The 144,179-nt window shown below is 33.7% G+C and overlaps 3 protein-coding genes across 4 annotated transcripts; 1 reads left to right on the top strand and 2 right to left on the bottom strand.

The window, feature by feature from the left end:
- Nucleotides 1-29,638: 29,638 nt before the first annotated feature.
- Nucleotides 29,639-51,611, bottom strand: LOC145263790 (ADP-ribosylation factor 2). 2 transcript variants are annotated; one of them, XM_080120849.1, is made up of 6 exons: nt 51,474-51,591; nt 44,187-44,273; nt 36,824-36,990; nt 35,198-35,308; nt 33,165-33,289; nt 30,899-31,934 (listed from the first exon to the last, which is right to left on the bottom strand). In XM_080120849.1, the coding sequence occupies exons 3-6, from the start codon at nt 36,969-36,971 to the stop codon at nt 31,773-31,775; spliced, it is 546 nt and encodes a 181-aa protein (XP_079976975.1). In that variant the 5' UTR covers nt 36,972-36,990; nt 44,187-44,273; nt 51,474-51,591; the 3' UTR covers nt 30,899-31,772. The 2 variants fall into 2 exon arrangements, with proteins under 2 accessions (XP_079976974.1, XP_079976975.1); XM_080120848.1 differs by lacking the exon at nt 44,187-44,273 and having other exon boundaries at nt 29,639-31,934; nt 51,474-51,611.
- A 9-nt stretch (nt 51,612-51,620) lies between these two features.
- Nucleotides 51,621-130,076, top strand: LOC145263791 (uncharacterized). Its single transcript, XM_080120850.1, has 2 exons — nt 51,621-51,738; nt 128,198-130,076. Exon 2 carries the CDS (start codon nt 128,198-128,200, stop codon nt 128,600-128,602), a length of 405 nt encoding a protein of 134 aa, XP_079976976.1. The 5' UTR covers nt 51,621-51,738; the 3' UTR covers nt 128,603-130,076.
- Nucleotides 60,072-60,497, bottom strand: LOC145263915 (uncharacterized). The gene has a single exon (XM_080120993.1). The coding sequence runs from the start codon at nt 60,495-60,497 to the stop codon at nt 60,072-60,074; it is 426 nt and encodes a 141-aa protein (XP_079977119.1).
- Nucleotides 130,077-144,179: the final 14,103 nt, after the last annotated feature.

The raw sequence follows: 144,179 nt of genomic DNA, 5'->3' as shown, positions 1-144,179 counted from the left end.
TTTAACCCTTATCCTCGAGTGGCTTCTGGACCTTGATAAGTAGTGACTCCTATGCATAAAAAAAAAATAAAAGAAAAAAAAAAAATCACAGTGCCCATATAGACATAGCCCCTTATGCCCAGGTGGCAATATGCCATGTTTAAGGTGAATATAGATCAAAAATAAAAACTTGAAATACTGATATTGTTAAAATATATGGTTGCCTTCAAGTCCAACGTAAACAAGTTCTTGATGAGCCAAATTTCAACTACTAAGAATTGTCCCATTGACCACTGTACACTTATTAACCCTTATTCTCGAGTGGCCTCAGGTGCCTTGATAATATTCCACCATTACTGATCATGCCTCACCATTTACCTAACACTTATTAACCCATATCCTAGAGTGACCTTTGGCCCTGATAAGCGGTGACCTCCCCGCCAAGTAAAAAAAAAAAAAAAATGTTATTCAGCATTCCAGCAAAGGTAGACTGAGTGTATGAATTCAATTTTAAACAGAAATAAAACAAAGAATAAAATAATCACCTGAAAACGAATTATCAAAGGAAACTTAACTTAAAAGATTAGTATTAGTTGTTACAATAAAATAATGGCCGCCTAAAATGATGTGTTTTGAAAAGTCATTTTAACACAAAATTTGTAGTTCATTTTAGGGTTAAATACTAATTAATATTTTTTAATTTATTTATATCCATGCAAAACAATTTTTTTTAAGCATACAGAACCCTCAATGATGAATAATCCAAAACGTGACCTTTGCCTCCTTATGTTGCATGAGTTCAAACTTAGGTACAATGCCTCCGAAACTTCTGCTAATATCAACAGAGCATGAAGAGAGGAGTCCACGAGTGATCAGTCTGTACGAAGTAGTTCCAAAAATTCTGTAGTGGAGATGAGAGCCATGGAGATGAAGAAGGTAGAGGGCGAGCATGTAGCTTTGACAATGAACAATTGCAAGCAATTGTTGAGCAAAATCCTCGTCAAAGGGTCAAAAAATGTCTCAGATTGGAGATTCGAAATCTGCTCAATGCTTTGTGTGCCTAACAATAATGATCCCTTTCTTAACCGAATTGTTACTTGTGATGAAAAGTGGATCCTTTATAATAATCGTAAATGATCTGGTCAGTGGCTTGATTGTAATGAGTCTCCCAAACACTTCCTAAAGCCAAAGTTGCATCAGCAAAAGATTATGGTGACAGTTTGGTGGTCTATAATCGGTGTTATCCACTACAGCTTTTTGAGAACCAATCAGAGTATTACAGTAGAGATCTCTTGCAGTCAACTTACCGAAATGCTCCTTGCAAAGAGGCCTGCCTTGGTGAATCGACGTGGTCCACGATAATGTGCGGCCACATGTTACAAGATTGACTCTGCAGAAACTCACAGACTTGGGATACGAGATTTTACCACATCCTCCAGACTTTCGCCTACTGATTATCATTTTTTTAAGCATTTAAGCTCATTTTTAAACGGTAAAACGTTTTGGTCCAAAGAAGAGGAGGAATCAGCTTTCAAAAACTTTGTTGCATTACAGCCAATAACATTTTATCAACGAGGAATAAATAATATTTATAGATCGATGGCAGAGATGCATAATTGTGCAAGGTTCGTATTTTGATTAATTTTAACATTTCTATTGTTCATTTTTCAAGAATGTTTGTTTCTAAAATCGACCATTATTTTTGTAACAACCTAATACCTATGCAACAAAAACAATTTTAGAAATTATTTTTGTATTTATAATAAACAAGGATTTCATTGGCTTATAAATAACAAACAGAAGATTAGCCAATAAAAATAACTGATGAATAACAGCTAAAGTCTCTTATTGAAAGAAAATTCTTGTCAAATACCTTGAACTGACATTCTCCGGCAACGTGAGCTGAAATAGGTGTTGTTAAGTGTGATGCAAAGATGGTATGCTTATGGGAACTGAGTTTTCCACACGCGGACACCCAGAACACAAACGAAGCACCTTGAACCTAAACACGATTACTGCCCTTCAACTCTGGTAACACCATGCCTTGCCACCAAGGGGCGATGGAGCTGCGTTCACTTCCATTTTATATATTTCATTTTCTTTTCCGCTGGAACTCAGGACAATGCAGATGTGTCAGAAACAACCTTCCGGTTCTGGCGACAGCCAGGCCGTGTTCAAACTCTCAAAGAATATTGAGGCCTAAACGCAAGTAACATTACCCATTCATCTTTCGCTACAAACTCTTACGACCTTGATTTGTAATTAAATGTAAATGAATGTACATTTATTTGTTATCCTATATCGGTGTACTTCATGCCTTCATTGCGCAACCTTTGCTTCTTTCACCTACCTTACGACATGGAGCATGGATTCGCTAATTACATAAGCAGGCAACCCTGTCCTCCACCGAGCTAGACAACTTCTTGCATTTGCCAGTATCCTATATCTCTACAAAGCCACCCATCGCCAATGCATGGAGTATTGTTGCCACATTTGGGATGGTACACCAAACACTAGCCTCTCCAACTTCAATAGGGTACAAAAGTGAATTTCTAACAAAATAAGTCCCACACTATCTGCTAAGCTGCAACCCCTGTCACATCAAAGTTACATCTCTGTGCCTGTTTTACAAGTACTTTCACAGAATGTGCTGTAATGAACTTATTGCACTTACAACCTTCCAACATAAATAATCCCAACCCAATTTACTAGCAAAATTTCACCCCTTCTACTATCCAGGTCCCTAGATACCAGATTTTCTACTTTGAGATTTTCTTTGCCCGCATTTGGAATTTCCTCCCTACCCTCTGTTTCTCTCAGTGTACCAACATGCAGAAATTTAAATGTAATGTGAACAAACATTTTCCTGCCAAGCTCCCCACCATGGCTACCCCAATCCCATAAATAAAATAAAAAATGTAACTTCTTACATTTCAATGGCAATATTGTAGCCTTATGATTCCCTTTGTGGTTGCACTATGATAAAAACAACAAATTGTCGATAAGACTTAGTTGAGCTGTGTGTGTGTGTTTGTGAGTGATACCATCCCCTAGTATAGGAAAATACACTCAATAGTTATCCATTGTTAGCTGTCTGTTCTAATCGACTCCCAGTTTATCTCCTCAGCCCAATCTGCTATCACTCTATTTCAATCTCTCCTGGGGAACCTCCAAACTGCCAGCCATTGTTAACTGTCCCAAACTGAAAATTATCTGTAAACTAACTCCAACTCCTAAATTTATTTACTCAAAATTGGATTCCCTATGCCCAGTCTTTTGTCTAAGACTGACTGATAAGCGATAATGATTCACCCTCTTGGTTACTCACAGCTGAACACCTATCCCATTTCTAACCATCACTTATGAAATCATTTCCAACTATTTTCATGGCTTTTTTTTTTGTTTCTTTTTAATTTTTTTTTTTTTACTTCTGACAACTTTTCCTTTTGTATGAATCACTTTCTAACACTGAGCATATCACCATATGCCTTTTGGTTGAATAAAAATAAAAAAATATAGCATAGAATCAATGAAATAGAAATTATAAATTTTAATTTTGAAGAATACAAAACCAAAATTTCCATAAATTACAGGCTATTAAGAATCAAACCTCGATTTGTCAGATTCAACACTCTTCAGAGAATCTGATGGAGTTTTCTGTATATGTATTAGATTAGAATATGAATATGCCATCAATTATCTAATGCATGTAATTAAATTTCAAAAATGTTAGATTAATTCATGAATAGAAGCACATAATTGTGGTTGAATGTTTTGTTTTTAACTTTATTGTAACCAAAAAAAAAAAAAAAACCCATAAAAACACCATAGTACCAGATGTTACATGGAAGATTAGTTCAGAAGGCGAGGGTTATCATTTTTGGCTTTTATGAATGAACCAATCAGCCAGATTAATCTAATGTTCCTATTTATTTTGCCTCTCTAGGAGGGCAGAGTTAGACACCGGGATCGTTTTTTAATGGGGAGAAAAGAAACAAAAATAAGGATTGTCTGAGTCGTGAAGGGTTTCTCCTCGACTAAGAACAAAAAAAAAAAAAAAAAAACTGAAGTGTAACACCAGAACAGATACTACACTTTCAGTTTGATCTTGGCCCGAAGATTAATCTGTTGCTGCTAAGGTAAAAGAATTCTGATTTTATCCATTTTAAAATGAATTGTTCTAAAATCTAATTGTGCCACCCTGTCTATTAAAATAGTACAGAAGAATATTGTAGCTTGCTTGAAGCATTGTATGTAGTGCGAAAGGAGTTGTGTTTGAAGGCTATATCAATACCGTTTGTGGGGAAACACAGTGGACATGAGTTAGTATATAAAAGAATAATGACAATATTAGAAGGAATTTTCAATTATATTACATTTATTTACCAACATGATGTGTCATACAAGATGGTAAGTGTTGATGTTCTTAATTTTCAAGAGTAGAATCTATTCCTCAGGAGGCAAAAGAAAAAAGAAATGCATCTACAAGTTGTGTCCCAATAAAACGTATACACTCTTTAAATTATCTCAACTTGCTAAATGAATACGCCACGTTCCCAAGAGATGTTTAGAAATAAAGAATGGCACTTCCAGCATACTGGAGCACTTCCCCACTATCATCATGACGTAAGAGCATATCTTGATAGTCACCTGCTAAACACATAGTTAGGATGAAGAGGAAGTATCGAGTACTGTCCACGCTTACTGGATTTGACCCCGCCCCTTCCCCGGATTTTTCTCTATTTTGGGGCTGGGGGAGGGGCATGTTAAACACAGGGTTCACACCACAAAACGAGCTACAATGAACGAGTTGAAAGAAACCATTGAAAGAAGATGTGTTAACATACCAATTGAATTGATTAGGAACGTTTTCAAGTCAATCAGTGAGCGTTGTCAGCTGCTCATGAACCACAATGCCTAATAATTTGAACACTTGATAATTAGCTGGTTTCTATATTTGTGTACAGTATTTTGATGTATGAAACTTTTTTCTTATAATAAATGTTGGTTTTATGGTCATTTAAAGAGTGTACACATTTTATTCGGACACTGTATCTAGCGAAGCTTTCCTTTGTTTATTTTTTCTTCATTTCCGGAAGTCAGTTTCACAGTTTGGCTGTCAAATCAATTTCCAGGTACGAGTTGTCATGGATATTAAGTATTGTTAGGAATTATTGTAGCTTTTTTTTTTTTTAAATGTATATGAACGATTAATTTTTGTGTTATGCTTAAAGTGTGTACTTAGGAGTGTTAATGATTGCTGTATTAGCATGGTGTAATATTCATCTTGAGCAATGGAATGGTTTAAGGGAGGCAACTCTACATGTGCTTAGACTGGTTCTCCTGCTAAAGTGTATATGTCAATACGCATATGCATATTATGCCACACTAATACAGCAGAAATTCTTAGATCATTCATAGACATTTATGCAGACAACACCACAATGTATGGCAACACCTCAAAGGTTGACAATGACCAAAATCTTTGATTCTCTTTCTTCTGATCTTGAATATGTGGTGCAATGAGGAAAAAGGTGGCTGGTTAATTTTAATGCAACTAAAACCAAGCTTCTCTTTTCATCATAACTGCTCTGACACCTATCTGGCTCCAATTGAAATGAATGGCTCTTGTCTTGGGGAAGCCCCATATCTTGACAAACTTCTCGGACTGAACTTCACTCCTGATCTGAAATGGAACACATACATCAAATTTGTTGGTAAGGTTGCCGGAAAAATGGTTGGATCATTCTACTGCTCCAGTAGGTATTTCACTGCCAATGCAATCCTCTATCTGTATAAGAGCCAAATATATCCTAGGATGGAGTACTGTTGTCACATCTGGGCACAAGCTGCTTGGCACACCCTATCTTACCTTAATAAACTTCAGAACCGACTTTGAAACCTAGTAAATGATGCAACCTCTTTCCCCATAGAAGAGACGTTGCAACCTGTCTGCTCTATCATTATTTTCATGTTCCACTGGCCCGTTTCCGGCCGATTACAATATGGTAGTCTTCAAGTCCAATATAAACAAGTTAAATAATCATTCCCTTAAATAATCCAAATTCTACCCAATCTATACATTTAACTATTACTAGACTACCATCTTACATTTATTACCCTTATCCTCGAGTGGCCTCCGGGCCTTTATAAGTGGTGACTCCTTTGTAAAAAAAAAAGAAAAGAAAAAAACCCTTATCCTCGAGTGGCCTTGAGAAGTGGTGACTCCCTTCTGAAAAAAATAAAAACTATCAACAATGAAAAAAAAAAAAGAAAAAAAAAAAGAAGAAACTGCTTTCATTCTGTTTATCTAAATTTAATGAAAATTCTATGAACAGAGTTTCTTTCCGAGAGAGAGTTACTGCAGGAATGTTTCCCTACAGACTACAACATGGTCGGTTGTCAACAACATGGTCCAATGTCAACACTTATTTGTTGGTCATCCTGTGAATCAATGATTGAGACCAATCACTATGGTTTCATTTATCACTGAAAATCTTACTAATCTTCATCCTTGAGAGCCTTTTGGCCTTGATAAGTGGGAAACTATTTGAATATAAAAATAAAAGGGACAGAATCAACTAAGAAAATTAAAATTAAAAGTGCAGAAGGAAGGAGGCAGGATGTCATTCTTTGATGAATGACGGTCATCTAACTCCTGTGCCCCCTTTATGAATCATTTCACTGCAAATATTTTTCCAGAGAGACCGGTCATGAAAGGGAAAAAGATGGTTTTAAAAAAAAAAAAAAAAAAAAAAAAAAAAAGCTAAAGTCTCTTCTCAAGTACATGATATCAAAAAACCTAGACACCTCAAAAGCATGTGGACTTGATCTCATCTCAACTGTCCTATTAAAAAAAAAAAAAAAATGCTGAGGTTGCTCCAGTTCTATCCAAATTTTTCAACAAATACCTGAATCTTGCTTCCTTGACCGTTGGAAAACAACTTCTGTGGTGTTAGTTTACAAAAATTCTGGCGAAAGATCTGACCCATTAACTTCCTCTCTTGCCAAAACATTTGAACCTATAATTAATTAAAGTCTAGTCCACAACCTTACAATTGCTAAACTTCTGACCATCAATATGGATTTAGGCAAGCCGTTTTATTGCAGATATCCTAATTGTACTCTCTGAACATATATACCATGCACTGGATAAGGCAGGGCAGGGGAGGGCAGTAGCTCTAGATATATCTAAGGCTTTAAACAGGGTATGGCACGATAGTCTTCTCATGAAAATCAGATCCTATGGTATTACTGACTGAATACTTAACAATTAAATCCTTCTTAAATCAGAGAAGAATCCATGATTGTGCTCGATGGTCATATGGCTTAACAATATGATATAAATGTGGGTGTACTTCATGGGGTCGATCACTGGACCTTTATTATTCCTGATAAAATTGTCTGACATGGTATATTTTCTAACAACACCACGCTCTATAACAGGCATGAGGTGAAAACCAATGAACACATATCTAAGGCAATCGCGGAAACCCTAAAAGGAAGACCTCTAGTCTGTAGTGGAATGGGGATAAAAATGGATGGTAACATTCAATGCTGCCACGACTAAGCTCATTTCCTTTAATAATTACAAGGAACCTTCTCAACCACCAATAGCTACAGCTAAAGATACATTACCTGAAAGTACTTCTTTCAAACTCTTTGGCTTAACGTTCACAGGGAACATGAATTGGAACAGGTACATTGAGGGCATTGCTGCAACGAGTAAAGTAGGATCTCTACCGTACTAGAAAGTTACTTTGAGCTGGTGTATCTGCTACTAGTCTCTCAATCCTGGACAGCGTTCAAGAGAGTCGCATACCTGATAGGCATTTAAGCTTCAATCTCTGTCCCATCAACAACATGTTGCATCCCTCTGCCTGTTCTACAATTATTTTAATGATGGATACTTTGATGAACTACAAGCCCTTGTACCCACCCCTCGACATAAATACCCCTGGCAAACAGAAAAGTTCCACCCCTATACAGTAGAGATCCCCAGATGTCAAAAAGCCTTCTACTCTAATAGTTTCTTCCCCAGAACTGCTAAACTTCGGAATTCCTTTCCGGTTCCTACTTTCCCAACTGTACTGACATGCAGAAGTTCAAGTGTAATGTAAACATACTTCTTGCTGCTCAACTCCATTCATAGTATCCCTGCAACTTATGCCCCTGATAGTAGCCCCCTACATCAATGCCTTCTTTGGAGTGAAAATGTAATTAAAAAAAAATAAATAAATAAATAAATAAAAATAAAAAAATAAATATAATCCAGCCAAATACCGAATAAAAAAATATAAGGAAATATGAGTAATTTGACAGAAATTTGCTTTTTCGGCCAAAAAACTGGACAACTTACTCTTTTTTCTTTTGCCTCCTGAGGCTCTAGAGATTTAAATGAAAATTTGCTTTTCCTGGATTAAATTAAAAAAAAAAAAAAAAAAAAAAATTTTTTTTTTTTTAAATTTTTAAATTACATTTTCACCCCAAACAAGGCACATTGCCACTTTGGTGTAGGGGGCTACTATCAGGGCCAACAACTACTGGGGCACTATGTAGGGATTTGGGCAGCAAGACGTCTTCACGTTGCACTTGAACTTCTGCACATCAGTACAGTTGGGGAAGCAAGGACCTGGAATGGAATTCCAAAGTCTAGCGGTTCTGGGGAAGAAACTACTGGAGTAGAAAGATCTTTTACATCTACGGATCTCTACAGTGTGGGGGTGGGATTTTGCAGCCTGTTGGATCTGTCGAGGGTGTTCATGTTGTGGGGGCACAAGTGCTTGCAGTTCGTTAGAGCATTCACCATTAAAATACTTGTAGAACAGGCAGAGGGATGCAACGTTTCAGAATTATACTAAAATGTTAGGAACTCAGATCTCCGAGATTTTTGGAACAAAAACAGTTTGGAAGAATTTAAAAAAAAAAAAAAAGGCCTAGTGAAAACAAAATCAAAAACAAATTGTAACTAAGTACAACTATATTCCTGAATTTTTGAAATGACAACTGTTGCAACATTTTTGATGAAAAAGAGAGGTACGATTAAAGAAAATTGCAAGGTTCTATTTATAAATACTGGTGATAGCAACTGACTAATCAAATGGGGCAACGCTCTGCTGGCAAACAATCAGAAACTGGAATCACTTCAGAAAAGTACCGGATTCTATTGAATTTCTGTATGTAAATTTTTCAGCTTCATGTGAGAAGGAACTATTCTTCATCTCAAGACTTGTACAGATTAGCTACCGATTGGAAACGCTTCTAAAATTAAACAAGGCTTTCAATTCAAAAAGGATTATTTAGACTATGGTTCTCATCTTGTGTTATTCAAACAACGTATTGGCTGATGCAACCTCCGACCTTCTTCAGGTGTATCTTGTCAAATACATGAACCTTTCTACTGAACTCAGGAATTTGCACGGAATTGCAAACAGAACCCTTTATTTAATCTACGAGTATAGCATGCTCTCATTCCATTAGCCCTGGTCAAGTAAAAGTTCTAATTGATAATTGTATTTAAAGAGATACAATTTACATATACATATATATACACACACACTAGCAAAAGTACCAGTCGTTGACAGGGTTCAAAAACAGCCTACAGAAAATGGACTCTGATTTATTAAAGTATGATAGGTTATGAAAAGGGTTGTAAATAGATAGCTTCGAATTTGGTGATATCAAAACCAAAGCAAAATATGATGAAAGTAAAAATAAAATAGATAAACCCCATAATTTATTATACCATACCTGTTCACACTGAAACACTTATCACAATATTCTGTGGATCTATATTAAAAAAAACCTTGTTAAACTTTGACATATTTCCATTCTATGGAGGTCAGGTGCGAACGAACACCCAAAACTTTATTTTACCATATTTCTTCAAACTGAAACATAATTATCAAAGTATACTTACGCAGATAGATATGAAAAGTCTTTATTAAAGTTTGTGCCTATTTCCATTCTATGGAGGCCAGGCGCGAACGCAGACCCCACAATTTTATTATACCATCCCTATTTAAGGTAAAACATACTTATCAAAGTATTCTTATGTACATCTATATCAAAGACACTTGTAAACGTTTTTTTTTTTTAAATTTTTAAATTCTTTATTTCCATACTTTGTGGACCAGGCGCGAACGCAGACCCCCACAATTTTAATGAACCACCGTTCTGCCAGATCAAACATACCCATTCCTGTGTCTCGATACATCTTCTATCATATGTAATCAGTTTTTTAAAATAGTCCACCATATAGGAGACTATTCGTGACCAGACACACACATTCAGCTTATATATCTCGATCCATAGCCTTGAGTCCCTGAAGAGGCGTAGGCCATCCACAACCTTATAGAGGCTTTTGTAGCGAGGAGGGTTTTTTTTTTTTTTTTTTTTTTCGGGATGAGGGTGCTGGCCCCACACCCAACCTTCCCAGAAGGTACATACAGTGTCTAGTATTCTCAAGTGCTCATCCATTTGGTACTGGCCAGATTCAATGTTGCTCAACTTTATTGATCTGGCGAGAACTGGCGTGTCAATGTGATTCTACCATACTTATATATAAGTAAATAATTCTTTATACCTAGTGTTTCATGCTTATGCAATCATCAGTGTAGGGGTAACAATTCTTGCTGGTCATGACATTCAAACCCAGCCACGAAGACACTTTGCTTCATTTACTATGCCTCTGCATCAGAGCCACCAAAAAATTGCCACAGAAATGAAGGCAATTAAGAATTAAAATGCCAAATTCGGGCAAATGCATTGTGACAATCTAGAGTGTTTGCACAAGCGGAAGTCGTGAACATTATATACATACTAGTTGGTTACCTCAATTTTAATTCTGCGGACAATGCGCATCTTTAAATCTTTTTTTCTTTTATTTATTTATTTTTTTTTAATAGTCTGTCACGATGTACAGCAATAAGTAGCAAGATTGTACATAAAAAAAAGCGAGAGAGTGGGGTTAAGGTTCCCAAAATTCATTAGTCCTCGTGCGAAGAGTAGAACAAAATGTTTTAAATAACAAGCACTTTCACTGGCGAGGACTACTATTGACCGTAACCAGTTATACAGTCCTTTTGAAATTTTCATCTCTATTTTTCTTGTTACGTACTGAATATTTGTTAATGAAACCTATATGAAATATGTTCCTTATTAAATTTTAAAAATTTTCTATTCTGAAAGAAGTTTAAAAAAAAAATTAATCTAAAAGTTATTTTAAAGTTTTTGTTAAAAAAAATTCAGATTTTCTCATTATTCAGACCTGTATTACAAAGAGGGGGTTGCAAAAAATGAGTTGTGGTGTGAGGAGAAATACAAACTGAAATAGAGGAAAGTTTTAAAATATAATCTTAAAAAGATAAGATTATAGTTAGAAAAGCATTTCATCCAAGGCATGAAAATTGTTAAGCAAAATGCTTTTACTATAGGCTTTAAAAATAAAGGTACAAGATTCAATTTGAAATCTTCAATGGGCACTTTTATAAATTTTACAAAGTAAGGCATAAAAATTTAGTTTAAATTGAATCAAAAAATTACCTTGGATTTATTTTATGTAATGTACATTTTGTTGCAATCGAGCAATTAATGATATAGATATAAAATTTTCAATTTTTTTTTAACACACACCTTCAAACACCCGCCCCCCCGCTTTTTTTTTTTTTTTTTTTTTTTTTACACAGTGATCACCACTTATCAAGGCCCAAGGCCCTGAAGCCACTCAGGGATAAGGGTTATTGCAAGTACATTACGTTAGTGTGGAGATTTGATGAAGTGTTTAATTAAGGGGGCGGTTCATTAGGAATTTGTTAACATTGGACTTGAAGACATCCAAGTTGTAGTCCGGAGGGAAGCAGGCAGACGGAACAGAGTTCCACAGGCGTGCAGTTCTAAGAAAGAAGCTTTGCTCATGGAATCCGCATTTGGATTTAGGCACAGATAGAGTGGGAGAAATTTTTCACAGTGGATTCAGCTAGACGGGTGTTTTTCGTGAAAGATTGGCGAGGGGGGACCAGAGATTGGAGTTCAGACGAGCACCAGCCATGGAAATAACGATAAAACAAGGATAAGCTCACAACGTCTCTTCTGTGGGAGAGAGGTTGCAGGGTAGAGAAAAGGGCATCCCCCACTAAGCCACGAAGTCTATTTTGTACTCTGTCAAGGCAGGATAGGCTGTTTTTAGCAGCTCCTGCCCAGATATGGCAACAGTATTCCATCCTGCTAGTTCAATATTAAAAAAGAATTCAAAATGGAAAAGTTGTGCATTTATGTGTTATTACAGAGGGTCATGTCCTGACATACATTTAAAAAAACTAACAGCATACTGTGCAGGCTTAAGGTATCCATGAAGATATTTATCTCCTTCCCACAGCAGGAAGATGTGACACACGGGTCATAAAGTGGGATTGAAGAACCAGTGCCCTAAAGGAGGAGCATTCTGCCTTGCAAAAAGTGTCTGGGTAGCCCCGTTGGCATTTCACAATTGGGGCATCTCAGATGATTAGCAATAAACTAACCCTTTCTCAAAGAGAAACGGAAAAGCTTGGAAGGATGGACCTCCTAGAACTGTGCAGGACCAGTAATATACCACAACAGGGAAAAGGTCATTTCTAGAATGGCACAGACTTTGTGATTTTAGGGCTGAGAGAAAAAAAAAATCCTATCTGGAAAAATCTCGCTAGTGTTACATATGACTTAGTAGTAAAAATGTTTTTGAAGTTAAACATAATAGGATACAGCATCATCATATTCAGTTTTACGTCAGATTTACATGTTGGCAGGTGTTGGACTGCTTTTACAATTTGTTTTCCAAATTCACATACCTCTGGCCATGTCTTTTAACTCCAATTTGATCACTTCCTTCTACGTCTTCTTTGGCCTTCCCTGTCAACTGAACCTGCTACCTCAACTGTTCTACATCTACTAACCAAAGTTATTTTAAGTGTTCACTTTGATCTGATGACCTTAGGAAAGTCATGTAAGAAATATGAATGCAACGTTCCTGAATTTTTGAGATGAGGATTATTTATGTGTATTATTTGGATTCACCAGATTACTGTTCTCACCTGGAGGGTGATTTTCACAACGTTTCAGTTGATGTCACCTGACCTTCTTCAGGTCCATCTTGTCAAACTTGGGAATGTGGACACAATTTTGAATGAATCCTACTTCACTTCTGTCAGCGATGACTGGATGAAGGTCCATTGTTATTCGCAATTGTAAAAAATACAACTGCAATTCCAGAGTTTGACAAAATACACCTGAAGAAAGTCGGAGGTTACATCAAACGAAACGTGAAAAATCACACTCAAGATGAAAACAGTAGTCTGAAGTTCCTCCACATAATGATTGGCTGGTGTAAGCCATAAATATGGACAAGTATAGAAGCCTGGGATAGACATTGAAAGATAGGTTGAAAGCCTAAAACTTAAATATATTACTATTATGACTGGACAGCGATTCATTAAGGCAATTTCTAAATACACTTATGAGCAAAAAACAAATTGAGCGAAGAGTGAAAAAAACAAAAACGAAATTGAGTTTTCAATATTTTTCCATGAATTTTTGTTAATTTTAACTGAAATTTTCTATTTTGATGATCATTCGTATGAGAGCATATAAGTGGAAAAATGAATCCTAAAAAAATGGTAAGACTGTACTTTGGTGAGGATATAAAAAACTAAATTGCAGGATTAAGGCAATCCAAAATGACTTACAAGCAGATTTTTACATATTTTAAGAAAAGAAAATGTGAAAACATCTTTCTGCAGTGAAGCGAATTGGTCAAAGGTTTGAAGTTGAACGTTTGGTAAAAGGGAAATCTGGATCTGGTTGCCCTAGAGCATCCACTTTGAAGGACGATCATTAACTGTTTTGAAGGATCGAAAGAAAACTTATGCTGACCATAGCAAAGAATTCAAAACGGGCTGGAAATTCTCTTTCTAGATGTACAATATATATCTACCCGAATAAGAGAAATAGAACTTTCTTCTAAAAGGTGTGCAAGGAAGCCGATAGATTTTTCTTGTGTTATGGCGAGAAAGATACAGACTGGTTTAAGAATGTTTCCTGGTCAGATGAATAAAGATTTTTTCTTGTTAGTGATGCTCTCAAACGGTGCAGTCAAAGAACCGGAGAAAGATTTTTGCCAAGTTGCATAAAAACAACAGTTAAACATGAGAATGGAGGGATAAAGGTTATGGGGAACTTTTACTGCAGCAGGAGTTGGGGAACTTACTAGATGTGAGAAGTCAATCAATGCAAAGGAATACATTCAAATATTAACAGGACTGTTACCAAGTATCCAAAAGCTGGGAATATCCCAGAACATTATTTTTCAACATGATAATGCCCCTGCACACACTGCTAAAGTCACAAAAAAAGAAAAAAAAAAAAGATTTTCTGATAATTCAAGTGATGTGATGTTTTGGCCAGGTCAAAGCCCCAATTTAAACCCAATCGAAAATATTTGGTCCATAATACCTCGTGCATTAACTGTAAGAAATTTTTCGAACCATGACAAACTGTGGGAAGCTGTGCAAAGCAAATAGAATAGCATCTCTTCAGTGTTCCACTTTGGTTGAGAGCATGTCTAAAAGGATTGATCTTTTAAAGAAATCAAAAGGAAATGCGATTAAATACTAAACATTTATTAAAGTAAATGTCTTGTTCTGTGTTATTAGTCTCGTTTAAGTTTCCTTGTTCAATATAGCTTTTAGTGCAATAAAATTTGTTTCGCTCATTTTTTTGCTCACGAGTGTAATTCTACTTAATGTATCATTTAGCTACTTTAAAGAAATATATGGCTTTCCAGGACATACGAGAAAGGCATGACCCTAGTGTTCCATTGTAGTTATATTAAATAGTACAAAACTGATCACACGTTCTTAATTTTCTCCTGCAAGCTGACCCTATTACATTTACTAATCCAAGAATTCATCTATTCTTTCAATGCGATCAGATATACCATATATACATGAAGACTTAGTGTTTTGCACTGCATTTCGAGTAATGTAATATGCTACCTTCTTCAAATGCGTCTTGTTAAACTGGAGAATCTGTGAAATTTCAACTGGAACCCATTAACTCATGTGGGTCGTTTGCTCTGGTTCAGTTGTCCATCTTGTTATATTTTTAGCATCATCTGTACTGAGGCTTGAGCCTCCAGAAGGCTTCTTACTTAGCACAGGAGAGGAGCGCCTGGCTTTGCTCAGGCATAAAATACACTTAAATATATTTTAATTTGTCCAGATTTCATATATAGTGTGATTTCAAAAGTGTAATTTAAAAAAAAAAAAAAAAATTTAAAATTTGGATGCCATCAGCTAGAATCGAAACCGAAACTGTGGCATTCAAAACTGGTGACGTTACCACTGTACCAACATGGCAGACATATGAACCAATTAAAAATTAAAAATAAACTAAGATGAATATATGAAATGTATAACAATTTTGCCCCATTTTTGACCTCTTAATAATTATTTTAACTGGCTAAAGACCCAGAAAAGAACGGCCTGTAAAAAATCCAATCATTTGAGGCTCTTAGCGCCACTCTGACTTTTAGTTTCAGAGGAGATAGAGTTTGAAAATATGAAGACAGACATATCTTGCACTATAAATCCTTGCGGAATATTTTAGTATGAATTTTAAGAGTCTTAATTTCAGGTGTAGTTTTACTATTTATTAAATGTATATATAATTTTTTTTTTATATGTCCTAATTTATTATTTATAACTAGCAAAGATACCCGCTCTAATGTACACTTGGGTACCCATTTCGCAAGCACCCTTGCACTAAGTGGATGTTGTAAGAGCAACTATTTCTTAAGGTGTTTAAAATTTGTTAATTACGTCCTGAAGTGACTTAAATTCAACTCGTAACTTTAAATCAAATAGGTTATATCAAAGTTGACACTTCTAATATTATGCATAAAAATTGAAACAATTACAAAGAATCACAACAGTTAAAACTTGTTTAATTGGTTGAGGGGATGGGGATGGAGTAAGGTGATCTGATTCAAATTTACAAAGTTGGCTGGCGGCATGGTGGCAGCCCCCGGGATGGTGATGAACCCCAACTTAGTGTGCACCATCCCTAGGTGGGGTGCCACCATCATCATGTCAGGTTTGATCATGATCGGTTCAGTGGTGTGAGCTTTAGTAGAGTTGTACACAGACACACGACACTACTACTTATATATATTAATGCTTCCTACATTGCATTTAATTCTATAATAGGCCATTGTCGCCAAACATCTTTGCTCTCCGCCATTCTTCTATCTATAATTGTTTTTCCTTCGTCCTATAACATGAGAATGGAAGCCTGAATAATCCAAATTATCAATCCTCATCTAAAAAAATTCTGAAACTGAACTGTGAGGAGAAGTAGAAATAACATCAGTCATCCTAAACCATTGTATTGGCACCTTTCCAGATGGAAAGGTCTTTAGAATCAATATTGTTTTTGTTGGCAACCGTCCGTTTCGGGAGATGATGGTGTAGCAGTGAAGCTACGTCGCCTGAGCAGGATGATATCGGGTGATAGCTGTTGCCCGTGTAGCAGTCGTCCCTCTCTCCACGAAGCCAGAGAATCCAGGAAAAGACAGTCAATACAGCTTGGCTCTAATTGGGCCGCAAGAGTTGCTAGTGATGACAATATAAAGTCAGGCCATCTTAGCAACTCCATCTCCAGATTTTCTAATAGAGTCATCCCACAAGGCAGCAGAGATTTTAAATCAGAGTTGCCTTCTCTTAGCTGAGCTCCTATCCAAAGTTGATGAGCCTCAACTTCCTGAAGTGACTTGTTTTAAAGCGCCAGTGAGCCTTTGCCCCTTCTCCCAGTTAGTATAAACCGTTCTGCCGGTTTAGTAGCTAAACCACATTAAAAAGACAGGAAATAGACTTGGTAGTAAAAGGCTATTTCAGATGCACACCATGAGGGTAATTTTTAAGGAGAGGTAGCTTATACCCACTACCACCGTTGATTGTGATAACCTTTGAAACCATTACATATGTTTTTGTTTTTTTTTTTACATATGAGTCACCACTTATCAAGGCCCAGAGGTCACTCGAGGATAAGGGTTATTGAGGGTACAGTAATCAATGAATGGTATAGTATCGTAGTAATTGTTAGTAAGAAAGATTTGATAAATTGGATTACTTAAGGGGGGGGGCGGTTCATCAGGAATTTGTTTATGTTGGACTTGAAGACATCAAAGTTGTAGTTAGGTGGAAACAGGCAAACAGAAGAGAGTTCCACAGGTGTGCAGTTCTAAGAAGGAAGCTCTGTTCATGGAATCTACGTTTGGATTTAGGTACAGATAAAGAGTGGGGAAAATTATTGACAGTGGTTTCAGCTAGACAAGTGTTTTTCGGGAAAGATTGGCAAGGTGAGGGGGGGCAGAGATTGGAGCTCAGATGAGCACTTGGCATGGAAATAACGATAAAACAAAGAGAAACTTGCAATGTCTGTGTGGGAGAGAGAGGTTGTAGGGAAGAGAAAAGGCCCCCCCCCACTAAGCTACGAAGTCTATTTTGTATTCTGTCAAGGCAGGATAAGCTACTTTTAGCAGCTCCTGCCCAGGTGTGGCAACAGTACTCCATCCTTGGACATACTTTGTTTTATATAGATAGAGAATTGTATCAGCAGTGAGATATCTACTGGAGCATATATGTCTTGGAAGTTTTCTAACCTTGAAAACTATAAAGTTAGATTTTTTTTATCTTTTAATTCTTCCTTTGAAAATTATTTTGTTAGTAAGTCTCCTGAATCGCTAAATCAGTTTGCTTTCTCAAATTCATACTAGTCCTAAGTTTTCAGGGATTTCAAAATCCTTTATAGAAAAGTGACATTGTCTGTGTTACAAAAGATATAGATAACAGACCTCAGATCTTAGAGTTTTTCTAGATGTAAGGGAAATTACTAATAGTGGTTGTAGTTAGATGAGTTTTTTTTTGTTTGTGAAGGTTTGAACAGGCGGGACCATAGATTGAAGCTCAGATGAGCACTTACCATGAAAATAATGATAGAGTCAGGACAGGCTTGCAAGGTTTCTTCCGTGGTAAAGAATTTGCTGAGAAGAGAAAAGAGCATGGCAGGATAAGTTTTCCGAGCAGCTTCTTCCCAAATGTAGCAACAGTACTTCATTTCAGGACTTACACCCTTTTATCTAAAATGCACTTTCATCACTTTCTGTGAACTAGACTTGTCACTATAACTGTTCTACATCTAACCCAAGAATTGTTATTCATTCTTTTAACATGGTCACACCACTGAAATCTCTAGCAGACGTCTGCAAAATTCCACAATTTTCTCTTTTTTCAGTTGATCTCATCGATTAACGACTTTCAGATTACAAAAAAAAAAAAAAGTTATGACTTATCGGATATCAGTTTTCAATTATAACATTCATGGATAAGGACCGTCATGTACCTATATAGACAATAAGTGCACAGTTTAATGTCAGTGTGGGAACAATTATTCGCAAGGAACTTAAGATGCGGAAGATTTGCAAAGTTTCTCCCAAGGGTACTCTCATCATTGTTTGATCCAGATGGGCATCAAGACAGTTCCCCACCCTCCTTATAGTCCAGACCTTGCTCCCTGTGACTTCGCTTAAGCTTAAGGAAAAGCTTAGAGGCTGTCAATAGGAGACAATTGAGATGAAAGAGGTTGCGACAAGAGTTACTGACATGCTCACACAAGAGGACTTCCGTAAGTTGTTGGAACAGTTCAAGTGCATTGCAACTGGTGATTACTTTGAAGGGGACGAGAATTTCATGCATGTACTATCAATAAAAGTGCCAATATGAAAAAGTTTGGAAAGGCACCTCATAACTTTAACTGAGCTAGTCACAACTTCTTTTTCTCTCTGATTACACTCAATTGAAGCAGTATTTACTTCCTTTCCACTGCAGAAAGATGTGACAAGGTTGCAGAATCGAGTCAAGTCAGTGCCCATGAAAGACAAGCACTGATCGACTAAAACTTGCCTGGGCATTCTTTGGTAGGGACACCTCAAGCAATAATAAACAATAACTCTCCCTGAAAAACAAAACAATGACCTGGGAAGGTGGACCTAGAACTGCACACCCCATCAGCCATTCCTTAGTCAAAAGGGAAAAGATCATTTCAAAAATGACTTTGAAGCTACAATCAACATGTCCACACTACAGTAGGCAGTTGCAACACAGTGGACTTCAACCGCAACAGCACAGAGTCAGAAGTAATTTTGCTATAACAAACAATCCTGGACTTCCCAAATGGTCACAAATATTTAATTCTAGCCAAGCTGAACATTACTGTATTTCGATGAGTTTGAAGTAATTTGTGTCAATGACTATAGCTCTGTCAGAGGTGGAAGATTACCAGGTTGACACAATAACTCACTTCATGGGCAGATAGGAGCTCTTCGGTCCTGGCTGACCATCTACTCAAGAGACGGAAAACTTGACAGTTTTTGTATCATTTGGACTATTCTAATCTTGTTTGTTCTACAACGTTTCGGCCGATGTAATCTCCAACCATCTTCAGGTACATTCATACTAGATGTTATTAGTGAAAAATGTTTTTTTTTCTTTTTGGCTTTCTCAATGAATATAACAGTCAGAAATTCAAAGCACAAGTAATGCAAAGTAAATTGTTTAAATTTTTTCTGTGATATTTTGTACCAATTAATGTAATCAGAGGTATCAATAGTGTAAATGGTTCTACACAAGCCCTTTTGACTTTAAACAATTATTATGTGGGTATATGTGGGTGGGTGCAATAAATTTGCTTACTCTGCTTAAAAAAAAAAAAAAAAAAAAAAAAAGTACTGTTGTCACATTTGAGCTGGTGCATCTGTTGTCTCACTCCTTGACAGGGTTCAAAAGAGAGTCGCCAACCTGATAGGTACTGAACTGTCATCTAGGCTTCAGCCTCCGTCCCATCAACGAAATGTTGCATCCCTCTGCTTTTAAGTATTTTAATGGTAGATGCTCTGACGAACTACAAACACTTGTACCCTCTTAACGTGAACACCCCCCCCCGACAAACAACTAAATCCCATCCCTTCACAGTAGAGATCCCTAAGTGTAAGAAAGCCTTCTACTCCAATAGTTTCTTGCCCAGAACTGCTAGACTCTGGAACTCCCTTCCAGGATACTGCTTTCCCAACTGTACTGACATGCAGAAGTTTAAGTGTAATGTGAACAGACATCCTGCTACTCGTCTCTTCATAATACTCCTGCAATTTATGATAGTAGCCCCCTACTTCAAAGTGGCACTGTGCCTTGCATGTGGTGATAAAAAAAAAAATAAAAAAAATAAAAAAATAAAAAAAAGAAATCCTGAAATAGCATATTGCTGTGCACATATTGAAAAGATGGAATAATCATACACTACAATAGGACTTACACTCCACTAACTGATCTTTGGCAAGTAACAGAACAGTTGTACATATTAACGCAGGTGTGCCTCAGGAGTCCGACTTGAATCGTTCCTGGTAGTCATAAACCTCCGATAAAATTGTGACAGGGATGGGTATATTTGCCGATGACGCCACGCTCTGTACAAGACATGAGGTAAAAATGAATGTATAAATATTTGAGTTAATAACAACCCCCCCCCTCCAAAAAAAAAAAAAAAAAAAAAAAAAAAAAAAAAAAAAAAAAAAGAACTGTCTGTAGACAAATGGAGCCCATAAATGAAGAGTAACATTTAATACTAAGACTAAGCTTCTTTCTTTTAACAAGTACAAAATTCCTCTCAACCATCAATTGCTGTGACAAATAACACTACATTCTTACTCCTCAGCTCAGCATTCGCAGGTAATACGAATTGGAACAAATATATTAAGGACATAGTCAAGTCTGCTGCAAAGAAGGTGAGCTCCCTCTATTGTGCTACAAAATTATTTGCATTGGAGAGTATTCTATATCTTTTCCACGCAACCATTCACCCATGTATGGAGTATTGTTGCCACATCAGAGCTGGTTCATTTGCCACTAGTCTCTCTTAGACAAGATGGATCAAAAAAAAAAAAAAAAAAAAAAAAAAAAAAAAAAAAAACTAATCTAATATATCCTGCACTATTAACCAAACTTCAACCTCCGTTACATTGCTGTAAAATATATCCCTGTTTAGCAAGTACTTTAATGAAATGTGCTCCCTCCGAACAAGAAAAAACTCCTTCACTGTTGAGGTCTCTAGATGCCGGAAAGTCTTATACTGTTTCTTCCTTTGGACTGCCAGTATTTGGAGTTTCCTCCCAGTTTTCTGACTGTACACATCTCACTACTCTATTCCCCACAGTCCCATGTTAAACATGATTACAATCAGCCAAATGGCAGTATACCTAGTGTTTAAGTGAGAAGGTGGGGGGGGAAGAGTAAACAATTTCTAATTAGCCCTAATTTTTAACCAAGCAAGTTGTCTACTTTCACACTATATTCAGCCACTAATAGTTTTAGATACAATAAAAGGAAATAAAACTTAATTATAGAAATGACAATAACAAAAACATTAAAAGATTCATGCGATCATGGAAACGCAATTTACATCACTTGACTTTATACTCCTCTTCTCAAAAAAAAAAAAAAAAAAAAAAAAAAAAAAAAAAAAAAAAAAAAAAAAAAACTAACATTTGTTTATGATCGACATGCTAAAGTGAACTGATTTGCATGAGGGTTTCATCGAGTAGTTTTATTTACAAGAATTAAAATCATATTTCCCCAAAACCTCTGGCCCTGATAGAGGCAAGACTAAAATTTGCTGCTATGGGTTTAAACAATCTAAAATAACAGCAAGGGGAGACTTGATTCTGCTTTTGGAAACAGGGATACGATTATATCTCCAGAATCAAATAATCCTTACATACTGTGAAATTATTTTGTGTATGAAAACCAAAGAGGGAGATATAAAATGAGAAATATTTGGAATCAAGTCTCCCCTTCCTGTTATTTTCGATCATTTGAAAACCATAGCAGCAAGTTTTAGTCACCCCTTCTATCAAGGTCAGAGGTTTTGGGGAAATAACATTTTGTAATTCATATACAAAACTAGGAAAACAAATGACAAACATTTTATGGCTGTAAAAAAAAAAAAAAAAAAAAAAAAGTCAAAAATAGGCTCTGAATAATGGATAATCTCCTTAATGTGCGACCTTAATAGCAAATGTCACATAGCCCACTACACAATTCAAGCCATCATGAGCCTTCATTTAAGTTCTGATCAATACTGGCCGAGATTTCAAACTTCTAAAAATTACCAAAACTAAGTGGCATTATATATATATACATATATATATACACACACATACACACTGGTAGCCAAATCTATATATCTAGAAAAGTAATGTGTGCGTGTGCACGCATTTTCCTACCAAACCACTCAATTTTCAGTCTACAGACTAGATTTGACATAAGGAGTATTGATATTTGGGAAAATCCTTTTAAGCGGTTTTTGGCCCAAAATTTGGTTGTCAAGGGGGTCGAAGTTCAACGATTTGACCTTTGAAAACTACCAAACTCCTCTGCAAATTTTGATTCTGAACACTTGAAATTTTAGATGTAGGTTATTTGGACATGGATCTAAGTAATTTGATTTGAGCCCAGAACACTAAATGTTAAAGGGTCAAAATTGGAGTCAAAGTTAAAAATTTGACCTGTGCCCTTTACCAAATTACTCCGCCAATTTTTGGACTGAACATTTGAAATTTTACATAAATATTCAGACATGCAGCAAGCTTTTTAATTAGTTTTTGGTCGATAATTTAGCTGCGAAGAGGTCAAAGTTGACCTCTGGACAGGAGTCAAACTTTTTAATATAAAGTTACGAACAGTACATACGGCCTGAGCAAAGCTGGGCTGAACTGCTAATTGAATACTGAAATGCTCCTATCTTTGGTTCTACGAGACAAAACTACATAAAAATTTGCAAACTTTCTGAAGAGCATAATACTATTCTATCGTTCAAGTTTTATCACAACTGGTAAAGAACCTATTGGTATATATATATTATTCCTTAATTGGAATTCATTTTTTTTTTTTGAGATGAGCATTATATATTAATTTATTTTTTTTTAAATTAATTAATTTTAGATTAATATATAATGCTCATCTAAAAAAAAAAAAAAAAATGAAAATGAATTCCAATTAAGGAATAATATATATACCAATCGGTACAGACCTGACTATGGAAGATCAGATAAATAAACGTGGATTTATAAGATCAAAGAATCCAACCTTGATCGCCCTTCGGGGCCCAGTGGTGCAGTTGATAGAGACGTTGAATCTCTACGGTTCCATATGAGCATTGTCTGAAGATAGCGGTTTCAATCCCACCCAAAGCGTGCCAGAGGTTAATTGGTCAAAATGTGGTAAGACGACAACAACTACGGATGGCAGTGATGGCTGAGAATGCAGTTAGGAGATTCAAAGTTCCTATCCGTCGCGGTTACCACCTGACGAAGGCCAGAGGAAGTTGGCCGAAACGTTGTGAACCAATAAAAAGATCAAAAAACAACTAATAAAGATGAGACTAATAGTCCGTCCGAAATAAAAATAAATTAATGGTAAAAAACCTATATTTTCAAACTAATAAAATACACCTAAGTGTGTGTGTCTTGGCAAGCCAGTTCCAGTTGCTTCCCCTATGACCTTGCCAAGCCAATATATATATAAATAAAAACAGGGAAAGAAAAATTAGCATCTGATGTTAAAAAACGCCATGCAAAATTTACCTCACGGAAGTTGTGATCTGATCCTACATTGTAAAGCTCTCCCCATAACCAAGCAAACAAGCCAGTGAGTAGCCCCACTAATTTAATTAAATCAAGTCACACACCAATGTATTTCAGTTCATTCAGACATTTTATTTGTTAAAAGTACAAAGCACCCACCCCTATTTTCTTTTTTGAGATGCATAGCATATTGAGTAGAAAAAACAAAATTCTGTGGGTTGAAATTCTGGGCTTCCTATTAATTTTTACAAAAATTAGAATCAAAGTTTTATTTATGTATACTTACCTGCATGTCAGATCCAAATAGAAAAGCCATGTTCTTTGTACTGCAGGCATACACAAGTTATTGAAACGAAGATCTTGCCAAAGGTTGAAGAAGAATAAGGATTCAAAAATAGTTGATATTCAGTTTTTTTTATTCGGAGATTGACTGGACAATTTCAATTTGTGACACACGTTATTTCCAGCCACCGAAACAGCGAGACAAGCGGCACAAACTGACAGAAGATTTAACCAGATACCTACCCCCAAAACAGTGTATTTAGATGGCCACTTTAAGACATCCTAATCCTTTGTAAGGTGTGTGTGTGTGGGGGGGGGGTGAGCAAGTTATTTAGCAACGTTTTTGAAATTAAAAGTAAAATGACCAAATACAAAAAAATTACTTCAGTATCAGTGACTGTAGCATCATTTACTCCATGTGCACGGACAGATGGAGCATTGGTTAGACCTGGTCATATGACTGAACAGAAAGATTTGAAATGACAGTTGCAAGGAAAACCAGATTCATAAGGAAATGAAGCTATAGTTAGAGAGAAAAAAAAAAAAAAAATGTTTTTAAAATGATCGTTGTCTTTTTTTTCCTCTATGAAGATGTTCTAGCTACTGCCATAAAGAAAGTCATTTGTAAATTATGTTCCCAAAAAAAGAATATACAGCATACAATAATTCAGCAAGGGTAAAGTGTACCATGATGACAAAGCCAGAAAAACAAATAGTAAGACAGATGGAGGGGGGGGGGCACACATCGTATAGCCATTTTCTTTTGTCAGCATATGTGGGTCAGATTTCTAAATAGTTGAATAAAAATATAGAACAATTAAAAAAATGAGGAAACATTTAAGATTTAAAATAAGATGGCATTTGTGTAGTTTAATTTCCATTACAGTGAGATCATAGTAAGATTTAAAAGCTGCCTGCAGATAAAGAGTTTGTAATTAGTCTCAAGATTTCAGTGAAACGAGCGTACAATCAAAATTATCTAGCTGCCTGTCTTGGAAGGCACGTAGCAATATTTGACTAATATATATATATATATATATATGTTGGTGCCAAATTCACATTCTAACACTAGAGCAAATACTTCAGATGGAACATTTGAAGCATTGCTCTCATTTATCGTTGCTGTGCAATTCATTGAACTGGAAACCTTTATAGACTGTCAATCGTCCATAGAAAGATACGTATGCATCTGAAAGTATTAAAACTTTTTTCCCTTCCATAGCATTAGTTATACGGTGAAACTAAAAATGACAAATAGGCTTGAAGACTCTGGCGGAGGTTTGCAGAGAATCTGGGGGGATTATTCCAGCATTTTTATACAAATGTAAAAAAATGGTAGGAAACTGGCACAACTGTTTTTTTTTTTTTTTTTTACATTAAATAGAAAAAGATCCAAGAAGTTCTTGTCATAAGTAAAACTGTCTTTAGCACCCATGTAAAAAAAAGAAAATGTAGACCGAACTATTGGCATCATGAACTTCATGAACAGCTCACTTTAAAATACTTTATTCATCTTTCTACAAATACAGGATATAGCAACTGAATATTCAACTTCAAGCCTTTTCTATAACCCGATTAAACTAACCAATCTTATTCACCAATAGTGTAAGAGAGCCACACCTCGTCAACCATTTGCATCTGCAAATCATACTTCTAAACAATTGGATCAATCCACACAGGCCACATTTTAACACTGGACTTTATATACTCAAATTACAATAATTGGAAATAAAAGTAATTGGCCATCAAGATTACCCAAGAAATAATCCAGTTGAAGAGATATATGGTTTGCTTTATCCTTCCCCCACTTCAGCCAAATGAATACTATAAGTAATTTGCATTGCTAAACATGCAGATAGAATGTATCTATCTAATTATTTAATCTTTTTAGCAAATTAAGCTGGAGATCTTCCTTTTTTGGGGGAGAGAGAGGGATTGTGCCTATGTAGCCACACAAAAGAGTCAGATGTTAATTTAAAAGAGTGCGTTTTTTTCATATATTTTTCTAGAATTCCTTTCAATTTGTTTTGAAAACTGCATAACTTTCATTAGATGAAAGAATTTCCATATACCTTTTTTTTTTTACTGTTAATTACATAAAGTTTATTAATATGATTTGAAATCTAAATGTGGTCATTTAAAAATTAGGCTTATCACAAAATGCAAATAATTTAGTATTTTTCACACTACACTCAATGTGCACATTGAATTTTTGAGAAGAGGATTTGGTTATTCATATTTGGATGCTTTGATCTATTTTCATTTTGAGTGTCATTTTCACATTTCGGTTGAAACCTGGAATCTGCATGGAATTTTAAACAGACCTTTTAGTTTAATTCACAGAGTTAACATGCTCTCGTTCCATCAGCCATGAATGACTGGGTAGATGTCCTAAATAATTTGCAATTGTATTTTCGGTTGTCCACACCGAGAACTATACTTCCAGCCATCAAAAGAAGGTCACTTTTACAACTGCATTTTTCCAAGTACTTTGATCACTGTGCCATGGATCTTTGGCGCAACAGTTAGAATACTTTGGAAGGGGGAAAAAAAAAAAAAAAAAAAAAAAAAAAAAAAATCAGTTGTAAAGTAACAGTTCTAAGATTCAAGCTTAATTGTGGGCGACAGCAAATACAATAGTGAATTACTTGAGACTTGTATCCAGTCACGACTGATGCAACGAGAACAGGTTACCCCCGCAAATTAAAGAGGTTCTGTTCAAAACTGCCTATTCAGAGTTCAATAAGATACAACTGGAGGTTGAATGTTACGAAGACAAAACTCTTGTAAAAAATGACAAATGTATACCAAATAAGAATTCTGACTTTTGGATGTATCATTTTTACACGTTCTTTAAAATGTGGAAATTTAATAAAAATGGATAATTAAAGACTTTTTTCATTGCCTTCTTCATATCTGCATCTTGCAACAATGGTGACTCAAGTTTTTTTGTTTTAATTTTATAACAGATTTTTTTTCAAAGGAATTACTTCCTACTTGATCATCCAAACTGAGGATTCAAAAACAGGTGAATGTGGGTTGAGCTGATCAAACTTTGTCAATCACACTCAAGTAACTATTCATTCTATGTCTTAAATTTTACTCAAAAAGGATATTACTTATTTTCATGAACATTACCAATAAAAAAAAAAACAAATATAATCAAGTAGGGGTATGATGGGAATTGGGACCAGAAAAGTAGAAAATAAGTTTACCAATTCATATAAAGGTAACTCCATTACAGCAAAAGGTTTTTAACCAAATAGGGATTTTCTGTAAGTGCAACAAGTTATGATAAATACTCATTATTATTGTAGCAACAAAAGCCCAAAGTTGGATTAAACAGTTGGCTAAGAATTATGTCATTAAATTGTTCAAGACTGTAATGGAAACCGGGTCATATATATATATATATATATATATATATATATATATAGTTAGTTGAAAATTCAAGCAAGCAGCAGCAAGGATAAAAACTGTTTACAACATTGCAGTGGATCCAGGTAGGTATACTTCCAAGTGGACAAAACTTGGATTAAATCAAGCAAAAATGCGCAAAGTGACAATTTATTTACCTTATAATGGCTAACAACCTTTTCCATTCAGTTATGTAGCATCAAATCAAATTAAACTTTAAGTCAAGATACTTTAACCAAAATTCTAGAAGGATCAGTTAACCATTTGTAAAGGTAAAATTACCAGTCAAACCTTGAAACAGTTTTGGATAATTACTTTATAGTCAAACATTAAATCTAGTTTTATTTTATAATGAAAATTTTCAGCATTGCAGGTGTTACCAGCCTGTTTGTGCATATTAAGCTATAACAGCACAACACATTCTAGGTGAGCTGTGAATTTTGTCAAATATAGTGCGTGCTGTATTAACTGGGTTTAAAAACAAGGATAACAATACTTGCAATCTTAATATAAGAATTAAAACAGAACCCTTGGCCTTTTGGCCAAGATCAAAGTGTAGTATCTGTTCGTCACGACCGAGACCATTTAAAAATTTTTTTTTACTTTTTCTCCATGTTAAAAAACGACCCTGGTGTCTAACTGTCCCGTGGGGGAGGCATTGTAAATAGGTACATTTTTTTATAGTGGGTCGAGTGTAAAGAAGCACTAATTGCTGGACTTCATACTTTGAAAAAAAACTTCAGATTCTATTCATTGTAAGAGTATTGCACAAGCATGAACAATCAATTTCAGTTTAACAATTCTGCAGTTTTAGTAACTAAAATGGCATCTAAATGCACAGGAAAAAATTATTTTGAAAGTGTATGTGTGCATAGAGCAAAGAGCAAGTTTAATCTTTATTTGCTTTGCAAGAAGTTTTTGAAAATTAGCAAACTAGATTAGTACACTCTGGCCTATACAATGTCTTAGCAGCCCTGCCAGCAGTCTCGGAGACATCTTAAGTGATTAGCAACCCCCCCCCTCCCTGCTCAAAGAGAAGGTAAAGGGCTGAGAATGCAGACCTAAGATTGAGAATGATTCTATCTAAGCTCAGAAGCAAAAAATGCCACTACCAAACTGACTTTTGTAGATTTTCTTTCTAATGCCAACTAAACAATTAAAAGTCAGTGAGCCTAGAAAAAAAAAAAATTGGTACTAATAAGCTCCCATTGTGGAACTAGATTTTCAACATTTAAACATCGGACTGACCTTTAGGACAAAGAGTAAAAGAGAATATTTCTTATACAGTTAAGTTTTGTGAATTTAAATTTGAAAAAAAAATAAAAAAATTTCAACGACAAATAAAATACAATTGTTTTAAATATTTAATTTAATGAAAAGTTTAACTTTAGACAGATATCATTAATTAGTGATAATTTATAATTGTTTTTATTCTAATAAAATGTTTACTGATAAAAAAAAAAAAAAAAAAATCATTTTCATTACAATTAAAAAAAATCTGTTCAGTTGAATTGACAAGAGAAATATCTGAGGAAACCCGTGAAGACGAGTACATCAGCTAGGAAATAGAAACACCAGGATGTTAGACTTTTGTAAACTCCTCAAAACATTAAGATCACAACCAAAAGAGAAATTGGTTAGCATTTTTTTTTTTTTTTGCCAAAGTTCTTCAGATTCCATGCAGCATCATTCACATTTTGGTGGACATATACAACGAACATCCCCTCCAATTACCATCCTCTAAATTGGTTTCTTAAATTTGTCCGAATATGATAAAGCACCATTTTTTTTTTTTTTAAAGAAATATTTAGATTTTATTTTCTATATGCACACAGTTAAACTAAAAGCCAAGTCCCACATTAAATTTTTAGGTTGGATATAATTAAAAAAAAAAAAAAAAAAAAAATCTAATTTATATTTAATGCTTAGCAAAAATTTTCTGGGAGAAAAAAGTGGCGGTAAGGGTTGTCGTATATATGTCCTTCCACATGGATAAAAACAGTAGGTGAAGCTTCGACTAATAAGCCGAGTTCAGAATGTTTTGAGAAACAGAACCTCTGGTTAAAACAAAACCCGTGATATTTTTATGTAAGTTGAGAAAAAACAAAGCAACAGAGGAAGGGGGTGGGGGTGTGAAAAAAAAAAAAAAAGCAATGAATGGGTTGCAGTGCAAAAGTGCTAGAATAAGCCCAATACATGTTGCAAAAAAAAAAAATCAAATAAAAATAGAACAAATTTATAGGAATTGGCAATGAAAAGGAGGGCTTTCCAAATATTTATTAAATCTGTATGTAGTATACATTTTTGAAATATTCCATGCCTATGAAATAAGAGAAACTTTCTATGTATAAAGTAGAGTCAGTCACTTCTCAAATTTCATAAGCTGCAGGAGCAGATTTGCATTGAACCCAACGGGTGGAGGGGAGGGGGAAACAATTTGTCCTTAAGATAAGTCCTAACGCTAGGGAGGGGGGGAAGAGGTGACAGGGCATCAGTGCATGAACTCCAATAATTGCAAGTTTTAATTTCTAACATTAGGAAATAAGGAGAAAGGGATTAAGAGGGAGGGGGAGCAGCAGCAGGAGCCCCTAAACCAAGCAGTCAACCATCAGCAACCCCTCCCCTACCAACCACAAGAATAGAGAGAAAAAGCAAGCACTATAGTGTGGCTCAAATCTAAACAAGTAGTAATTAGAAACTGCAGGTGGGTACATGTGAAATCTAGTTTACTTGTAAGGGGGGGGGTACAGCTGCTGTATTTTATCTCAAGCAAAATTAAAATCCTCACCATATATATATATATATATATATATATATATATATATACATACACAAAAAAAAAAAAAAAATATTGCTAGAAACTAGTATTATAATATTAAATAGTACAGGTTTAGAGTTAGTAGATATTAGCAAGAATTTTAAAAAGTTATTAATATTGCAGGTTGCGGCCAGGCAGTAAAGAAATAGTTTGTTTCGTTCAGCAAGGTTATTATAAAAATTGTTGGAATGTTGTCCAAAGCCAGTCCCAACTTTTAAGAGATAAAGTTGGAATGCAAGAGATTTAAACTTTTTTTTAAAAAGCCAGAAAGGATTTTTCATCCAATAATTTAAAGGCTTCAAAATCATTTTCAAATATTAAAATGCTACAAACTAAATAAACACTTAAGAAAAAATCCTATATTAATTTAAGAAAGAAAGAAAAAAAAGTGGTCATTCATGCACATCTTTAAAACAATTTAAAAGTAATTGTTCTGGCTTCAATTTAAGTTGAAAGAAAAATGTTCCCAATCAAAAATACAATTTTTTTCTTTTCCAAACGTGCCATCTTTGTAAAGGAGATTAAAAAAGCAGCTGCAAGGAATGGTGGAAGAAGAGACACTTGGAATGTCAACATTTGCTGTTGAGGAATTACATGCTGATTAGAACATACACACGGGTGAAGATGAAGAGGAGGCAGCGTAGCTAAGTAGTAACAGTCAACTAAGAAAAATAAAATAGGCATATAGTACACTTTTATTCACATTTGTACTTTACAAAGCCAACAGTTTTTTTTTTTTTTTTTTTTTTTTTTTTTTTTTTTAAATCAGGTTGGTGCCGAATAATGGAGGCATAACGATTGATGCCAAGCTGGTATCTTTTTTTTCTCATTTTTTTTTTATCAAATATCCTTTTGCTCAACAGCTCTGCATGATTGGTTGGAAGAAAAGAAAAGACATTTAATGAATATTACCCACTAGAGTTACTAGAAATGACTACAAACCTATTAAATCCATGTGGTAGAGTTTAAAGGGAGAGGGAAAGTTTTATTTTTTAACAGATTTAGCTTAAGAAAAAAAAAAAAAAAAAAAGTTTTTTTTAACCTGAATGAATCCAAAAGGCAGTTGCCGCTAGCAGGATGCCACAGTGGTGATAGAAGTGGTCAAGGTATAGAACCTTTTTTTTTTTTAAACTTCATATCATATGTATGCATGAGTGAGGCATCCAGTCCCCCTCCCACCACTATGTATCGCCAACACTGCTGCTGCTGTCGGCCCAAGAAATAAAACAAAAACATTAAGTAATCCCCTAGTATTAGTCCATGGCTATATATATATATATATTTTTTTTTTTTGTGTTTTTACCACAAATCGCTATTAATTTATATCTTACACAGTGAAGGGGCGATCCAAGCGGTAGAGAGCATGTCCCCCCCTCCCTCCCCCCCAAGCACTGAAGTTGGATAACAAATGGACATGGACTGTACAGACAATGTGAAACTGAAGGAATGGACAAAAGTGATAGCAATCTGGCAGGCAGCAGAAAAAGAGTCGTCAACCTCCAGGCTGCGGAGACACTTTTGGAATTCTTACAAACTTGTATTTGCTCCAATTTATTTTGAATTTTTCAGTTGGTTTGACAACCAGTCAAGTCCTTCGTACAATCCATCTCCGCTGGTGGCACATGTGGCTTGGATGTACCAGGTTCTATTACGCATATTATGCAATGCAAGTTTGTCAGTGACTTCAGCTGCATTCATTGCATTTGGTAAATCCTAAAAGGAAAAGAGGAAAAGAAAAATTATTCAAAAACCCTTCAGCTTGTAACATTTTAAATACAAATTTTTAAATCAATAGTTTAACTGGTTGCTTAATTGTATAAGATTACGGGTTACAAAACGTCCTGATGCCTGCAGTTTAACTATAACCACACGATATACTACTACAAAAAAATTGTAATTAAAAATTACTTTCAACAAAATTCTAATTTGAAGGAAAGATTCCGAAATATTTTGTACAAGGCAATTTCTTGGGTCAAATTAAACATTTTAACCAAGGTACTTTTCCAAGATGATTTTTCTCTAATTATGAAACTGGCATACTTTTTGTCAACTTGTTCTGCAGCTACATTTTTCTTAATAGCTAAAAATATTTTACATTATGGCATAAAATATGCTATAATGTAAATGCTGAAAAGGACATTCACAACAATACGTTTAGAACTACAAAAACTAACAATATCAGAGAAGTTTTACATTACTTTGAATCGGAGCAATCAAGAGATTCTTAAGAATTACAAAACTACTTCATGTAAGTTTTATTAGCAATGCTAATCAGATGATTAACAAAAAATCAAAAGTTTGAAAATTTAGAGTTTAACACCATTAGGGCTGTGACAAGAGAATATTCTTTTCATAATTTTCACTTGAATAATATATATATATATATATATATATATATATATATATATATATATATATATATCGGTTAATCAACAGAGAACAATATCACTATCTAAAAACATAAGATTAACCGATATATACTGGAGTCAAAATTATGAAAATATTCTCTTGTCCTAGTCATTATATTCAGTTTAAAGTTTTTTCCATACCAACAGGTGCCACAGCTTTTAGGAATTGATTTAGAAACTAACCTACCTCTGGCAAAGTCTTATTTCTCTTTAGAGTCAGTTCTCCCCCCCCCCCATGAAAACCTACCTCAACTGTCCTACATATATTAACCCAAGATATCCTTTTGTGATCCCTACCAAAGTCACATTTTTGCACACATCACCCGACACTGTCCAAGTTAGATCAAAGTGCCTTTAACACACATTACATATATCCAGTGTATCACCCTTCCCCCATGTAATACATGTCCTTAACGCATGTCCATACATTATGACACCATGTACACATAGATGTTCCCCTAAGTGATAACATTAAAAACCAGGCCATTTGACTTATCACAGGTACGCAAGTAAATCAAGAACAAAAGGTTCTTACCTGTTTATTAGCAAACACTAGTAACACCGCATCTCTTAATTCATCTTCATTGAGCATCCGCGACAGTTCGTCCCTTGCCTCACAAATTCGTTCTCTGTCATTACTATCCACGACAAAAATTAAACCTGAAAAGATGAAATTAATGTTTACAATTGTATATATAGATTTAAAAAATAATTTTGCATTAAGTTAACGAGCAAAAAGTATAATGAAATTTGTTTAAAATAACTTCAATCATGGAAATGTTAATGTGTTTAGCATGACATCTAGTGTTGGTTAAAGTTACCAGAAAATATAAAAGACATCCTTTTGGGAGGGGGGGGGTATCCATATGGAATGCTCTGCATTCAATATCAAGACCCAACTCCACTGTCCTTTGAAAACATGTCAGCCTTAAAAAAAAAAAAAAAAAAACTTTACCACATTTCATTCTGTCAGTTTTCTAAACAGTGCTACTCCCATAGTATTAAATGGCAATCGCACAGAACTCCAAGTTGAACTAGAAAAGTTTCAGGCGAGCACCCTAGTCATAATTAAAATTTTAAGTTCATAGTATTTAATTAGTTGCTATAGATAATTAGGATTTACACAAATAAGTTTTATTGGATCAATATTTTACGAGTATGCCAAAGTTTTACAGAGTGGATCAATAATATTGTCGCCCTAGAAAAGACGATTCCATTTCCATTTGAGGAAAAATGGTTTTATTTTTGCTGCAGACTATCTACTAGTTGGTCAGCTAAAAGTGACAATGTTCAACAAGCGAGAGATACTCTGCTGTACAAATGCTCTCTATTGATCCAAATTATGACAAAAGGACCATTGCCAGCACCGTCAAAATACAAATCTGAGCAGTTCAACTCGAGGCAAAACTCAATGAAGTTTTCAGTCGCAGTTATGGTCTTTGATGTGGTCTTTATTGAGGGCTACATCACATCTTTGAAGTCTGCTTGAAAGTCAACCCAAAGTATACCTGGATGTGCTGAAGAGTGGTCATCCTCTGGTGCAATCAAGTGGCCACTGGTAGACTCCAGTGTGACAGCAGGATTCGGCACCAGTCCACAAGTCCAATGAAATCCAAGTTTGGCTTCAGAAGAGAAGGAGTGCTACAACTTTTTACCCCTTTCCTCCCCCTACCTGAGCCTGGTGTTGTTTGGTCATACATCGAGAACATCAACATTACCTCCCACAACACCAAAGCCAGCCTGATTGCCACCATCTATCAAGTATTTGTCAAACTCCTGCCGGCACTTGTGGAAAAGGCATGCTCCCAGTTCTGGACCCATATTGAGGCAGTAATTGATGCCGAAGGCGGCAACATTGAATAGATGTCAGCTCTATTACATAATCAAGTTACCTGAATTGATTTTTTTTTTTTCAATAAAATTTAAAATAAAGCTCTAGTGTTTTGAGGATGACAAATTTATCGTTCCACCATATACATGGTTATTCTATTTTGAGAGATCTTAAACCCAACAAAGTCCAGGTAGACAAGTTGACGGATCCCTTCGGAAGAAAAAAAATAAAGGGAGCCTTCAATACCATCCCATGGAATATGAAAAATCAAAGTAAGACATTTGAAAGATCATTTCTATACTAATTTCAAATGAACCAATGTTAAATGTTACCCGGTGAAAGACAAAAGATATGGATTCATACTTTCCAAGTGTGTTAAAAGCGATAAAGAACAATTTTTAATTTTCATGTCTAGAACGTAGGATATAAGCAAAAGAATAAAATTAAAAATCAAAATTGTGATCTATAAAGATTATCTCTTAGCAAAGAAAGCACAAACTCTTTCAAATAAATTACAGAATTATGTGAATCTTCAAAAGTGTAGAAAATTTTCATTCTTAACTTCAAAGATTTGCATTTAGAGTAATTCATGTTGAAAACAAATCAGCTTAGAAAATGTATGACTTCAGTTAAGGTTTATCTCTCCTCAGTTTCCTCACTAGGTAAGGAGGCACTTCTCACAATATCCCAATATTTCCTATTCAATATTCCAGAAGTAATGCTGTAGCAAGACTTACCTTGGGTGTTCTGGAAATAATGGCGCCACAACGGTCGGATTTTGTCCTGCCCTCCAACATCCCATACTGTGAAACTGATATTTTTGTATTCTACAGTTTCTACATTGAAACCTAAAATTTCAACAGAACAATTTTTAAAGAATTATCACAAAGAAAAACAAGTCCCACTTCAAGGTTGTTAGCAAAGTCAATCATGCAATAACAGCTTTAAAATTAAATTCAGTAGTTATTTTAAATTTGGAAAGAATTTAATTTTACATTTCTTGGAAAATAAAATTCCAAGGAATACAATTTCAATTTTTTTTTTTTTTTTTTTTTTTTTAAATCTTTGTAACAAGTTAATATTTCACATGAAGATCCATAACGTAAAACACTAAGTTGGGAGGGGGAATCAGCTGTATTTTCTAATTAGACTAGCAGAGGTGCCTGGCGTAAGAAAAGTTTTGGTAGGTAGGTAGGATCAAACCAGAAGCCTTGAGGCGAAGGTGGAAAATAAAGTATGAAAAACCCAACATGTTACTGCTCGGCCAGCAAGGGAGAGTACCAGAAAAACATTTGAATTTAAGGACTAAAAACTGAATTAACAGGTTCGTGAATTTAATAAGGTAAAATATTATGCCATAAAAATCCTTTAACTTTTACTGCAAGGCAGTTTTTTGGTTTGTTTACCCAACTTTGGCTGGCTTTGTTTCTCCAAGATGTTAAGGGAGGGGGGGGGCAGCTCCCCATAAAAAAGGGGATTGTTCAAATGAATAGCAATTGTCGGATATAATTTTGAGCCAGAAAAGCAATTTTTCAGTCAATCTTGATTCCTTAAAGTATTGTGAATTTTATCATTTTTTCCCTATGTATAAACAATCTTATTTGTATATAAGCTGGTGCCAACAAGATCCAGTTAAGGAATGTTTTTTCAGGTTTTAGAAAAATAATTTAGACTATTCTCATCTTTGTTATATTCATAACACGTAACTAACACATAGTCTAACGGGTGAAGCATGTATTAACAGTTTTAAGTGACTCTTCTGAAGGTTAAACACTACAAGTGATAATAGCATAAAAAGTTAGCACTTCTACTTGGTCATGTCTGACAATTTCCATAGATTAAATGAAAGCATCAATTTCATACGGATTCACAAGTTTGAAAATATGCAGCTGAAGGTTTAAGATCAATCAGTTAAAACATTTAAAATAACCAAAACGAAAAGTTAAAAGCCGAGCATGCAAGGTCCCCCTTCATGAAGAAAAAAAAAATTTACTTTCACCATGACGTTTGTGCAAAATTAAAAATCCAAGGCATACTTGAGAAATGTGTGAACAAACGAAGGGAGGGGGGGGGGAGATTACCAATTCCAATCCCTGCTTTGTTGGTAGAGGACCAGGACCAATAAGCCAAGCCCTTATATATTTTAATCTCATGAAAACCATAATAAAAATTTAAATCTTAATATTTTTCTGCCAAATCAGATTTATTCTATTAACATAAGAAAAGATTTCATTTTCTTTTTATCTAACTTTAGATAAAGTTAGAGTGTAGTTGAAAAGTTTAAATTGCCTAAAATCCTGTCATCTACAAATGAAAGCCAAAAGTAAAAAAAAATAAAAAAAAACAAACAAAAAAAAACTTACCAATAGTTGGTATAGTGGTCACAATTTCACCTAGTTTGAGTTTGTACAATATTGTTGTCTTTCCAGCTGCATCGAGTCCAACCATCAATATCCTCATCTCTTTTTTACCAAATAAACCTTTGAAAAGTTTGTCAAATATGTTTCCCATGGCTGAGTTTTAAATGTGTCTGGAAAAAAATAAAAAGTACTGTTAGTTTTTTAACAGTTTAAAAATGTTTTATTTGATCCATTTTTTATGTATTGCACAAAAGGTTAAAATGACAACCTAAGAATTGTTTATCTTTAACATTTCCAATATATTTTTTCCAAGATGTATTCTTTCCACCCATTAAAAGCAATTACTAGTAATTTTTTAACATTTGTAGCACGTAATGTTCTCATTGAAAAGGAAATTTTCTCAAGTGGAACGTGAAAAAACATTAAAAAGAAATGGTAATGGAAAGGCGTAACAATATTTAGTGGAATGTTAAGCAGAAGGATTAAAATGGCAGTTCACAAGAGAAAGGAGGGGATAGCAAAGATAAATAGCATCAACATGGTTTCATTTTTTAATTAAAGTTTCTTTTGGAACACAGACAAGAAACTAATTTATTCAAAGTAAACAAATGCCGGCCAATTTCTATTATTAGAGAATGAAAGATTTTAAATACAGAATTTACTGATTCATAAGGAAATCAAGTTTTCGCACCAAAAGACAAACATGCGAGAAATGCATTCTGTATAAACCTGCTATATAAGAGCAAAAAAACTAATCGCACATTTTGCTCTTTATTTATGGTTCAGACTACCCAAAACTGATTTTCTAAATAAATCAGTTTTATATTATGATCCAAAGTTACTATTTAAAAAAAAAAAATTAAAAAAAATTAAATTTTGGTTAAAATATGCAAACGAACTGTTTTCGGAACAAATTTAAAACTGGTAAACATTAATCAGTTCTATTTGTTCTCAACCACAAATATCAGCTGATGTAAATGTAAACAAAGACAGAATTTATTTTCATCCAACATTTTATGTAAGTACAGATGAAAGATTAAAAGAATTTACATTTCTGAATATTTGAGATAAGAATCGATTATTTGTATTCTTCGAACTACTGTTATCTTTAGTGTAATTTTCAAAGCATTCTGGTCGATGTAACCTTTCTTCAGGAGTTTTTTTTTGTTGAGTTCTGGAATCTGTACGAAATTTCAAACGGAATCTTATTTAATCAATGGCGGTAGCATGCTCTCGTTTTGCCAGCCACGACTCGGTAGAATTGTAAGTAACTTGTAATTGTATTTTACTGAAGATTAAACCTTCAACTGCCAGAAAAATCTGGATATCCAGAAATGTAACTTTACAACTGAATAAACTCAATACTTTTATCTAGGCACGGCCAAAACAAAAGGATGAAATAAATATTTTTTGACACTCTAAAAATCTACCAAATTTCAAGTAATTATCCAATCAATACAAAATTTTTTACCGATTATTAATTGAAAAGGGTGTACTTTTTTCATAATCGATATTTTTTGCCTACACCCCTTTTTTGTGGGTACCAGTATGCTTAAAATAAGCAGCCAAAATTGAGCAAAATGTATTGTGGGGAAGGTGAGGATTATAGAAAAAAAAAAACTGCAGACACATCAGATTTTAAGGTAAAAAATCTGAATTTTGAAGGTTTTATTTTTCTTTTGAAGTGTGAAATGCATTGAATGTTAATGATTCTTTCAGATTAGAAAAAAAAATCTTTGAAAATAATTTAAATAATTTGCTTCCAGTGAGTTCAATATTGCTAATATACCATTAAATAGGGAATGCTTTGAAGAATCGATTAAAAAAAAGTGCATTTTGCTAAAAATACAATCTTTCTGGAATTTGTTTATTCATCTATGGTCACCCAACCGTGATAGAGGATGCAGAAGTTGTTTTCAACTTCTGACACCTAGCATTCCCAAAATGATCACCCATCTGGTACTGGCCAATCTCATCGTGGCTTAACTTCGGGTGGGGGAGGCATATATATATATATATATATATATATATATATATATATCTCTCTCTCTCGCTTATGAAAAAAAAGAATGGGGTATCAGAATTGACACCCCCTAACACGAAACTGCGAATAAAATAAAAAAACTCGTAATTTCTCTTAAAAGTGGGTTTATTTCCTTTATGGATTAAACTTCCAAAATAAACTATTAAAGTTGTATAAAAAGTAATAGAAATATTTTATTTTTTAAAAAACAGTAACGAAATTCAATTTTACAAAGTTCAGTATTTTTCAATTTTTAAACTTTAAAAATCTATCAATTTTTTTTATTGATTCTAGTTTCACGATATTTTCAGGGTCAATGTGAAATTTTATGCTCTTTTCAATAAACCGAATATATTTTAGACAAATTTTTTTTTTTAATTCACCCCCCCTTTGAAATGTCTTAAAAAGTAAATAATTTACTCAAAGTTTTATATATCACAAATTGAAGATAAAAGATCAATAAATAATATTAAAATTGAAAAGTGTTTTAGAAATATACCTGTAATGTCCGAAGTTTACCCCCCCCCCTTTTTAAAATCACGTTTTTTGTTTGATTTTTTAAAATGAAACCTTGGTCCTTTAATTGGAAAAAAAAAAAAAAAAAAAAAAAAAATTAGGGTTTAAATTACATTTTTCGAGTAGTTATAAGCTTTGAAAGACGGGGGGGGGGAATCGAATGCAATATTTTTCAAGATTAGTTTATTTAGTTCCCTCCAGACCTTTATACTTAATAAAGAAAAAACGATTTAATGATAGTTTAAAATTAATTTCGCTATGCAAATCTATAGAGCTATAGGGACTGCCAAAATTCACCACAGAATTACCCCCCGCCCATATGTAAGTTTAAGTTATTATCAATATAACTTTTGTACTATTTAAAAGGGCAAAATAAACTAATGATTTAAAAAATTTTTTCATTGTACGAAAATAATGAAATTGCGAGACGAAAATCTTGTTTACATAATTGATGCTTTAAAATAACGTTCCCATGTAGTAGACATTCCAAACGTGAAAACATACCTGTTTAATAAATCTAGCAAAAAAAAAAAAATAAATAAAAACCTAGTGGTCAGATTTGTGAAATTTTCGATACTTATTCATTTTAGAATGAAATTACATAAATGCAGTTTCCTTAAAATATATGAAGAGAAATACTTTTTAGTGCCCCCCCCCCCGTATTTTTTAGAAATTCGAACAAAATATTTAAATCTATCAAAATTTCTATTTATTATGAAACATAAGTGTTCAAATAAGTAAAAAATATTTACAAGTTTAAATACACATTTAACAAAAGCTTACCTTGAAGTTGCAATTAAAAAATTGATATAAATATTAGTTTTTTTTTAAATAGTGTTTTTTCTAATATATACTATAATCAGTTGAATTGCCAAGAAAAACTTAAAAATTAACTGATTTTTACAAAATTAAAACGATTAAAATTCCATTATTTCAAAATGTCCACTACAGATTTTTAATTGTGAAAAATTTTTTTTTAAATATAAAAGATGACTCTTGCCACCTATTTTACCGTCAGATTAAAACCGATTCAAAATTAATATTGCGTTAAAATATAGTCATTGTACAAACACTTTGATATTCTTGTAGGTCTTGTTTTATGAAATAAAATACGGAAACCGGGACTGAATCAAATGAACTGGTTGATTGCAAAACATTCACCGTTCTAAATCTTCACAGCTTAACTCGATTATTCCGTTAGTGTTTACTAAAAAGTAACCAAATTATCTAAATTTAAATTATTCCAAAGTATCAAAAACTCAAATAATGTGTAGTGAACTAACACTATTTTATTGTCGCTTCTGCTCTTCCGTAGATGTCAAAAAATCATCTAACATTTTATTTTTGTGTTATGTTTTCTAACCCCACTGAAAAATTTTTTACTGAATTATTTCTAACAATAGTGAATCTTTTTTTACATTTCGATAATTTAATCTTTAAGTAAACTATTTGAATGTAAAAAAAATTCTATTAAAGTAGTAAATAATAGTAAAAAAGAAAAAAAAAATCGTTCGCAATCAAGCACATCAATTGATGACATCACCAGATCATGTGTACATTTAAGAAAAGTTCACATAAAAATGGTAGTGCCTATAGAATTATATAAAAAGTTGGAACTATTTGAAATTCAGGTACTTATTTATATTTTTGCATATTCCTAAACCTTATTTAGACAAAAAAAATTTGGTTAAAAAACCTTTTAAAATCTTAATTTTTTAACGATTGAGACAAAAATAACAGTAATGGGTGTGGTTTTGGAAAGTTTAAAAATTAAAATTCTATTAAAAATAGTAAAAAGTTTTATATTCTGCTTTTCATGATAAAATTCAGGCTTTTATCTTTTTGTAAAAAAAAAAAAAAAAAAAGTTGCTCAATAACGAATTTTAAGGCGTTTAAAAATATACTCAACCGCACAGTTAATCATTGATTTATGTTACCTTTTAGTTCTAAAATCACTTTTCAAATTGTTAGAATATGACTATTCAAAAAATCGTACAAGATTTTTAGGTGCAACAATTAAAATTAAAAGGTGTGCCAAGTTTTTGACTGATTTTGGAAAATAAATCAGAAAGTAAATTTTCCAAAATGAAAACTTTCCTTATGAAATTAAGACATTCTGAACTTTAACCCGGGTCAATAAGTGTGTTAAATGATAAAACTCAGCACATCCGCAATTTAAAATTTCTAAGCAAATTTAGAAAACTTAACATGGTGAGGAGAGAGAGAGAGAGGGAAGGGGCCTTCTTGCAAGGACGAAAGTTTGCCAAGAAAAACAATCCAGTAATTTTTTTTTACCTGGTTTCAACCTTAACGTTTTCTTTAAAATCGCTTAGAAGTTTTTGGATATGCTGAAAACGAATATCGCATTTAAATTTTCCACAGATAAGTAGTTTTCCAGATATTAAGCAATATCATGCTATTGCTGGTGGCAATCTTGGTACGCACGAGCGCAGATCCCCGGAGTTGACCACCCGCAATAAATGATATTGCTTAATAGCCAGAAAATACTTATTTGCGTAAAATTTAAATGCGATACATTTTTACCCGAAAACCTTTTAATAGTCATTTTAAAGAAATTGCACTAGTGTGAAAATCATTGTTGCTGATAAAAATTTGGAAGTGTAGATCGGCATCAGTCCCATCCATGTGTGTAAACTAAGCCAACCTGTACGATTTATAATTTTTTTTAGGTTTCCGACTACTTTTTGATTGTATTTGAAAGATTAGAGATTTAAGTTAATTTCCTAAAGGAAAAAATTTGTACACGTGGAAAAAAAAAAAAAAAAAAAAAAAAAAAAAAAAAAAAAAAAAAAAGTTATGAAATATGTTTTCATGGCGAGCTAACAAATTCAGTCAAATTTTGAAGTTAAATTCATTGTAAAAATCCTTTAAAAGTTATTAGTTTTCTGGGTCTATTTCAAAGATAATTAGTGAAGTCCTAAGGTACGAAGAAAAAAAAACAAAAAACCTTGTTTGTGCAAAAATAACTTCATTAGCTCTCAAAAAGCAAGCAATTTAACGTCCGCAAAAAACGCAAACTAAAAAGAATGTAAACAATTATAAGGGGGCCCCAAAATTTCAGCCAATCGAAACGCTGTTTCCAAATGAAGTCATGATTGTAAAATGTAGGGATGTCAGTTTTTTTTTTTCTCCAGACGTGCATCCATACATTCCTATTCTGAACGTTTGTATCCATTTTTATCATCTTTTAATTATTTTTATATTCCTGTTTTTAAATTATTTTTTTAAATTATTGTTTGAGATTATATAAAAATTATGCTATGCTATGCCGAAAAATTAAAATCTTGCATATAAAAATCATGCAAAAATCTAATAAAAATTTTTTTTGCTATTATTTTGTGTGAAAATATTAAATAAACTATGCTTACTTCAATGGTAATACCGGTAGTTCGAGAAATTCATTAATACGGACTTTAGGGGCTTTTTTTCGTAATGTTCCTGTAAAAATTAATTTTTTATTTTTACAAATTACGATGCTTATATATATATATATATATATATATATATATATATATATATATATAAGCAAAAATAAATTCTTGCATTTTTTATTTACTACTGAAAACTTTAAAAGGTATTTTTTTTTGTTTAAAAAAACACATTTCCACTAGGATTTAAAAATTAGTTCATTATATTCCGCGATCATTATTTGATAAATACTGAAAATTTCATTAAAATCGGTTAATTTCCTGATTTTTGATGAATTTTTAAGTAAAGGGAGGGGTCAAAATGTTTATACATTTTGAGCATCGGCATTCATTTTATCCGTACCTAATATTAACCCCTGGGACTATTTTGTACCATTTCACTGCCTTCGTTAGTGTGCAGGTGCGTAGTAAAAGAACTTGTCACATCGGAAGAATCTTTAGCGGACATTTGAAATAAGTAAAAAAAAAAAAAAAAAAAAAAAAAGTTAATTTTGTGTTACGTAGTTTTTAATGCTTTTTTTTTTTTTTTTATTGATGTGGAAGTTTTCACGAGCGGTTAACAAAAACATTCGTTTTTTTTTTTTTGGGGGGGGGGGGGGAAGGGTTCAATTATAGAGCTTGTACAGTTTTAAACATGCTTTTGCAGTTTAACCGTTTTTCCGTAAGTAACGCGCCGACATTAACCAAGCAGAAAAACCTTTAAATATTTCAAATTCTGTTTACATTGAGAGGGGGTGTAAACAAAATGTGTGAAATACTAAACGGTTATTTCGCTCGGTTAATGCCTGTGTGTTACTTTCGGAAAAACGGTTAATTAAATTGCAGAAACAGTAAACACCTGTCAAAAAAAATGCTAATTTTTACTTTCAATTTTCCTTTAAAAACAATTCAAACATTGGAGGAGACACTTACACCATAAAAAAAGTGGTAACATAAGTGCATAAGCACAATTTGTTTTTATTTTGTTTGTTTAAATCCCCCCCCCCCAAAAAAAAATAACGCAGGTATCGTAAAACTAAAACTTGAAAATATAGCGGATTCCATTTTGACTTTCAATTTTCCTGTTAATTACAGGAACTCCGGCAAAAATATCCATCAAAAAAAAAAAAAAAAAAAAAAAATTCTTTCCTTGTAAAAATAATGATTTATCTTTCAATCGAACAACGATGCGTAATTTAGCTAGTGGGGGTGGGGGGTCCCGGTAGCACTCGTGTACTACGTCTGCCAAAAAAATGGTTTCAGTTGATTTTTGTTAATTCTAATAAGTTACAACGGCAGCTTCCAAATTATGCAGTCGAAATTATTGAATTAAAACTTTAATCACGTTAGCAGGTAAAAAATTGCCAACTTTGTTTAATTCGAACGGAAAATTACCTACCTGTTGAACCGTCTAACGATCGTTTCCAAATTCTATTTTCTTTAATAAATTTTCTATAAATTTTTGTAATTTTTGGATATAATCATCCTAAAAAAAATAAAAGGAATACGTAAAAATACCATTGGTTTCATGTGAAATTCAGTTTTACGACTTCCGAAAACCTCATCTCAATTCTGTAGAAGCGTTTAGTTAATAAGTCTGACGTCACGTGATTATGTGTTCTGTTCTTCAATCGTTTGGTAGTACTTAGTAACCTATGATAATCGTCAAAAAAAAAGTTAAATGTAAAACAATTTTTAGAGGGTGCCACAACTTGCATTTCGTTTAGAAAAAAAATTTAATACACGAAAATTGTCAGCTAAAAATACTTATAAATAGCAAATAGAACCATCTTTGGAATCTGGATAATCAATCGCTCCAAAATAGAAAATTTAACATTGGTAGAAAACCAATTCATTGAATGTTACCGTGACATTTGCTGGATTTTTAGCAGGATTTTAAATTTCTTATTTTGGAGTGATTATCTACACTCCAAAGATGGTGACCTTCGTGTATTTTTTTTTTTTTAATTTAAAAATCACATAACACTTATTTTTCGAACCGAATAAACGCTTTAAAATTTCTTCACTTATGTACAAGTGCAATTCATCTTGCCTTTGATAAGGCCTATTTGTATTTCGACCATTGTTTTTTTTAACAACAAAAAAAAAAAATTAAACAAAAATGCCCTAGCTTTATTTTAACTCCAACTCTTCAGATTAAAATAGCCGACTTGTTTACAAATGAAATGCATTAGAGTTGATTTCATTTTACATTTTTCTATTCAAACAAGTCGATGGTCACAATTTGGTATTTTTTTTTTTTTTTACAACCTGCACCAACGTAATACAAGCCCCCATGTTTAGAACGGCTGTCGAGGATGAGGGGGGGGGAGGTTTATTCTGAAAGCCGTTCTTAACAGGGAGGGGGGGGTACGTAAAAATTCACCCACAATTTGCTTATTTAGAATTCTATCTAAATAAAAACAAATCTGATGTACGTACCCGTTACGGAACGAAAGTGCCATATTCCAAAAATCACGGAAATTGATTAAGTAGTTTTAGTATAAAAAAAATAAAGGGGGAGGGGGTTACTGTACACACAATTCGAAAAAGTTGTCAAAAAACAAACAAATAAATGTTATCAAAGGCATGATAAGTTACTTTTCTATCTAACTGGATAATTTTCTAGTGTTTTTTATTTTATTCAGCTCGAAGAACAGTGTTTATACACATGTAATACATTGGCGATGTATTGGAAAATTTAAAATGGCGCCTGACTCTTTGACACGGTAAGTTTGGGAAAAGGAATTAAAAATAAAACTAGACAAAATACTGTTAGAAATTAGCTCAATATATGTTACCGTGACAGACTGACATATTCGGTGGGTTTTTAACAGAATTTTTAACTTCTTTTCCCCAAACTTACCGTGTTGAGAGTCAGTCGGGCACTCGGGCACCATTTTAAATTTTCCATACATCGGTAAACACTTTCGAGCTGAATAAACATGCTGCATTAAATAACACTAAAAACATTCAGTTAGATAGGAAAATAACTTATCTTGCCTTTGATAACATTTGTTTTGACAACTTTTTCGAATTTATGTGTACAGTTAGCAGTATCAGAATTTTTGTAGGAATTTTTGACACCCCTAACACGAAACTGCGAATACAATATAAAAATCTCGTAATTTCTGTTAAAAGTGGGTTATTTATTTTCTTTATGGATTATACTTCCAAAATAAACTATTACAGTTGTTTTAAAAGTAATAAAAATATTTTTATTTTTTTTTTAAAACAGTAATGAATTTTCCGAACTCAATATTTTTCAATTTTTAAACTCAATATTTTTAAATTTTTAAATTTTAAAAATCTATCAAAATTTTTCTATTGATTCTATTTTTACGATATTTTCAGGGTCAATGTGAAATTTTATGTTCTTTCCAATAAACCGAATATAATATTTTAGACAAACGTTTTTTTTAAATTCACGCCCCCCCCCCCATTTTGAAATGTCTATTAAAAAGTAAATAATTAATTTATGTTTAATAGGTTTATATATCACAAATTGAAGAGAAAAGGTCAATAAATATATTCAAATTTAAAACAAAAAAAAAAAAACAGTTTTTTAGAAATTTACCTGTAAAGTCCGAAGTTTAAAACCTTATTTTATAAGAACACATTTTTTCTTTTTGTCTTTTTTTTTTTTTTTAATGAAACCTTGGTCCTTGCTCCTTTAATTGAAAAAAAAATTAGGGCTTGAATTACATTTTTCGAGGAGTTATAAGCTTAGAAAGATAGGGGGTCGAATAATTTACGCCTCTCATTTTGAAATGTCTATTAAAAAGTAAATAATTTATGTTTAATAGGTTTATATATCACAAATTGAAGAGAAAAGGTCAATAAATAATATATTCAAATTTAAAACAAAAAAAAAAATCAGTTTTTTAGAAATTTACCTGTAAAGTCCGAAGTTTAAAACCTTTTTAAAAAAAAAAAAAACACATTGTTTTGTTTTTTTTTTAAAATAAAACCTTGGTCCTTACTCCTTTAATTGAAAAAAAAAATTAGGGCTTGAATTACATTTTTCGAGGAGTTATAAGCTTGGAAAGATGGGGTGGAATTATTCACTATTTTCACGAAATTTCTGACACTGCTAGTGTACAGTAATAAAACAAAAACAAACTTACGAGTAAGCAAAAGGGGATTACATCATTTAAAAATGATTTCGTTTGTTAAACAAGTTAATTTACGTGATTTTTGGAATATAGCATCTTTGTTCCGTGACGAGTACTATGTATTTTTTTAAAACTTAGGTTAATTTTAAATAGCCAAATATTAGTTACTTTATCAGGACTATCAAGAAAAAATTGGTGCTTTTTTACAATAGGACGTCGTCTTGAGGGTTGCCAGACCAGAAAAATATTTGAAGCCGAATCTTTCAGAAAAAAGGTCAAATTTACATATACATTATATATATATATATTATATATACACACACACAAGTCAAATTGAATATTTTAAATTCGGAAATAAAGTGTGCATGATAAATATATGAACATTCATATATTTTTCATTGTGTTTATGTAGATTCATGTTTTAAAAATTGTGGCACTTCTGCATGACGGTGCCATGAAGCGACTGAGACAAGTTATCGGGCCCCCTGTTCTTTGAATGAGAAATGCCCTCTACCGGCCGTCCTGTGAACCTCAACAAGTGTCTCCGAGAAGGCAAAAATATATAATCACGAAACAAAAATATAGGAAAAGCGAAACATTGTATAAAATATAATTTTAATGTTTTAATCTTTTAAAAGGAGTGATTTATGAAAATAAATGTTAAACATGAAACATTTATAAGTTGTTTTTAGAATTATTTGGGGTTTTTTCCTGTACGAGTGATTGTATAAAATGTAGCAATTTTTTTTACAATAAGATTGTATAAAAATATAATTTTAGCAAAACGTAGCAAAGTATAATTTTAAAAACAAGAAACAGGTTTAATATTTTTAAAGACCCCCCCTAAGATTGTATAAACATATCAAAATATAATTTTAACATCGAAGTTCTTTATAAAAATTTAAAATTTTTAATAGTTTTTCAACGAGTGATTTATCGACCCCTGTTCGACTGACACACGCCGTCTATCGGCCGTTATTGAAACTAAAATACAGTCGCCTCATGGCAACGTCATGCAGAATTGCAGAAGTGCCAAAATTGTTTGACACAGGTTTTCAAGTATCCTGAAAACGAATATCGTATGTCAAGTTGTCGCCTACAAAGTTTGTAATAGTGTTATTTAATTTATACCAATTTCAACAGGACACGTAAGTATGTAATGTTTTCACCTGAAAATCAAAATCAATCCACACAAGTACACCGAAATGTTTACAATTTACATGTTCAATTTAGCTTTTGTTCGTAAAAATTTGGTTACAATTATCAATTAGGCCTTTTTCTCAGATTTGGATTCAAATATTTTTTGTGGTTCGACAAACCAGAGGACGACGCTCTGGTTTCCGGCTAGGGATCTTCATCATGTGAGCACCCAAAAATCAACAGATTAGACCATTTCTGTAATGATCAGATTTCTGTTGATTGTAAATTTCTAGGAGGTTAGGTTCACCCTCCCAGGCTTTGCCTTCTCTTTAAGAGAGAAGTTCCTTAATAGCCTGAGGCTGCCTAGGCGCTTTTTGCAGGTCAGAGTGCCCTCTGGGGAGCCGACTTCTCAATTCGACTTTCTTGCAGTGGGAGAGAACTAAATACCCACACCTGAGGACGATGCGCTATTGTAAAGAAGCACAAATTTTTAAAACCCTTTTTACTCTCTCCCATTAAATTTTACTTATATATTTGCAGTAAACTTTTTTTTTTACTTAGAAAAAAGCTTCCTGATCAATATTTCATTTGATTAAATGAAAGACAATGCGCCTGTGAAATCGGCGAGAGATTATACTAAGTCGATAAGGGCGGAGACATAGATTGTCTCTTAAATGAGGCATTCCTAAAAAAGCTTACGCTCACCTGTTCAAAAAGAGAACAGTTTAATTAGCATTTTTTTTTAACCGGCGAAATTTTAGTTTCGTAAGAACTAAAATGATTTTCAAAATCATATGACCTGCAACTGCATTTATTTAGGGGGGGGGGTATAATGACTCGCATAAATGTTTTCGACCCAATGAACTCTTCATAGTCAAATGGGACGATTTGACTATAGATCAGAACTTCATGTCGCGCTTCGTTAAATAATTCGAACAACTAAAATACAAAATTTAAGAGAAGTTTTAAATTATATGATCAGATATATATACATATACACCCAAACCATAGAAAACGGTGCTTATGGACTTTTGTTACCGTGCTATTTTAAGTAGGATTTTCGGTACTCGTGCACTTATGGTACCGTGCTGAAATAACATTTAGAAAGCCATTCTTAACATGGAGAGGAGAGGGTGTTGACTGTTGAACTTTCTTTACTTCCACCTAACAATTTAAAAGATCGTAAAATTCGAACTTTAATACTATTTTAAAAATAGCACGGTCAAGTGCCTAAGCACCAAGTTTCACGATATTTTAAATTGTTTAGTACAAAATTACACAACTTCCCCATATTAAAAATGGCTTTCAAAATAACATTTCAGCACGCTAACATAAGTACCGAAAATGCTGAATGTCATTCAGTGAATTAGCTGAAAAGAGTAGCTCAATACTCAGTGGGCTAGAGCAATGATTATATATATATATATATATATATATATATATATATATTATGGTACTCATGCAGAGAGTAATCAGTACTGAAATAACGTTATTTAAAAAGCCATTCTTAACATGGGGAGGGGAGGGTGTTTTGTACCTATTCTGTACTTTAACCTTACAATTGAATTAAAAAAAACTTTAAACGTGGAAATACGATTTAAAAAAATAGCGCGGATCACTCTGCAATTAGCACCATATTTATATATATATTCATACACTTCCCGGATACATAGTTCAATGACGGAGGAGAATACAGCTGTTAAGAATTATGTTTTATCTTTATAGGAAAAGAAATTCAATAAACTCGCTTTTATAAATGATTTTAAATATTGAAAAGTATAATATACGCACACACAATGTAATTCCGATTTTGTGATATATCGACACTTCTGGTCCCGGCAATCCAGGACAAGATCAAAGTGTAGTATCTGTCCTTCAGATGCTGCAGTTGCTGCACTTCAATTTCTTGTTCTGTCAGTGGAGGAGAAATCTTTCAGGACTGAGACCATTTTTATTTTTATCCCTTTTCTCCACATTAAAAAAGGACCCTGGTGTCTAACTGTCCCGTGGGGATGCATTGTAAATAGGGACAATACGGTTTGTGAGGTACAGTTAAAAGCAAATTCATCTTAATTTTAATTACCTGAAGTTTTCTTAATACAGTGAAAGTATTGTGCGGAACTAACGTTATTTTGAAAGCCATTCTTAACATGGGGAAAGAAGGGTGTTTTTCTTACTATTTCTGTACTTTCACCTAACAATTTAATACACAGGAGATCCATAAAACTTGAATTTAACTCGGATACTACAAGAACGAAATAAACAGCACGGCATCTCTGCATAGACACCAAAATTTTAAAGCTAAAATTACTTTCATTTTTACATCGGGACCGTTATAGAATATTTAACAGATTTTAATTCATAAAATCTGTTTAGTATTTAATTTTAGATGAAAATAAAGGCGATTTTTTTATTTAAAAGAAAAAAAAAAAGAAAGAAAAGGTATTGACGTGTAAAGGTAATTTTATTTTGCGAGAGGAAAGAAGGGGTTACGTATATTCTTAATTTGTGTACATCTACAGGGGGGGGGGAGGGCATTTAATATAAATTATATATTAATTATAAAATTACTTAATAGTAACAATGGAGGAAAAAAAAAAAAAAAAAAACGTAAACCAAACGAAACTTTTCAGCCTTTGTATTGTATATGGCGACATGACAAGTGTTGGCTCAACACTACAGGTTAATTAGAACTCAACTAGTCCTGCCCCTCTCCAAACAATATTTAAATAGGCAACTTCAAACATTTTAACAACAACTAGCGATATATATATACATATATAAAAAAGGTTTAGATTTATATATTTCAAAAAAAATTTTTTTTTAAAGACAAAAAAAAAAAAAAAAAAAAAAAAAAAATTTACAATCCATCCGCCATAATACTCAAGGCGTACAGAATTTATACATACATTGAACAGATATAAATATAAGGACTTAAAATATACTTAACCATAATGTATATATTATATATATGGAAAGAGAGAGAGAGAGTGTGTGTGTGAGAGATAGACTACAGGTAGGTTTGGCATTTACTATATAAATTTAAAAACAGAAATATAGAAAGAAAAATAAATTTAGTTCGAAAAGGAAAGCGACACCGCCATGACGTAGTCGTATTTTTTTAAAAATCAAGTCAAATTTAAAGGATTCTGAGTTGTCATTCAAAAAAAGATACTTTTTCAAACAGCATCAATACTTGTACAAATGAACGCTAGTATAATTCTATAACATCAAGGAATTTCGAAAAATCCAAATTAAAAAAAAAAATTGGATAAATAACGCTGAGAGAGTAGAATCTATCGCATTTTCACAAAACTAAGAGAAAGAGAGAGGAACGCCCTCAATTTCTTTTTTATATAAAATGTCAGTATTATTTTCATCACAAAACGTCTGTTCATCAAATAATGTCCGTAAATAAGTGCCAAGTTTACCTTAATTATTGTGGTATGATCAGGTGGTTGCGTGCAGCTCCGATGTAGACGTATGAATGTTCAATGCAGGTCTCTCTTTTTTTGCTGTATAACGGAGCAAGATGGCGGACCAAGCGAGAAAGATGGCGTTGCACATGCCACGTCAAGGCCTCAGCGATGCGGCTTCTGATTGGTTGATTTTGACCCCTGACCCGACGGTCATCCATTCGACATTCATGACGTAGCGGAAGTGACGAAAATCTACCCGTTGCAACTACGGATCACCGTAAGTGTTATAAAAATCTTCTTTTTTTCCCCTCTCTCTTTCTTCTGCTTGAAGAGCCAAAAAGTGCAAACGTTTTAAGATATGAGACTCAGATATTTTTTTGAAATTTCTTAACCCACAATAATCAAAAGGTAATTTAATATAAATCCCATACCAATACAAAACTCCGCTGATCTAACAGTGAGTATGAATAATTAAGGTTACGACAAATTTAATCCGGAAATATGGAGAAAAAATATAGAGAAATTGATTTTTATCGATAAATTCCCGGAAAAATTATATATTTAATTTAATTTTTTTTAAAAACCTATATCCTGAGTTGAACATATAAAATCAAATAAACTATTTATTTATTTATGTTTCGGACTTTTTTTTTTTTTGTTAGATAAGGATTCAGAATTTGGATTATTCGGACTACTAGTCTCACCTTGATTCTTATAATTGTAACGTTTCGATTGATGTGACACCTGGCCTTCTTCAACTGCCTCTTGTCGAACTTGGAAACCTTTTCTTTTGCTGAATTTAGAAACCGGGACGGAATTTCAATTTCCATGTTCGACTAGAAACTGCCCAATTCAAAAAGATGCACCCGAAGAAAGTCGGAGAATACATCGACCGAAACGTTGTGAATATAACAGCCAGTATGAGAATAGAAGCCCAATCAATCCAAATTTTTTCATCTGTATAATAACAACGGTTATCTTTACGATTACTGCTTTCATTTCACTTCCGGTTACTCGTTTTTAATCGATTTTTTTTTTATGGTATCTTTTGTTTATTAAATTGTTAGGTGAAAGTACAAATAGATAAAGGAAGCCCCTCCCTCCTCCATGTTAAGAATGACTTTTATAAATAACAACTTTATTGTTTAGAAAAAAAAACATTCTTAACATGGGGACGAATAAATAACCGGAAGTAAAGTGGAAACAGTATTTGTAAAGAAAACCATAATAATAATTTTTTTTCTGGAGGCATTTTAAAACAAAAAATAAATCCCGAAAATAAATAGGTTTGTCCATTTTTTTCGTGTCATGTGCTGAATATGTTTTCCGGTCCAAGTCATTTGGCTGTTGCTTTTCTTTTGTAATATGCAAATAAGCCCAAACAAACGCATAAGGAAATATCTACTTCCGCTGACTCATTTTTTCACGTCAACTGTAAGGTGTAGTAGCTGTTCAGCTACTTTCATTTGATGCTTGTTCAAAGAGAGACGACGGATTGGTTTCTTAAAAATATATCCTTTTAAGCAAATACGATATTACTTACCTAATTGTCATGTCGAAAATAGTAACATATCGAAAAATTACGAAAATTCATCGAATAGAACAACTGCTAGTGCTATGGTGTTAAAAAAAGAAAGTTTTTCAATATCGGCTACACATGTTAGACGCCATTAAGATGTAATCTAAAATATGCTTTTCAGAGTTACGCCCCCTTTTTCTGCAATTTTCACTGTCTACTCTAAAATATCTACGAAAAAAAAAATGCAAATTTCCCCAATTTTCCGTAAAAATTACTTTTGGGTAAATGACTTTCTGCTCGATGAATTTTTGTGATTTTGGAATATTTCTATTTTCGGTATGACACTTAAGTAACATAATTTTTGGGGGAGTTTGTATTACTGATTCGAAAAAGTTGTCAAAAAACAAATATATAACAAATAAATGTTATCAAAGGCAAGATAAGTTACTTTTCTACCAAACTGGATATAATTTTGGTGTTTTTATTCAATTTAACATGTTTATTCAGCTCGAAAACCATACAGTGTTTACCGATGTATTGGAAAATTCAAAATGGCGGCCGATTCTCTCTTTAACACGGTAAGTTTGGAAAAAGGTGTAATAAATAATAAACTAGACAAAATACTGTTAGAAATTCGCTCAATATATGTTACCGTGACATAACTTGACATTTATTCGGTGGTTTTTAATAGTATTTTGTCTAGTTTATTATTTATAACACCTTTTCCCAAACTTACCGTGTTAAAGAGAGAATCAGACGCCATCTTGAATTTTCCAATACATCGGTAAACACTGCATGTTTTTCGAGCTGAATAAACATGTTAAATTGAATAAAAACACGAACATTATATCCAGTTTGGTAGAAAAGTAACTTATCTTGCCTTTGATAACATTTATTTGTTATATATTTGTTTTTTGACAACTTTTTCGAATCTATGTGTACAGTAATACAAACCCTTGTTTTTGCTTAAAAGAACATATTAAAAAAAAAAAAAAAAAGATCGAGCTGTCGCCTCGCTTTGAACAAGCACCATTCATCCTGTACTGTCCTAAGGAAGGAGAAATCTTTCTAGACTGAGGCAATTTGATTCACACACACAGTCACACTCCTTAATCAAGAGTGAATCTTTCTTTTTGAGAAGCTGGAAGTTTACATAAAATAATTAACCAGTTATCTTTACGATTCAAGTTTCTACTTCACTTCCGCCCCCCCCCATGTTCTTTTAAAAAGATAATAACCTTATTATTTAGAAAAGTCCTTCTTAACATTGGGAGAGGGAACCTCCCTTTACTTACTTATTCTGTACGTTCTTCAAAGATTAATAAACAAAAGATTCCGTAAAAAAATTGAATTAAAAACAAAGCAGCAACCGGAAGTGAACTGGGAACTTGAATCGTAAAGATAACTAATTGACCTTGTGGAAGTATAATAAATAGAGATTGCCGTTGGCGCTTGTCCGGAACTCCCTCCCGCACATGAAAAAGAAAGAAAGAAAAATCTGTATGTAGCTGTAACAGAAAGAACATATCATACACCAAAAATCACGTAATTTCATCAAGTAGTTTGATTTTTATAAAGAAAATTATTTTCAATCGACTTTGAGTTTTTTTTAATGTCTTCCCTTTCTCTCCATATCAAGAATGGCTTTCTAAAATCTCACAAGTTTGGATTATTTAGAGTTATCTCTCTTGGCGTGACGAGATCGTCGCTAGTAGTTTAGCCATAAAATTTGATCTAAATTTAAAAATAAAACCACTTGATCAATTTAGGGCGGGGGAGGGGCCTACAACATTTTCTTTACATCATGCATATTTTTCTTTATTTTTTATTTTTGTTTTATTTATTTATTTATTTTTTTCAGGGGGCGAATTCTGGACAAGCACCCTAGTATTATTTACCTCTTAGGTATGAGGTTAGATGGGGGGATTTTGAAAGGCCAGCGCATTAAGTGAAGTGCATTCTGATCAACAAAAAATGCTTAAGCACTCCTGTCAGCGTTCCCTGGAAAGGGTGCCTCAGACGATTAACGATAAACTAATCTCTTCACAAAGAGAAGGTAAAGCCTGGGAAGGTGAGCATTCTAGGACTGAACAGAACATTATCTCTGTTCGTCAGCATAAACACCATTTTCGGACTGCAGATGTATTAATGAACATTAGGGGCCTCCCAAGTGCACCATAGAATTTATGCCCTCCTCTCTCTCTCTCTGTATATGTAAATCGATGTAACTTTAATGCTGATTAATATTATCATCATAACTTTTGTATTGTTCAAAAAAAAAAAAAAAAACATTAAAATAAACTGCTAATGAAAAAAAAAAACAAAAGAAAAAAAACTGATACTGGTATAACCGCATGTTTACAAATAAAAGTAACTTCCTGTTTTAAAAGTCGTCCGCACTAAACTCTAAATTAATCTAGAAAACTTTGTTGTATTATCTTCCAGATATTTTTTTTTTTTAATGAAAATCGCTTGAGACAAAGCATGGGGCCACTTTCTTATACATTACATCATTCACGGTTAGATTATGTCCAGCCAACCATTCCAGTGTCTTTATTAGTGTTGAGATGATTAATCGGATTCAGAATTGGGAATTGGAAAAATCGGAACAATTTGGGGGTATCAGAATCAGTAAAATTTGTGCCTATTTTCTCGATGCCAAAAACGATTTTTATTTTTGAGGATTATTTTTGTCTTTGTGTAAAACTTAATTTCCTATTGTTGTTGTTAATGAAAAATGACAAACGGTTATTGCTTTTAAACTATTAATGTATCAATCATACTCCATAAGAATATTTTTGTTTCTGCTAAGATATATGCAAATAGTCCATGGGTTTTTACGATAAAGCAAAAATTTAAAAAAGAGAAAAAAAAATCTTTAAAGTTAAATATTTAGAGATTTTTAAGGAATCAGATTCGGTAATTGTAACAAAATCAGGAATTGTAACAAAATCAGGAATTGTAACAAAATCAGGAATTGTAACAAAATCAGGAATTGTAACAAAATCAGGAATTGTAACAAAATCAGGAATTATAACAAAATCAGGAATTGTAACAAAATCAGGAATTGTAACAAAATTGTAATTGTTACAAAGTCTATGAAAATTGTAACAAAATCAGGAATTGTAACAAAATCAGTAATTGTAACAAAATCAGGAATTGTAACAAAAGCAGGAATTGTAACAAAATCAGGAATTGTAACAAAATCAGTAATTGTAACAAAATCAGGAATTTAAAACAAAATCAGTAATTGTAACGCCTAACGGTTATTAATTTTTAAACTGTTAGTGAAACTAGAATCTGTGGATCACCCTCCACAATTGAATATTTTTTGCATTTTGATAAAATATATGCACAAGCTAATCAAAAACCTTGATTCCAGTAAAGCAACCGGCCCTCACGGTATTCCAATTATAGTACTCAAAAAAAACTTCAACCAGAACTAGCGCCCATACTTACAAAACTGTTTAAACGTTTTCTTAAGGAGAATTGCTTCCTATCACCCTGGAAAATCTCATCAGTATACCCTGTATTTAAGAATTCATTATTTCGCTCATCTCCCTCTCGGTAGAGGCCAATAAGTCACCTATGCGTCATGAGTAAGTTGTTGGAATATCTGTTAAATAGAGAAGTAATCAACCATCTCAGCAAAAATAATCTTCTCAGTGACACACAATATGGTTTCCGTTCTGCTAGATCTACAGCAGATGTGCTTACAGTTATATCTCATAGGATTAGCGAATCTTTCGATGGAGGCAACCTTTCTAGGGCAATTGCTCTTGACATATTGAAGGCCTTTGATAGGGTATGGCATAAAGGTTCACTTCACAAGATTTCCAGCTATGGTATAGCTGGAAATGTCTTCTCAATTATTAAATCATTTCTCTGATAGGTTCATAAGAATAGTGGTTGGTGGGCAGAAATCAGAAGCTCTCAGTATTAATGCTGGAGTTACTCAGGGGTCCATCCTGGGCCCAACTCTCTTCCTGATCTACATTAATGATCTTCCAAATCACATCCTTACATCATTCATAGACATTTATGCTGATGACACTACCATCTATGGTAATACATCTAAGACCGTAAATGACCAAGTTCTCTCCGATTCTCTCTCTTCTGATCTTGAGCATGTGGTACGATGGGGAAAGAGGTGGCTGATTACTTTTAATGCATCTAAAACCAAGCTTTTATCTTTACATCATCAATGCTCTGATTCCCATCTGGCATCAATTAAAATGAATGGCTCTCGTCTTGGGGAGGCCTCATGTTTTGACAAGCCTCTGAGCTTGACCTTTACTCCTGATCTTAAATCGAACAGGTACATCAAATCTGTTGCCAAGGCCGCTGGAAAAATGGTGGGATCCTTCTATCGATCCAATAGATATCTCACTGCTGATGCAATTCTCTATCTGTATAAGAGCCATTTATTCGACATGTCCAAGGATGGAGTACTGTTGCCACATCTGGACAGAAGCTGCTAGAAATGACTTATCCTGCCTTGATAGAGTTCAAAATAGAATTCCTAGCCTTGTGGGGGATGTTCTTTTCTCTTCCCTGCAACCTCTTTCTCACAGAAGAGATGTTGCGAGTTTGTCTCTGATGTATCGTTATTTTCATAGCAAGTGCTCGACTGAGCTTCAATCTATGTTCCTCCCCCTCGCCTAACTTTCACAAGAAACACTCGTCTAACTGAAAACACTATCAATAATTCCCCCCACTCTTTATCTGTGCTTAAACCTAAACGTAGATTCCATGAACAAAGCTTCTTTCTTAGAACTGCACGCCTGTGGAACTGTCTTCTGTTTTCCTGCTTTCAAGCTGACTACAATCTGATTGTCTTCAAGTCCAACGTAAACAAGTTCTTAGTAAGCCATTCCACTTAAGTTAACAAATTTACCGAATTTTCATTACTAACGATTACTATATTGTCCAATTGACTACTGTACACTCTTAACCCTTATTCTCGAGTGATCTCTGGGCCTGGATAAGTGATGATGCCTACGTAAAAAACAAAAAACAAAAAAAAAAGCATATTCAATCGGTTTTTACAGAAATCCAAAAATTAAAAAGAAAAGAAAAAGAACACTTTAAAGTTAAGTATTTAGAGGCTTTAAAGAAATCAGAATCGGTAATTGTATCGGAATCAGGAATAATTTTGGAATCGTTCCACCACTAATCATTTCAAACAGTGTATCTTTTTTTAAACAATAGACCAGAAAACACATATCAGCTGCGGGTATAGTCACCGCAACAATTTTATCCATGATGTAAACTTGATAGAAAATACAGGGTGACCCCCCAAAAAACAGAAGCTAAATGGAGGCCATCTAGAACTTATGCTGTAGAATGGAGAAAAAAAGGCCAAAGACCGTAGTGTTTTGATGTGATGTTTTGAATATAATAAACTAGTTATGACCAAAGTTTCATTTCATTTTGACAAAACACTAAGAAACGGGGCCTAATTAGAGTTGTATTATACTGGTGACTAGAAGGGAAACCCAACGTTGCCTGGGATCGACTGATGATCAAAGAATCTTTCACCCTCCCAGATTTTTATTGTCATCAAAATTGGGGAAATCACCCGTTTTTCAATCATGTCGATTGATTATCTCTTCTAGTTGGAGACCCATCGCCGAGCACAGCTTCCTCCCTGTGACTTAGTCTACAATACATTCTAATCTACACTGCAATGTAGACTTCAAGGTATTGTGCACTAAGTCACATGAAAGTTTAAAATGTAAAAGTCAAGTATCATGCTTCAATTGTGCTCTAAAAAGAATTCATCTCTATCATATCAAAGAACCTACTGTTGATTTTATATGGCTGACCTTGCTGCTTGTGTGGTGATAAAACTTCTCAAATGTACTTGGGATGTTAGGCTGTGTAAGGTGTTAACTCTGGTCAAAATTGTCTGTTGTCATCGAAATCAGTGAAATCGGCCATTTTTCAATCACATCGATAGATTACCTGCTTTAGTTGGGGAATTATCACTGTGTATTTGGAGGAAGCTTCACATGCTTCTTCAAATTGACTTAGTTCACAATACATTATAGTCTACATTGCACTGTAGAGAACCTATTGTTTATTTTATGAAACTAACTTTTATATATAATGATTTGAATTAAAGTTTAAAATGCAAAAGTCAAGTATCATGCTTCGGTTGTGCTCTAAACAGAAACATTAATTTTGAACGCACCCCTGTCATATCAAAGAATCTGCTGTTGATTTTATATGTCAGGCCTTTCGGCTTGTGTGATAATAAAGTTTCTCAAATGCACTTGTGATGTTAGGCTTGACCTTTACCCCTGATCTAAAATAGAATATGTACATCAAATCAGTTGCCAAGGTCGCTGGAAAAATGATGGGATCTTCCTATCGATCCAGTAGATATCTACCTGCTGATGCAATCCTCTACATATATAAGAGCCAGATATGTCCAAGGATGGAGTATTGCTGTCATATCTGGGCAGGAGATGCTAGGAAGACCTTATCCTGCCTTGACAGAGTTCAGAATAGACTTCGTAGCCTAGTGGGGGATGCCCTTTTTTCTTCCCTGCAACCTCTTTCTCACAGAAGGGACGTTGCGAGCATGTCTCTGTTTTATCGTTATTTTCATGGCAAGTGCTCGTTTGAGCTGCAATCTATGGTCCCCCCTTGCCAAACTTTCACAAGAAACACTCGTCTAGTTGAAAACACTATCAATAATTTCATCCACTCTTTATCTACGCCTAAACCTAAACGTATATTCCATGAACAAAGCTTCTTTCTAAGAACTGCACACTTGTGGAACTGCACACTTGTGGAACTCTCTTCTGTTTACCTTCTTTTCAGCTGACTACAATGTGGCTGCTTTCAAGTCCAATGTAAACAAGTCCTTGATGATCCGTTCCCCTTAAGTAATCCAATTTACCAAATTTACGCTTCTATGATATTGTCCTTTTGTCCACTGTACACTCTTTAACCCTTGTCCTCAACTGGCCTCTGGGCCTTGATAAGTGGTGATTCCTTTGTAAAAAAAAATAAAAGAAAGGCATATAGAGAACATTTTTCATAGTTCAATGTTGTCTCTCAATATTTTCTGAGCTTTGTAGTCACAAGTGGAGTTCTTGTTTTACAGACATCTCGTTGCAGAATTGTCTATAGACTTCTTCCATAAAGTTTGTTCCTCTGTCAGAAGATGCGATATTTGGGATTTCTCTGTGATGGCGGAAGAATTGGTATAAACCGCGGGTGATGTCAATAGCATGATCCTTTGCACACAGTATGGCTCTGAAGTACCGGTCGAAGCTGTCCAGTATTGTTAGGATGTATCGTTTCCCTTTTGAATTCGACATTGTTACAAAGTCTATGAAAATGAGTTCAAAGGGTCTCTTTTCCCTCTTGGAGTGACCAAAGGGCCAGTGGGCATGTCCGCCATAATTTCCCTTGCATTTTGCACAAATATCACAAGAATTGACATATGCCTGAATGTTTTGATTCTTCAACTCCCACCAGTAGTTGGAAAGAAGTTCATGCATACGAGTTATGCCTGAATGGTTGCATTTAATACAAAGGAAACGTCTGTATATTATTGTTGTTGTGGTTGTTGTTGTTAATTTCCTTTTACTTTAACTTGTTATTATTCTTATTATTGCTATTATTCTTGTTATTAAGTATTAGCAACAATACTTTACAATGATTTTAAGTGTCTAGATGAAACCACTGTCAAAAATTTTCCCCACTCCTTATCTGTGCCAAAATCAAAACGTAGATTCCATGAACAAAGCTTCTTTCTTAGAAGTGCACACCTGTGGAACTCTGTTCCGGTTGCCTGTTTCCCACCTGACTACAACCTGGATGTCTCCAAGTCCAATGTGAACAAATTCCTGATGAACCGCCTCCTTAAGTAAGACACTTTATCAGATCTCCAAAACTAACATACTGTACACACAATAACCCTTATCCCCGAATGGCTTCCGGGCCTTGATAAGTGGTGACTACCTTGTAAAAAAAAAAAATAATAATTTAATGTAAATTAAAAAGGTTAGCCGCAAAGACTATAATTCTTTTATGTTTAAATAAAATTTCATATCTTTCAAAGCCATCTAAATTTCGCTAATGAATTTTTAAAACCTTTCTTTTCTCTGTACTGCGTATTTTGTGTTCTTTTTTTTTTTTTTTTACACAGGCATCACCACATTATCAAGGCCAAGAGGCCACTCAAGGATAAGGGTTAAAGAGTGTACAGTAGAAACTGGACAATATAGTAATCATTAGTAATGAAAATTCGGTAAATTTGATAACTTATATGGAACGGCTCATCAAGAACTTATTTACGTTAGACTTGAACACAACCATATTGTAGTTAGCCAGAAAGCAGGAAAACAGAAGACAATTCCATAGGCGTGCAGTTCTAAGAAAGAAGCTTTGTTCATGGAATCTACGTTTAGGTTTAGACACAGATAAAGAGTGGGGGGAATTATTGATAGTGTTTTCAGCTAGACGAGTGTTTCTTGTGAAAGTTAGGCGAAGGGGGACCATAGACTGAAGCTCAGTCAAACACTTTCCATGAAAATAACGATACATCAGAGACAAACTCGCAACATCTCTTCTGTGAGATAGAGGTTGCAGGGAAAGGAAAAGGACATCTCCTACGAGGCTACGATTTGCCTTACACATAAATTCCTTGTACTTTCTTGTTAATATATGCTTATCTCGGCATCAGTATTTTTAATTTGGTAAATTCTTTGATGAATGAAAATATTAAGCCTGTTTACGGATTTGGTGTTTTGCATGTAAAAGTTCAGCTTGCATGATCAGCTTTCGTGAATGTTTATCATCGCGTATCATTAAAATTGTTTTTAGAAAAAACAAATGAAGCATGCATGGTCCCCCGTGAGTGCACAGTGGACAAGGCATAAAAACAATGACTAAGTTCAGCATTTGCCTCCCCCCGCCCATTTAGCCCCAAAAGTCCCCAGAGGATGTCAAATCCTGATGCAAATGAACAAACGGTGCAGTTTTACGCCTTAACATATGTAAATTTGAGTTCAGCACCATGCAAAACTGCTAAATAAACATACACAGAACATTTTGGACAAATAAGATAAAATATTCCCCAAAATGGAGTGTTTTTATTAGTCCTAAAAGAGCCCCTGGGGCATACCCAAGAGTTATCGCGAAGTATAGACAAACAAAATTATACAGAAATCAGTTAGTTACAACTTTTCAGAAAGTTTTATAAAAATCCAAGGCATCAATTTTTTTTAATAAGCACAAAAGTGTCAGTTTTAACCATTTTAACCCGAAAGGCACCTCTAGGGGGGGGGGGAACTGGAGTTTTCCCGGAAATCCATTCTGTATTTTTTTACTCATATCATGTTTAATGTTTGTGCAAAATTTCAAAAAATTCCAAAGCATAGTTATTGAGAAAAGTACGGACAGACAAACGGACGAACGGACAAGGGTGAATTTACAGGTCCACCCTTCTTTTTTGTGGGGGAGATTTTGGTGGGGGAGATTTTGGTGGGGGAGATTTCTTGAAAAGTTTGTCAATAAGTGGACCATGTGGTTTGGTTTTCTGGAGGGCACGTCATACGATCTTAGTTAGGGTCTCGTCTTATTACTGCTTGTTCGCAATGGTGAGATGGTTGTAAATTCTATCTGTTGAAATGGAAGAAGCGGAGTGATGAACACAAAATGTGAACAAGAACATTTTGCTATGTGTGTATCATAGTGACAAGCTGCAAATTTTTTATATCTCCGAGCCACCACGAACGGATGTATATGTTCAAGTTGGAACCGCTTAATGCAAATGTAACACTTGCTGGGCTAGGGTCATTTGATGTCTTTAGTTTCTTTTGTCCACTGCTTTTGCTAAGCATGTCAGCCCATACATTAGATTCACCTTCCACATATTCTCAGACGAATCTGTAGCACAATATTTCCTCCTGCCTTATTCATATTTTTGCATTCTTGAATTGTCTCTGGTCGAGATGTTATAATATTGGGGGGTCCCATCTGGCGGGAATCAAACAGCATGAAAGAAAGACAACGCAAACATAGGTCGCCAGAGAACTGCCGTCCGAGCTTACTTTATTAGAGAGTGCCATGCCTAAGGGTAGATAACTCTTAGGATTATGTCCCTTTACTTGTGGACATCACATCCCTCCTCATCTTGGTGGGACGACCTGTCTTCTTTTACTTTTTACTATTTTTTTTATTTATTTATTTATTATTATTTTTCTTTCTTTTTTTTTTATTAATTCCAAAAATTTTTTTTTTGTATTAAATTCCGAAAATTATGTAGTGTGAGCTCATCACGAAAAATAATCACCTGTCACCAGATATAATGTTGGGGGCTCCCGTCTGGTGGGAATCAAACAGCATGAAAGAAAAACAACGCAGACATAGATGTTGACAACAGCTCGGTCGCTAGAGAACTGCCGTCCGAGCTTACTCTATTAGAGAGCGCGCATGCCTAAGAGCAGATAACTCTTAGGGTTATGTCCCTTTATTTGTGGACATCACAGATGTATCAGCGATTTGTGGTCTGTAAATAATACGAAGGGGTGGTTGCGTCGTAAGAAATAATCAAATTTCAGTATTACCTGTTTCACTGCAAATGCTTTGTATTCTGTTGTGGATCAGTTTTGTTCAGTGGGGTTGAACATGTTAGAAGCAATTGCAACTATAGTCTTTTTTCAGGGTTTCTTGCATTAAGATCGCACCGCATGCAATATCGCTGGCATCTGTCATTAATGTAAAAGGATTTGAGAAATCAGGAAAGGAGATGATAGGCGGTCCTTAATTTTTTGAAATGCCCTGTCGGCTTTTTCCCTCCAGAAGAATGGTTTATTGTTCTTATTAAGCTCATGTATAGGAGCCATAATTTTTTAAAACATGTCCGATCTAATTTGTTAATGTAGGCATGTCTTCAGGAATTATTTGATCCATTCTGTAATTCTTTCTTTGAAGCTGGCGGCATCATTTCTTTGGTGGCTCGAATGTATTGGGTCTGCCTTGAATCCTTCATGGTTTATTATGCGTATGCGTCCAACGAATTCTGCTTCAGGCATGAGGAATTAGCATTTGTCTCGGTTTAGTTTCTGGCCAAATTTATGGAGAGCAGCAAAGAGTTGTTCAAGAGCAAGGATTTTTTTTCTTGTTTTTTTTACACGGTGGTCACCACTTATCAAGGCCCGGAAGCCACTCAGGGATAAGGGTTATTGCAAGTACAGTACGTTAGTGTGGAGATTTCATGAAATGTTACTTAAGGGGGTGGTTCATTAGGAATTTGTTAACGTTGGACTTGAACACATCCAAGTTGTAGTCCGGTGGGAAACAGGCAGACGGAACAGAGTTCCACAGGGGTGCAGTTCTAAGAAAGAAGCTTTGCTCATGGAATCCACGTTTTGATTTAAGCACAGATAAAGAGTGGGGGAAATTTTTCACAGTGGATTCAGCTAGACGGGTGTTTTTCATGAAAGATTGGCGAGGGGGTACCAGAGATTGGAGTTCAGACGAGCACCTGGCATGGAAATAACGATAAAACAAGGATAGGCTCGCAACGTCTCTTCTGTCGGAGAGAGGTTGCAGGGTAGAGAAAAGGGCATCCCCCACTAAGCCACGAAGCGTTTTGGCTGGGATTAAATTATCATCGATATAAGACAAAATGTTATCACGATAGTTGACCGTGCATAAAGCTTCTGCTATGCAGCATGAAAATATTTGTCCTGTAGATATGAGACTAAAGGCTAGACGGGTTAGGGTTAGGGTTGTATTGATAGCATCGGTCCAGTGAATGCTGTTTTGTATCAGCCTTGTTCGTCGATCTCAATTTGCCAATATCCATTGTGTAGGTCGAGGGAGGCAAAATATTTCTTTCCTTTTCGAATTTTGTTGAATAGATGATCAATCTACGGCATTGGATAAGGGTCCAAATCGACTAAGATCTTGTTAAATGTCCTTTTGGAGTTTGCGACGACAAGGATGGATCCATCTTTTTCCGCACTGTGAATACTGGGCTATTAAAACCTTTAGGGTTGGTGCATTTTTTCTATGATGCCCTCGTTTGCCATGCGTGTAATTTTGGAGTCGGCCTTAGTTTCTAATGCTTGAGCAATCAGATGTTGTTTCTGACTGCATAATTGTCTGCTTGTCGACATATTGGATGTTTAAATTTGCCGTGGCTTCTAACTCATCTCTGTTTAGGTGGTTTGGTAGTGATAATCCGTAGTTGTTTTTTAGCAAAGTTAGTTTCTCTTCTAAGGAGTGTAATTCGGGTTTTAGTTCTTTCCCAGCATTAGTATTATGTGTGTCATTGTTATCATTGGCTGCTCCTGCTGTTTGGGCATCTTGGCTCCTGCTGATGTAAGTTGTACTTTGATTATCTTGTTATTATAGGCTCAATTGGAGATCTTGTATTTCATAATATAACACCATGACGAAAAGACAATGTTTTATTCCAAAAATCACAAATTGATCAAATAGTTTTATTTTTAAATAAGAAAATGAAATATAATGTCTAAGCAAGGAGTGACTGTCTCGCGACACCATTTAGAAAGCAGGCTAAAGAAACAAGGGAGAGAACTCCAAATAATTCAAACTTGCGAAATTTTAGAAAGCGATTTTTTTTTTAGATAAAGGGAAAAAAACAAACTAAATTCACCTAAAAATTAAATGATCTTATACTGGACAAGTACCACAGCTTCCTATGAATATATAACTTTATTTTGGGGAGATTGAAAGACACAAAAGAATGAAACAATTATTAAAAATCAGTAATGTACGCACAATCTGATGACGTAAATGATTCTATGGTGAGTTTGGGAGGTCTCCACTTTGCTCCTGACCAAAAGGCGAAAATGAATACTATCCGGTCTACCCTTAAGTGTACCAGTCTGTATTTATTTTAAAATCAATTATCAATAAGTGACGCGTGGACTCGCTACGTACACTCGCTACGTAAGAGTACTAGATAAAAAAAAAATAAATAAAAGATTCTTGTTTTAGTAAGCCTGTATTTTAATAAAAATTATTATAACATGAAAATCTAACACGGATATTAGTCGATAAAGTAGATTGATTTCTTTTTTTTTTTTAATATGTCGTTTAAAGCAAAAACAAGATTACATACTTAATTGGCATGTCGAGAATAGTAATATATCTAAAAATTATGAAAATTCATCGAGTAGAAAGTTATTTATAAGTAATTTTTACAAAAGATTGGGTAAAATTGCATTTTTTCTTAGACATTATAAAGTTGACTAAAGAGGGGACATAACTCGGAACGAATATTTTGGATTACTTGTTCATGGGCCGCTTCCACACTATTAGGACGAAATTTCGGATATCGTAATACTGAATTTCGCATGAAAACAACGGTATTTTACGTATTCCTTGTATTTTTTAGATGATTATATCCCAAAATTACGAAAATCGATAAGGTAGAAAATTATTTATTAAAGAAAATAAAAATGGAATTTGATGAAAACGATCGTAAGACACATGGGAGTTCAAAAGGGAGGTAATTTTCCGTTTCGATTTAAAAAGATGGCGGCAATTTTTCACCTGCTACCACGATTAAAGTTTTTTTTGTTAATAATTCAGTAATATTCAGGTAATTCCGACGGCATAATATGGAAGCTACCATTGTTACTTATTAGACTTGACAAAAAAATCAGTTGAAACCATTGTTTTTATCTGAAAAAACTCCATTTACCGACTGCAAAATCTGGTCCCAATAGTGTAGAAGCGCACTTTTTTTTATTTATTAAAAAACAATATCAGTTGTTCTACTCGATAGGTGTGTCAGAAATTTCGTGAAAAATAGTGAATAATTCCACCCCGTCTTTCCAAGCTTATAACTCCTTGAAAAATGTAATTCAAGCCCTATTTTTTTTTTTTTTTCAATTAAATGAACAAGGACCAAGGTTTCATTAAAAAAACAAAAAAAACGTGTTTTAAAAAAAAAGAAAAAAAGGTTTTAAACTTCGGACTTTATAGGTAAATTTCTAAAAAAAACACTACTTTTTTTGTTTTAAATTTGAATATATTATTTATTGACCTTTTTCCTTCAATTTGTGATATATAACACTTTGGTGAGTAAATTAATTATTTACTTTTTAATAGACACTTGAAAAGGGGGGGGCGTGAATAAAAAAAAAAAACGTTTGTCTAAAATATTATATTCGGTTTATTGGAAAGAACATAAAATTTCACATTGACCCTGAAAATATCGTAAAAATAGAATCAATAGAAAAATTTTGATAGATTTTTAAAGTTTGAAAATTGAAAAATATTGAGTTCGTAAAATTCATTACTGTTTTTTAAAAAATAAAAAAAATATTTTTATTACTTTTAAAACAATTTTAATAGTTTATTTTGGAAGTATAATCCATAAAGAAAATAAACAACCCACTTTTCAAAGAGAAATTACGAGTTTTTTTATATTTTGTTCGCAGTTTCGTGTTAGGGGTGTCAAAAATTCCTACAAAAATTCTGATACACCTATCTACTCGATTAATTTTCGTAATTTTTGGATATATTACTATTTTCGATATGACAATGAAATATGTAATATTGTTTTTGCTTAAAAGGACATTTAAAAATCGATCTAATCTCAACAGGCATTATTGCACGTCATAAAGAATGTCTTCCCACGAGGGTTGAATGCGACACAAGGTCGAGTTTAATGCAAATCGCTTTGGATGTGGCCATTTCAAAACACCACCTGGCGCTCTTATTTAACACGTGACTGGTAGGAGGTGGGGGTCCGTTGGCATCTGTCAGCAAGGGCGTTTTAGGCGATCAGTGGCATACAGAGGGGGATGGAGATTGAAGCGAAGCGGCAGCGGCGGTCCCAAAATCAAATCATATTCAACGTATCTTCTTTTTTTTTCATAGTATTTCTCAGTACTGAGAAATATTATGAGTACTATGACTTATACTAAAGTCTTTGTTTGGACGTACAATTAAAGGGTGTTCGTGAGCATCATCAGATCTTTGTATGCGACTCTAGGCGACAAAACGATCCTCCCTTGCTTTCGGATGAGGTAATGCCTGGGAAGACCGCCTTCTGAAAACGGAACACTTTAATCCTAGCCAGAGGGCCGGATAAAAATGTAATTAGTCATCTGTATTTTTTTTTTTTTTTTTTTGTATTAATAACTTATTTATCATCCTAGCAAGAAGTAAATGATGTAGAATCGAATGACGTGTCATCGAGCATGTCATTCGATTGTGTGGTGTTTCTTGTTACGGTCGAAGTATTCATAAGTCACTTTGTAACGTTAGATAACAAAACGTAAGCAAGTCTGTCGTCACCAAGTCCGACTAAAAAACATTAGTACATCAATACTCTCCGATACTCGTCCCCACTCCACAAACATACACCAAAATGAGATTCTTCATTTTTTAGGCGATTACGCGTGAACAGTGAACACTAAAAAAATCTGACAGGAGGAGGAGGAGGAGGAGGAAGAAGAAGAAGAAGAAGAACAACAACAACAATAACAGCAACAAAGATATTTAGAATTTAGAGTGGAGGATCAGTTTCAAATATAAATTAAACGCGAAATAATACCCCATTTCCAGGCTATTTTATATTTTAGGACAGTTAACCTTTTTATGGCTAATTCTAGTAAGTAAACTTAAGTCGAGTTAGAAGGTTGTGAAAATCACAAAAAATTTATCTCCTATAGCAAAAAAAAAAAACAAGAAAAAACGGTGTTTAAGAGAGTCGACAGATCTATTTTTTTTAAATATGTCGTTTTAAGAAAAAAACAAAAACAATATTGCGTACTTAATTGTCATGTCGAAAATAGTAATATATCCAAACGTTACGAAAATTCATCGAGTAGAAATTTAGGCACTTCTGCACTCTGCAGTATGCGAACAGCGGGGATTGCTAGGGGGCGATAATTCCAATTATTTCTTGGTCCAATAACACGGCATAAATAACAAACAAGAATTTTTTTCCGAGCAGAAAAATATTTGAAAATCAAAACATTTATTGTATGCCAGTATATAATTGTAAGGCAGTTGCACAGTTTAATCAAGACATTAAAAAATGAAACTATCGAAAAAAGGTTATATTGTACGTATCTGTTTTGGACTGAAGATCTCCGGAAAAAAAAAAAAATCACTTAATTTAATGAGTAGTTTTTTTTTTTTTTTTTTTTTTTTTTTTTTTTACAGCCCCAAAACACGTTTTTATGACAGCACGTTGAAGGGAGCCATCTTAACTAACTCGGTTTGAAGCACCGACACTCTCTCCCCATCTTAAATACTAGCTTTTCTTCCTAAAAATACTATCTTTTGCCCGGTATCATAACAAATTGTTTTTTTTTCGCTGTAAAAAAAAAAAAAAAAAAAAAAAAAAAAAAACTATTCGCAGAAATGCCAAAAGTTATTCATAGTTAAAAGTAATTTTTACAGGAAAATAGGGTAAAATTGTATTTTTCTTAAATGTCATAAAGTAGACAATAAAGAGCACATACACAGGGGACATAACTCAAACGAATATTTTAGATTGCTTGTTCATTGGCGACCGACATTTAGACTTATTTTTTTTTCTTTTCTTTTTTACTAAAAACACAAAAGCAGTTGTTCTACTCAATGAATTTTCGTAGTTTTTTTTTTTTTTTTTTTTTTTTTTTTTTTATCTATTACTATTTCCGACATGGCAATTAAGTTCGTAATATTGTTTTTGCTTAAAACGACATAATTAAAAGAATCGATCTGTCGATTCTTTCTTAATAAGCCAAAAAAAAAAAAAAGCAAATAAATAAATAATGCCGTAAAATAGTAGACTGTTCCAGAAATGAGGTGATCATTTTACGTTAAATTTATATGCAAAACTGATCCCCCACTCTAAATTCAATGTTTATCTTTTCATCCAGTTTTTTCAAAGTATTCACTCGTAATCGCCTAAAAAAGTAGAATCTTATTGGGTGGGGGGTTAATTGAAGAAGTTGATCTATGATAATACCAAAACTTTACATAAAATCACTGGTTAATTCCTATTATAGTCAAATTATTTAGAACTGAAAGGGTAAAACCATAGTTTTAAGATTTCTTCTTTTTTCTTTTTTTTCACTTAAGCTATATTTAAAAAAAAAAAAAATAAAATAATAATAACTAGCAGGATTCGTGGAAATTCCATGAAATGATAAATATATTTAATCTCTATATATAAAAGCGAAAATGTGTGTGTGTGTGTGTGTGTGTGTGTGTGTGTGTGTGTGTGTGTGTGTGTGTGACTATATGTTCGCTTTTTGTGTATGTCTGCAAAAGGCTTTTTTCCGAGGCCTTCTTGGGGGAGTTGCTCCTTCTTAAAACTTTTTATATCACGTCTAAATGATAATATCTATGACTTAACAATGGGGGTCGCCTTTTTATTTAATTTGCCCGACTTTTATTAGCTCGCCGCGTCTTCGAAAAGCAGGGGAAATAGTAAGTGGCTTGCAGCGCAAAACTAGGTCAGACATCACACCACTTCCTCGCACCTGTATATTTTACTTTATAAACCTTATGTTAACACGCTTATCAATTCTTCTTCCCTCGAGGCAGTGAGGTGGTTAGGTGTCTGGCTTTTTTTCCCTTTCGTTTTCACCTTCGTGTCAAGGCTTCAGGGTTCAATCCTACCATCCTACTAAAACTTTTTTTTTTCTTTTACATCTCCGAACACCCGGCCAACGTTTTTTTTTTTTTTAACACACACACCTCCAAACACCCGAGAAACGCCGGGTACCTCCCGCTAGTCTATCATATAAATCTCACCTGACTGTTTAAATGTATGTATGTATGACTGTTTGTATGTATGTCTGCCTAAAACTTTCGACACAATTGACGGATTTTCACGAGATCGGTATCGTTTTGAAGCTCAACCCTTCGGATGACAAATATCGAAAAATTAGCCAAAAACATTAATTCCTTCACCGTCAACTGGGCACTTTTCCACAAGGAGGGATCGCTTTTGTTTGCTGATATTTTTTCGAAAGTCATCCCCTTTTTTTGATTGACAAAGACGTCATGTTTTTTTTTTTCACATTCTTTTTCCTCCTTCGCAGTATGGGTTCGAGACTGCCTGCCTACTACCATTTTTTAAAAAAAATGTTTTGCTCAAGACACATCCCCAAACACCCGGGCAATGCCGAGCACACTGGCTAGTCAACAAACAAAGCTGATATTTTTTTGGATAACACATTTTTTTTTTTAACAGAAAAGTCAATACAGTTTTTTGAAAGCAAAACTACTTTTAAAAAAAGACCAAATTCACAAAATTTGGCTTAAAAAAGGCTAATCTTGCAATCCTGAACAAGAATATGAGAGTTACCGCTCTTTGATATAGCCTCATTTTTGAATATTCAATTACTGAAAGTGTAACTTACGGACTAAGGAAGGAATAAGCAGCATATTATATATATAGACTAGCGGGGGGGGGGGGGTACCCGGCGTTGCCCGGGTGTTTGGAGGTGTGAGTGTTTTGGGTTAAATGAAAAGAAAAATCGTTGGCCGGGTGTCCCGGGTGTTTGTTTTAAAAAAAAAAACAAAGCCTTGACGCGCAGTTGGAAAATAATAAAGTGTGAAAAAAAACGTACGACGTTTAATGGCAGGTGCCTGTTTTTGACGAGTTAATGACACCAACTCTGAGTGCGAAAAGCTTAATGCACATGCGGCGATCGAAAATTGTTGAATATTTGTCTTTTGAAAGTCGGGCAAATTAAATAGACAGGCGACCCCGGTTGTTAATTCGTAGATATTATCATTTAGGCGCGATATAAAAAGTTTTAAGAAGTTGTGAGGCGACCGATTGCTTCTCGGAAAAAAGCCTTTCTTTGACATACACGAAAACGCGTGCACACACACACACACACACACACACACACACACACACACATTTTCACTTTTATATTTATAGACTAGCGGGGGTACTCGGCATTTCCAGGGTGTTTGGAGGTGTGTATGTAGGAGAGGGTGACCCTGTTTTAGTATTATAAAAAACACACAATGTTAAAAAAAAATTGGAAAAGCCAAAACAAAGCTAAACAGCGAAAAATGTAAAAAAAAAAAAAAAAAGAAAAAAAAAAAAGGTGTAAAAGAGAAAAAAAAGTTTAGGTAGAAAGACAAGCTCAAACCGGAATCATTGAGGCTAAGGCGGAAAAAAAATGCCCAACACGTTACCCCTATGCCAAAGAAACATACACTCAATAACGGAAAAATTAAACCTTTAAAAACACTATCAGGTTGTTTAAACTAACGTCAACGTTTTCTAGGTCAAACATGACGTCATTGTTGTAGTAGAAGGAGGAGAGAAAATGAAGGAACTATTTTTTCGGCACCCTCCTTGTAGAAAAGGGTCCAGTTTAGGGTGAAGGAATTAATGTTTTTGGCCAATTTTTTTATATTTGTCGGGCGAAGGTTGGAGCTTTAAAATGATACCTATCTGGTGAAAATCCGTGGCCCGTGTCAAAAGTTTTTGTGAGACATACAAACACACACACATACACACACAAACATTTTCGCTTTCATATATATAGATGGTAAATGCTGAAACATAAACTATGCAGCGGCAATAATTATAATAATAATTTTTAAAAAATTTACCAATAGTTGAAGTTCATCAAACTAACTACAAAATTATTAACGAGTTATCTCCTTTCTATAGCTAGCCTCGTTCTTGACAGGTTTATGAAGATGGCGACTATGTTTCTTGGTGATTTACAATTCCGGCACTTTACATGTACAACAAAACTTATAGCTTCAATGCTATTTCACTCAGAATAATTTATGTGACTAAAATAGGAATGAACTAAATCCACAAATAAAACTGAGTAATTTAGCAAAATAATAGATCATATTGAAACGGTTAGCTCCTTAAATGGTTGATAAATTTTATTGATTAGGTTTTTCTGATTTTCCAAGCAATGGCAGGACAAATTAATCCATGTCAATTGTCTGGCTTTTACAGATTTAGTTTTAATAAACACAGTTTAATTTTATTGTTTAATAGCAAGGTAATCGGCATTGCATGGTGATAAAATATGATATTTTAATTTATGCAGATTTCATATTTATTATTATGGAACCAATTCTCTATTGATCATTATATTGTACCCAATATATAGTATTGATTTCAAAAGTAAAAAAAAAAATAATGTCTTGCGTGCCATCAGCTAGAATTTAAACCCTTAGTCTTTACTGTTTGAGCTATAGTCAGATGAATAAGAAATAGTTAAAAATGAACCGAATTTAACATATAAACGTATACTTGCGCATGTGTACTAGTCAATTTACTATTACCAAGTTCCAATTTTTTGCAATTTTGATCTTTTAGAATCCATTTTTATTGGTTAAAAAACCATAAAAGAACGGGCCACAAAAAATGCTAAAATTTTACCCGCCTTGCACTACTTTGTGACGTTGCATCTCGGAGGAGATGCCCTTTGAAAAAAAAAATGGAGATAGACAGACATAGTGAGTTTCGTAAATTAGATTTCTTACAAAACAAAACATACTCTCCCTTAATCCAACCACTAACCTTAAGTCCGAGTGGCAATAATAATAGTAATAATTTTCAATAACACTGATTATTCTTAATTAATTAATTAATTAATTAATTAATTAAATAAAAATGAAAGCAAAACATGTGTCAAGAAACAAAAGTTAATATTTGCAAAATAAAAATTTTTGAAAAAAGATTTAAAAAATGAACCTTAATTTCTGAATCATTTGTTGTGTTTTAGGGCAGTTAACCATTTCACTTTTTTTTTTTCATAGGAGATAAATTCTTTGTAGTTTTTACAACTTTACCACTCGGACTTAGAACTAGTGGTAAAAAAAAAAAAAATTAATTCACTGTCCTAAAAAGGTAGAATATCTCAGAAATAGTGCATCATTTGACATTAAATTTATATATGAAACTGGTCCCCTATTCTAAAGTCTAAAATTTCTTCTTTTTCTTTTTTTTTTCATCAGGGTGAGGGGGGGGGGTAATATCAGAGAGTGTTAATCAATAATGATACTAAATTTTTAGTTGGACTTGATGACGACAGACTTCCTTGAGTTTTGTTATCTAACGTTACTTAGTGACTTATGAATACTTCGACCGTAACAAGAAACACCACACAAGCAAATGACATGCTCGATGACACGTCATTCGATTCCACATCACTGACTTCTTGCTTCACAAAAATAAGTTAATAATAAAAAAGAAGGATGACTAATTGCATTTTCTCTAATCAAGATAATCAGAAGCGACATTTTCTGCATTGACATCCCTTCTTTTCGATTGACTAGCCTTAATTTAAACCTTTGCCACTTCCGGTTTGGCGATGGGCGCAACGGCAAAGATGTCACTTTTTTTTCCACATTCTTTTCCTCCTTTGCGGTACAGGTTCAAGCCTGCCTGCCTACTACCACTTTTTTTTTTTTTTTTTTTTTTACTGAACACACACCTCCAAAGGTTAGTCTATTACATAAAGGAGAGATATCTGTTAGTGTGTATGTATGTATGTATGTATGTATGTATGTATGTATGTATGTACGTGTGTTTGTATGCCTTGCTTTATTTGTGGATTTAGTTCATTCCTATTTTAGTCACATAAATTATTCTGAGTGAAATAGCATTGAGCTATAAGTTTTGTTGTACATGTAAAGTGCCGAAATTGTAAATCACCAAGAAACATTGTCGTCATCTTCATAAACCTGTCAAGAACGAGGCTAGCTATAGAAGGGAGATAACTCGTTAATAATTTTGTAGTTAGTTTGATGAATTTCAACTATTGGTAAATCTTTTAAAAATTATTATTATAATTATTGCCGCTGCATAGTTTATGTCTCAGCATTTATTATCTATATATATAATATTCTGCTTATTCCTTCCTTAGTCCGTATGTTACGCTTTCAGTAAGCAGATATTCAAAAACGAGGCTACATCAAAGAGAGGTAACTCTCATATTCTTGTTCAGGGTTGCAAGATTAGCTTTTTTAAGCCAAATTTTGTAAATTTGGTCTTTTTTATAAAGCAGTTTTGCTTTCAAAAACTGTATTCTTAAAGAAAAAAATGTGCTCTCCAGAAAAATATCGGTTGTATTTGTTGACTAGCCTGGGTGCTCGGCGTTCCCCGTGTGTTTGGGGGTATGTGTTGAGCAAAAAAAAAAAAAAAAAAAAAGTGGTAGTAGGTAGGCAGGCTTAAACCCATACCGCGAAGGGGGAAAACAATGTGAAAAAAAAACGTGATGTCTTTGCCGTTGCGTCCATCACCAAACCAGAAGTGGCAAAGGTTTAAATTAAAGCTAGTCAATCGAAAAGAGGGGATGACTTTCGAAAATATCAGCAAAACCGCGACCTCCTCCTTGTAGAAAAGTGCCCGGTTGAGGGTGAAGGAATTAATGTTTTTGGTCAATTTTTCAATATTTTTCATCCGAAGAGTTGAGCTTCAAAACGATGCCGATCCCATGAAAATCCATTGCATCTGTCGAAAGTATTAGGCAGACTTACAAACATACATACATACAAACAGACAGGTGAGATTTATATAATAGATTAACCATATATTTATTGAAATAAAAAACAAAATAAGGAAAAAGTAGTGATAGGGCGATTCCAATATTTTTCCTGATTACGATACAATTATCAATTTCAATTCTTTATAAATCACTAAATACATAACTATAGAGTTGTTATTCCCCCCCCCCCGATTACCGTAAAAACATGTTACATGTATATATTTCTCAAAAATAAAAACACGTGTGTGTGTGTGTGTGTGTGTGTGTGTGTGTGATCTATAGATTTTAGTTTTGTAGTTTAAAAATCAATAAATATTTATTATTTTATCATCTCTATCAGAAGTGGATGATTTTGTTTAAAACAAAATCAAATAAAAAAAAAAAGAAGATAATTAAAGGAATCGTTTTTGGCATTGGGAAAATAGACACACATTTTTCTGATTCCCATACCGATTCTGATACCCCTAAAAGTTCTGATTTTTCCGATTCCCTATTTTGATTCCGATTAATTGTCCCAATACTAGTAAAACTAAAATTATAAATTTCCAACAACTAATTTCCTAACATTAACTGGTAACTTGCCAAGTCTGCTGCAAAGAAAGTGGAATCCCTCAATCAGGCTTGGAAACTATTCACACTTGACAGCATCCTATATCTTTAGTCATCTACTAGTCTCTCCCTCTTGAACAGTCCCCTAAAGACTCTCTAACCTAATAGGTTCCGCACTGTCTATCAAGCTCCAGCTTCTGTCCCATCACCGCAATGATGCATCCCTGAGTCTGTCTCTCAGTCATGCGACAGTAGTGGTTGTAGCTAGTCGAGTGTTCTGTGGAATGTGTTCCGACTTACTGCACTTGTACCAGCCTCAACATAAATACACCTGATAAACCCAACAAGTGGTAAAGTCCGACCTCTTCGCTGTAAAGGTTCTCAGATGTGGGGAAAACTTTCTTCTCTAATAGTTTCTTTCCTACAAACTGTGTGCGCTTGGAATTGAATTCAATCCTCCACTTCCTGGTTCTCCGACTCTATCAACATTCAGAAATTTAAATGTAATGTGAACAAACCTCTTGTTGTTGGGTATTAGTTTTCCACCCTCCCACACCCACCCTGATATCTTGCAAGAAGTTGGGTGAGAGAGTTTGTCCGTCAGAACAACAAAGACAATCTGATCATCCTAAAGATGATGGATGACACGAGCTAGGAGTTTGTTTTAAAGGGAATACTGGTTTGCGCAGAACCAGACTCACGCTCTCATCCCAACCAGTTTGAACCAGCAGCAGGACAGGGTTGAGACAGGTAGGATGCAGGAGCTGCCGTAAGTGTTAACATATACAGCGTCTGGTATATATATATATATATATATACATATATATATATATATATATATATATATATATATATATATATATATATATATACACAAACAAACAGCTAATAAAACATGTTGAAACAAACTTTGAAATGAGTTAAAAACATATTTAATCTCAAAAGGAAACACTAGATAAGTGGATAGTCATTAATCCGCGGAGTTTCGAAGGAATACTTTCCTTCTCACCAGAGGGTAGGAATTAGCAAAATGCGGGATCAGATTTTGCATTCAAAAGCGTTTGATGAAACAACAAGTAAGTCAAAGATCTTACTTGAAAACAAGAAAAGTGAAGCAGAGGGAATATGGTGAAGAAAAAGGTGATTACACATGAATGGATAGTCTGGTGGAAGATAAATAATCCAGTGACTGTAAAATCCAAATGTATAACTTCAAGAAAGTTAATATATATATATATATATAGAGTCTGGTGTATATATATATATATATATATATATATATATATATATATATGATGAAATAAAAAAGATGCAGTGTTTACCTAATATAAGCAATGGTAAATTTCAATCTAATATGAATAACAGTGTTTATATATAGATAATTTAATCGCAACCACATAAAAAAAAGCTCAATACACAATAGAGAGTAGAACTTATTATAAGAAAAAGAAAATTAAAACTAAAAGTTGGAATTTACAATCAAATTTATTGTTCGCATGAATACTCCGAAAAACAATTTACAAAGTCCTTTTTCCGCAGAGTTTCAAAGAATGCTATTCTTACTATTCTTCTCATCAGAGAACAGAAATATTTGCTGATTTCTTTCTGTCCACTGATGAGAAGAATAGCATTCTTTGAAACTCCGTGGAATACGGACTTTCAGCAGAACGTTTTCTGGTGGATTTCTTGGGAGACTGTTGCAGTGATTCTTGAACACCAGCACACGTTTCCTTTCGTGTTTCAGGCCTGCCACTTCTTGCCTGATCCAGAACGCTACCTGTTTCAAAAACTTTCTTCTCCCACAGATACAGATTACTTCTTGATGGCGCGGGCTTTCCAAATCTTTCTGTGAAAGCACTTTGAACATCTTCCATAGTCATGTCATTCCTGATGCGGTCGTGAACCCAAACAGCAGCAATTAAGCGCTCCTCAACAGTAAATACACTGATGTCAGTCATAACCTGAAAAAATAAATTGTTTTAACAACATTAGAATATTAAAATCAATCATATTTAACAGCATTAAAATATTAAAAATAGAGTGTCCTGGGATTTTCGGCCAGTGTCCTGGGACTTTTCGGCCACCCTGTATAAATTGTATTTTGGAGTATTCAGTCGAATAATAAATTTAATTTGATTGTAAATTTTAACTTTCAGTTTTAATTTTCTTATATATATATGTACCCCTATGAATTCGTTTTTCTTTTGTGTTTATTGATATTCATATTAAACACCCTCTTTTCTATTTATTTAAAAAGAAAATACAATTTTCTTATACATGGTTTGTGGAATTGCAATCACTAGCAAAACATCTAGCTAATTTGCATATTCTTTTAAACATTCATTTTAATTAATTCCCTATTAGTTTTTTTCGGTTTTCTTATGGGATGATCATCTAGAGTTAACTATTACGTGTAATTATATTCATGCAGATATTCTACATGATTTATACTTGCGTAATATTTGCATAAAAAGCTTACAGTAAACACAAAATTGTTTCCATATATGTTTATGTATACGTATATATTTTTGTTTAATCTATCTATCTATCTATATATATATCTATAAAAGGGAACGTGTATGTGTGTCTATCTGTGTGCCTGTCTGTGTACATTTCCCTACACAATAACTCTGTCAATTTTTAGTCTACAGACTCGAAATTTGATATATTGGGTACTGAGATTTGGGAAAATCTATGTGATCGGTTTTCGGCCAGAAATTTGGCTGTTAAGGGGTCAAAGTTCAACGATTCGACTTTTTGGGGTCGTAACACTTGATATTTTAGATATAGGTTCCTTGGACAGCGATCTAACTTAATAACTTGATCTGAGCCCAAAACAATAAATTTTAAGAGGTCATAATCGGGGTCAAAGTTTTTTAAAAAATGGACCTCTTCGGTCTCTACCAAATTACTCAGCCAATTTTTGGTCAAAACATTTGAAATTTTATATAAAGGGTATTCAGAGCAAGCTTTTTAATCAGGTTTGGGTCGTAAATTTGACCTATCAATATATAAATGTATGTATGTATGTATGTTTGCATCTCTGCCTAAAACTTTTGACAGAGGCGCGGATTTTCACAAGATCAGTATCGTTTTGAAGCTCGACCCTTCAGACGACAAATACCGAAAAATTGGCTACAAACATTTATTTCTTCACCCTCAACTGGGCACTTTTCTACAGGGAGGGATCGCTTTTTTCACCGATATTTTCGAAAGTCATCCCCTCTTTTCGATTGTCTAGCCTTAATTTAAACCTATGTCACTTCCGGTTTGATGGTGGTCATAACAGCAACGACGTCACGTTTTTTCCCCGTTCTTTTCCTCCTTCATTCATGATACAGGTTCAAGCCTGCCTTCCTACTACCACTTTTTTTTTTGCTTAACACAGACCTCCAAAGACCCGGGCAACGCCGGGCACCCATGCTAGTATATATATATATATATACAGCATCTAGTATTACCAAATGGTAACCCATCCGGTACTGGCCAGGCTCAATGTTGCTTAACTTTAGTGATTTAACAAGAACGGGTGCATTAACATAATTATGCCATATGTTTATAAAACATCTGGCACTTAAAGGAGGAACCATATGAAGATTGCCAACATCCTAAGTAAAAGTGTTACTGTGGAACGAACTGGATTTGAACCTGGCACACAATATTGTGCTTGTTGCTTTCTTAGTTCCTATTTACTTGCCTCCCTACGAGGACAAAGTTAGACACAGGGTTGATATTTAATGTGGGGAAAATCCAGCTCCCCAAAAAGAAAAAGGGGTACTCTGGATAGTAACGAAAATTAAAATTGTCTCAGTCTAGAAGTTCTTATCCACTGACCGAGGACAGAAAAGGTGAAGTGTGGTATCAGAACAGATACTTCAGTTTATTCCTAGCCAAAGTAGTTAGTACGTATGTTATGCTTTGAAAAACGACAAATATAATTTCTGAAAGCCAAACTGCTTTTTTAAAAAAGGCCAAATTTGCCAAATTTAGCTTTAAAAAGGCCAATCTAGCAATCCTGGACAAGAATGTAAGAATGACTTCCATTTTTTTTTTCTAAATGTTTTTGAATATCGTTATACTAATATATGATCAGTGTTGTAATGGTCTGAGAAAAGAACTTAGAGTAATTTCGACGTGAGGCGGTTCTTCAACTTCTTCACCTAAAAAATGTCAGCAGAATGTTATATAAAAAACAGAACATTCGTAAGAAACAGGGGAGGAAAAAAGAACAACATTATCTACCAAGAGGTTCTGGACTAAAGGAGTAAATTAAAGATTGTTTCTTACAATGTGATTTCATTATTTGTATTGAACTATGTAGCACAATATTACTTTCTGAGTATTCATAAGTAATTATTAATTTATTTCGTTTGGGTCATGTCTCTATTTAAAATATCAATGGACACTATTTTCATAAAAATATTAATAGACACTATTTTCATAAAAATATTAATAGACTCATATTTGCTGTGTTATTATTATTATTTATTTATTTATTATTATTTTTTTCCTGTCAAAAAAAAAACTAATTTTTTGCCCTATCCAGAAAAATATCAGAAAAGTATCAAAGCATATTTGTTGATTAAATATATTGTAGAATTTTCACTGGTTCTGCTAGTAATAGAAGTAGTAGTAGCAGTAATAATAATAATAATAATAATAATAATAATAATAATAATAATAAGAAGAAGAAGAAGAAGAAGAAGAAGAAGAAGAGGAGGAGGAGGAGGAGGAGGAGGAAGAGTTTTGTAATGGTAAAGATTAGGTATGGAAATTCAGTTCCGGTTTCTGTTTTGCAAAGAGGAAGATGATGTAAATGCAGAAAATGTCGCTTCTGATTATCTTGATTATAGAAAATGCAATTAGTCATCCTTCTTTTTTATTATTAACTTATTTTTGTGAAGCAAGAAGTAAGTGATGTGGAATCGAATGACGTGTCATCGAGCATGTCATTTGCTTGTGTGCTGTTTCTTGTTACGGTCGAAGTATTCATAAGTCACTTTGTAACGTTAGATAACAAAATCCAAGGAAGTCTGTCGTCATCAAGTCCAACTAAAAATTTCGTATCATTATTGATTAACACTCTCTGATATTACCCCCCCCCCCCCCACACCTGTTCACTTAAAAAAAAAGAAAGAAACATTTTTAGAAATAATTTTTTCAGACAATTATCTATGAACATGCTGGAAAACTTGGTAGGAAGAAGAAGAAGAAGAAGAAGAAGAAGAAGAAGAAGAAGAAATTTTAGACTTTAGAATAGGGGATCAGTTTTACCCTAAAACACTACAATGATCCAGAAATGAAGGTTCATTTTACATTAAATTTATAAGCAAAACTGATCCCCATTTTAAATTAAAAAGAAATATTTTTTTCCAACCAAATTCTTTCAGCATGTTCAGCCGTAATTGCCTTAAACAAAGTAAAACAAATTTTTTTTTTTGTCGTGGGTCTAAGAGGATGGAAAGACGGAAGGAGAATAGCACCGAACAGACATCCTCTGGAAGAGTATGATGAGCACTGGAATCTTGAAAAAGCTTATTGTCATTCAAATTTCAGAGAAAACCACCGACTGTTATCATGATGCATCCAAAACGGAAATTTTTATTTTCGTTTTATCTAAATACTTTTAACATACAAGTTTCCGAATTTTTGAGATGAGGATTAAGAATTTGTATTATCTGGATTGTTCGGACTACTATTCTCATTTTGAGTGTTATTTTCACATTTAGGTCGACATAACCTCTGATCTTCGACGTAACGAATAAAATATTTGGTGAGAGTCAGTTGTAAGAAGAATCTACAATCTAATAGGCCCCGTACTATCAACTAAGCTCCAACCCCTGTCCCATCGCCGAAACATTCCATCTTTGAGCCTGTTTTACAAGTATTTTAATAGAATGTGCTCTAATGAACTCATGGCACTTGTCTCCCCTCGATGTACATACCCCCCCCCCCCCCCGATAAATCTGCTTAACAATAAAATCACACCCTTTCACTGTTGAGGTCCCTAAATGCCGGAAAATCTTTTACTTTAATAGTTTCTTCTCTCAGACAGCTATACTTTGGAATTCCCTTCCTGTTACCTGCTTCCCTGACTGTACTGACATCCAGAGGTTTATCTTACTCATCTCCCCTTCTAGAAGTGTAAGCCATTTTGAGTTTCAGAACAGTTTCAGATGGTTCACTGTTACACACAAGTCCTGGGAGGTGACTTGTTTGTAGTAGACAGTTCCACAGAACAAAATATTCTTACCGTGTCGAAACCCGGGAAAAGAACATGTGAAATTGCTCCAGAAAAGGTTTAATATTTATGAAGCAATTCTGGTTTCTGATTGGTTGGTAGCAGAACGTGAATTAATTTTATTCGTCAGTTCTTAGCAGCATCGTTTATAAATAGAATCGTCCGACTGTGTGGGATCATACCCCATTACCACTCCAAAATATTGCAACACCCCTAAACAGAGTCCCAAATAGTAGCCCCTTACATCAAAGTGATGATGTGTCTTATTTGGAGTGAACATAAGTAAAAAAAAAAAAAAGAAAGAAAAAAGAAAACGGTGTTCTTCTAGAGATTGAAGGTTCAATCCTTAGTGTCGGCAATACTCAAAATACAATTGCGAATTACTTAGGACTACTACCTGGTCATGGCTGACGAAATGGAAGAATGCTAACACCGTGGATTAAATAAAGAGTTCTGCTCAGAATTTTGTGCAGATTTCCAAGTTTGATAAAAAAGATGGCAATGCTTGACAGAAAAATTACCGAGTTTGACAAGATAGAGAATGGAACGCTAAAATTGTCGCCTTAAAGAAAACAACACTACAGCTTTATTTTAAAACTTTTATTGAAAAAATCAATTCAGGTAAACTTGATTATGTAGTAGAGTTGACATCTATTCAATGTAGCCGCCTTCAGCCTCAATAACCACTTCAATATGAGTCTGGAACTGGGAGCATGCTTTTTCCACAAGCGCTGGCAATAGCTTGGCGCATGGCAGTGATTAAGTTTGCTTTGGTGTGGTGGGAGGTCATGTTGGTGATGTTCTTGATGTATGACTAAACGAAGTAGTCCAGTGGGTTCATATCAGGGTGGGGAGGGCAGTGAAAGAAGGGTACAAAGTCGTAGCACTCCTTCTGAAGCTCCGGCCCTGTCGGTGGGGCATTAGAATACGCCAACTGCCCCCCTGCAGAGGGTAAAAGTCCCTCAATGGGGATCCTGGATATGACCTTAAACTATATCCAATAGTGAGGCCCCAGCTTGCGGGCTCTGGGGAGTGCAGAGCCACCCTTTAATTGCCATTGCTCCCAGGTCCACTCTGACCCGGAGTGGTAGTACCTGTTAGGGTCCCAACTATGGGTTAAATAGAAACTGACTTGCAAAAAACAAATATATTCTATTAAAAAATTTTCAAAATCACCGGATTCGGCATTAAATAACCTGAAAAGGGTTGATATGCTGTAAAAAAAACCCCAACCAACCAACCTTCTGAAGCTCAGCTTGGGTCTCTTTGGCCAGTGCCAAGTCCTGCTGCCACATCCAGGGTCTGCCAGCGGCCACCTGTTCCACCAGAGGATCACCACACCTTTCAGCACATCCAGGTACACTTTGGTGTTGACTTTCAAGCTGATTTTGAAGATGTGAGGTGGCATGATGTCGACCTCACTTGAAACCGCATCAACCATGGCCAAAAACTTTGTTTTCATCACCCTGGGCACGCCCCTGTTATACGTGACAATCCAGTAATGCATTTTAATGGTGATTGTCCTGTTGTCATAACTTGGATCGGTAGAGAGCATTAGTTGTACAGTGGCACATCTCCAATCTTGCTTGTTGAATATTGTGTCACTTTCAGACTTTATAGAAGGCTCCTATCGCTCTTGGGATTTGTACACAACCGGCCAACTAGTAGATGGTCTGCAACAAAAAAAGACGGTTTTCATTAAACGTAAATGGAACCATGTCTTTTCTAGGGCAACAATTTTTTTCGTTCTACCCTGTATCCTGGAAGAAGATCGGCGGTTACATCGGCCAAAATGTGGAAATATCCCTCAAAATGAGGACAATTGTCTGAATAATACAAATAATAAAAATGAACACATAGATCTTTGCAAGACATAAAAAATGATACCAAATTCATTTTGGTAGAACAACTATCCACAGAATTATGATCATTCAAAATTTGTTGGCAATTAGAAACTTTGTTGCTATGAGATGCCTTTAATAAGTTTCCAGACTTTTTTTGTGCAGGCATTTAAAACTGTTGTAGACTCTTGAAAATTTAGTATGTTATTGCTATACATCTTATGAGATGACAGACCAATTTGTATGATTCCAAGTTCCAATGAACAGCTACAGCAGCAATAGGAATACACCCTACTAAAGCCTGATTGTCAGAGCCGGTGATTTCAAAAATGCAATCTGGACGTGAGGACACTTTCGAAGAACGACATGCAATAAAATTTTATTTTAAACTTGGAAAAAATTGCCACAGAAATGTATGGAATGCTTTAGACTGCTTTTGGACCATTTTGCATGAATCGAGCATCAGTTTCTGAGTGGCATAAGAGATTCAAGGAAGGCAAGGTATCTGTGAGGGATAATGAGAGGTGTGGGCGGTGTAAGTAAATCAGAACACCAGAATTGATTGGCCAAATAAAGAATTTCATGAATAAGGGACTGCTGTGAGTCTGTAGAGATAATAAGTGCACAATTTGATGCCAGATGATGGGGACGGTACACACAATTATTCATGAGGAACTGAAGATGCGGAAGATTTGCGCAAAGTTTGTCCCAAGGCTGCTCCATCTTTGTCACAGACTATTTGACCAAGATGGACATCAAGACAGTTCCTCATCCTCCCTATAGTCCAGACCTTGCTCCCTGTGACTTGTGGTTATTCCCTAAGCTCAAGGAAAATCTTAGAGGCTGTCATTCTGAGACAATTGAGGAGATGAAAGAGGCTGTGATGAGGGTCATTGACACGCTCACACAAGAGGATTTTCATGGGGCCTTTCAGAAGTTGTTGCAACGGTACAGCAAGTGCATTACAGTCGGAGGAGATTACTTCAACGGGGACTAGAGTTTCATGTGTGAACTGTTAATAAAAGTGGCCACACGAAAAAAGTCTGGAAACTGAGTGAAGGCACCTCGTATATGTGCTGTTTCACAGGTGGCGAATAGGGAAACGGCCTTCGATATTTTTTTTTTTTTTTTTACATAGGCATAACCACTTATCAAAGCCCAGAGACCACTCGAGGATAAGGATTAAGAGTGTACAGTAGTCGAAAAAAATTATACCAAATTCATTTTGGTAGAACAACTATCCACGGAATTATGATCATTCAAAATTTGTTGGCAATTAGAAACTTTGTTGCTATGAGATGCCTTTAATAAGTTTCCAGACTTTTTTTGTACAGGCATTTAAAATTTAGTATGTTACTGCTATACATCTTATGAGATGACTGACCAATTTTTATGATCACAGATTCAAATGAACAGTTATAGCAGCAATTGGAATACACCCTACTAAAGCCTTATTGTCACAGCAGGTGAATTTAAAAAATATGGAGGTTAACTGTGAATATTCAATAAGCAGAACCATATTCACATAAAAACAATAGAATGCTCTTCAATATTTCTTTCACTTTTTTCTCTCTCTCTCTCTCTCTCTCTCTCTCCCACTTACTCTTCCCTCTCTCTCACCCTCTTTCTCTTGACGTCACACCACTGTTAAACTGTGGGGGGGGGGAAGAGGCAGCTTCAAAACCAACAAAAACAGTGCACCCATTCCCAGGCATTATCTCCTATAGATGCACATTTTATTAGAACCGCTCCATCCCAACTATTATCAATGGACCTGAGGTAATCTCGTCAGCATCAAACAAAGCCAAACTCTTTGTCAAGAACTTTGCAGCTAATTCTACCCTTTGCGATCAAGGCTGCCAACCCCCAATATTTCCTCCTGTATTAGAAAACACGCTATGTGATATACGTATATCTGTACGTGATGTTGCCAAGCTAATCAAAAACCTTGATTCCAGTAAAGCAACTGGCCCTGACGGTATTCCAATTATAGTACTCAAAAAACTTCAACCTGAACTAGCGCCCATACTTACAAAACTGTTTAAACGTTGTCTTAAGGAGAATAGTTTCCCATCTCCTTGGAAAATTTCATCAGTATGCCCTGTATTTAAGAATTCAGGTGATCGCTCATCCCCCTCTCAGTACAGGCCAATAAGTCTCCTGTGCGTCATGAGTAAGTTGCTGGAATCTGTGTTAAATACAGAAGTAATCAACCATCTCAACAAAAATAACCTTCTTAGTGACACTCAATATGGTTTCCGTTCTGCTAGATCTACAGCTGATGTGCTTACAGTTATATCTCATAGGATTAGCAAATCTCTCGACGGAGGCAACCTTTCTAGGGCAATTGCTCTTGACATATCTAAGGCCTTTGATAGGGTATGGCATAAAGGTTTACTTCATAAGATCTCTAGCTATGGTATTGCTGGAAATGTCTTCTCAATTATTAAATCATTTCTTTCTGATAGGTTCATAAGAGTAGTAGTTGAGGGGCAAAAATCAGAAGCTCACAGTATTAATGCCGGTGTCCCTCAGGGATCCATCCTGGGCCCAACTCTTTTCCTGATCTATATTAATGATCTTCCAAATCACATCCTTACATCATTTGTAGACATCTATGCTGACGACACTACCATTTATGGTAGCACATCTAAGACCGTAAACGACCAAGTTCTCTCCAATTCTCTCTCCTCTGATCTTGAGCACGTAGTACAATGGGGTAAGGAGTGGCTGGTTACTTTTAATGCATCTAAAACCAAGCTTCTCTCTTTACATCATCAACATTCTGATCCACATCTGGCATCAATTGAAATGAATGGCTCTCGTCTTCAGGAGACCTCAAGTTTTGACAAGCTTCTTGGCTTGACCATTACTCCTGATCTTAAATGGAACACGTACATCAAATCTGTTGCCAAGGCTGCTGGAAAAATGGTGGGATCTTTTTATCGATCCGGTAGATATCTCACTGCTGATGCTATTCTCTATCTATATAAGAGCCAGGTACGTCCAAGGATGGAATACTGTTGCCACATCTGGGCAGGAGCTGCTAGAAAGGACTTGGCCTGCCTTGATAGAGTTCAAAATAGACTTCGTAGCCTCGTAGGAGATGTCCTTTTCTCCTCCTTGCAACCTCTATCTCACAGAAGAGATGTTGCGAGTTTGTCTCTGATGTATCGTTATTTTTATGGAAAGTGTTCGACTGAGCTTCAATCTATGGTCCCCCCTCGCCCAACTTTCAAAAGAAACACTCGTCTAGCTGTAAACACTATACATAATTCCCCCCACTCTTTATCTGTGCCTAAACCTAAACGTAGATTCCATGAACAAAGCTTCTTTCTTAAAACTGCACGCCTGTGGAATTGTCTTCCGTTTTCCTGCTTTCCGGCTGACTACAATATGATTGTCTTCAAGTCTAACGTAAATAAGTTCTTGATGAACCGTTCCATATAAGTTATCAAATTTACCAAATTTTCATTACTAATGATTACTATATTGTCCAATTTCTACTGTACACTCTTTAACCCTTATCCTTGAGTGGCCTCTTGGCCTTGATAATGTGGTGATGCCTATGTAAAAAAAAAAAAAAGAAATTGAACTATAGTGAGCTATCACTTTTTTCTAGATATTTCAATTTAATCAAAGTGACTTGTAAATCAGTAAGTAATAACTATGTCACTATCTTTTTTTAATAATCTAATAATTTAGCATATCTATCTATCTATTATATCTATAAAAGTGAACGTGTCTGTCTGTCTGTCTGTGTGTCTGTCTGTCTGTGTACATTTCCCTACGCAATAACTCTGTCAATTTTTAGTCTATAGACTCGAAATTTGAAATACCCGGTACTGAGATTTGGGAAAATCGTTGTGACGGGTGTCAGCCAGAAATTTGGCTGTTAAGGGGTCAAATTTCAACGATTTGACCTTTAAGAACTCTACCAAACTCCTCCGACAATTTTGGGTCTAGACACTTGAAATTTTAGATATACGTTCCTTGAACCTGGATCTAACTTAATAAAGTGATTTGAGCCCGAAACTATAAATTTTAAGGGGTCATAATAGGGGTCAAAGTTAAAAAAAATTAACCATTTTTTTTGTTTTTTTGCTTTTTTTGCACAGCATACACCTCCAAACACCCGAGCAACGCCGGGTACTCCTGCTAGTATATCTATAAAAGTGAACGTGTCTGTGTGTGTGTATGTGTGTGTGTGTGTGTGTGTACATTTCTCTACGCAATAACTCTGTCAATTTTTAGTCTACAGACTCGAAATTTGATATACAGGGTATTGAGATTTGGGAAAATCTATGTGATCGGTTTTTGGCCAGAAATTTTGCTGTTAAGGCGTCAAAGTTCAACGATTTGACCTTTGAGAACTCTACCAAACTCCTCCGGCAATTTTGGGTCTAAACACTTGAAATTTTAGATATAGGTTCCTTGGACATGGATCTAACTTAATAACTTGATTTGAGCCCAAAACAATAAATGTTAAGGGGTCATAATAGCGATCAAAGTTTAAAAAAATTGCCCGTTTTTTTTTTTGTTTTTTTTTTCCTCAACATACACCTCCAAACACCCGGGCAACGCCGGGCTGAAATGCTACTAAGTAATAAGATTTGATAAAAACCTGTTACATGTATACTTTTGCAATTTTTTCATAGTGGTAAGAAAATAGAATGAATCAGTAAGGAGTGTGATTGGTGGGATTTGGTTAAAGAAAAAATAAAAGTGTAGGATATTGGCAGATGATATGGCAACACTTGCAAAAATATATATTTCATAACATAAATATTCTTAATCTAATATATAGACGCTTGTATGTCGGTCTGTCTGTCAGTCTGTCTGTCGGTCTGTCTGTTTGTTTGTTTTCATATTTTCAAACTCTATCTTATCCGAAACTAAAAGTCACAGAGCGGCGCTCTGAATTTTTTACAAGCTGTCCTTTCGTGGGTTTTTATGGCTGGTTAAAATTGTTTTTAAGAGGTCAAAATTGAAATAAATCGCTAAACATTTTATACATTCATCTTAGTTTATTTTTAATTTTTAATTTTTAATCAGTTTAGATGCGTGTCACGTTGGTACAGTGGTAACGTCACCAGCTTTGAATGCTACAGTTTCGATTTTATGGCAACTTAAATACTTGTTTTTTTCTTTTGAAATGATGACATTATAATAACATATACGAAATCTGGACAAATTAAAATATTATATTTAAGCGTATTTTACGCCCGGGGAAAGCCGGGTGCCCCCCACCATCCCTGCTAGTTCATTATGAAATTGAATGTCTGAATTTGTTAGATGTACAAACGGCAACCTACTCAGAGCATGTTTGGATATGTTCTGATCCGATGTCTGTCCATGAAATGCACACAGATGCTTGATGCAAAGTGTGTGGGACTTGGTGTGTGTTCCTGCCATAAAAGCTGACTGACTGACTCAGTTGAGTTGGAACTGTTAGCCATGGTCGGTGACCCACATGGTTGGTCGATCACAAATAAAATCCTTGGTGTTGGAAAGGGTATCTATCTTTAAAACTTTGCTTCGAAGAAACTTGTTTCAAATCCTTTTTTTGTCGTACGACAAGAAGGTGTCTAACCTCAGCAGCAACCTGGAATAGAAAACGTTAAATCGTGCAGTAAATAGTATAAGTAAAAATGCACGCTCTAAAAGCTTGAAAAATCCTTACAAATGGTAATGTCATCCTGTTCAGATAAGATTTATTTCAGCAGCTAACACACTGAACTGTCTTAATATATAATGGTAATGTCATAAGATGTCATATATATAAAGCCAGGTATGTCCAAGGATGGAGTATTGCTGTCACATCTGGGCAGGAGCTGCTAGGAACACTTATCCTGCCTTGACAGAGTTCAGAATAGACTTAGTAGCCTAGTGGGGGATGCCCTTTCTCTTCCCTGCAACCTCTTTCTCACAGAAGGGACGTTGCGAGCCTGTTGCTGTTTTATCGTTATTTTCATGGCAAGTGCTCGTCTGAGCTTCAATTTATGGTCCCCCCTCACCAAACATTCACGAGAAACATTCGTTTGACTGTAAACGCTATCAATAATTTCCCCCATTCTTTATCTGTAAACCTAAACGTAGATTGCATGAACAAAGCTTCTCTCTAAGAACTACACACCTGTGGAACTCTCTTCCGTTTACCTGCTTTCCAGCTGACTACAATATGGCCGTCTTCAAGGCCAATGTAAACAAGTTCTTGATGAGCCGTTCCCCTTAAGTAATCCAATTTACAAAATTTCCACTAATAACGATTACTATGATATTGTTCTTTTGACCAATGTACACTCTTTAACCCTTATCCTCAAGTGGCCTCTGGGCCTTGATAAGTGGTGATTCCTTTGTAACAAAAAATGTGATTTACAGGACAAGAATGGATCAAGCTAGATTTTTATTTTAACAGTAAATCAATAAGAAAAGTCAAATTTTTAGTTCCCCAACAAAAGGAGGGGGGACCTATAAATTCACCCTTGTCCGTTCGTCCGTCTGCACTTTTCTCAATAATTACGCCTTGGAATTTTTTGAAATTTTGTACAAACATTAAGTATGATATAAGTAAAAAAGTAACAAAATGTTATTGCTTATTATAAAAATTGATGCCTTGGATTTTTATAAAACTTTCTGGAAAGTTGTAACTAACTGATTTCTATATAATTTTGTTTGTCTATACTTCACAATAACTCTGGGGTGTGCCCCAGAGGCTTTTTTAGGGCTAATAAAAACACTCCATTTTGGGGACTTTTTACTATATTTGTCCAAAATTTTCTGTGTATGTCTATTTAACAGTTTTACATGGTGCTGAACTCAAATTTAAATATGTTAAGGTTTTGGGGACTTTTGGGGGCTTTTAAGGTTTTGGGGACTTTTGGGGCTTTTAAGGTTTTGGGGACTTTTGGGGCTAAACGGATGAAGGGAGGAGGCAAATGATGGACTTAGTCATTTCTTTTTTTTTTTGCATGGTGTAGAACTTAAATTTACGTATGTTAAGGCCTAAAACTGCACCGTTTGTTCATTTTCACCAGGATTTGACGTCCCCTGGGGACATTTGGGGCTAAATGGGAGGGGGGGGGCAAATGCTGAACATAGTCATTTTTTTATGCCTCGTTCACTGTACACTCACGGAGGAACAATGCATGCTTCACTTGTTTTTTTCTTTTACACACCAAAAAAAGACATATTGCTACTTGGAACGTAAGGGGCTACTATTTGGGATCATGTCTAACGGGGGACTGTGGGGAGTTGAGCAACGAGATGTCTGTTCACATTACAAATGCTATGAGTTCATCAGAGTACATTCCCTTAAAGTACTTTAATGTAGTCATCATATAAAAAGAAAGACAGAGAAAGGAAAGAAATTTCTTTTCTCACTTCTTTTTTTTTTAACAAATGCCTTTATATCTGGCATTTCCAACAAACGGAAAATATTGTTGAATATTGTTAAATTGTTAAATATTGAAGCAGTTCGTTTCTCCTTTTCATTCCGTGTGTGACTTTTCCGTCCTTGCTGTGATGTTCCTCACATGTCTCGAACACATACTTCTTTCGTTACGTCTTTAATACCTCTTTTCCGTCCACGTGTGTCTCTACTGTGACATCCTTTCATGCACCCGGCTTGCTTCTCTTTATCTGGCTGCTGTTGCTACTGCTCCCAGCGTCAGCGGCTCTGCTTAAACAAGTATCGAGATGTGGCATTGCAGCAAGAGGACAGAGGTTGAAGCTTGGCCGATAATGTGTCTTGAATTGGAAGCTATGTTTAATTTCAGAAGAGTTTCCGATGGCTAGTTATTTTATACAAGTCCTGGAGATAAAGAATTCTTGGTGGGCAGCTGTTCTGTACAGGTTATAATTTTGCAGCCAAAGAGCAAAAGATAGAATCACCAACGAAAAGGTGCTAAGACGTGCCCACAGCCACTCTTTGTTCCAGACACTCAAGATACGATGATCGCGCTGGCTTGGACACCTGTGCAGAATGCCCGATGGCCGTCTCCCTAAGGATATCCTCTACAGCAAACTGGCAAATGGATCAAGACCCCACGGTCGCCTGGTGCTGCGCTTTAAAGACATGGCCAAACAGGATCTGATCACTCTTGGCATCGATGTGAATGTGTGGGAGGAGCTAGCCGAAGATAGACCAGCATGGAGGCGTGCCTTGAGTAAAGGTGGCGAAGGACTTGAGAACTTTTGGTTCGAGAGGCTGGCACAGAGAAGACAAAACTAGTGACTACATTTACTGTTGCTTGCATTAATCTTTCGTAGATTGCTTGCCATTATATATATATATATATATATATATATATATATATATATATATATATATATATATTTGTTTACTGTTTTATGGGAAAGAATTCCAACAGAAATGTGCTGAATTACAAAGAAAAAATTTCAATATAAGAGCTTAATATTTATTTATTTAAAACTATATAGGTCAGAAAACATTAGTACCGTCGGGTTCAATATATATATCAGCATCAAGGGTTTTATCATTCAATGAGGAACCCCTCTCTGGACTTTAGCCATCTAACTCTGTCCTAAGCTATTCACTGTCATGTGGGACCCATGTGCTGTATCAGATCGTCCCTCCATCTCGTACTTGGTTTTCCCTTTGGCCTCTTATGTTCACGATGTGTCCATTTTGTTGCCCTGATGGGCATCTGTTGTCATGTTATCTGGCTATGTGCCCTGCCCATCTGTGTTTGGATGTTTTGACGGCAGTATTGATGTCAATAACTCTTGTTTGTTGGCAGATCCAGATGTTTGTCTTTCTGTCTTGTAGAATGATGCCTAACATTATCCTCTCCATCTTCCTTTGTATCACTGCCAAGATTTCACTTTAACGAGTTGTCAGGGCCCATGTTCACTACCGTAAATCATCACAGGTGGTACATATTCATTGAAGATCTTCCCTTGATATTCTTCACTTTCTTCGGCTTCTCATGGTATTCTTCACTTTCCCAAAAGCTGCCCATCCCAATGCTACCTTTCTCTTTATCTCAGAGAGGAGATAAATTTTCGTAATTTTCAAATACCATTCAATTGACACACACGTTCCCAAGCAGGACCGAACAATCTCACCGAATCGACACGGCACGATACGAAAATGCAATAACGCGAGACGCATTATCAAAGCAGTGTATTTCAAAACCCACAAATCACTTATCCGCTTGTTCTTTTCATAGCCATTGGGCAAAACTAAATCGTCACTTTTAGTTAAGATGGGTGTAGGTCATTAGTGGACTTTATTTGTAATCGAAAGGTCCTGGGTTCGCTTTTCACCACAGGTAGGCCCAACTCCTATGCTTGTGCGCTTCCGTGCATGCTCGGCACACATATCACTAGCTACAACCACGAACATCTGTTCATTAATGTGGCTTACAAGATTATATTATTCAGTTACAGTAAACAAGATCACTCAGCTATTTCAGTACTTGTGCATTGTACGAACCGGATATCATTACTGCTTCATATTACGAACCGTATTTCTCATAAATGTCCGGTATGGCTGGACCAACTTTGGCGGGTACTTCTGCATTTTTGTTACCGCACGGAAATAACGTCATTACTTAGAAAGCCATTCCTGACATGAGGAGGAGGAGGAGGAGGATAATTTTTTAAAACTGTTTTGTACTTTCACCTAACAATTTAATAAACAAAAATATTGTAAAAATCGAATTTAACTTGACAGGCAATAAATTTCCGAGCATTTTTAATGGTGTTTGGCAATATTCCGTCAGGTGCTGGTTAAGCCCGAGCAGATATTTACAGAAAATCTGTTTCGTAATATGCACAATTACCGACTTCCGATTCGTATAATGCACTAGCACTGCTATTTCAAACAAATTATTATTTAGAAACCCATTCTTAAAATAAACAAAACAATAACTTGAATAGGTTTCTGAGCGTTTTTTGATAGTGCTCAGCATATTTCGGCAGCAATGTCAGGTGTCGGTTGAGCCCAAGCAGACATTTATGAGAAATCTGGTTCGTAATTTGCACAATTGCTGATTTCCGGTTTGTAGAATGCACTAGCACTGCTATTTAAAACAAATATATCCCTCTCAGTCTTTCTCTTTATCTCTCTCCTTTTCTTATTCTCTCTCTCTTTCTTCATCGCTCTCTTTCTTCATCTCTCTCTCTCTCTTCATCTCTTTCTCTTCATCTCTCTACCTCTCTCTTTGTATCTCTCTCTTGTTTCTCTCTCTCTCTCTATTTCTTTATCTCTCTCTTTCATTCTCTCTCTCTCTTGTTTATGTCTTTCTTTCTTTCTCTTTCTTCTATTCTCTTTCTCTTTCTTGATGACTACAGTACTAAAGTACACTTATCTCTCTCTCTCTCTCTCTCTCTTTCTTTTTTTTTCTCTTTTTACACAAACCTGCAATTCATTTCATATATTGTTGCAATATTTTTGATATGAAGAAGAACTTATGATCGCCGGAAGTTGGGAGGTTCTACTTATAGACACTGGCGATAGGAACTAACGAATCAAATGGAGCCACGTTTTGCTAGCAACCAATCAGAAAACAGAATTGCTCCATAAAAATATTGAATCTTTTAGCATTCCAGCATATAATTTTTTGTGTCAACATCTTTCAACAAGATCTTTTGCTCTTTGCCTGCAAAATTATAAAGTCCAGGACCTGTACAGAGCAGCTACCCACTGAAAATTCTTCATCTCCAGGACTTTACAGAATAGCTACCCATCAGGACTGGCTAATTCTGTCAGTTCGTCATCACTTCACAAAGTTTGCTATTTGAAATATTTTTTTTTTTTACAAAGGAGTCACCACTTATCAAGGCCTGGAGGCCATTCGAGGATAAGTGTTACTCAGTGTACAGTAGTCAGTGGGATAATATAGTAATTGTTAGTAGTGGGAATTCGGTAAATTGGATTATTTAAGGGGACGTCTCATCAAGAACTTGTTCACATTGGACTTGAAGACGACCATATTGTAGTCAGTTGGAAAGCAGAAAAATGGAATAAAGAGTAGGGGAAAATTATTGATAGCAGTTTCAACTACACGAGAGTTTTTTGTGATGGATGTTAGAAGATGGAACCGTAATATAAAAGGATTGAGAAATATGATTATTTCACAGAATGGCTATACAGATATTTGTTGACATTAGACTTAATAACGATCACGTTGTAGTCTATCGGGAAACGTTACAATGATAACATGTTCCACAAATGGGAAGTTGTTCACTTACGATTGATGGTGAAACACAAATTTAAAATAATAAGTTGTTTTGCATTTAATCCTTTTAAAACTCAGTGTGTGTCTTTCAATTGTAGACGTGTCCCTTTTCTTCCTGGAATTCTCACAGATGACTCTGCTCTTGAGAATAAATCGTCTCTAAAACTTCTTTCATCAAATTTTTCTTGGAGTTTAAATCCATTGCTCCTTCTTCTTCTTCTCATAAAGTCGATTCTCTGTATCGCCCCCAAACACTTTCTCGTACTTGAGACTACAAAATCTACTGTGAGACCATATACGGAATGGAGTACTGTTGCCATATTTGAGATAGTCAATTTCTATCCTATTTGAAGGCTCTTGATAAAGTGCAGAAATGTATCCATAATTTGATTGGCGGCCACCCTTTCTTCTGAAACCTCTCTTTCACAGATGTGATGTTGCTAGTCTCAGTCTTTTCTACAAATACTATTATGGTGTATGTTCTTCAGGATTGTTTGAACTATTTCCTGCTTCCTTTGTTTCAGCTTGTTTGACTCGTTAGTCTAGTGGTCTTCATCAATTTGCTGTTTTGATTCCTCGTTGTGATACAGCTTCCTATTCGAGGACTTCTTTTTAAGAACTGCAGATTTGTGGAACTCACTTCCTGTTGATTGTTTTTTTCCTACCTACTTTTCAAAAGTAAGCCCAACACGAATCTCCTGTCTTTGTGAGAATCATCTTCTGTTCTTTTTAGCTCCTTACATAAATCGGCTCCATGCCTTGTCTGGAGCGATTTCCATTAAACAAAAATAATCTCTCTTATTATATATAAAAAGAACTTTGTGTGTGTGTGTGTGTGTGTATGGGTGTGTTCATTTCTTATGGACTCAAAAACGGCTGGGCCGATTTTTACGAAATTTCACATGAAGGTACTTTATAAGCCTGGCAATGTTCTTAGACTGGTTTTGTATCGAAATGTCTTCAATAAGTATCGATGATTGATAATCGAAAAAATCCAATGAAAAAAAGAACAGGTGATTTTATCCAAAGTTAATACCTTACACAGTCTAACATCACACATGCATTTGAGAAGTTTTATTACCACACAAACCAAAAGGTCTGACATATAAAATCAACAGTAGGTTCATTCATATGATAGGGGCATAATTGACTTTCAAACCTATTTGTGCACAGATATCCAGTGTAGCAACAAATCCTGGGAACATCAACCTGAATGAACAGTTGGAAATGACTTGTATACCATACATTACGATCATGTAATCCCTACAGCCACCTACCTTGAAAATGCTGCTGTGAAACCTGACATAGTTATATGGAATAAGTCGGAGAGAGTGGCAACTTTGTTTAAAGTGAGTGTCCCTAATGATGGAGGTCTGAACAGAGCTGAAAGAGAGAAACAGACCAAATACCAAGGTCTCATGTATGATCTGAAAAGAAATTGGAATCTTAAGGAGATATCAATCATACCAGTTATTATAGGTGCCACAGCACTTATGAAGAAGAACCTGAAGTCCTACCTAACTAATATTCCTGGTGAACCAAATGCAAGAGAAATCCAAACAATTGCACTTAAGGGAACAACAAGGATACTAAAAAGAGCTGTCGGTTGGTTTCAGTAAAAAGCAGGGCAATGTTGGCAGCTGGTTTGGCTGCCTCACCCAGCATTACAATCTTCAAAAAAAAATTATTTACTCTTGTGTTTTTCTTTGGCATTCCCTGCTACCTCAACTGCCCTGCGTTTACTAATCAAAACACTATCATCCATTTTGTCATCATCATCATCATCATCATCATCATCATCATCATCAGTTTAATGTTCGCTAAACAGCACTTTTTTTCTTTTTCATTTGCGATCGTATTGGGCGATATCTTCCTTCAAATGCACAGATGCAATGTACTATTCGCTGTTGATCGACGAACAAAATACCTTGCGCATCCAAGTGTCAGATTGACAAACGTATCATGTTCCGTTCTCTGATAACAAGAGAATACTGTCTTACAGAGGTCGGCTGACATGCCACTCAATAAGACCTAAATCGTTGTCATCATCATCATCATCATCGTCATCATCATCATCATCATCATATTGTACAAATCTGAAAATTCTATTGTTGGCATTGGTTTCCCTGATATTTTCTAGTCGTTTGTGGAATGAATTGTATTCGAACTTAGAACACCCAGGTCATCAGCTCGTGTCATACACCACTTGACCACTGTCACAACAAATCTAATCGATTCCAATACTTCTTTAACAATCTAATCGATATTTTGATTAATGAATATTTTGTATTGATTATTATACTAGCCTGGGTGCCCAGCATTGCCCGGGTATTTGGAGGTGTGTGTTGAGCAAAAGATTTTTTTAAAAGTTGGCAGGTAGGTTTGAACCTGTACCGTGAAGGAGGAAAAGAACTTGAAAAAAAAAAGTGATGTCTTTGCTGTTGCATCCATCGCCAAACTGGAAGTGGCGAATGGTTTAAATTAAGGCTAGTCAATCGAAAAGAGGGGATGACTTTCGAAAATAATGGTGAAAAAAGCGACCCCTCCTTGTAGAAAAGTGCCCAGTTGAGGGTGAAGGAATTAATGTTTTTAGCCAATTTTTCAATATTTGTTGTCCGGAGGGTCGAGCTTCAAAATGATACCAATGCTGTGAAAATCGTGAAATCGATTTTCATGACATTGGTATCATTTTGAAGCTCGATCCTTTGGACGACAAATATTGAAAAATTGTCAAAGTTTTAGGCAGACATACAAACATACATACATACATACATACATTTAAACAGACAGGTTTTATATTATAGATTTATATTATAGATTATATTTGACCCAATATATAGTAATGATTTTAAAATTAAAAAAAAAATGACTTGTGCATCACCACTGAGAATCGAAACCAAAACGTTTAGCCTACGATTTACTTTTTCCTTTGACGTGAATGACTGTACATGAAGACATGTTTACTGCAATTAAAATTAAAATATTAACCAATAGCTATTACGTCACGCATGCATATTCGTAATGCCGTCATTCGAACTTCACCTGGTAAATTTCATTTTTTTAATTTTCACACTTTTGCACCAATTTTCCCCCGGTTAAAAAGTTTCACGTCTGTAGATCAAAAACTGACAGATGAGTTTGGTAGGCAAAATTTTTTAAACAAAAATATATACGCATACATAAATATATATAAAGAGAGGTTTGTGTCTACTATAAGTTTTTATGCAAATGTTATGCAAATATAAATAATGTCTAAACTCAGTTTTCAATTCTTTCTGCAGCGGATGCTAAAACACATTTTAAGAACATACTTAAATTAAAGTTCAGCAATATTTTTCAAGAAGGTCTTGAACGTTGCTCTAAAGTTAAAATGACTTTAAAACTGAAGGCAGATGCAAAGCCAGTCTTCAGACCAAAGTGTCCAGTACCATACGCAGCTTGAGCTACAGTAAGAAAAGAATTGGATCGTCTACAACAAGAAGGAGTAATCCAACCTACAAATTACTCATCCTGCGCAGTACCTATTATCATTGTGTAGAAGGCTAATGGCAAAGTATGCCTATGTGCAGACTTCAACACTGGAGACAAATCAGTAGCCACTACTCATACCAGAAGACCTGTTTTCAGAACTCAACGGTGGAATTTGTATTGCAAAACTGGACCTCGCAGATGCATATCTACAACTGGAAATCGATGAAGGTTTCAAAATCTTCTCACTGTTAACACCTACAAGGGATTATTTCAATTTAACCGCCTTCCATTTGGGATCAAGTCAGTTCCAGCAATATTCCAACAAACTATGGATACAATGCTCACAGGATTGTCAGGAGTTTCCATCTACATTGATGACATTATCGTTACAGGCACATCCCAAGAGAAATTTCTGCATCGTCTTACTTCCATGCTAGATGGAATTCAACAATATGAATTTCACTTAAAACCAGACAAATGCAAATTCTTTCAAACTTCTGTGAAATACCTTGGATTCATATTTGACAAAAATGATTGAAAACCAGATTTGGACAATATTCAGGTAATTAAGCACATGGCAGATCCTGAGGCTGTTGTAACACTATGATCCTTTCTAAGACTTGTAAGTCATTATGGTTCCTTCTTCAAATTATGTGGGCCTCTGAATAATCTTTTACAAAAAGATACCAAATAGAGCCAAATAGAAGCACATGCAAAGAATTATTTAAGAAAATTAAAACACTTTTTAGTTCTGATCTATTGCTGACACACTACAATCCATCATTAGACATTACTGTTGTGACGGGTGCTTCAGACTATTGGAGTCGGAGCAATAATATCACATAGTTTTCCTGATGGAAGCAGAAAAGCCATTGCACATGCATCAAAGTCGTTGACGCCTACTGAACGAAAGTGTAATGTTTTCAAAAAGTAATGTTTTCAAAGAGTAATGCTTTCAAGGAGTAGTATTTTCAAAGAGTAATGTTTTCAATGAATAAGGTTTTCAAAGAGTAATGTTTTCAATGAATAAGGTTTTCAAAAAGTAATGTTTTCAAGGAGTAAGGGTTTCAAAGACTAATACTTTCTGTAGGTAACGTTTTAAATAAATAATGTTTTCAAAGAGTAATGTTTTTCCAAAGTTTATTTTAAATAACAAATAAACAATGGCTTATTACATTTAAAATACCCTCGAAGGGTCACTTTGATTAATGTTTGCATTTTTTTTTTAATATTGTGAGCGAACTTTGCTGTTTTTTTGTTTTCGGTAATACTTGAATATTTTGATATCTTCAGAATTTATTTAAAATACATTATCTCATCTAAAACAGAAGGGCTCAGCAAAAAGAGAAAAGTTTGTAAAATTTATTTTTAAAAGGATTTAAGATTTTTTTTCGAGATATGTGGATTTTGGGGGTTTTATTGAATTTGGCAAACGATCTTTTTGGGGCCTTCTCATTGGCTATTTTGAGTCACGTGATGTAAACAAAGAAACCCGAAGTTTTCTTGTTTAGTAAAATTGACAAATATAATTAGATTGGAAAATATTTCCGAGCTGTTTAGTTCGGCCATTTTCTAGTTTCCAGAGAAACATTTCTACCCTTCTTAAAATGTTTCTTCATTAAAATCTTTGTAAAAATGTTGTAACAAGTCGGGACGATTGATATCAAGATTGATTCTTTTGAACCTTGATATCCTTTCGTAAAGAAAAAAAACTTTCTACCGGGAAGCTGACCTGGGTAAAGAATTGAATATTTTGACAGTCAAAATATTAAGAAGAATTGCAATATTTGTTTGAAAATATTTTGGAAGAGAGCCAAAATATTAAAATAATAAACTTGAAATATTAAAATAGTAAACTTGAATGGAGGTTCCCAAAGGGAACTATTTATCTTTCAGTTAGAAATCCGAAAATTTGTAGTCTGTGTGACTAAATTGTTAAAAAGAATATTAATTATTTATCGTAAAAATAAATAAATAGATAAATAAATAAATAAACAACAACAACAACAACAATAATAATAATAATAATAATAATAGAGTATTCTCTAAAATGAAAGTTAACGAAAGGCTTCTTGAGCTCAAATGATTTTTAATTTATAATATCTCCCTTCATAATACCCCTGCAACTTATGCCCCCGATAGTAGCCCCCTATTTCAAAGTGGCACTGTGCCTTGTTTGGAGTGAAAATTTGAATAAAAAAAATTTTTTTTAAATATAAATTCAAAGAAAAAGAATATTAAAAGCTATATTTAGCTATTTAGGCATGTTTTTCAGCATTTTTTTCTTTCAGATTCTTAGCAAATTTTTCCCGAGAAAAGGGCGCCTCTGAATTGTTTGTTCATAAAATTTCTTCAGTCTGGCAAGATTTCCAAAAAGAAGAGAAAAGAACCTAAAAGAACAATTTTCAATCGACTTTCCGTCAAATTTCAAGAAAAAAAAAGAACTCTTTTATAAAAGAAATTGTTTGCTTCGTTTATTGTAAAGTTTTGTTTTAAAGCCCCAAAAGATCTTTATGCTTAAAAAAAAAAATGTCGTCTGCTTCTTTAAAAATGAGAGAAAAGAACAAAGCAAAGAAAATACATAAACGTTCGCTGTTTTTTTTTTTGTTTTTTTTCTGTAAAAAGCTCAAACTGTAAGTAGTTTCTTTTTTTTATGTTAAAGAGTCTTTTTTTTTTTTATCGCATATGGATTTGTATGCATTGTCTTATTTATTTTTTGTCTTATGTATCCATTTTGTCTTTTAAAACAAATTTCTTGTTATGTACGGATTATGTAATTATTTAAGCGATTTTATTTTAAATTCTAATACAGAGAAACAATAAACGGACTTGTTTATTGCATGAAAATAATAAAAATTATATTTTATTTTATTTTTTTTTTAAGTTTTCTCATTTTTCAAGAAGTAACGTTTTCTGAAAGCAATGCTTTCAAGGAGTAGTATTTTCTTGGAGTCATGTCTTTTTTTTTTTTTTTTTTTTCAAAAAGTAATGTTTTCTGGGAGTAATGTTTTCAAGGATTAACGTTTTCAAGAATTAACGTTTTCAAGGACTAATGTTTTCAAGGACTAATGTTTTCTAAGAGTAATATTTTCAAAGAGTAACGTTTTCAAGAACTAATATTTTCAAAGAGTAATGTTTTCAAGGATTAATGTTTTCAAAGAGTAATGTTTTCAAAGAGTAATGTTTTCAAAGAGTAATGTTTTCAAGAATTAACGTTTTTAAGAACTAACGTTTTCAAAGATTAACGTTTTCAAAGAGTAATGTTTTCTGAGAGTAATGTTTTCAAGGAGTAATATTTTCAATGATTAACGTTTTTAAGAACTAACGTTTTCAAAGATTAATGTTTTCAAAGATTAACGTTTTCAAGAACTAATGTTTTCTTAGAATAGTCCATTCTGATATTAATGCCTCTACTACCGCTGCGAAATTTTCTTCTAAGGGTGATGTATTATGTTCCCTAATCATAGTAACCCCTTACATCTCAATAACAATAAACCTTGTTAGAGATGAATAAAAGTAAATTAGTAGTCAGAGTGAAGCAAATAATGGCAAAATATACAAAATGACAGTTTGAAACTAATTGACTCGACTTTGCCTTCTCCATTGCCTGTCCTCATTGTTCTCACTTATCAGCTGATAGCTTTGAAATAAACAAAGCTGTTGTAATGTCTTTCGAAAGCTTTTTGTCTAATGATAAAACGAACACTAAACACTCAATTGATTATCTCCGTGTTAATAAAATTTTGTAACCATTACCCGTGTGACTTTTTACGTGTGTGTGTGCTTTTCTTGTGTAAATTTAACTTTGATAATTTTACATTAAAATCTATATAATTAAGATTCTTTGGACTACTGTTCTCATCTTGAGTGTTATTTTCACAACATTTTGGTCGATATAATCTACACCCTTCTTCGGATGTATCCTATCTGTTACGACCCGGAATGTCTAGGGGTAAAAGTTGTAACACAAAATATAAAAAAATTTATTTAAAAGAAATTAGTTTACCCGGGTTTTTAGATACGGGAGGGATATGTCCATTTTCTCGAAAGACATTTATAAACACAAGACAGGAAAAACACATCCAAGTAACAATACCGAGGCCAATGGAAAAATTAACACAATTTTATTTACATATATAAAAATATATTGTAACGAAAGTAAAAGAGAATGTGTAACTGGATGAACAAACAAACTTGAAATAGATTCGAGAGAGAATTTCCGCGCAAAAGAAATAAACAGTTCACACCCTGTCGTCTGCTTTTAACTCCAAAATGGAAGGATATCCTTTTGTGTTTTTGTTTTTGTAGTTGTTTTCATATATGAGAGAGATATAGAGAGAGAAAAATAAACAATCGACTCACTCAGCGCTGGGTTTTAAATATTTCTGTTGCATTCCTTTCTTTTGAAACAATTTCATTCCTTCGTCCATTGGATATATCGTCCTTCCTCATTATCGCCTTTTTTCGTTTTCTCTATCGTCAAAATATATCGTTCATTTCTTCGCCGTCGTCATCACCACAAACGCCGTCACCATCGCCACCAATGTCGCTTCCCTGACCCTCCTCCTCGGCTGCTATATCGTAACTGTCTCGCCACCCTGCGCCGCTCCTTTCCCTCTCTCTAATGGTATACCTTTCTCTCTCTCTCTTTGGCGCCCCCTCTCTCACTGTATGTACCTGCATCTCTCTCGCGTCACTCGCTCGATAACACGCAAGGCGGATGCCTGCAGCTTTCCCTCTCTCTAGTTTCATATCTTCTCTCTCCCCCTCTCTCTTTCTTTACAGTTTATAGGCGTCCCCTCGCTCACTGTATGTACCTGCATCTCTCTCGCGTCACTCGCTCAATAACACGCGAGGCGGATGCCTGCAGCTTTCCCTCTCTCTAGTTTCATATCTTCTCTCTCCCCCTCTGTCTTTTTTTACAGTTTATAGGCGTCCCTTCGCTGTATTTTCGTATGTTTTCTCTCTCTCTCTCTCTCTCTCTCTCTCTCTCTCTCTTTCTTTTTCCGGATGCTTACAAATTCACTGAGAGCAGACGACAATATAAAGCGCGATAAAACAGAATTTTCTCTCTCGACTTTTTTTTTTATAATATTAAAAGTAATTATTGTCTCAAATTATTTTTTTTTTTCACATATTTGTAACATATCAAACTCAGAAATCTCTCTGTCGAATTAAAGAATCTGCACGGAATTTCGAATGGAACCTTTTCTCTAATCCACACGGGCAGCACGATCGTTTTTCTGTCAGCCATAATTGGGTAGCACTCCTAAGGAATTCGAAGTTGTATTTTGAGTGTCACCTGCACTGAGAATTGAACCTTCAACCTCCAGAAGTTTTTACAACTGAATTTTACCAAGTACTCTATCCACTATACCATGATTTTTTTTTTTGTAATTTTTTGTAATTTTGGTATTTTTTACAACTGAATTTTACCAAGTACTCTATCCACTATACAATGATTTTTTTTTGTAATTTTTTGTAATTTTGGTATTTTTTACAATTGAATTTTACCAAGTACTCTATCCACTATACCATGATTTTTTTTTTTGTAATTTTTTGTAATTTTGGTATTTTTTACAACTGAATTTTACCAAGTACTCTATCCACTATACCATGATTTTTTTTTGTAATTTTTTGTAATTTTGGTATTTTTTACAATTGAATTTTACCAAGTACTCTATCCACTATACCATGATTTTTTTTTGTAATTTTTTGTAATTTTGGTATTTTTTACAATTGAATTTTACCAAGTACTCTATCCACTATACCATGATTTTTTTTTTTGTAATTTTTTGTAATTTTGGTATTTTTTACAACTGAATTTTACCAAGTACTCTATCCACTATACAATGATTTTTTTTTGTAATTTTTTGTAATTTTGGTATTTTTTACAATTGAATTTTACCAAGTACTCTATCCACTATACCATGCTTTTTTTTGTAATTTTTTGTAATTTTGGTATTTTTTACAATTGAATTTTACCAAGTACTCTATCCACTATACCATGATTTTTTTTTGTAATTTTTTGTAATTTTGGTATTTTTTACAATTGAATTTAACCAAGTACTCTATCCACTATACCATGATTTTTTTTGTAATTTTTTGTAATTTTGGTATTTTTTACAATTGAATTTTACCAAGTACTCTATCCACTATACCATGATTTTTTTTTTGTAATTTTTTGTAATTTTGGTATTTTTTACAATTGAATTTTACCAAGTACTCTATCCACTATACCATGATTTCTTTTTGTAATTTTTTGTAATTTTGGTATTTTTTACAATTGAATTTTACCAAGTACTCTATCCACTATACCATGATTTTTTTTTGTAATTTTTTGTAATTTTGGTATTTTTTACAATTGAATTTTACAAAGTACTCTATCCACTATACCATGATTTTTTTTTGTAATTTTGGTATTTTTTACAACTGAATTTTACCAAGTACTCTATCCACTATACAATGATTTTTTTTTTGTAATTTTTTGTAATTTTGGTATTTTTTACAATTGAATTTTACCAAGTACTCTATCCACTATACCATGATTTTTTTTTGTAATTTTTTGTAATTTTGGTATTTTTTACAATTGAATTTTACCAAGTACTCTATCCACTATACCATGATCTTTTTTTTTTGTAATTTTTTGTAATTTTGGTATTTTTTACAACTGAATTTTACCAAGTACTCTATCCACTATACAATGATTTCTTTTTTGTAATTTTTTGTAATTTTGGTATTTTTTACAATTAAATTTTACCAAGTACTCTATCCACTATACCATGATTTTTTTTTGTAATTTTGGTATTTTTTACAATTGAATTTTACCAAGTACTCTATCCACTATACAATGATTTTTTTTTGTAATTTTTTGTAATTTTGGTATTTTTTACAATTGAATTTTACCAAGTACTCTATCCACTATACCATGATTATTTTTGTAATTTTTTGTAATTTTGGTATTTTTTACAATTGAATTTTACCAAGTACTCTATCAACTATACCATGATTTTTTTTTGTAATTTTTTGTAATTTTGGTATTTTTTACAATTGAATTTTACCAAGTACTCTATCCACTATACCATGATTTTTTTTTCTAATTTTTTGTAATTTTGGTATTTTTTTACAACTGAATTTTACCAAGTACTCTATCCACTATACCATGATTTTTTTTTGTAATTTTTTGTAATTTTGGTATTTTTTACAATTGAATTTTACCAAGTACTCTATCAACTATACCATGATTTTTTTTTGTAATTTTTTGTAATTTTGGTATTTTTTACAATTGAATTTTACCAAGTACTCTATCCACTATACCATGATTTTTTTTTCTAATTTTTTGTAATTTTGGTATTTTTTACAATTGAATTTTACCAAGTACTCTATCCACTATACCATGATTTTTTTTTCTAATTTTTTGTAATTTTGGTATTTTTTACAATTGAATTTTACCAAGTACTCTATCCACTATACCATGATTTTTTTTTTTGTAATTGTTTGTAATTTTGGTATTTTTTACATCTGAATTTTACCAAGTACTCTATCCACTATACCATGATTTTTTTTGTAATTTTTTGTAATTTTGGTATTTTTTACAACTGAATTTTACCAAGTACTCTATCCACTATACCATGATTTTTTTTTTTGTAATTTTTTGTAATTTTGGTATTTTTTTCAATTGAATTTTACCAAGTACTCTATTCACTATACCATGATTTTTTTTTGTAATTTTTTGTAATTTTGGTATTTTTTTCAATTGAATTTTACCAAGTACTCTATTCACTATACCATGATTTTTTTTTCTAATTTTTTGTAATTTTGGTATTTTTTACAATTGAATTTTACCAAGTACTCTATCCACTATACCATGATTTTTTTTTCTAATTTTTTGTAATTTTGGTATTTTTTACAACTGAATTTTACCAAGTACTCTATCCACTATACCATGATTTTTTTTTGTAATTTTTTGTAATTTTGGTATTTTTTACAATTGAATTTTACCAAGTACTCTATCAACTATACCATGATTTTTCTTTGTAATTTTATGTAATTTTGGTATTTTTTACAATTGAATTTTACCAAGTACTCTATCCACTATACCATGATTTTTTTTTCTCATTTTTTGTAATTTTGGTATTTTTTACAATTGAATTTTACCAAGTACTCTATCCACTATACCATGATTTTTTTTTGTAATTTTTTATAATTTAGGTATTTTTTACAATTGAATTTAACCAAGTACTCTATCCACTATACCATGATTTTTTTTGTAATTTTTTGTAATTTTGGTATTTTTTACAATTGAATTTTACCAAGTACTCTATCCACTATACCATGATTTTTTTTTTGTAATTTTTTGTAATTTTGGTATTTTTTACAATTGAATTTTACCAAGTACTCTATCCACTATACCATGATTTCTTTTTGTAATTTTTTGTAATTTTGGTATTTTTTACAATTGAATTTTACCAAGTACTCTATCCACTATACCATGATTTTTTTTTGTAATTTTTTGTAATTTTGGTATTTTTTACAATTGAATTTTACAAAGTACTCTATCCACTATACCATGATTTTTTTTTGTAATTTTGGTATTTTTTACAACTGAATTTTACCAAGTACTCTATCCACTATACAATGATTTTTTTTTTGTAATTTTGGTATTTTTTACAATTGAATTTTACCAAGTACTCTATCCACTATACCATGATTTTTTTTTGTAATTTTTTGTAATTTTGGTATTTTTTACAATTGAATTTTACCAAGTACTCTATCCACTATACCATGATCTTTTTTTTTTGTAATTTTTTGTAATTTTGGTATTTTTTACAACTGAATTTTACCAAGTACTCTATCCACTATACAATGATTTCTTTTTTGTAATTTTTTGTAATTTTGGTATTTTTTACAATTAAATTTTACCAAGTACTCTATCCACTATACCATGATTTTTTTTTGTAATTTTGGTATTTTTTACAATTGAATTTTACCAAGTACTCTATCCACTATACAATGATTTTTTTTTGTAATTTTTTGTAATTTTGGTATTTTTTACAATTGAATTTTACCAAGTACTCTATCCACTATACCATGATTATTTTTGTAATTTTTTGTAATTTTGGTATTTTTTACAATTGAATTTTACCAAGTACTCTATCAACTATACCATGATTTTTTTTTGTAATTTTTTGTAATTTTGGTATTTTTTACAATTGAATTTTACCAAGTACTCTATCCACTATACCATGATTTTTTTTTCTAATTTTTTGTAATTTTGGTATTTTTTTACAACTGAATTTTACCAAGTACTCTATCCACTATACCATGATTTTTTTTTGTAATTTTTTGTAATTTTGGTATTTTTTACAATTGAATTTTACCAAGTACTCTATCAACTATACCATGATTTTTTTTTGTAATTTTTTGTAATTTTGGTATTTTTTACAATTGAATTTTACCAAGTACTCTATCCACTATACCATGATTTTTTTTTCTAATTTTTTGTAATTTTGGTATTTTTTACAATTGAATTTTACCAAGTACTCTATCCACTATACCATGATTTTTTTTTCTAATTTTTTGTAATTTTGGTATTTTTTACAATTGAATTTTACCAAGTACTCTATCCACTATACCATGATTTTTTTTTTGTAATTGTTTGTAATTTTGGTATTTTTTACATCTGAATTTTACCAAGTACTCTATCCACTATACCATGATTTTTTTTGTAATTTTTTGTAATTTTGGTATTTTTTACAACTGAATTTTACCAAGTACTCTATCCACTATACCATGATTTTTTTTTTGTAATTTTTTGTAATTTTGGTATTTTTTTCAATTGAATTTTACCAAGTACTCTATTCACTATACCATGATTTTTTTTTGTAATTTTTTGTAATTTTGGTATTTTTTATAATTGAATTTTACCAAGTACTCTATTCACTATACCATGATTTTTTTTTCTAATTTTTTGTAATTTTGGTATTTTTTACAATTGAATTTTACCAAGTACTCTATCCACTATACCATGATTTTTTTTGTAATTTTTTGTAATTTTGGTATTTTTTACAACTGAATTTTACCAAGTACTCTATCCACTATACCATGATTTTTTTTTGTAATTTTTTGTAATTTTGGTATTTTTTACAATTGAATTTTACCAAGTACTCTATCAACTATACCATGATTTTTCTTTGTAATTTTTTGTAATTTTGGTATTTTTTACAATTGAATTTTACCAAGTACTCTATCCACTATACCATGATTTTTTTTTCTAATTTTTTGTAATTTTGGTATTTTTTTACAACTGAATTTTACCAAGTACTCTATCCACTATACCATGATTTTTTTTTGTAATTTTTTGTAATTTTGGTATTTTTTACAATTGAATTTTACCAAGTACTCTATCAACTATACCATGATTTTTTTTTGTAATTTTTTGTAATTTTGGTATTTTTTACAATTGAATTTTACCAAGTACTCTATCCACTATACCATGATTTTTTTTTCTAATTTTTTGTAATTTTGGTATTTTTTACAATTGAATTTTACCAAGTACTCTATCCACTATACCATGATTTTTTTTTCTAATTTTTTGTAATTTTGGTATTTTTTACAATTGAATTTTACCAAGTACTCTATCCACTATACCATGATTTTTTTTTTTGTAATTGTTTGTAATTTTGGTATTTTTTACATCTGAATTTTACCAAGTACTCTATCCACTATACCATGATTTTTTTTGTAATTTTTTGTAATTTTGGTATTTTTTACAACTGAATTTTACCAAGTACTCTATCCACTATACCATGATTTTTTTTTTTGTAATTTTTTGTAATTTTGGTATTTTTTTCAATTGAATTTTACCAAGTACTCTATTCACTATACCATGATTTTTTTTTGTAATTTTTTGTAATTTTGGTATTTTTTATAATTGAATTTTACCAAGTACTCTATTCACTATACCATGATTTTTTTTTCTAATTTTTTGTAATTTTGGTATTTTTTACAACTGAATTTTTCCAAGTACTCTATCCACTATACCATGATTTTTTTTTGTAATTTTTTGTAATTTTGGTATTTTTTACAACTGAATTTTACCAAGTACTCTATCCACTATACTATGATTTTTTTTTTGTAATTTTTTGTAATTTTGGTATTTTTTACAATTGAATTTTACCAAGTACTCTATCAACTATACCATGATTTTTTTTTGTAATTTTTTGTAATTTTGGTATTTTTTACAATTGAATTTTACCAAGTACTCTATCCACTATACCATGATTTTTTTTTGTAATTTTTTGTAATTTTGGTATTTTTTACAATTGAATTTTACCAAGTACTCTATCCACTATACCATGATTTTTTTTTGTAATTTTGGTATTTTTTACAACTGAATTTTACCAAGTACTCTATCCACTATACAATGATTTTTTTTTTGTAATTTTTTGTAATTTTGGTATTTTTTACAATTGAATTTTACCAAGTACTCTATCCACTATACCATGATTTTTTTTTCTAATTTTTTGTAATTTTGGTATTTTTTACAATTAAATTTTACCAAGTACTCTATCCACTATACCATGATTTTTTTTTTGTAATTGTTTGTAATTTTGGTATTTTTCTCAACTGAATTTTACCAAGTACTCTATTCACTATACCATGATTTTTTTTTCTAATTTTTTGTAATTTTGGTATTTTTTACAACTGAATTTTACCAAGTACTCTATTCACTATACCATGATTTTTTTTTCTAATGTTTTGTAATTTTGGTATTTTTTACAATTGAATTTTACCAAGTACTCTATTCACTATACCATGATTTTTTTTTTTGTAATTTTTTGTAATTTTGGTATTTTTTACAATTGAATTTTACCAAGTACTCTATCCACTATACCATGATTTTTTTTTGTAATTTTTTGTAAATTTGGTATTTTTTACAATTGAATTTTACCAAGTACTCTATCCACTATACCATGATTTTTTTTTGTAATTTTTTGTAATTTTGGTATTTTTTAAAACTGAATTTTACCAAGTACTCTATCCACTATACAATGATTTTTTTTTTGTAATTTTTTGTAATTTTGGTATTTTTTACAATTGAATTTTACCAAGTACTCTATCCACTATACCATGATTTTTTTTTGTAATTTTTGTAATTTTGGTATTTTTTACAATTGAATTTTACCAAGTACTCTATCTACTATACCATGATTTTTTTTTTGTAATTATTTGTAATTTTGGTATTTTTTACAATTGAATTTTACCAAGTACTCTATCCACTATACCATGATTTTTTTTTTGTAATTTTGGTATTTTTTACAATTGAATTTTACCAAGTACTCTATTCACTATACCATGATTTTTTTTTCTAATTTTTTGTAATTTTGGTATTTTTTACAATTGAATTTTACCAAGTACTCTATCAACTATACCATGATTTTTTTTTGTAATTTTTTGTAATTTTGGTATTTTTTACAATTGAATTTTACCAAGTACTCTATCCACTATACCATGATTTTTTTTTCTAATTTTTTGTAATTTTGGTATTTTTTACAATTGAATTTTACCAAGTACTCTATCCACTATACCATTATTTTTTTTTCTAATTTTTTGTAATTATGGTATTTTTTACAATTGAATTTTACCAAGTACTCTATCCACTATACCATGATTTTTTTTTTTTGTAATTGTTTGTAATTTTGGTATTTTTTTACAACTGAATTTTACCAAGTACTCTATCCACTATACCATGATTTTTTTTTGTAATTTTGGTATTTTTTACAACTGAATTTTTCCAAGTACTCTATCCACTATACAATGATGTTTTTTTGTAATTTTTTGTAATTTTGGTATTTTTTACAATTGAATTTTACCAAGTACTCTATCCACTATACCATGATTTTTTTTTTGTAATTTTTTGTAATTTTGGTATTTTTTACAATTGAATTTCACCAAGTACTCTATCCATTATACCATGATTTTTTTTTTGTAATTTTTTGTAATTTTGGTATTTTTTACAATTGAATTTTACCAAGTACTCTATTCACTATACCATGATTTTTTTTTCTAATTTTTTGTAATTTTGGTATTTTTTACAATTGAATTTTACCAAGTACTCTATCAACTATACCATGATTTTTTTTTGTAATTTTTTGTAATTTTGGTATTTTTTACAATTGAATTTTACCAAGTACTCTATCCACTATACCATGATTTTTTTTCTAATTTTTTGTAATTTTGGTATTTTTTACAATTGAATTTTACCAAGTACTCTATCCACTATACCATGATTTTTTTTTCTAATTTTTTGTAATTTTGGTATTTTTTACAATTGAATTTTACCAAGTACTCTATCCACTATACCATGATTTTTTTTTTGTTATTGTTTGTAATTTTGGTATTTTTTACAACTGAATTTTACCAAGTACTCTATCCACTATACCATGATTTTTTTTTGTAATTTTGGTATTTTTTACAACTGAATTTTACCAAGTACTCTATCCACTATACAATGATGTTTTTTTGTAATTTTTTGTAATTTTGGTATTTTTTACAAATGAATTTTACCAAGTACTCTATCCACTATACCATGATTTTTTTTTTGTAATTTTTTGTAATTTTGGTATTTTTTACAATTGAATTTTACCAAGTACTCTATCCACTATACCATGATTTTTTTTTGTAATTTTTTGTAATTTTGGTATTTTTTACAATTGAATTTTACCAAGTACTCTATCCACTATACCATGATTTTTTTTTCTAATTTTTTGTAATTTTGGTATTTTTTACAATTGAATTTTACCAAGTACTCTATCCACTATACCATGATTTCTTTTTCTAATTTTTTGTAATTTTGGTATTTTTTACAATTGAATTTTACCAAGTACTCTATCCACTATACCATGATTTTTTTTTTTGTAATTGTTTGTAATTTTGGTATTTTTTACAACTGAATTTTACCAAGTACTATATCCACTATACCATGATTTTTTTTGTAATTTTTTGTAATTTTGGTATTTTTTACAACTGAATTTTACCAAGTACTCTATCCACTATACCATGATTTTTTTTTTGTAATTTTTTGTAATTTTGGTATTTTTTTCAATGTAATTTTACCAAGTACTCTATTCACTATACCATGATTTATTTTTGTAATTTTTTGTAATTTTGGTATTTTTTATAATTGAATTTTACCAAGTACTCTATTCACTATACCATGATTTTTTTTTCTAATTTTTTGTAATTTTGGTATTTTTTACAATTGAATTTTACCAAGTACTCTATCCACTATACCATGATTTTTTTTGTAATTTTTTGTAATTTCGGTATTTTTTACAATTGAATTTTACCAAGTACTCTATCCACTATACCATGATTTTTTTTTGTAATTTTTTGTAATTTTGGTATTTTTTACAATTGAATTTTACCAAGTACTCTATCCACTATACCATGACTTTTTTTTGTAATTTTTTGTAATTTTGGTATTTTTTACAATTGAATTTTACCAAGTACTCTATCCACTATACCATGATTTTTCTTTCTAATTTTTTGTAATTTTTGTATTTTTTACAATTGAATTTTACCAAGTACTCTATCCACTATACCATGATTTTTTTTTTGTAATTTTTTGTAATTTTGGTATTTTTTACAACTGAATTTTACCAAGTACTCTATCCACTATACCATGATTTTTTTTTCTAATTTTTTGTAATTTTGGTATTTTTTACAATTGAATTTTACCAAGTACCTCTATTCACTATACCATGATTTTTTTTTTGTAATTTTTTGTAATTTTGGTATTTTTTATAATTGAATTTTACCAAGTACTCTATTCACTATACCATGATTTTTTTTTGTAATTTTTTGTAATTTTGGTATTTTTTACAATTGAATTTTACCAAGTACTCTATTCACTATACCATGATTTCTTTTTCTAATTTTTTGTAATTTTGGTATTTTTTACAATTGAATTTTACCAAGTACTCTATCAACTAATGCCATGATTCTTGAGTTTGTCGAGGCACACACATGAAGAAGGCCAGAGCTTACATCAATCGAGATTTTTTTAATTTTTTTTACAAGGTGGTCACCACTTATCAAGGCCCGGAAGCCACTCAGGGATAAGGGTTATTGTAAGTACAGTACGTTAGTGTGGATATTTAAAGTATCTACTTAAGGGGGCGGTTCATCAGGAATTTGTTTACATTGGACTTGAAGACATCCAAGTTGTAGTCAGGAGGGAAGCTATGCTATGAATACGACACTCAAGACGAGAACAGAAGGCCAACAAATCCAAATAATATAAATACTCAATCTTCATTACAAAAACTGAGAAACGCAATAACAATTAAGTTTTCCATTATTCTATAAATACTGCATCATGAGAATAGAGCATGTAGATGATGTATTTTCAATTAAAAAAAAATACCCCTTTCAATTCTCTCATAACATTCTTCATCATTCAACTAGCCAACTATATCGGTAGATATCTTACTGCTGATACAATTCTCTATCTGTATAAGAGCCAAGTACATCCAAGGACGTACATCTGGGCAGGAGCTGCTAGAAGCAACTGATCCTGTGACATGATGCGAACCGAGCGATGCCGAGTGACCTTGCTAGTCGACACGAATTCAGAGAAATTCGCACGGCTGAATTCTAATGATGATGATGATGATGGTTTGATGTTGTTTAAACAGAAATGTCTATGGGATTTTGTCAGAGAGAGAAAAAAAAAAAATAATTGTTCTTATCTTATTGTTGGAAATCCGTTAACAACAAAAAGGTTGTTTTGGGCGCTCTGTTGAGCGATATGAAGAAATCCAGATTCTTAAGCTGACAGCTTGGGGTGGGAATCAGCGGTGAGGGGTCGCCGCCAGGCATTGTCGACCTGGGAGTGACTAATAGCTCCTAATAAGGAACACCTCAGTGCAATGAGGGTTAAAAATGGGGATAGATAAAGCCAAAAGGAGGCGTAGAAATCAGGGAAACAGAGAGAGGGAGAGGAAAGGAAAGAAAGAAAGAAAGAATAACTCCAAAAAAATGGACGGAGGAATTACTGATTTGATAAAAACAAAACACTTGGCTAATTGGTGTCTTTTTTCGCTGATCCCTTCCCGTGGACTGACGGTAGATGAAGAACGGAGAGCTTGGTAAAGGAAACAAAACTGCCAGCCCCCTAAGTTGCATGACTAGGCAGTGTGTAACTATTATATTGTAAAGTCAAAGACAATAATCAATTCTGTGTTAACCAATTAAGTTTTGACTTTCTTTTCTTTGATTGGAACGCCGTTGTGAATGCAATATATTTCTCCGATAGCCCAGGTGACGGTTGGAAGCTGATTTGAAAGCAGAACCGGAAGGAGAGACCGACGACGACCAAAGACGAATTCGACCACTAGACGAAACCACGGGTAACGTAACGCCACATGTATCGGCTACAGGTGCATTTCAATCACGAGCCTATGCACCTGAGCTGAGCTGCACTGGAGGGGTTACAATCCTGCCTTGCCCTTTTCTCTTCCCTTGCAACGTCTTTCCCACAGAAGAGGCATTGCGAGCCTATCTAGATTCTATCGTTATTTTCCTGGCACGTGCTCGTCTGAACTCCAATCTGTGGTCCCCCTCCCTTGTCAAACTTTCATGAAAAACACTCATCTCGTAAAAACCACTATCAATAATTTCCCCCACTCTTTATCTGTGTCTAAACTTATTCCATGAACAAAGCTTCTTTCTTAGAACTGCACGCCTGTTGAACTCTCTTCCATTTCCCTGCTTTCCAACTGACTACAATATGGTCGTCTTCAAGTCTAACATGAACAAGTTCTTGATGAGGAGCCGTCCCCTTAAGTAATCCAATTTACCAAATTTCCGCTACTAACAATTACCACAATATTATCCCATTGACTACCGTTCACTCATTAACCCTTATCCTTGAGTGGCCTCCAAGCTTTGATAAGTGGTGACTCCTTTGTAACCCCCCCCCCCAAAAAAAAACTGACAATCCATCTATCTCTTCAATGCTTATCTCATTCTAAATTCCAAACAGATACCAGAGTTCAATAAGATATACCTGAAGAAAGTTGTAGGTTTACGTCCATTGAAATGTTGTTTAAATAACACTCAAGATGAGAACAGTAGTCAAAATAATCCAAATAATACGAATAATTAATCCTTATCTAAAAAGTTCAGAAACATAAATCCGACTTCTTATTTTAAAGTTTTTCAATATTTAGATTATCTGTTGATTCTTCAGAGATTTAGAAAATTCAACTCTGGCTCCTAATATTTTTACAAGTTTGATTAGCCCCTAGTATTTTTTACTAGTCTGACTCTGCCTCCTAGTATTTTTACTAGTCCAACTATGGCTCCTAGTATTTTAACACATTCGACTCTGACTCCTAGTATTTTTTACAAGTCTGACTCTGGCTCCTAGTATTTTTTACAAGTCTGACTCTGGCTCCTAGTATTTTTACTAGTCCAACTATGGCTCCTAGTATTTTTACTAGTCCAACTCTGGCTCGTAGGATTTTTACAAGTTCGACTCTGGCTTCTAGGATATTTACTCGTCCAACTATGGCTCCTAGTATTTTTACTCATCCAACTATGGCTCCTAGTATTTTTACTCGTCCAACTATGGCTCCTAGTATTTTTACAAGTTCGACTCACTTGTAGTATTTTTACTAGTCTGACTCTGGCTCCTAGTATTTTTACAAATCCAACTATGGCTCCTAGTATTTTACAAGTCCAACTCTGGCTCCTAGTATTTTTACTAATCTGACTCTGGTTCCTAATATTTTTACAAGTTCGACTCTGGCTCCTTCCAAAACCTCAGATTCTGACTCTGCAACGATATTAATTATCCACCGGAATTGCTTTTTTTGAAAGTGCAAACTGCAGCTTCAACATAACTCAACTATTTGCTTTCTTTGCTTATTTTATTGGGAAAAAAAAACTAGTAAAAAAAAAGCCAAAATCAATGAAACATCTGTCGCAATTTTTATAATATCGGAGCTACTACTGAAAGGGAATCAATACATAAGCTAGTTTTATTTTCTTCCCTTTTTTATCTCATTGTATCGATGTCAACTATAATATCACACGCACTCACACGCATGCACGCATGTTTTAATGTATGTAATCATTCCTGGACTGTTTTGCTGTATCACAGCTTTTCAGTGTAGCCAGACAAACAAGTATTTCAAACTGAGATTAAAAAATTAAAAAAAGTTTTTTGCTAATGTATCAACACTTATCAAGGACATATACAGCATATAATCACATTGACACACAGCTTCTCATTAGACCAGCAAAGTTAAGCAATGTTGAGCCTGGTCAGTACCAGTTCAGTAACCATTTGGGAATACCAAACTCTGTAAGACATCTGTTATGATAAGGGGCATCGGACTAAGTATTATGATATCTGTTCGATGCACAGTTAGGGATTAATAGGGATTAGTCACCACAATACCACATTTACTCTAGAAGTTTTCTCGGAACTACTAAACCAATCTGGCTGAAATTTTGTATGAACCTTTGTTCTGATAAGGTGCAGTGAATTAAGTATTATGATATGCATTCGATGCACGGTTAGGGATTAATAGGAATTCGTATTTAATGCAAACATGAGCACAAATTTAACCATATTCAATCATCAATTTGGCACTTATTCTCAGTCAACAGCTTTTGCCTGTTTTTAACAGATAAAAAGTCTAGTAAACAGCATAATCACATTGGCACACCAGTTCTTGTTGGATAACCGGAGTTAAGCAACGTTGAGTCTAGTCAGTACCAGGTGGGTGATCATTTGGGAATACCAGGCGCTGTATGTAGGAAGCCGTTTACACGTTTCTGCAAAAACTGCAAAAACCTAATGTCATCATCTTCACTAACAGGCATCTACAATTTACTGAGTACCGCTTGTGAATTTAACATTCCAATGAAACTTCCTCCTTTGGCAGAATCTGGTTCGATCTGCTAAGGATGGATATTGCTTTGTTATAGTATGGTACTTATCAAGGACAAAAGTCACTTGAGGATAAGTGTTAGAGAGATAGATGTGTAACGTTCTGCATGTTTACACACATAGACCCAACACGTTGTAGCAGAGTATGTTGCAAAGAACATAGGACAAGTAATAACTTGACCCCTTTTCTTTTTTTAAACAAGGAAATTTATTTCCTCGTTTTCCTGTCAGGGGTGACTTCTTATTATGGTTGTGACGTCATCCATGTCTTAACGTGTTCTCTCTCCTTCTTATAGTCTCTCTCTTTTTTTACTTACCATGGCGTCATTTCGCACACGGCTCAGTATATGCACATTCGGCTCTGTTACAGATAGATTGTCAGCTGAATGAGGAAGAATGTTATGAGAGGATTGAAAATGGATACACCAGGCTTCTGTAATGTGTTCGTTGCTGTTCGTCTGTGTCTTAGAAGCATTCAGTTCAATTTATTTGGCAAAAAGATAAAACAAGCATGTTCCAAATGTCATGTAGGGAAAAGAGTGGTAAAAATGTACAGAGAAGAGGGCACAGTGGTTCAACGCTTGTTCATATTCACCTTGAATTGTTGCATATTTGAGAGACAGTCAAACAAAAACCTGACCTAGAAGATTAAAAGAATTGAGATGTTATATACAGGGGAGAGGTGTATAACGAACATATATAGTATGTATATTTGTCTTTTATACATATAAAGATTATGGTTATACGTCAGTCTGATTGCCAAGTGCACATGACTTGTGTGCTAATGCTGGGAGACACTTTCTTCCAGTCTTTAAAGTAATTAGAAGAGTTAATTGTTATCCGTAAGGTGGACACATCACAATAAACAGCTATGCTCTTAAGTTGAGGCTGACAGAACCATTGAAGATTAAAAGAATTGAGATGTTATATACAGGGAAGAGGTGTATAACGAATGTATATATTATGTAATATTTGGCTTTTGTGTGTGTGTGTGTAATATATATATATATATATATATATATATATATATATATATATATATATATATATAACGATGCATATCTTATTTTCTTCAAATTAAATCAACATTTCAATATGAACTCACACCCTTGACTTTATTCTCGTGTAACCTACGTACAGTTCAAACATTTCAAAACAACGCGCAGATCTTTACAAACAGACTTTTCTTTCTCCAACTTTACAGAAAGAAGAAAAGAAAAAAAGAAACAAAACAACACACTGAAGATGGAGTATACCTCTGAAATATATTTGTTATAAATTTCAAACAAGTAAAATATTTGTTTATTTTCCGAATATTACATTGTGATTTGGCTTTCAAGCGCACTTGATGTGTATCTTATTTTATATATATATATATATATATATATATATATATATATATATATATATATATACACGTGTCTAAATTCGTGTACCATTTAGTGGTATAAAATGTTCTTCTAATGAATATGTGTATACAAAGTGTATATACATTTGTATATACGTGTAACAGTCATCTATATAACGTGTGTATATACGTATGTTCATTTAATCTAGTTTTTTTTTCTATTGTTCGTTGAATTGATGCGTGCATCTACCCTTAAAAAATTCTCTGCCCATCATTGTCGCCAGTGTTGTAGCATCTTCTTTAAGGTTCTTGAGTAAAAGTTTCTTCAGAATTCTCTGTTGCCAGTGTTGTAGGTGACATAAGCTTCAAATTCCTTGATAATCCCTTGTCACCAGTATTATTGGTGAAAAAGTTCGAGTTCCTTAATTTTCCTCATCGCCAGTGTTGTTGTCTCATAAGAGTCTGGAAGAAAGACATAACTTGATAATCAGTGGAAACAAAATATATTGAACAAAAAAAGCAAATACAAGAAATAAAGATTGTGGTTATATGCCAGTCCGACTGCCGAATGCACATGACTTGTGGGCTAATGCTGGGGGACACTTTCTTCCAGTCTTTAAAGTAAGTAGAGGAGTTAATTGTTATCCGTAAGGTGCACACATCACAATCAACAGCTATCTTCTTAAGTTGAGGCATACACTCTTAAAACTCATGAAGATTAAAAGAATTGAGCTGTTATGTACAGGGGAGAGGTATATAACAAATGTATATATTATGTATATTTGCCTTTTGTAAAAATATGTGTGTGTGTGTGCCTAAATTTGTGTATCGTCTAGTGGTATAAAATGTTATTGTAATGAATGTGTGTATATAGAGTGTATATACATTTGCATATACGTGTCACAGTCATCTATATTCATATGTTTGTTTCATCCAGTCTTTTTCTATTCGTTGACAGTGTTGATATATTGATAGATACAGTTTAATAATGGACATGTAACATTTATGACAGAAAGGGATGGATAACAATTCTCTGGAGTTTTAACATTGGGCCAATCGGAGAAACATACATCGCCTGTCTTTGGTCTTGTTTGATCGAAAGCTGCAGAGAAGATACATCGCAACAAATTGCAGCATTACAGATATTTCCCCTATTGGAAAGGTGCAACACTGGTCCTAGACTAGCCAAAAACACTATCAATAATTCCTCCTACTCTTTATCTGTGCCTAAACCTAAACGTAGATTCCATGAACAAAGCTTCTTTCTTAGAACTGCACGCCTGTGGAATTGTTTTCCGTTTTCCTGCTTTCCAGCTGACTACAATATGGTTGTCTTCAAGTCCAACGTAAACAAGTTCTTGATGAGCCGTTCCACTTAAGGTAACAAATTTACCGAATTTCCATTATTAACGATTATTATACTGTCCACTTGACTACTGTACACTCTTAACCCTTATCCTCGAGTGGTCTTTGGGCCTTGATAAAAATAAATAAATAATTTCATCTGGAAATATTTATTTCGCTAAATAACATTCTTTCCGACATTCTATTTTGATAAATTTAATAACGATCATGATAATCGTCGACTAGCGCATCTTTCGGCGTCGCCCAGCCAATATCTAACAGAGAGGTGTGAGTTGCTCATCATATCCTTGAAGCACAGAGCTTCTGGACAGATCTGCTTCTTTTCTGATGAGAAGATCTTCTGTGTTAATGCAAAAATCAGTTGTCATGATGCCGAATGGATTTGTAAGGACCCATATGATGTTTCGATGATTGGCAAAAACCAAGTTTCAAGACTCCATGTTTTTGAGGTGTCAAGCATCGCCACTTCTTTAGCAAATGCCAGACTGTGATGACTGAGGTTTTCCTAGATGTCATGAAGAATATTGTGAAGCCACAGATTGTTCAGATAGCTGCAGGGAAACCATGGATCTTCTAACGGAATGGGGCTCCTGCTTATTCGTCCAACTTAATCCAAGCTTTGTATGACAAGAATCTGGACATGTTCTGTTTAAATGAGTTCTGGCCTCTAGCAGTCCAGACTTCAAACCTTGCAACTATTTCACCTATGTGGTGTACTTGACAGATAGTCAAACAAAAACCTGCACATAATACTGTTGATTCATTTATTCCAATAATTTCCAACAACACACTTCACCGTGTTTCAAAATATTACTCACGTGTTGAACATATATGTCAAGACGCTCTTTTCATGTCTCGGTCGTCACTAGTCTCTCTCTGTTTTTTTTTCACCCTCATGGCACATTTTTTCTATCGCCACATCCTGTCCTTTTTTTCTGCCTTTTATTTTCCCGCAGTGACATTATCTCACATGTGTCTGCTTGCTTCAATATGCGTTAAACACCTCTCTCCACTTTTCTTACCATGAAGTCTACTTTCATTTTCCTTTTTTCTCCTTCTTTTTCCCATGATATGCATACTTGCCAATTTGCATATGTGCTTTTAATGCGGCTGCTGCTTTTCTTGTTTGTTGACACTGTGTTACAATAAGAGTACACTGCTTCATTACATATCAATTGCCGAAGAGTGCTCTATTCATTTCTACAAAGAGCTTTGTATTATTGTTAATGGCAGTTAGCGATTTCACTCACTACAGTGCTCAACCCACATAAAAGGTGTGTATGTGAGGAAGGGAAACTTGTATATAGCCTAAATGATGATTCATGGTAAAGGTAAAATATTTTTTATTGCCTTTTTACCCCCAAACAAGGCTTGATGCCACTTTGATGTAGGGGGCTACTATTTGGGACATAATTGCAGGGATACTATTAAGGGAGTTGAACAGCAAGATGTCTGTCTACATGACACTTGAACTTCTGCATGTCAGTACAGTTGGGGAAGCAGGAACCAGGAAGGCAATTCCAAAGTCTAGCAGTTCTGGTGAAGAAACTACTAGAGTAGAAGGTTTTCTAGCATCTGGGGATCTCTACTGTGTAGGGGTGGGATTTTGCTGCATGTCAGGTTTGTCAGGGGTATTTACGTTGAGGGGGGTACAAGAGCTTGTAGTTCGTCAGAGCATCCACCATGAAAATACTTGTAAAACAGGCAGAGGGATGCAACATTTCGTCAGTGGGAGAGAGGCTGAAGCCTATCCTGACAGTTCGAGACCTATCAGGTTGGCGACTCGCTTTTGAACCCTGTCGAGGAGTGAAAGACTAATAGCAGATGCACCAGCCCAAATGTGACAACAATACTTCTTACATGGGCGAATGGTAGCCTTGTAGAAATACAGGATACTTTCAGGCATAAGTAACTTTCTTGCATGATAGAGAGAGCCCACCTTCCTCGCTGCAGCAATGCCCCGAATGTATCTGTTCCAGCTCCTGTTCCCTGTGAACGTTAAACCGAGTAGTTTGAACAAAGTACTTTCAGGTAATGTCTCATTAGCCATAGCAATTGGTGGTTGAGAAGGTTATTTAATAAGCAAATAATAAATTATGTATGTAAAAACTGACATCTTGCTGCCCAAATCCCAACATAGTGCCCCAGCAGTTGCTGCCCCTGATAGTAGCCCCCTACACCAAAGTGGCAATGTGCCTTGTTTGGGGTGAAAATGTAATAAAAAATTTTTAAAAAATTTACTCTATAATATATATATGAATATATAAAACTTCAGTTTGATTCTTGAAGTTGGACCTAAATAGCATTGCATCTTGAAAAGTTCGTTTATGGTCGAAGTTTTGATGGAATTTCAACTTCCGATTTTTCCAAATTTGATGTATAGAATAAATATCAGGTTGTTGCATCAGTTCCCGCCGTTTCATAAAATCTTTTTCTTCTAAAACATGTTTTGATATTTGGCAAAGTGTTACATATCATTAGAAAGCACGCATTCTGTTCTACAAGATAATGGTCATCGTTTTTTGCTCATATAATTTTTTCTCGTTTTTCAGAACCAAATGGATTGTCAAGTAGATAAAAACAAAAACACATTTTTGGCACTTCCTTCTTTTTGCCTTTAATTGAGGTCAAAAAAGTGAGTGAAGTGACCAAGGATATTTGTGCCATATATGGAGAAAACGCTATAGCTTAGAATAACTGTTCGAGATTGGTTTACCAGATTCAAACACGGTAATCTTGACCTCAATGATGCTCCTCATTCCAAAAGACCAATCAAGATAGACGAAAACCAACTTGGGGTTCTTTTGAAGGAAGATGGCCATCAGACATGTAGAGAATTGGGTGAAAAGATGAAGTGTGATTTTGCGACAATTTCACGCCATCTTCAGTCGATCGGATTCACATAAAAGATTTGCAGCTTGGGTCCCACACAAACTTACTTTTGCTGTTAAAACTTTTGGATTTTCTTAAAAAAACAAAAAAACAGCGGGAACTTATGCAACAATCTAATAAATAGTTTTTGGGTTATCAACGCTTCAACAGCTTAACTTCAGGAATAATTTTGTATGAAAAGGAGAAGTAAAGCACAGGTAAGACTTTGGACCACCTTTACGTTGTCAGGCATAGGTATGCTGTTCTTATTTATTGATAGTGGAGGAAGTGGTGGTCTAGTGGTTAACGACACGAACTGTCAACCTGGGTGTTCCAAGTTCGAATCCAGTTCGTTCTACACAAAAGACACTTTCACTTAGGATGTTGGCAACCTTTTCGTAATCTCTCCTTCTGACTAGAATTCTGACTAGAAAAGTATCGGGGAAACCAATGTTAACCATAGAATCTTTAAAATCATATGATGATGATGATGATGATTGATAATGCAAGGTAGGATGGTTATTTGCTTAATCCAGATTCATTTTCAAGAATCATCAGTGCAGGAAGTGATAATTACTGCTAGTCGGGAGGCAACTTTGGTTTCGCTGGCTAGCCCCCCCCCCACCTCCACCCGAAATATTATTACTACAGCTGGTGGTATTTCCTTTTGTTTATTCCGACTGATTATTCCAAACTTTAGTTTTATAGTTCATTTTATTACCTTTGACTGTTAAGAAACACAGAGAGAGAGAGAGAGAGAGAGAGAGAGAGAGAGAGGGAGGGAGAAAGAAAGAGAGAGTCAGAAGCGAGAGTGATATACATTGGATAAAATGAGAGCAAAATCATACGAACAGCATGAAATGAGAAAGGGTAAAAATGATAGACAGAAACTTAGTAAAGGATTGATTAAAACCTTAATGTAGATTCCCTAAACAAAGCTTCTTTCTTAGAACTGCACACATCTGGAATTGTCTTCCGTTTTCCTGCTTTCCGGCTGACTACAATATGGTTGTCTTCAAGTCTAACGTAAATAAGTTCTTGATGAGCCGTTCCATATAAGTTAACAAATTTACCAAATTTTCATTACTAATGATTACTATATTATCCAATTTCTACTGTACACTCTTTAACCCTTATCCTTGAGTGGCCTCTTGGCCTTGATAATGTGGTGATACCTGTGTAAAAAAAAAATTATTTTGGAGAGTTAATTGCAAATTACAGCTAACTAGAAACATTAAAGCAGATTTTTTTTTTCTCAAACATAACTCAATCCCAAAACTAATAAATATTTTAGCACATTCGAAACATGATGGTTAGAAGATCAGGCACATGTAATATTTTTATTTTTTTTAAATAAATTTTTATTTATTTAAAATTTTTAATTTTCGGTTTATACCAAAGCCCTCATCAGGAATGTTTAGATGATTCATTTTTTCATTTTTTTTTCTTACTTGCCATGATGTTGTTCAGTGCAGTTTCTAGTTGTCCTCCTTTTTTTTTCTTTTTTTTTTTTTTTTTTTTTTAGCTTCCAGTAATGGTTTGCTGTTTTTATTGGCCATTTTTTGTATTTGAATATACTTCTGTGATCGTAATATCTGCTTTTAAAATCCAGGGAAGCCATTTCTAGATATTTTTGGGGGGTTTTCTCTAGCAAAAATTGTTGCCTGGTAAACAATTCTTTTGGTTAGGCATTTATTTTTTAGTGGACATAATGTCTGATTTCTACAGCTACAGTTTTTGGTTCATTGCTAGAGTTTTTATTTTTTTATTTTATTTTTATTTATTTTTTTTTTTTAGAAAAGAGTCACCACTTATCAAGACCAGGAGGCCACTCGAGGATAAGGGTTAATGAGTGTACAGTGGTCAAGGGGAACATGTCAGTCATCGTTAGTAGTGGAAATTGGGTAAATTGGATTACTTAAGGGGATGGCTCATCAAGAATTTGTTCATGTTGGACTTGAAGACGACCATATTGTAATCAGTTGGAAAGCGGGAAAATAGAACAGAGTTCCGCAGGCGTGCAGTTCTAAGAAAGAAGCTTTTTTCATGGAATCTACACTTAGGTTTAGGCACAGATAAAGAGTGGGGGAAATTATTGATAGTGGTTTCAGCTAGATGAGTGTTTTTTTGTGAAAGTCAGGCCAGAGCAGACCATAGATTGGAGCTCAGAAGAGCACTTGCCATGAAAATAACGATAAAGTATAGACAGACTCACGACGTCTCTTCTGTGGGAAAGAGGTTCCACGGAAGAGAAAAGGGCATCCCCCACTAGACTACGAAGTCTATTTTGAACTCTGTCAAGTTGCTTGCATAAGGACTATTTCTAGTAATTATATTTTTGTTCTTTGTCTTATTTTTGTTGTTGTTATGTTGGTCAATTAGACAATAATTGTATCTGTTTTTTTTTGTTTTGTTTTTTTACTTGCCATAATAGTGTTTGGCAGAGTCTCTAGTTGTCAAAGATAGAGGTTGTACCATCCAGTCCAGTGTGTAAGTACACGATCATGCAAATAAAACTTGAATGCCTACTAGACACTATCCTCGGGTGTTCAAGGTCTCTCTGTACAGGGGTTTGTCAGGACAACCTGGCATGAGGATACATTTCCCTACAAGTCAATCCTAACCAAATATTCAAAATCACATAGTATTCACAGCCCAAGTAAGCTCTCCTCCTCAGTATGGCTTTTACAAGGAATGGGGCACTTTTTCAAGTGATATTAACTCAAGTAACAGAACAAAGCTGTATACTCTACTAAACTAGATGAATTCTTGTTCTGGAATCCAGTAAAACCAGAGGACTATAAGATAGATATGCTATAACATATTTATATAGTTAATTGTGGAGAGGAAAATTATGTTCTCGACTTTTTTATGTTTGAGATGTAAAGGAGAAGTTTAATGGAATATTCGAATATCTATGTATCCCATGTAGAGATCAAGTGTCAGTCCCAGGAAGTGGGTTCCCCTTGATTTCTGAGAACTTCCTGTGAAGTAAAATGAAATACAAAGTAAAAAATAATAGAAATCCACTGTTAAGAAGCACAGCGAAAATGAAGTGGATTTCTATTATTTTAGCGTATATTTCGTGTGATTAAAATATATTGGAAGACAGCTTTAAAGAAAAAAACGTTGATTCACTCAGCTTTAGCATAATTATAAATTTTAATTATTTTTTGTATTATTATTGAATTGTTGGTTGTTTTTTCTCCAACGTTTCAGCCGATGCAACCGCCGACAATCTTCAGGTACATTTATTGATGAATGGTAAAAAGTGTTTTTTTTTTTTTTTTCTTTCCCAACGAACATAGCCATTAGAAATTCAAACGCAAATATTGCCATCTATTTCTTTCTTTTCATTTTTTTTCTTTTTTCTTTTTTTTTTTTTTAAATAAATCCGGGTTCATTCTGGCCCTGTCGGTGGGGCATTAGGATACGCCGACTGCCCCCCTGCAGAGGGTAAAAGTCCCTCAATGGGGGTTCTGGATATGACCTTAAACTATATCCGATGGTGAGGCCCCAGCTTGCGGGCTCTGGGGAGTGTGGATCCACCCTTTAATTGCCATTGCTCCCAGGTCCACTCTGACCCGGAGTGGTAGTACCTGTTAGGGTCCCAACTATGGGTTAAATAGAAACTGACTTTCAAAAAACAAATATATTCTATTAAAAACATTTTCTCCAAAATCACCGGATACAGCATTAAATAACCTGAAAAGGGTTGATATGCCGTAAAACAAAAACAACCAACCAACCAACCGGATTCATTCTGTTTTTTTTTTTTTTTTGTTTTTTTGGGTTTTTTTGGTGCAATGTTTGTATATTTTTTAAATGAGGATGGATAATTATTTTTTGTATTTTTTTGACTATTGTTCTCATCTTTGTTGTTTTTTTTTCACAACGTTTCGGCCGATGTAACCTCCAACCACCTTCAAGTGCATTCACACTGGAAGTTATTGGTGAATGGTGAAAAGTTTTGTTTTTTTTTGCTTTCCCAACGAATCAATAGCCGTTAGAAATTCAAAACGCATATAGCCTCAAGTCTTTTTCTTTTTTTTTAATAAATCCGGGCCCATCCCGTTGTGTGTGTGTGTGTGTGTGTGTGTGTGTGTGTGTGTGTGTGTGTGTGTGTGTGTGTGTGTGTTTTTTTTTTTTTTTTGGTGTAATGTTTGTATATTTTTGAGATGAGGTTTAATGATTTTTTTTTGTATTATTTCGATTGTTTGGACTATTATTCTTATCTTAATTATTTTTTTCACAACGTTTCGGCCAATGTAACCTCCGAACCTCTTCAACTGCATTCACACTAGATGTTATTGGTGAATGGTAAAAAGTGTTTGTTTCTTTTGCTTTCCCAATGAACATAGCCATTAGAAATTCCAAACGCAAACAGCGCCAAATCTATTTCTTTTTTTTTTTTTTTCAAAAATTCTTTTTCTTTTTCAAAAAATCTCATTTCAAAAGTATACAAACATCATATAAAAAAAACAAACAAATATACTTGGATTTATTAATTCGGGTATATTTGTTTTGATTTTTTTTTTCTATGATGTTTGTATACTTTTGAAATGATAATTGCTAATTATTTTTTTGTATTATTTGAATTGTTTGGACTATTATTCTTATCTTAATTGTTTTTTTCCACAACGTTTCAGCTGATGTAACTTCCAACCGTCTTCGGGTGCAAAAAAAAAAAAAACAACAACAAAAAAAAAAACCCAACCAAGATAAGAACAATAGTCGAAACAATCCAAATAATGCAAAAAAAAAAAAAAATTATCAATGTTCATCTCAAAAATATACAAACAATAGATTTTAATTTTTTAAATTTCATTGATTGTTTTTTTTTGTGGTTGTTTTTTTTTTTCAGATGGGTCCCAAAAAGAGGAAGAAGTCTGAAAGGAGCGTAAGAATACAAAAACGTCTCGCTGGGGCCATGTCCAGAGCAATGGAGACTCTTGATCAGCGTCAGAAGCGTCGGATGACAAATCGACTCGCCATGGCTGCATCCCGAGCAAGTGTGAGGCAGGAAATGAAAAGAAGAAACTTGGCCAGCCAAAAAATGTCCGCTGCAGCAAAAGCAGCCCAAACAGAAATGCAGCGGGCAGCAAAACTATCAGCGGACCGGACTAATCGAGCTGCAACCCGAGCTGCAGTCAAATCCGCTGAGGCTGCTGTTAAAGCAGTAAAAGAAGCGGAGAAAACAGCAGTAATGACTGGGAGTAAGAAGCAGGGATTCTTTTCAGGTCATGGGTCAATAGGAAAATCCCACTAAACTGACAAAAGATTTAAGGTCACAGAAAGGTTGAAGGTTACCGTGGACATTGAAAAAGAGAATGTAAACTAGGTGATAAGGGAAGTAACTCTGGACAGTTAACATAAACGGATTTGTACCACAAAAAAAAAAAAAACAACAACAACAAAAAGCAGTTTTGTATTATTTGGATTTTATTCAGACTACTGTTCTCATCTTGATTGTTATTTTCATAAAGTTTCGGCTGATGTAACCTCCAACTTTCTTCAGGTCTATCTTGGCGAACTCAGAAATCTTTCTGTCAAACTCTGTAATCTGCATTGATGCATTGAATTTTGAATGGAATTTAATCCATGGGGATAGCAAACTCTTGCTTCATCACTGCAGTTGTATTTTGAGCATCGCCCGCACTGAGGATTGAACTTTTAGCCTCCAGAGGAGTATAACTTTACAATTGGGCCACATCTGGGCAGGAGCTGCTAGAAACAGCTTATCCTGCCTTGACAGAGTTCAAAATAGACTTCATAACTTAATGAGGGATGCCCTTTTCTCTTCCTTGCAACCTCTTTCCCACAGAAGAGACGTTGCGAGCCGGTCTTTGCTTTATCGTCATTTTCATGCACACCTGTGAAACTCTCTTTTGATTGCCTTCTTTCCAGCTGACTACAATCTGATTGTCTTCAAGTCCAATGTAAACAAGTTCTTGATGAACCGTCGCCCTAAGTAATCCAATTTACAAAATTCCCACTACTCATGATTACTACGCTATAATCACATTGCCCATCAACCCTTATCCTCGAATGGCCCCAGGGCTTTGATAAGTGGTGATTCCTGTGTAAAAAAAACAAAAGAACAAAAATAAACTGGATTTTACTACGTACTTTATCCACTCACGATACCACAGGTTCTTGCGGACAATTCTACTCTGAATTTTAGGAGCCTTAGTGTGGATGGCGCCCAAAATACAATTGCATGTTACTGAATAAGTGCATGCTACCTTTGTGGATTGAATAATTTACGTGGTGTAAGTGCATATTTACAAACAACTTCCTGCTTTGAAAGTGGACCACACTGAATGGTGTAGAACCCTGCTATATTATGTCCCAATAAACCACTGATATCTATATATAAAGTAGTAGCACTCATGTGTGTGTGTGCATCTGTGTGTACAACTCTCCTACAGTCCATACCACTGGACTGATCATGACCAAATCTGTGCAGATTCCAGAGTTCGGCAGAAAGATTCTCATTGATTGAAATGTTGTGAAAATAACACTCAAGATGAAAACAGTAGTCCGAAGAATTCAAATAATACGAATAATCGATCCTCACCACAAAAATTCAGAAACGTAAAAAACAGTTTCTTTTAATTAGATACAAGTTGAAAAACGTAATATTAACTAATAATAAATAATACTAAAAAATTATTTATCAGAGGCATTACTATTCTTGATATAAATAGCATAAGTGCATATTTATCCAAACAAGCGACTTCCTGCATGAAAGTGCCCCGCACTAAATAGTGTAGTCTAATCTGAAGCCCCGATGAAAATATCAGGTGGATGCAAAAAATAATGTCGTTTTTTGACGTTCAATTATATATATGAACATTATTTTTGCACCAATCTAATGTAAGTCAACACATAAGAATATCTGAAAGCTGATTATTTTCATTGAATAAAATTGTACCAGTTCAGCAAACTTTGTTTACATCAGACTTTTTGTCACATGGGATTGCAGTATATATATATATATATATATATATATAGTAAGTTATAAAATGTATATGGCAATTAAGCTACACTGAATATTCCGCGTGTCATCCACTCTAGGATTCCTCAGGCTTATGCGCGAATTCTGTGGTTGTTTGTCGTTTTTATATGCGAACAGGTCAACCAGAGGTCAAATAGGCCTTTGTCCGATGAATGCATTCTCATTGGCTGATAGGAAGGGCGCAGTGGATACTAGAAAGCTGATTGGCTAAATAAAATTTTAATAGAAGATGCGCATATAAAAACGACAAACAACCAAAGAATTCGCGCATAAGCCTGAGGAATCCTAGAGTGGATGAAACGCGGAATATTCAGTGTAGCTTAATCGCCACATACATTCTATAACTTACTAACTAGCTCTACCTACGTATTGAGCACTTTTGAAATAAATACTTAAAGTTTACGCATAAATCTATACTTTCGTATATTAACTTTATGCGAGTAAATTAAGTAGTTATATATATATATATATATATATATATATATATATATATATGTAGCTTAGTGAGTTAGAAGAAGAGAGTAAGTTCAATTCTATAAGAGGAGACTTATCGGGATAATGGATAATATAAAGCTCAACAAGTTTCATTGGATCTTATATGGGAGAACAATAAGAATGGAAAATGAAGTCACAAAAACTAGGATTTTGGTGAATATAGAATGGTTCATTTATTTTATAAGGGTATACAAACATTTAGTTGAGGGATAGGGGGGTGGCTCTTTAGTTTGTATACCCTTATTAAAAAAAAATGAACCATTCTATATTCACCAATATATAGTTTTTGTGACTTCATTTTCTATTTTTATTTTTTCCTATATATATATATATATATATATATATATATAGGAGTTGAACAAAATAATAGACACCTTATGAATTTTGCATCAATTAAAAGGTGTTTTAAATATTGAAAAAAAAAAATACCAAAGTGTTGGTTTTATGTATTCTGCAAGATACGAGTCTTCCTGACGTGGTTCCATGAAAGTTTTCAGGGCCTTTGAGAGGAAAAAATATGATGGTGCAATACTTTTTTTCTGAGCCCCCCCCCCCCGCCCACTCTTCTGTTGAAAAGTAAGTACAATAACTCTTATCATGAACCCTTTTATGATTATCTCACTTTTACGTTGTAATCCCATAATCCCTTTTTTTACCCCCCCTCCCCGCTTCCTCTTCCTGTCCCCCACCAAAAAAAAATATACTTCTCTTTATACCCACCACACGCGCGTCCGTGTCCTCCTTCAAATATTTGTTTCAGTTCTTTTCTCTTTTCACTGAACTGCAACTCGCAACATCTTCAACACTGGTTATATTTAGAAAATTCGGTTGCACTATTTTATATGTTCGGAGAAATAAAGAACATAGTGCTTATTAAGAATTGCAACTTATTAAAAGAACGAAAATACAGAAATATATTTATGGTGTACGGACTCGTTTTTATAGGTTTAAAACGCTTAGTATTTGATGCAAAATTCATTGCAAGACTTCCTCTGGATGAATGAAATTAAGAAAACAAAACACCAGTGCAAATATATTTTTGATGTAATGAAAATATATCATCAAATATTTGTACTGGTGTTTTTTGTTTTCTTAATTTCATTCATCCAGAGAAAGTCTCGCAATAAAGATGAAACGTTGATGAACACATAACTTTGTTTGTTTCTTTTTTCTTTTTATCTCTCTATTTCGTCAGAATACTATTTCCATTATTCTCATTATATATATATATATATATATATATATATATATATATATATATATATACAAATTATAGTGATTCAATCAAATTAAAAAAGACCTTTATTTAAATCAAGGATTTTTATTATTCTAAGTAAGACAAAGGAAATACTTTAGAAATTTTATCTCCTTATCCTATAGGGTTTCGATGCCTACCATCTTTTCAGAGGAGAAAATATTAGCAAATAGATATAATGGTATTTACCCTATTTGCTAAAGTCAGTTGGACATGGAAAATCATAATCAAAAATTGATTAAATAGAAGTCACATAGCAGGGGAAATTGAAGAAAAGGATATAAAGGTTTAGTTCCAAATTTCGCAGTAAAATCCAAGGTGACTGTCCTTTAAAGCAGTGAAGTAATGAGATCCAAGCTGTATATTGGGTAATCCACATCATAGAGTAGAAATCCAAGTTGGGCAACTAACGTTTAATTCCAATAATACTAAGGTCTTTAATAAAAAGTTCCAACCAGACCTTAAAAATCCTTTCACCGGACCATAAAAGAAGAGGCTGCTATATATATAAAACTCCAGAAATATGCCCGACTTGAATTTCTACTTCAAGCAATTCATATTTAGATGGGATAATACATAGAATATTACGACCAGTAATATTTTGTAAATCTTATAATCATAGGTTTCCATACCAGCTGATTATTAGATAAATTTATTCAGAAGTATATATATATATATATATATATATATATATATATATATATATATATATATGGTAAAACTGGTAATTAGTAAAAACCTTAAGAGAGTGCTCAATACCATTGCAGAGCAAATATGTAAGGTCTGCCAAGGCTGTTAGATCGTAAACACGGTCCAACATCCGAAACATATGTAACCAAACAGATAAAACGGTTATAAAAAAATAAAACATATATATATATATATATATATATATATATATATATATATATATATATTCAGGGATTGATTGGAATGTAATATGGCAGGGTTTTCAGATTAGGCTATACCATTTAGTGTGGTCCACTTTCATAACAGGAAGTCGTTTGTCTGGGTAAATATGCACTTACACCACATAAATTATTTAAAAGGAAATACCATTGGGAAATTAATGAAAAACAATTTATTTTACTTTATTGTAAGTACTGAAATGAGTTAAATAATCCCCAGTAATTAAAGCAGGTAAAAGCTTTTGTATTTTCATCCCTTGAGCTCCTTACCTTAGGCATCATTTAAATTGTGTTATTATGAAACTTCAAGGTGTATCATAAATCAAGTTTTAATCCAAACTGAAGTTGACAGTTGTTTATAAAAGCAAGCTTTATTAGTGCCATTGAATCAATTGGGGTTGACTAGTGAGGTTGAAAGATCAAATCAAGTTAGCTGACAAACAGATTCTGTAAATGTACTAACAAATATATATATATTTGTTTCTCATTTATGTGCCTCTTTCTCCCTCTTTCTCTCTCTTTTCTCTCGCTCTCTCTCCCTCTATCTTTTTCTTACTTTGTCTTTTTCTCGCTTTCTTCTCTCTCTCTTTCTCTTCTCTCTCTCTTTCTCTGTCTTTCCCTCTCATTACGCCACAGAGAAGATTTGTAAGTTAGTTGAAAGTCGAGGCAGTCGTAAAAAGTTGGGCTCTCAACTTTGTAAAAAACAGATAGATTGCATGTCCAGCCAAATGTCAACTTAAAAAAAATACTCCTTAAATAAATTTATATATATATATATATATATATATATATATATATATATATATATATAAAGGAAATGGATTGTTTGCTTATTTCATACAAGCGTTCAATTCCAGCACAATGGTCTAAGCCCAGATAATTAATTCTCAGGAGAGAATTAATGATATCTAATGACACTGAGAGACGTATCAATCAACCTCTGGATCTAAAGAGGGTATGTGCTTATTGTTATATTGCTTATTCATCTGGGGAGCTGATTGCTATGCTCAGGATGTAACAACCCTTCAAGAAATGTTCCCCACAACGCGGACTAACCAAGATTCTCTCTCTGATAAATAATAATGCCATATGTTTACTTACTTTCACACTTAATTAAAAATGCCTACCACAGATTATTTAACTCAATTCACTATTTATGGTACAGTAAACCGGTTTAAAACTTCTTTTTAATCATTTAATTTTTTTTTTACGCAAATAGGTCACAAAAGAACAGGCAAATGAAAATTAATTCTCTTTGACTAATTTCCTAACAGTGTTTCCTGTAAAACAATTTATGGCGATATTTATAGTGATTGCTGAATTTATTTACTGAAAAATGAGTTCAATGTAGTATAAGCAGTTATTCTCTCTTTTCTAAACTCAAATAGATGTGTCTCAAACAGCAGCAGGAGCACTTAGGAACATTGGTAACCTTCACGCAGTCTCTCTCGTAAGTATCCAATATCCTTCTAGAAAGAATTCCTAATAGAAAGATATTGAGGAAACAAATGCCAAAAAAAGCATCATCATCATCATCATCATCATGAATGATGATCAACAAACAAACAGCAGCAGGAGCAGCAGTAGGCTTGATTTCTCATTGGCTAAATTTCTCCACATCACTGACCTGTTTTGCAAGCTTTATCCACATCTTGACCATCCTCGCAAGCTTTCAGTATTCAAACATGAACAAAGCTTCTTTCTTAGAACTGCACACCTGTGGAACTCTTTCCCAATTGCCTGCTTTCCAGCTGACTACAATCTGATTATCTTCAAGTCCAACGTAAACAAGTTCTTGATGAATCGTCCCCCTATGTAATCCAACTTACAAAATTTCCACTATTTATGTTTGCTACGCCATAATCATATTGACTAATGTATACCCATTAACCCTTATCCTCGAGTGGCCTCCGAGCCTTGATAAGTAGTGATTCCTATGTAAAAAAAACAAAAAAAAAGAAAAACTACACAGCATGAAGTTCAGGTGATTTTCTTTGAAAGCTGTTCAATTAATTGAGGCAAAACTTTTATAGACCCTGATGCTCTTCCTAATGCCATATCAATAAGATGATGGAGACCAGCATTTTTATCCAGACACCATCTCTAGGTGAACGCTCACCAATGCTAAAGAACGCTTTACTTGCCATTTTATTTATTTATTTATTTTTATTTTCAATTAGTCTTTCCATAAGAAAAATTGAATTATTCATTCGTTCTGTGCTCCGCAACCAATTGCAGAGTCCAACTTCTGTCGGAAATATTCCAAACGGGTATTCCAAACGCTTTGGTTGAGATAAATATATACAATCAGTATACTTGCACCAAATAACCTTTTGAGTCATTTTTAGTTTCAGCTGGGATTTTTCCCTCGTCCCCAAAGTCAAAAGATTCGACTGAGCTCCAGTCTATGCCCCCCCTCCCTCGCCAATCTTTCACAAAAAACACTCATCTAGCCAAAATCACTATCAATAAATTCCCCCACTCTCTATCGGTACCTAAACCTAAACGTGGATTCCATGAACAAAGCTTCTTTCCTAGAACTGCTCATCTGTGGGACTCTGTTCCGGTGGTCTGCTTTCCAGCTGACTACAATGTTGTCATCTACAAGTCCAATGTAAAAAAAGTTCTTATTGAATCGTCCTCGTAAATAATCTGATTATACCAAACTTCCACCACAAACAATTATTATGCTACTGTCCCAATGACTGCAATACACATATTAACTCTTATCCTTGAATGGCCTCGGGGCCTTTATATGTGATAACCCCTTTGTAAAAAAAAAGGAAAGAAAGCCTTGGCCATTGTTGGGGATGGCTCATTCCCTGTTGACTGCAGTATGTTTCTTGTCTTGTGCAGTTCTAGGAGGTTCACGCTCCCAGGTTTTACCATCACCTTTTGAGAAGGGGTTAGTTTATTGATAACTGCCCAAGTCGCCCCTTACCGGAGAATGCTGATGGGGTTTTCCAGCCATTTTTTTGCAAACCAGAGTGATCTTCGTTTAAGACGCTGGCTTTTCTAATCCCACCTTCCAACACTTGTGTCGCATCATCTCACCATGGGAGAGAGCTAAATAATTCAGAATTAGTAACCTCTAAACTAATATTTAGTAAAAGAAGCAGTGATCAATCCTTTCATTTCCTTGATTCTCAGCCATTAGTGTTTAAAAGTCAGTCAAGCACTTGTCCGCACTATTCTCCTCTATGGTTGTGAGTCCTGACCGATGAGAGCTGCTGATCTTTGCAAACTGAGGGGTCTTTGATCATTTCTGTCTGCATCACATCCTGCATGTACCCTGGCAACACATCCTGCCGAACGCAATGGTCTGAGCATGATGCCATATCACCTCTTTCCAGCAGCAGCAGATGCCTTCGTTGGGCTGATCACGCCCTCCACTTTCAATGAGCTGATCTCTATTGATCTATGAAGTTATTGATCCAGTTCCTCCTCAGGACTGGAAAAAGCGATGCAGCAGCCAGCTAAAAACATAGTTCATAGATACTTAGTCCCTCATCCCCAAAATCAAAAGATTCAATTGAGCTCCAATCTATGGTTTATGGTGTTCACCATTAGAACTGTGACTGGTTGTTGATAGTGTCAGATTTTGTGCAAGATGCAGTGAATTCATTGGAACGAGCCAGCTTAATTAATCCAGGCTGAATGCTGCTTCGAGACAAGACAAGAAAATTGAACAAATAGAATTTTTGGCAAATTTCACAGGAATGTTTAGAGCAACTATTCTCAACCTTTCCTCCATCATAAACTCCATCGGCTTTGTGTATTTCTCCATTTACCTTAAAATGTGGCTCAAAATGGCTAAGCGAGATACTAAATTGATTCTGGGTTCGACAATCTACAGTGTTCATTGTAGAAACCATGACTGGCTGTTGTAAGAGTTGCTGATGGATCGCCTGGCTTGGTCAATTTTCATGCAAGATGCGGTGAATTCATTAGAAGGAACCGGCTTAACCGATCTAGTGTGAATACTGCTTCAAGACAAAAAGATGACAGGATGGATGCATAATATCTGGCAGCATTGTGAAAAAGATGTTAAACTGGATATGACTATGTTAGATGTATTATTTGGATTCATTGAACTACTTTTCCTATCTTGACTATCATTTTTACAACGTTTTGGTCGATGTAACTTCTGACTTTCTTCAGGTGTATCTTGTTGAACTCGGGAATGTTTCTGTTGAACTTGGAAATTTGGACGGGATTTCAAATGGAACCCTTTATTTACTTCATGAAAGTAGCATGCTTCCATTCCATCAGCCATGATTGGATAGAGGTCATAAGTAATTCGCAATTGTATTTTTTCAGTTGCCCACACTAAGAATTGAACCTTCAACCTTCACTTTTACAACTGATTTTATACATTATAAGAACCTTTTAAGAGACAATAAGCGACTAAAAAAAAATGATATAAAAATCAGCACTTTAAACCGGATCTGATTATGTTAGACCTTAGATGAGTACAAAAAGTATCGCATTTAACAGGACAAGGCTTTTCTCAAAGGCGACTTTAGTCCTACCAACATGAAAATTTTAACACATCTATCCGAATCAAACGCATATTCGTTTTTGAGCATTGTAAGAACATTTTAAGAGATAATCAGAGATTCCATGCCTCTGTTCAGTCTCGAAAGACAAAGGATACCCCCTGTAGGGGCAGCTGCGTGTGTAATTGTGTGGCAAGGGTTGCACTATAACCAACCACACCTCTCCTGAATCGGTACTGTTTGAGTCCAGTGGCAAGGAGAGGTCCACGACGACTGGAAACAATGCTGAGATAAGCGGAGAGTACATACAGCACCTGGAAGTCCGAAATGGTTACCCATCTGATACTGGACAGGCTCATCATTGCTTAATTTCAGTGATCTGATGGGAACCAGTGTGTCAAATGTGATTATGTTGTAGAGATTAAAATATATTAATATATATATATATATATATATATATATATATATATATATATATATATATATATATATATATATATATATAAAAAGTAAAAAATCAGAAGTGACAGTTTCTAAATTTAACATAAGAGAATTTGCTTATGAGATTAGGAATAAATAATCTGGGAATTGTTTTAAAAGATGTTATCTTTGAAATAATCCTACAGCTAAAAATCGAGGGAGGTGGTGTTAGTATCCGGTCAGTGTGAAGCCCATTCAGAACCATACAACCTACTGATGAGACCATCACCAGTCAAGCATACAGTAATATTTATTTTTATCAAATGTGATTTGATTGCTGAAATGATTGTAATTTAATTTGAGAGAGAGAGAGAAGAGATCACCCCGTATTATATAACATTTTTAAGTGACAATTTCTATATTCAGATGGAGAGAATTTGGTACTTGTGCGGAATTTGACTGGCCACTTGACTTTGCTTGGAACATAACGTCAACTGCTGGCTTTCGTCGAGCGTCGCTGATTATCAAAGCGTAACAACCCTACCCAAGGAAATTACTGAAGAAAATATTTAAATATAATAAATCACCAGAAAAAAAAAAAAAAAAAAATATATATATGTAACGAAAATAAAAAAGAAGCAGCGACCTACCGTAACAGTTTCTGTTTTATTCTTGTAACAAATTTGTTAAGTTAAAAAATAAACAAGTTATATTTTTTTCAACCCTTTTTTTTTTTTTTGTTCAAACAAAATTAAACAAAACTAGTAAGAAAATCAGTTTTTTTAATCATAATTTTTTAACAAAGTTTAAAAAAGAAAAGCACTTTTTTTAATGTGTTTTTCATATATCATTATTATTATTATTATTTTTTTTTTTCATTTTTGTCTCTTTTTTTTTGTAACTAATGTAAAGTAAACGTTTTTTTGTTATTTTTTTATGAACATTTTTTTTTCATGTAGGATGTGGCAGGGTAACCGATTTTTTAAAATTAAATTAAATTAAGGCAGCCGGGATATTCCGTTAGGATTAGGTAGACTTTTCTACGATCGCATCAGACAATGTCAACGTGGGGTGAGAAGAAACAGCAGATATTGAAGAAACTTCATCAACCCAACCGAGTAGCTTTCCAATATATGGTTTAAGATGAAGACAAAGAGATCATTACCAAATTTCTGTCTTTTTTTTTTTTTTTTTTTTCAATATTTTTCCCAAAGATCGTCTGCTTCTTTACTGCACATTCACTGGCGTCTTATATCAGATTTTACAGTCAAACCCAAGCGTATGATGTCATGTTCTGAGCAAAGCCAAGTGGACGGTTAGTTACATCTGGTTCAGATTCTGCACAAGTACCGAGAATTTGTTTATGAGATGCTGCATTTCTATGCCTGTCTTACAATTATTTTAATGGAATGTGCTCTGATGAACTCATTGCATTTGTGCCCCCTTGGCAAAACCCGCTTATCAACAAAATCACACACTTTCGCTGTTGTGGTCCCTAAATGCAAGGAAGCTTTCTACTCTAATAGTTTCTTCCCTCGAACAGCTAGATTTTGCGATTCCCTTCCTGCTACCTGCTTCCCTGGCAATATTGACATACAAAAGTTTAAATGTAACGTAAACCAACAGCTTGTTAATCTTTCTTAGGTATGGTCCCAAATAGTAGCCCCTTATGTCCAAGTGGTGATATGCGTTGTTAGAGGTGAACGTTAGTTAAAAACAAACAAAAAAAAAATGGAATGTCAATCTTCATTCGATTTTGCATTTGGAAAAATTAGTTCCAAATTATGATATTTTTTTTTGTTGACAAATCATAGAATTGTAATTCCAAAGCATATTTTGTAATTTCTATGATAAAAGCAACGTCAGGTTTGAGCAATGCTAAAAAAAATCAACCACATTTAGAACATATCAGTAGTATTCTCAAATGGTCACTCATCTGGTAGTGACTAAGCTTAACATTGCTTAACTTTGGTGTGTCAACGTGATTATGCCATACAATTGCCTGAAATATAAATGTGATTCTTTCACACATGACTAAATAATGATGACTAAAGTTCATTGTAAACTTGTATGCGATAATGGATATCTAAAATACTATTCAATATAAGAACAAATTATAATTTTTGCAGATTTATTTTTCCAAGAGAAACATAATCTGAGTCACATGACACACTAGTATTCTAATAGCTGCTCCTAGACATCCCATAAATTGTCTCACATTCTATTGGTTGTTCATCACATTTTTTTTAATGAAATACTGAAAACCCAATATTAGATATTGAGTTAAGGAGGGTTTCAAAATAATCAAAATTTGCTTTTTTTTTAGGGTGAAAATTATTTTTATTAGATGGAGCTTTTTTGCTAATTTTTTTTCTTTTTTGTTTGTTTGATTTTTTTTTTGGATTCATTTTGGGCTGATCATTTTTGTTGATCTCTTTTTTTGTTTGATTGTTTTTATTGATTAATTTTTTATGAACATTTTGTTGAATACTTTTTTTTGGTTGACCCCTTTTCTTTGTTAATAATCTTTTTGGTTGATCCTGTTTTGGTTTACCCTTTCTTTAGGTTTGGGTTAACATTTTTTTTGTTAATTAATTTTTTGTTTAACTTTTTACTGACCTTTTTCACTGATCCCTTTTTTGGGGTTAACACTCTTTTGTTGAACCTTTTTCGGATTACCCTTTCTTAGTTAGCCATTTTTTTTATCCCTTTTATTTTAGTTGACCTTTATTTTTTTTAAAATCTTTTTTTACTTAATCTTCGTTTGATAAACTTTTTTGTATATCAATTGTTTGATTTTGTTTTCCTTTTTATTGACTATTTTTGTTAATTTTTTGTTTGACTTTTTTTTACTGACTCTTTTTATTGACCCCTCTTTTATTGGCTTTTTTGGTTGACCTTTTTTGTTGATTCTTTTATTTTAGTTGACCTTTATTTTTTTTTTTATCTTTTTTTAGTTAATCTTCGTTTGATAACCTTTTTTGTATATCAATTGTTTGATTTTGTTTTCCTTTTTATTGAGTATTTTTGTTGATTTTTTTTTGTTGTGTTTTTTTATGGATTCTTTTTTTATCTTTTTTCTTGAACCTCTTTTGGTTCACCATTTTTTTTCTTGGTTGATCCATTTTTATGAATCTCTTTTTTTATTGATCTTTATTGTTGATCCTATTTGGTTGACCTTTTTTTTTGTTGAACCTTTTTCAGGTTACCCTTTTTAGTTAACCATTTTTATTATCTTTTTTTTTTTTTACTGACTCGTTTTGTTGATCCATTTTTAATTTTTTTCTGGAACATTTTTGGTTAACCATTTTTTTGGTCGATCCTTTTTTATGGATCTCTTTTTTATTAATCTTTATTATTAATTATTGTTGATCCGTCTTTGGTTGACCTATTTCTAAGTTTTTATTTTCAGAAAATGTTGCTCTTATTAATTATTCATAATTCTGTATACACTATTATATCTATATTTTATATACAAATATGGAATAACGGAATATCATCGATTGTGGCCAAAGGACTGTGAAAGATATATGTAATATTAGTAAATGAAGAAGTGTTTGATTAATCTAGAATTTATAATGTTACTTGCATTAATATTGTTTACTTTATAAAATAAAGTAAAACGTACTTCAAGCACGAACACAGACCTCACAATATTATTGTTATAAATAAAATAAATGTATTTCTTTTTTTATGAATGTTAATTAATGCAATGTTCTCCATTTCTTAAAGTATCAGGCTGTCCCAAAAGTTTGTAAACACTTGTAAAAAATTGAAATTTTACTCAGCAAGTAATAACAAAAATAAAAATAAATTAATCGTCAAAATAAAGACCATCATTTTCTAAGATTTTCTGCTATCCATCTACAAACTTTCGAATCTGGCCAAAGTACCATTCAGCCAGCTTCGAATCAAAGAATTTTTGACACGCTTCCTCAACTTCATGAAACGAGTCAAATTGGCAGCCCTTCAGAAAATGTTGCATTGAGCGGAAAAGGCCATAATTTGATGGAGCACAGTCAGGACTATAAGCTGGATGTGACAGCGCCTCAATACCGTTCAGCTCTTCAAACTTGTGTTTGGTCTTTCTGGCGGTGTGTGGCTTGGCATTGTCCTGCTGCATCAAAGAGCACTTTCGGTTGATCAGAGCTGGGTACTTTTACTTCAGCTTTTTGTAGACCTACACCAGTTGCTTATGCTTATGCCATTTTGGGATCACTGCATATGCAATTGTTCCTTCACCTTCGGCAGCACAAATCTTGTCTGCGGCTTTTCTGGTTGAAAGACCTCGCTTCCAGCAGTAACAAATCATACCTTGGAGCTCAATTTTATCAGTTATCCTTTGGAATAGAAAGATGAGGATCTGTGTCTACTATTATATAAAAGTCACTTTCTGTGTGTGTGGGAGGGGGGGGACGTGTGTGAGTATGTATGTGAATGTGTGTATGAGCTTGTATGTGTACCTATTTACTATGCCTCCCCATGGGACAGAGTTAGACACTAGGGTCGTTTTTTAACGTGGAGAAAAGGTACAAAAATAAAAATTGTCTCAGTCGTGAAGGATTTCTCCTCCACCGAAAGAGAACAAGAAATAGAAGTGCAGCACCTGAAGAACAGATACTACACTTTGATCTTGTCCTGAAGGCCAAGCAATTGCATGTATGTGTATGTGAGTGTGTGTGTGTGAATGTGTGTGTTTGAAAATATGTGGGTGAGCATTTGTGTGTGTGTGTGTGTGTGTGAGTGTGTAAATGTGTGTGTGTGAAAATATGTGTGTGAGCGTGTGTGTGTGTGTGTGTGTGTGTGTGTGTGTGTGTGTGTGTGTGAGTCCTTCCTCATAGATTCCAAAACGGCTGAACCTATATTTTGTAAATTTCACACAAAGCTAATTTATATGTCTGGCAGTGTTCTTAGATATGTTTTGTACAGAAATTCCTCTAATTGAAAATCGAAAAAATCCGACCTTAAAAATAGCTTTTCACTCTTATAGATAAAAAAGAATAATTTTTACAGGGAAATGTTTTGCATTACACCAGTCAAGAGATATAATAAAATTTCAGTAAATCATTTTTTCTTAAAAAAAAAAACAGATTTATTATAATATAGAGATATAGCTTAGTGGTAAAGCATTCGACTACGGATTGAATGGTCCTTTGTTCACCATTTTATTTTAATTTTTTTTATTATCAATGAGTTCAATTTGCAATAAAAGAAGAGCTGCCATTTAAAATCGCAGCAAATCATTTCTTCATTTGCATATTTTAAAACTAATCATTAATCAGAAGTGAATTTTCCAGGGCATTCATTGTCATGTCCAAATATCAGCTGACGTGATATTGTAAACTGACACAGACGGAATTTGATGAACGATATTATTATTATTATAATTATTATTTTAATTATTATTATTATTTTTTTTTTTTTGCAAATTAGTCCACCGGGCAAATTATTCCTTGTAATATATTATAATCAATATAATATTGATTCTATAATAATATATATGCAATCTGCATAAATTAAAATATCATTTTTAAGCATATTGTACCACCTGGCAATGCCGGGCTGCCAGTTAGTAATAATAGAAACATAGACAAGAATAAAAGATTGCATAAAAATTCAATTTTTCGCAAGTGTTTAGGAACTTTTCGGACAACCTAATATTCATGGTCTTTAATATTTCGAAATGAGACGAAATCTATAGTGTATTTATTACGTTTTAAAAAATTGTGACGGACAGACAATATCTCTATTTAAATAAGGTTTCATTTTTAGCAAAAAAACTTTTCATTTCGTCCTATTTTGAATTGTGCTGTGAAATGTTTTTAATACTAATAAGTCAACACTTATCAAGACCAAAAGACACTTGAGGATAATGGTTAATAAGAGAGACGGATTGTTGATAGGGATGGTGAAGAACATTATGAGAGGATTGAAACTGGTAAATGACATAAACTGAATTAGATTACGTTAATGACGACCGTTAATGACAAGAATTTATTGACATTGGACTTGAAGATGACCATATTGTAGTCTGTAGGAAGACAGTCTTGTGGTAATATGTTTCAAACACGGTAAGTTCTTTGTAAAGAAATTCTGTTTATAGAAATTCTTTTTGATGCTATGCATACAGAAGAAGAAATGAAAGACCTTTGCAGAGGTGTGGTAGGAAGACGAGTTCTTACTGTGAATGTCTTACAAGGAGGAACCCGAGATTGGGGCTTAGCCAAGTATTTACAATGGAAATTTTT

Source organism: Euprymna scolopes, chromosome 39 (genome assembly GCF_053919585.1).
Source record: "Euprymna scolopes isolate OS-2025 chromosome 39, ASM5391958v1, whole genome shotgun sequence".
NCBI classification, from domain to species: domain Eukaryota; kingdom Metazoa; phylum Mollusca; class Cephalopoda; order Sepiida; family Sepiolidae; genus Euprymna; species Euprymna scolopes.
The sequence above is the reverse complement of the archived record's forward strand: the minus strand, read 5'-3'. Positions and strand labels throughout refer to the sequence as shown.

What these genes read in the sequence shown, in the direction of transcription:
- LOC145263790 (XM_080120848.1), bottom strand. Translation starts at nt 36,971, where the DNA reads ATGGGAAACATATTTGACAAACTTTTCAAAGGTTTATTTGGTAAAAAA. An exon ending in TTATTTCCAGAACACCCAAG is followed by an intron (nt 33,290 to 35,197) that starts GTAAGTCTTGCT and finishes TCATCTTTTCAG; the next exon opens with GTTTAATTTTTGTCGTGGAT. An exon ending in TAGTGTTTGCTAATAAACAG is followed by an intron (nt 31,935 to 33,164) that starts GTAAGAACCTTT and finishes TTTTCCTTTTAG; the next exon opens with GATTTACCAAATGCAATGAA.
- LOC145263915 (XM_080120993.1), bottom strand. Translation starts at nt 60,497, where the DNA reads ATGCATGAACTTCTTTCCAACTACTGGTGGGAGTTGAAGAATCAAAAC.
- LOC145263791 (XM_080120850.1), top strand. Translation starts at nt 128,198, where the DNA reads ATGGGTCCCAAAAAGAGGAAGAAGTCTGAAAGGAGCGTAAGAATACAA.